Source organism: Staurois parvus, unplaced genomic scaffold (genome assembly GCF_062004578.1).
Source record: "Staurois parvus isolate SC_StPar_1 unplaced genomic scaffold, SC_StPar_1.0 ptg000270l, whole genome shotgun sequence".
NCBI classification, from domain to species: Eukaryota; Metazoa; Chordata; class Amphibia; order Anura; family Ranidae; genus Staurois; species Staurois parvus.
Window position 1 is genome coordinate 3,044,312 of NW_028318066.1, and position 144,179 is coordinate 3,188,490.

General features: G+C 42.1%; 1 protein-coding gene across 3 annotated transcripts; it reads left to right on the forward strand.

Moving 5' to 3' along the window:
- The first annotated feature begins 33,876 nt into the window (after positions 1-33,876).
- On the forward strand, positions 33,877-104,055 carry LOC149459186 (beta-galactoside alpha-2,6-sialyltransferase 1-like). Of its 3 annotated transcripts, none has more exons than XM_089681552.1 (6): positions 33,877-33,968; positions 79,388-80,025; positions 88,853-88,950; positions 91,749-91,850; positions 98,247-98,421; positions 101,665-104,055. In XM_089681552.1, the coding sequence occupies exons 2-6, from the start codon at positions 79,398-79,400 to the stop codon at positions 101,904-101,906; spliced, it is 1,245 nt and encodes a 414-aa protein (XP_089537678.1). In that variant the 5' UTR covers positions 33,877-33,968; positions 79,388-79,397; the 3' UTR covers positions 101,907-104,055. The 3 variants fall into 3 exon arrangements, with proteins under 3 accessions (XP_089537678.1, XP_089537680.1, XP_089537679.1); XM_089681553.1 differs by lacking the exon at positions 33,877-33,968 and adding an exon at positions 69,758-69,788; XM_089681554.1 differs by lacking the exon at positions 91,749-91,850.
- Positions 104,056-144,179: the final 40,124 nt, after the last annotated feature.

The following is a 144,179-nucleotide window of genomic DNA, read 5'->3' on the forward strand; positions in this document are numbered from 1 at the left end:
GCAGTCTCTGGTCATATCCTGTACTATGTCTTCAGTCTCTGGTCGGTCACCTCCTGTGCTATGTCCGCAGTCTCTGGTCATATCCTGTACTGTGTCCGCAGTCTTTGGTCATCTCATGTGCTATGTCCTCAGTCTCTGGTCATCTCCTGTGCTATGTCCGCAGTCTCTGGTCATCTCCTGTGCTATGTTCGCAGTCTCTGGTCATGCCCTGTACTGTGTCCGCAGTCCCTGGTCATGCCCTGTACTGTGTCCGCAGTCTATGGTCATCTCCTGTACTATGTCCACGGTCTCTGATCATCTCCTGTACTATATCCGCAGTCCCTGGTCATCTCCTGTACTATGTCCGCAGTCTCTGGTCATCTCCTGCACTATGTCCGCAGTCTCTGGTCATCTCCTGCACTATGTCTGCAGTCTCTGGTCATCTCCTGCACTATGTCCGCAGTCTCTGGTCATCTCCTGCACTATGTCCGCAGTCTCTGGTTATCTCCTGTACTATGCTCGCAGTCTCTGGTCATCTCCTGTACTATGTCCGCAGTCTCTGGTCATCTTCTGTACTATGTCCGCAGTCTCTTGTCATCTCTTGTACTATGTCTGCAGTCCATTGGTTCGGAATATTTTTTTTCCTGTTTTCCTCCTCTAAAATCTAGGTGCCTCTTATGGTCAGGTGTGTCTTATGGAGTGAAAAATATGGTACATCACTGACAGCAAAACATTTAAACAACCAAATCATGCTGCTTTGTGACCTTTTCTTTTGATAAGGCGCACTATAGATTTTTACATAAGAGTTTGTATACAATGTATATATATATAAAAATGTGCTACAGCAGACGGGAGCTTGTGTAACCCCTCCCCCCCATCTACTGCTGACGTATGACATAGGTCGTGGGTGAAAAATGGTTAAACATTCAAAGCATGCTGATTCTCATCTTTTGTTCTGCTAAGGCAGGGTACAGAGTTTACCTGAGGATGTTTAAATGACTACCCCTCCCACCGTCCCAATCTTACTGCATAGCGAAGAAGAGCACACAGATCCAGTTATGACAAGTATATACTTAAAAAAAGAAAGATTTGCTTGTTAGTTTGTGTTGATCAGGGCAGGGGGCAATTGAATATATAATATGAACACATTACAATTCAGTTTTTTTATATACAAAGCAAGCATACTTACAAGGGTGCAAAAGAAGTATGGTCATATAATGCCATTTTAACATCTCTACCCCAGTTAATTGACAACAATTCACACCTTTACTCATGGAAATCAAGGAATTAATATCCAATCAGGATTCCTGGCACCAACAATGGAGATATGTAAGGAGGACAGGATGGCACCACAACTTTCAAACCTCCCATGCTGCTTTTGGACAACCAATCTTAACACGCTGCATGTGATTGGATTTGGCGTTCTTTGGTGTGAATATAAATAATGAAGTATCTTCCTGACACTCATTGGAACTGAAAAAGTGGCTTAGTAAGTTTGGAAATGTCTTTAAAATTCCAGAACAAGTCTAGATGAATATGACTACTACTGCTACTGAATAGAAAGATAACAACCGTACTCCAATCGTAGCTCTTCTTGCTGTATGTATCTTTGTGAGCAAGCTGGGATCTGTGAAAAACATTAACTGCTCCCTCCCCCTTCCCCTCCCTATAGCAGAAATACTGCTACAGGGCAGCAGGGGTGTGCAAAATCACATATATATTCACATGATTTTGCATTTCCGGGTAGGGGTCGTGTGCCAGCTGCGCGTGCCCTACCTGTGCTGCCATTCGTGGCCTCGGCTGCCAACCACCGGGTCCTGGCTGGTTATTGCCTGCCGGGACCCGACGGGGGATAAACCTGTGTATAAACAACACAGATCTCTCCCCATTCAGCTCCTGCACACTGCTTTATATGGCTCTGCATAGCACAACCATACAAAGCAGTGTGCTTACAGTGTAAAGCACACACATACAACATAGTAAAACAGCACACAGCACACAGTTAACCCTTTGATCACCCCAGATGTTAACCCTTTCCTGCCAAGTGCCATTAGTACAGTGTCAGTGCTCTTAATTAGCACTGATTACTGTATTGGTTTCACTGGGGATGTCAATGACACCAAGTCAGTTCCCCCCAGTGTCAGAATGCCCCCCGCAGTTCCTCTGTCCCGCTATAAGTCGCTGATTGCCGCCATTACTAGTAACAAACTAAAATTGAAAAAATTCCAGTATATATACCACCATTTGTAAATGTTATAACCTTCACGTAAACCAATTAATTTACACGTATAGGGATTTTTTTCAGCAAAGACATGTAGAAGAATACATTTTGGCCTAAATATATGACGAAATTAGATTTTTTAAATTTTTTTATTGGACATGTTTAATAGCAAAAAGTCAAAAATATTGTTTTTTTTCTCAAACTTGTCAGTGTTTTCTTGTTTATAGCGCAAAAAATAAAAAACACAGAGGCAATCAATTACCACCGAAAGAAAGCTCTATTTGTGGGGGAAAAAGATGTAAATTTCATTTGTATGCAGAGTTGCATGACCGCGCAATTGTCAGTTAAAATAACCCAGCACTGTAATGCCAAAAATGGCCTGGTAAGGAAAGGAGGTAAATCCTCAGGAGGGCAACTGGTTTAACCTCTTTGCGCCGCCACCTCCCGACCCTTTAAGGGTTTCAGAAGCCGGGGGGGCCGGGTGGGGTTTTAAGGTCATGTGACCGCTGTGATTTGCCGTCACGGCGGTAACATGATCAGGAAAGGTCCTGATCGAAAGAGGAGATTGAGACCTTTCCGTGAGTATGGGACATGCGTGCTGGGAGCGCGCAGGGCTCACTCTCAGCACATATGTTTTTGGTAATTGCACGCAAATGTGCGGCCGCTCAGCGTCAAGGCCCAGACATCGGGAGGCCGCACATTTGCATGCGGCCGGTGTGAAGAGGTTAAGAAAGGTTGTTTTTCGGGTGGAGACATGATGTATGCAGTCACTTTGCTGAACTAAGATTGGAGAGCTAAGATTGGGGTGCAGCTGTTATCTTTCATCCTTTGATGTAGAGAGGAGAAGGACTATGGGAGCCTGCACCCAGATTGTCCATGCATGGTAAGGGGAGCAAGTCTTTAGCGGTGGTATGAATCTGGACTGCTTGCAAGTGCAGGTAACTTATGCCCTGTAGACCAATGTGAAAGTGAAAGAATTCTCTCATATACTCTTCCTTGAAGCTATTCTAAAGCTGACCTTTATCTTACACATACTGTATGTTGGAATGTGATGGAAACACCTTGTAGTGCTATGGTGCTGGATGTCAGAATTTCATGATCATATCTTAACCTCTTCAGCACCAACCATTGTAAGGCAAGTGGCTATCTTTACATGTCTTTTCTTTGTGCTCATTTGCCTCTTAGTCTTGTGAGCGCAGTCATTGGAGAGTGCAAATCACAGAAAAAAGCTACAGAATCATTGAAAATGTCTTTGTACCAAGTGGTTGCTATGATCAATCGCAGTGATCACAACTGTAAACAATGCCTGTGATCACACTTGTCAATGGCAAGTGTTCATCACAGGCAGAAAGCACAGAGCAAATGAGAATGGCTTTATACCTTGTGATCGTTGTGACCCATTGCAGTGATCCCAAGTGGCCCACTGGCTGTGATGAGCAGAGAGCTCTCCTTTCCCATACCTTCCAACTTTACATCTTGAGAATGAGGGACACTTTAGGAAGAGGTTGACCTGCGACATGACAAAAAGTGGGTGTGGTTAAATTACATGAAATATTGGGTGTGGCTTAAACTATATTTTTTACTTTTTGTTATTAAACATGTCCAATAAAAAAAAATTAAAAAATCAAATTTCGTCATAAATTTGGACCAAAATATATTCTCCTACATATCTTTGCTAAAAAAAAATCCCAATACATGTAAATTAATTTCTTTTATAGCGTTTACAAATGGCGGTGTATATATACTGGAATTTTTTTTCCCTATTAGTTATAGTGGGACTGCAGGGGGCATTCTGACACTGGGGGGGAACTGACTTGGTGTCACTGACATCCCCAGTGACACCAATACAGTGATCAGTGCTAATAAACAGCATTGACACTGTACTAATGGCACTGGGCAGCAAGGGGTTAACATCTGGGGCGATCAAAGGGTTAATTGTGTGCTGTGTGTGTTTTACTGTATGCTGTGTGCATGCTTTACACTGTAAGCACACGGCTTTGTATGGCTGTGCTATGCAGAGCCATACAAAGCCGTGTGCAGGAGCTGACAGGGAAGATATTTGTGTTGTTTATACACAGGTCTCTCCCCCATTGGTGATACTCGGCGATCAACGGGTGCCGGTGAGTAATCCCTGGCCGGCACCCGGTGATTGACAGACAAGGCCGTGAATGGCAGCGTGCGCCCCCTATTTGGAACTGCAAAATCATCAGTCTGCACACCCATGCCGCCCTGTAGCCGTATTTCTGCTATAGGGCAACGCAGAAGTGGTTAATAGTCTGATTAGAAACAAAAAAATAAACACAACTGGGGACTTATCTCAAATTTAATTCACACACTGTATACACTGTCCCCTCCCTGTACACACTACCCCCCACCCTGTACACACTACCCCCCATCTCTGTATAAATTGTCCCCTCCCTGTGCACACTGCCCCCCTCCCTGTACACATTGTCCCCCTCCCTTTACACACTGCCCCCCTCCCTGTACACACTGCTCCCCATCTCTTTATACATTGTCCCGTCCCAATCTTACTGCATAGCAAAGAAGAGCACACAGATCCAGTTATGACAAGTATATACTTAAAAAAAGAAAGATTTGCTTCAAATATGTTAGTTTGTGTTGATCAGGGCAGGGGGCAATTGAACATCTAATATGAACACAATACAATTCAGTTTTTTTTATATACAAAGCAAGCATACTTACAACAGTGCAAAAGAGGTATGGCCATATAATGCCATTTTAACATCTCTACCCAAGTTAATTGACAACAATTCACACCTGGAAATCAAGGAATTAATATCCAATCAGGATTCCTGGCAACAACAATGGGGTTATGTAACAAGGACAGAATGGTGTGACGATTGCGACGTCAGACCCCCGCCCTTCTCACCAAACTCATGACCAAAGGACTAGTCAATCTAAAACCGCGATGTCACGTGCGTAACAATGCCACGCCCAGCTGCACCCTGCACAACGATTTTCCAGCTCATTGGACCACAAATCGATGTACTGGCAGCCTGAGCGCGATTGTTACTGGGTCAGGTTAATTACGCAATTAACTCTTCACACTGCCACCACCTCCTTTTTGTACAGAGAAAGAGGAAACTCGGCAATATCAGCAATAACACTATGATGGTTAGATAATCGTCTGTATACCACTGTCACCGCAGACGGGTTATACAGAGGGTTAAACACACACAGTAGCGTTCTTCAGCGGCATGAATTCGTAAGTTGCATTAAGGAGCTTTAGAAACAGTTCAACACTTTCAGAAAGTAAGATTTATTACTAAAAGGTCAAAAGGGTGCAATAAAAATATTTACAGAAAAAAGATGTAGCCAATATATATATAAATATACAGAGAACAATAGCACAGCAAAGAGGTAACAGAAAGGAGGTTAAAGGATTAAAGTACTTGCCAATCAGCCTTGGGTTAAGCAGTTTCAGGTCTTATGAGCTCAAAAAGGATTTCTGGTCTTCCACTCAGTTTCGATGTTACAGGGAGACTCTGCTTTCTCTCTCACACAACTCTAAGCATAACAGCCCTTTTTCTACAATCTCAGCGGGGTGTCTCCTTACAACAAAAAAACAATTGCCTTATTTGGGGAGGGAGGTGTAGGTGGAGCCCGAAGTTATGACTAGAAGCTCTCCTAGCTGCTATTTTGGCTCATAACTTTTCCTAGGTACATTTGACATTCCACCCACGGGTAGATTAGTATGCAGAACCGTCTGCTGAAGATCTATATATTAAATATAACATACCTGCTGGGATGATTAAGGAGATTTTATTTTCTGCTCTCCTGTTGATCTCAGCTAGGGAAGGTAAGATACCAAACGATTTGTCTCAACGTGACCAATCTGAAGATATGCCTGTTTTTTGTGTAAGTCCCTCATATTCCAAAATATGAGACATAGGGGAAAAATAGATTTTTGAATGTGGTATCTAGTTTATTACTCCTCTGGAATGTCTTTGAACTCAGGGAAAGGCTTGGGTTATGCTTTTACGATGTGCCAGATTGCACAGTTTCTTAGACAGCGCGGCACCTAGCTCGAGAGGTTTTATAGCTTGGAGTGCCCAGCTGTGCTTTGGCTGCTTGTGACCTCGGCCAACAAACAGGCCACATGGCACTGTGGATGAACAGAGTGGGAGGGGGAATGATGGGACAACATGGAGAATTCTTACCAAAATGGAGGGACGCGTCCAGCTTTGTGTGCATGATTGCTACAGATGGCGCCACAACTTTCAAACCTCCCATCCTGCTCTTGATTTTGCATTTCGGGGTAGGGGTCGCATGCCAGCCACGCGCGCCCTACCCGCGCCGCCATTCTTGGTCTCGGCTGCCAATCACCGGGTCCCAGCTGGTGATTCCCTGCCTGCACCTGGCGATCGTCGAGTATCACCAACGGGGGAGAAACCATTGTATAAACAACACAGATCTCTCCCCATTCAGCTCTTGCACACTGTTTTATATGGCTGTGCATAGCACAACCATACAAAGCAGTGTGCTTACAGTGTAAAGCACACACATACAACACAGTAAAACAGCACACAGTTAACCCTCTGATCACCCCAGATGTTAACCCCTTCCTGCCAAGTGCTATTAGTACAGTGTCAGTGCTTTCTATTAGCACTGATTACTGTATTGGTGTCACTGGGGATGTCAGTGACACCAAGTCAGTTCCCCCGGTGTCAAAATGCCCTCCGCAGTTCCGCTGTCCCGCTATAAGTCGCTGATTGCCGCCATTACTAGTAACAAACTAAAATTTAAAAAATTCCAGTATATATACCAACATTTGTAAATGTTATAACCTTCACGTAAACCAATTAATTTACACGTATAGGGATTTTTTTCAGCAAAGACATGTAGAAGAATACATTTTGGCCTAAATATATGACGAAATTAGATTTTTTAAATTTTTTTATTGGACATGTTTAATAGCAAAAAGTCAAAAATATTGTTTTTTTTCTCAAACTTGTCAGTGTTTTCTTGTTTATAGCGCAAAAAATAAAAAACACAGAGGCAATCAATTACCACCAAAAGAAAGCTCTATTTGTGGGAAAAAAAGGATGTAAATTTCATTTGTATGCAGAGTTGCATGACCGCGCAATTGTCAGTTAAAATAACCCAGCGCTGTAATGCCAGAAATGGCCTGGTAAGGAAAGGAGGTAAATCCTCAGGAGGGCAACTGGTTTAACCTCTTTGCGCCGGCACCTCCCGACCCTTTAAGGGTTTCAGAAGCCGGGGGGGCCGGGTGGGGTTTTAAGGTCATGTGACCGCTGTAATTTGCCATCACGGCGGTCACATGATCAGGAAAGGTCCCGATCGAAAGAGGAGATTGAGACCTTTCCGTGAGTATGGGACATGCGTGCTGGGAGTGCGCAGGGCTCGCTCTCAGCACATATGTTTTTGGTAATTGCACGCAAATGTGCGGCCGCTCAGCGTCAAGGCCCAGACATCGGGAGGCCGCATATTTGCGTGCGGCCGGCGTGAAGAGGTTAAGAAAGGTTGTTTTTTGGGTGGAGACATGATGTATGCAGTCACTTTGCTGAACTAAGATTGGAGAGCTAAGATTGGGGTGCAGCTGTTATCTTTCATCCTTTGATGTAGAGAGGAGAAGGACTATGGGAGCCTGCACCCAGATTGTCCATGCATGGTAAGGGGAGCAAGTCTTTAGCGGTGGTATGAATCTGGACTGCTTGCAAGTGCAGGTAACTTATGCCCTGTAGACCAATGTCTTATATACTCTTCCTTGAAGCTATTCTAAAGCTGACCTTTGTGTTACACATACTGTATGTTGGAATGTGATGGAAACACCCTGTAGTGCTATGGTGCTGGATGTCAGAATTTCATGATCAGATCTTAACCTCTTCAGCACCAACCATTGTAAGGCAAGTGGCTATCTTTACATGCCTTTTCTTTGTGCTCATTTGCCTCTTAAGGCTTGTGAGCACAGTCATTGGAGAGTGCAAATCACAGAAAAAAGCTACAAAATCATTGAAAATGTCTTTGTCCCAAGTGGTTGCTATGATCAATCGCAGTGATCACAACTGTAAACAATGCCTGTGATCACACTTGTCAATGGCAAGTGTTCATCACAGGCAGAAAACACAGAGCAAATGAGAATGGCTTTATGTCTTGTGATGGTTGTGACCCATTGCAGTGATCCCAAGTGGCCCACTGGATGTGATGAGCAGACAGCTCTCCTTTCCCATACCTTCCAACTTTACATCTTGAGAATGAGGGACACTTTAGGAAGAGGTCGACCTGCGACATGACAAAAAGTGGGTGTGGTTAAATTACATGTGTGACGGGAGTGACTTTTGGGGGTGGGGGGACCTCTGTATCATCTCCCCAAATCATTATGTTTAACCCACCCTGTGCCTGTTTAAGGGGTACAGGGTGTGTATGTGAATGTCTGAGTCTTGTGTATAGTGTGTGTTCCTTTGTCTAGGCCACATGGCTGTCCATTGTCTGTTTGCCATGTGCTCCCCCCCCCCATGGTGCTGTGCCTTCCTGTCTAGCAAACTATTATGGGATGTACTGTTTGTGTATTGGTGTGGGGGTTGGTCAATGTCCTTTGCCGCATGGCTGCATCCCATTGTTCTATGTCTTGGTGGGATGGGGAGGGGTGATGAGGTGTTTCCTGCCTATACTGTAGCCCTTCCCACTGATAGGGTGGGCTGATGATGTGTTTCCTGTCCCTGGTTGTCTTTCCCCGCCCTCTGTATATATTCTGTGTTTTGTGTACAATAAAAAGAGTTGGCTTTCTGTTTTAAGAGCTGGGTGCTATCTTTTTCCTGAGGGATTTCAAGGGCGTGGTCCGTGGATGGTGTTCGGACAGGGGAAGTTGTGCTATAACGGAAAAACTCAGTGCGGTCTGGGTTCCGGTTCCGTTACATTGGTGGCAAGCGGTGGGATTGTGCTTCCAGCTGTAAACACATCCAAACCACCACCGGGATTCAAGAGCAGGAAAAGACGTCAGTCACCCCAGTGGAGATATGGACCTGGCATCAGAGTTCCCAGGGCTGCTACAGACTGTTCTTGCAACATACCCCAGGACTGTGTCTACGGATCAGTACCTGGAGCTCAGGCAGCGGATTTGGGAGGTCCTTTGGAGAGGAGCGGTCCAGGCTGCTGGTATGGACAAAGGCAAGTGGTATCCAACCCCAGAGGAGAGGGCCAGGGACCATCGGAATTTACGGATGCCATTCCTGGGAGAGCAACCCCAGGAGCAATGGGTGACTGAGTTGGACAGGCTGGTCCAGCAGGAAATACAACTGGACAATAGATATCGGGCTCTGCAGTGGTACGCACAGCAGGAGTATTTAGGGAAGGCAAAAGAATGCTTTCCTGAGGGACATGACTTTGGTGGGCCTGGATTGCTGTGGGAGAGCCTTACAAATCTTTTCGTGTTTGGCGATAGAGGAGAACCTACTCTGGAGGAGTTGTAGGAAGGCAGAGAGGCTATGTTCGGTCTCAGAGCTTGAGCCAGATCTGCAATACCTGCTGATGAAAGAACTGCATCTAGAAAGGGGATACAGGCAGCTGCTAGGACATGTTCGGCAGCATGCCCAAGAGTCATCAGTGGAAATTCCAGAGACTGGGGATCTGATAGACCTCTCAGCTGAGGAGGAACCAGCAGTAGACCTGGCAACAGGGCCAAACAGTACTGAACTCTGCCCAGCACTGGTAATGTCTTCTGAGTTCCACGGACAGGAGATGGTGGGCCCCGATCCCCAAATCCCAGTTCCAGAGGCTGGGGATTTGATTGATTTTTTTTCTGAGGAGGAACCAGCCGGGGAGCCAACAGCTGAAGCGCTGACAACCGGACAGAGGGTCCAGGACCTCTGCCCCATGCCTGTGGTAGTTTCAGAGGCCCAAGGTGAGAAGGGAGAGGAGGTTGTTGTCCTCCCCCCCCCCCCCACAGTCAGCCAGAGTGGAGGAAACTGTTTTCCCTCCCAAGCCAGGATCTGTGCACCAGGGGGACAGTGACAGAGGAATGCCATCCCAGCAGCAGATCCACAGTCTGGGAGTGGAGGAAGTCGGCCTCCCTTCCCTACAGTTAGCCGAAACAGATGTGGGGTCCCCAGCAGAAGAGCTGGCACCAGGGCAAGGCAATGTTGATCTCTGCCCACAACAACCAGCACCGCAGGAGCTACAGCAAGAGGATGCAAGTGGCACCTCAGAACAGCAGCTTGAGCTGATGTCCGTGGATGAGACTACAGTCACCACTTGGATACCCCAGGGATGCTGGGTAGTCGGCCCAGATCCCCTACAGAAGGATGGAGTCGGCCCAGCCACCCTGTCTTCTCTCCAGCGGCTGAGAGGATTTCCGGGAGAAGGACCAGTCCGTACTTCTCCCCAGCGGCGGGTATGTTCTACGGGAGAGGCAGAGGTTGGCTGGGTGAGTAACGCTTGGTGTGGGACAATTTGCATGGGGTACTGTGTGGGTGCTGGCATTGAGGGACTGGAAGTACATACTAACTTCAGAGTACATCCGTCTGGGATCTACTCCTGCGTTAGTCTCCTGCCGAAAGGGGAGATATGTGACGGGAGTGACTTTTGGGGGTGGGGGGACCTCTTTATCATCTCCCCAAATCATTATGTTTAACCCACCCTGTGCCTGTTTAAGGGGTACAGGGTGTGTAAGTGAATGTCTGAGTCTTATGTATAGTGTGTGTTCCTTTGTCTAGGCCACATGGCTGTCCATTGTCTGTTTGCCATGTGCTCCCCCCCATGGTGCTGTGCCTTACTGTCCAGCAAACTATTATGGGATGTACTGTTTGTGTATTGGTGTGGGGGTTGGTCAATGTCCTTTGCCGCATGGCTGCATCCCATTGTTCTATGTCTTGGTGGGATGGGGAGGGGTGATGAGGTGTTTCCTGCCTATACTGTAGCCCTTCCCACTGATAGGGTGAGCTGATGATGTGTTTCCTGTCCCTGGTTGTCTTTCCCCGCCCTCTGTATATATTCTGTGTTTTGAGTACAATAAAAAGAGTTGGCTTTCTGTTTTAAGAGCTGGGTGCTGTCTTTTTCCTGAGGGATTTCAAAGGCGTGGTCCATGGATGGTGTCCGGACAGGGGAAGTTGTGCTATAACGGAAAAACTCAGTGAGGTCTGGGTTCCGGTTCCGTTACAACATGAAATATTGGGTGTGGCTTAAACTATATTTTTTACTTTTTGTTATTAAACATGTCCAATAAAAAAAATTTAAAAAATACATGTAAATTAATTTCTTTTATAGCGTTTACAAATGGCGGTATATATACTGGAATTTTTTTTCCCTATTAGTTATAGTGGGACTGCAGGGGGCATTCTGACACTGGGGGGGAACTGACTTGGTGTCACTGACATCCCCAGTGACACCAATACAGTGATCAGTGCTAATAAACAGCATTGACACTGTACTAATGGCACTGGGCAGCAAGGGGTTAACATCTGGGGCGAGCAAAGGGTTAATTGTGTGCTGTGTGTGTTTTACTGTATGCTGTGTGCATGCTTTACACTGTAAGCACACGGCTTTGTATGGCTGTGCTATGCAGAGCCATACAAAGCCGTGTGCAGGAGCTGACAGGGAAGATATTTGTGTTGTTTATACACAGGTCTCTCCCCCATTGGTGATACTCGGCGATCAACGGGTGCCGGTGAGTAATCCCTGGCCGGCACCCGGTGATTGACAGACAAGGCCGTGAATGGCAGTGTGCGCCCTCTATTTGGAACTGCAAAATCATCAATCTGCACACCCATGCCGCCCTGTAGCCGTATTTCTGCTATAGGGCAACACAGAAGTGGTTAATAGTCTGATTAGAAACAAAAAAATAAACACAACTGGGGACTTATCTCAAATTTAATTCACACACTGTATACACTGTCCCCTCCCTGTACACACTACCCCCCACCCTGTACACACTACCCCCCATCTCTGTATAAATTGTCCCCTCCCTGTGCACACTGCCCCCCTCCCTGTACACATTGTCCCCCTCCCTTTACACACTGCCCCCCTCCCTGTACACACTGCTCCCCATCTCTTTATACATTGTCCCCGTCCCAATCTTACTGCATAGCAAAGAAGAGCACACAGATCCAGTTATGACAAGTATATACTTAAAAAAAGAAAGATTTGCTTCAAATATGTTAGTTTGTGTTGATCAGGGCAGGGGGCAATTGAACATCTAATATGAACACATTACAATTCAGTTTTTTTTATATACAAAGCAAGCATACTTACAACGGTGAAAAAGAGGTATGGCCATATAATGCCATTTTAACATCTCTACCCAAGTTAATTGACAACAATTCACACCTGGAAATCAAGGAATCCAATCAGGATTCCTGGCAACAACAATGGGGTTATGTAATGAGGACAGGATGGTGTGACGATTGCGACGTCAGACCCCCGCCCTTCTCACCAAACTCGTAACCGAAGGACTAGTCAATCTAAAACCGCGATGTCACGTGCGTAACAATGCCACGCCCAGCTGCACCCTGAACAACGATTTTCCAGCTCACTGGACCACAAATCGATGTACCGGCAGCCTGAGCGCGATTGTTACTGGGTCAGGTTAATTACGCAATTAACTCTTCACACTGCCACCACCTCCTTTTTGTACAGCGAAAGAGGAAACTCGGCAATATCAGCAATAACACTATGATGGTTAGATAATCGTCTGTATACCACTGTCACCACAGACAGGTTATACAGAGGGTTAAACACACACAGTAGCGTTCTTCAGCGGCATGAATTCGTAAGTTGCATTAAGGAGCTTTAGAAACAGTTCAACACTTTCAGAAAGTAAGATTTATTACTAAAAGGTCAAAAGGGTGCAATAAAAATATTTACAGAAAAAAGATGTAGCCAATATATATATAAATATACAGAGAACAATAGCACAGCAAAGAGGTAACAGAAAGGAGGTTAAAGGATTAAAGTACTTGCCAATCAGCCTTGGGTTAAGCAGTTTCAGGTCTTATGAGCTCAAAAAGGATTTCTGGTATTCCACTCAGTTTCGATGTTACAGGGAGACTCTGCTTTCTCTCTCACACAACTCTAAGCATAACAGCCCTTTTTCTACAATCTCAGCGGGGTGTCTCCTTACAACAAAAAAACAATTGCCTTATTTGGGGAGGGAGGTGCAGGTGGAGCCTGAAGTTATGACTAGAAGCTCTCCTAGCTGCTATTTTGGCTCATAACTTTTCCTAGGTACATTTGACATTCCACTCACGGGTAGATTAGTATGCAGAACCGTCTGCTGAAGATCTACATATTAAATATAACATGCCTGCTGGGATGATTAAGGAGATTTTATTTTCTGCTCTCCTGTTGATCTCAGCTAGGCAAGGTAAGATACCAAACGATTTGTCTCAACGTGACCAATCTGAAGATATGCCTGTTTTTTGTGTAAGTCCCTCATATTCCAAGATATGAGACATAGGGGAAAAATAGATTTTTGAATGTGGTATCTAGTTTATTACTCCTCTGGAATGTCTTTGAACTCAGGGAAAGGCTTGGGTTATGCTTTTACGATGTGCCAGATTGCACAGTTTCTTAGACAGCGCGGCACCTAGCTCGAGAGGTTTTATAGCTCGGAGCGCCCAGCTGTGCTTTGGCCGTTTGTGACCTCGGCCAACACACAGGCCACATGGCACTGTGGATGAACAGAGTGGGAGGGGGAATGATGGGACAACATGGAGAATTCTTACCAAAATGGAGGGACGCGTCCAGCTTTGTGTGCATGATTGCTACAGATGGCACCACAACTTTTAAACCTCCCATCCTGCTCTTGGGCAACCAATATTAACCCGGCTGGTCCCGGCTGGTGGTCCCGGCTGGTGATTCCCTGCCTGCACCTGGCGATCGTCGAGTATCACCAACGGGGGAGAAACCAGTGTATAAACAACACAGATCTCTCCCCATTCAGCTCTTGCACACTGTTTTATATGGCTCTGCATAGCACAGCCATACAAAGCAGTGTGCTTACAGTGTAAAGCACACACATACAACACAGTAAAACAGCACACAGCACACAGTTAACCCTTTGATCTTCCCAGATGTTAACCCCTTCCTGCCAAGTGCTATTAGTACTGTGTCAGTGCTTTTAATTAGCACTGATTACTGTGTTGGTGTCACTGGGGATGTCAGTGACACCAAGTCAGTTCCCCCAGTGTCAAAATGCCCCCTGCAGTTCTGAAGTCCCGCTAAAAGTCGCTGATCGCCGCCATTACTAGTAAAAAACTAAAATTACAAAAATTCCAGTATATATACTGCCATTTGTAAATGCTATAACCTTCATGTAAACCAATTAATTTACACGTATAGGGATTTTTTTCAGCAAAGATATGTAGCAGAATACATTTTGGCCTACATTTATGACAAAATTAGATTTTTAAAATTTTTTTATTGGACATGTTTAATAGCAAAAAGTCAAAAATTGTTTTTTTTCTCAAAATTGTCTGTGTTTTCTTATTTATAGCGCAAAAAATAAAAAGCGCAGAGGCAATCAAATACCACTGAAAGAAAGCTCTATTTGTGGGGGAAAAAGGATGTAAATTTCATTTGGGTGCAGAGTTGCATGACCGCGCAATTGTCAGTTAAAATAACTCACTAATAAAAGCACCGTAAAGCAAAAAATGGCCTGGTCAGGAAGGGGGGTAAATCTTCAGGAGAGCAAGTGGTTTAAACCCTTGGCGCCGGCGCCTGCCGGCCCTTTAAGGGTTTCTGAAGCTGGGAGGCGGGGTTTTAAGGTCATGCGACCACTGTGATTCGCCATCACGGCAGTCACATGATCAGGAAAGGTCCCGATCGAAAGAAGAGATCAGGACCTTTCCGTGAGTACCAGACATGCGTGCTGGGAGTGCTCAGGGCGCGCGCTCTCAGCACATATGTTTTTGTTAATTGCACGCAAATGTGCCGCCGCTCAGCGTCAAGGTCCAGATGGCGGGAGGCCACACATTTGCGTGCGGCCGGCGTGAAGAGGTTAAGAAAGGTTGTTTTTCGGGTGGAGACATAATGTATGCAGTCACTTTGCTAAACTAAGATTGGAGAGCTAATATTGGTGTGCAGCTGTTATCTTTTATCCTTTGATGTAGAGAGGAGAAGGGCTATGGGAGCCTGCACCCAGATTGTCCATGCATGGTAAGGGGAGCAAGTCTTGAACAGTGGTATGAATCTGGATGTGTTTTTACTGCTACTGGACACGTTGCATGTTAAATTCCAAGCTCTGTAGGGGAAATGACTAGTGTTGCTTGTGATCGTTGTGACCCATTGAAGTGATCCCAAATGGCCCACTGGCTGTGATGAGCAGACAGCATTCCTTTCCCATACCTTCCAACTTTACAACTTGAGAATGAGGGACACTTTAGGAAGAAGTTGACCTGCGGCATGACAAAAAGTGGGTGTGGTTAAATTACATGAAATATTGGGTGTGGCTTAAACTATATTTTTTACTTTTTGTTATTAAACATGTCCAATAAAAACATTTTAAAAATCACATTTCGTCATAAATTTGGACCAAAATGTATTCTGCTACATATCTTTGCTAAAACAAATCCCAATACCTGTAAATTAATTGCTTTTATAGCGTTTACAAATGGCAGTATATATACTGGAATATTTTTTTTCCTACTAGTTATAGCAGGACTGCGGGGGGCATTTTGACACTGGGGGGAACTGACTTGGTGTCACTGACATCCCCAATGACACCAATACAGTGACACTGTACTAATGGCACTGGGCAGGAAGGGGTTAACATCTGAGGTGATCAAAGGGTTAACTGAGTGCTGTGTGTGTTTTACTGCATGCTGTGTGCATGCTTTACACTGTAAGCACACTGCTTTGTATGGCTGTGCTATGCACAGCCATACAAAGCAGTGTACAGGAGCTGGCAGGGAAGAAATTTGTGTTGTTTATACACAGGTCTCTTCCCCATTGGTGATACTCGGTGATCAACGAGTGCCGGTGAGGAATCACTTGCCTGCACCCAGTGATTGACAGACAAGGCTGCAAATGGCAGCATGCGCCCCCTATTTGGAACTGCAAAATCACGTGATTTTGCACACCCATGCCGCCCTGTAGCAGTATTTCTGCTATAGGGCGACGCAGAAGCGGTTAATAGTCTGATTTATAGTTGTACAGAAGATACTTCTGCCTCACCCTATGGGCACCCAACCCATGATTTTATAAACATCGGGCTTATTCCCTTCTTTAATTAGCAGCTATGGCAAGAGATCTACAGCATGTGAGGATGTGGTGATTAAGTGCACTGGAAGCTGGCACATTTGAGGACTAATCTGCATTCTGCACCATAACAATATGTGGTGCTCCGCTGGATACAACAGGAAGCTTTGCTGCTGCTGCTCCCATAAAAGACCCTAGCAAAATGAAACACAAATATAATAGAGCTGTAAGACAAAAGATGTAAAAAGTAAACTAAAGTAAAAGAAAAAAAAACTGCAGCCCTAAAACACTACAAGCACTAAACTCTTTTTTAATGCAGAAAAAAAAAGAAATGTAAAATACAAATAAAGGGAATAAAAACAAGCACTCCCAAAAAAATAAAAAAGGGTGAACAGCAGCACCACAGCAATAGAATTTGTTGCTGACACGAAGAGGTGGGTTTCTACTCCATTCTTCAAAGTGCACAGCCAACTCCCTCTCACTGCAATACTGTCAGCTGTCCCTCACACTAAACTCCCACACACTGACAAAGGGCTGCTGGGTTTTGCAGCCTTGTATAGTTTGTAGGCTGCAATTTTAGACAAAACCATCATTAGCCAAAGTCTTCCACCTGACCAGGTCAATGGCAGGCCAATGACAGTTGTTTGCAATGAACTATGGTATGTTCAGCAGACCAGTTCCCACCAAATCTCCAAAGAGCCGAAGTTTGGTGTGAACTTGGGTTCAGATCAAATGCTCAACTCATCTCTACTCCCTAGGAATACTCTATCATATAAATTACAGAGATGGTGAGGGACTTTTTTACTTCTTGAAGGCCCTCTGGGATCTTCCAGTTGTATGGATAAATTAATACTTGCCTAATACTAAGTTTTTTTAACTAATGTTCTTTCTCAACTAGAGAAGTAACAGAATCAAAAACTTTTAGTGGCGGTCAGGGGATTTTTATTTTTTTAATGCACCCAAACCTGGACTGGACTCTTCCTCAACACCAGAATTTATTCAAAGATCCATGGCCCTCAATAAGGCAACAATTGAGATTGGTGGACTCAGATAACTGGGGGAGGCAGGTACATTTGCAAGCTCAGTCTTATACTTTCCATTCTTCAGTGCCTAATTCTTCCTCATGGATTGATTATTCCCTTCTAAGTTCCTTGTTGAGTACTAGCCTGTCAGATTTCCATATTGATCCCTGCATTTGGTCAGACCACAAAATTCTCCAAACTGATACTTCCTCTCCTGTTACTAAATGAAAGCTGTATCTCTAAAGACTAAACAATGCTTTGCTTTCCCCTTCAAATTTACAGCATTTAATACAGGATAAATTAATTGAGTTATTTCATCAATGATAAGCCACAGGTCTTCAGTGAGTCACTTTGCTATGCCCATAAAGCTTAGGCTGGCCCTACATTGTACCATTTTCTTGTACAGTTTTTTAGATTTTCCTTCAACTATGTAGTGCAATGGTCTGCCTGATTGGATACAAATTAAAGTTGTTGTTTAGCTTTGATCTCATATTATATGGTGTTTGGTAAATATAAAGGAAAGTTGTATATGAGGAGAGAGATTACCACCCTCTATAGCTACTTCAAACAAGAACACTAATTCCAACATCAGAAATGTGTCTGATTACACTGATGCTTCCATTCCTTCCCCATCAACCATTACTATATACAGCTGATGAGAAAAGGTGTTTAGCAGTTTATATTTACTAAAATAATCCCACTTCCATGTTCTGTGTACTGTGGCCAGATATAGTGAATGGAGGGTCCTGGGTTTAGTAACACTTTAACCACTTGCCCTCTGGAAGATTTACCCCTTGCCTGAGCAGGCCTTTTTTGTTATTCAGCGCTGTGCTGTTTCAACTGGTAATTGTGCTGTCATGCAATGCTGTATCCAAACACCATTTGTGTCCTTTCTTCCCACAAATAGAGCTTTCTTTGGTATTTGGTATGTGGTATTTGATCACCTTTGGGCTTTTTTGGAGCTATAAACAAAAAAAGACAACATTTTGAAAAAAAAATTATTTTCTAATTTTTGTTATAAAAAATATCCAATAAATTCAAATTTCATCATAAATTTAGGCCAGAATGTATTTTGCTACATGTCTTTGGTAAAAAATTTCAATAACTGCATATTAATTGACTTATGTGAAAGTTATAGCGTCTACAAATTATGGCATAGATACTGGAATTTACGCCATTTTTTGCTATACGGTGTTGTGCTCGGGGTGTATTTTCCGCGAGACAAACAAGGCGTTTGCCTAGGGCGGCACTTTTCAGGGGGGCGGCGGCACCGTCCCCCCTTTCCCACAGAAGGGACACTTCCGTGGGAAAGGGACAGGGGCTGTTGTGTTTTTGCCTGTGTATGTCCCTCCATGCCCACTTCGATCCGGTCCACGAGGCGCTGCTGGAGGAGGGGTGCAGAGAGTGTCTGTCCGGTGTCTTCATCTTCCTGGATCTTGATTGCGATGTGGGAGGGATGATATGCCACCCCTCTCATCTGGCCACACCCCCAGGATCACTGGGCAGCCTATGGAAGCCTGTCCCTCTGTAAGCTCTACCTCCTTGCCGGTGATTGACCGCCGGATCTGTAGCTCAGGAAAGGCACACAGATGGCCAATCACCTGTGAGGAGGTGGAGCTTGGAGAGGAGCCGAGCAGCAGCACAAAGATCAAAGAAGATCGAGTGAGAGACCATCCAGAGCCGGTGAAGAGGAGAGCACAGTGAGAAGGAAGACAGCTGATAGGTAAGGTAAGTGTGGCCAGGATCTGGGCAGAGCAGATGGTGCTTCTGCAGCTGGGTATTCTGGCTGTGGAAGGGAGAGGGAGGGATCCCAGGCTGGAGCAGGGGTCAGCAAAGTAAGTATCATTGGTGTCAGTGGAAGGAATAGTGCGGAATAGGGAGGAATATAATATAATAATATAATATAATTATTATTTAATATAATAAAAATAGTGAACCAACTAATAACCCTCAACTAAAGTTTTAGGAGCGCAACATATATTTGTAGTTTTTTTAAGCTAGTTTGCATGGAGCCTTGTATACTAGGAAATATTAACTCTGTTAACTTAGACCCATCTACAACACTAGAAGCAACAACATTAAAGCTACTGCAGAATGGTGGTACTAAAATGGATCTCCACTGGAACTCCCATGGTAGGAGAATTGCTAGCAGAAATCCATAAGTTACTAGCATTTGAAAAAAATTACATATGAACAGAAGGACGTAATATGTAAATACTCTGACACATTGGAAAAATGGCACGATGGTGCAGCATAAAAATTAGTATTTTTTTATTGGGCTTATTTTTAAAGAATGCATGAATGTAAAAAATCTTGAGCCTTTACAACCACTTTAAATACAATTACATATGACTGGGAACATCAGTGGTACTGGCGTTACAACTAACAGCACCCGGGACTGTTCTACTCCTTGAGGCCCTGTATCTGTGTACAATTATGTACCTACAGTGTCTTCCACCATTGCATCATGGCCACTTTTGTTCTCTGTGATGTGTGTATCACCTATTTATCTATTGTTTGTATACCTTTGTAGAAGTGGAAAGCTCTTTTTTGAAAATAAAATCTGATTTTAAAAAATCCAGTGGGATACATGCAGAAGTTTTCATTAGCAAAATGTCAGGAGGGCAGAAATCATTTGGAGAGCAATTTTGACCTAATAAGTAGTCTTGAGAAATTAGGGAGAGCAGTTACTATTATTTAATATAGCCAGCAAAATTATTCAACCAACCCACATACAACATTAACCACTTGACCTCCGGAAGATTTACCCCCCCCCCCCCCTTCCTGACCAAGCCATTTTTTTCTATTCGGCACTGCACTTTTTCAACTAGTAATTGTGTGGTCATGCAACCCTGTATCCTAACAAAATTGTTGTCTTTTTTTCACACAAATAGAGCTTCCTTTTGGTGGAATTTGATCACCACTGGGTTTTTTATTTTTTGTGATATGAACAAAAAAAATACAGAAAATTTGAAAAAAAAGATATTTTATACTTTCCATTACAAAAAAATAGGCATTAAACTCAAAGTTAGTCATAAATTTAGGCCAAAATTTATTTTGCTATATGTCTTTGGTAAAAAATAAATCCCAGTACATGTATATTAATTGGTTTGTGTGAAAGGTATAGCATGTACAAACTATGGTATATATATTGGAATTTACGCAGCTTTTACTTTCTGACTTTCTTGAGGTGCTAAAATGCCAGGGCAGTACAAAGACCCCTTAAATTACCCCTTTTTGTAAAGTAGACACCCTAAGGAATTTGTTGAGAGGCATGTTGAGTCCATGGATGTCTTTATTTTTTTGCCACAAATCTTTTAATTACAATTGTTTTTTTTTTAAACAAAAAGTTCTGACTTAAATTATATATTGCTCATGTATGCCATGACTATATATGGAATAACACCCCAAAACACAGTCTGCTACTTCTCCCAAGTATTGGGATACCACATGAGAGAAATTTTGTGGCAGCCTATCCACATACAGGCCCCCAAAATCCAATGACCACTTTCAGGCTTTCAAAGGGCATATTTCCTCATATCACTTCCTCACTGCCTATCACAGTTTTGGAGGCCCTAAAATTCCAGGATAGTACAAAACACTTTTTGTTTACATGAAAAAACTTTTTTTGTACAAACGTTATATATTTTTTTAATGCATTATGGAATACTATGGTGGGTGTTGCAATTTTTTTATGCCACACACTATTGCGCAGTTAATTTTTTTGAGAAAAAAATAAACTTATTTGTATCTTAGTGCACAAAAAGACAATATATTGTCCAATTGTTTTATAAATTATAAAAGATGTTACACTGACTAAATAAATACCAAACATAACATGCTTTAAAATTGCACATGCCCTTGCAACGGCAGCAAACTACGTAAATTCTTAATATAAGGTAGGCGACACTTTAAAAGCCTTTACAGGTCACCACTTTATATTTACACAAGAGTCCTAGAGCTAGGATTACTGCCCTTGATCTGACGTTCGCAATGATACCTTACATGCATTGTGCAATCTCTGTTTACATACTGACATGGGACCCAAGCTTGTGTTTGCCTTTGTGCATGAGCATGAAAAGGGGGGTGGGGTGGGGTTTATTTATCTATTTATTTATTTTTTTTTACACTGTCCCTTTCCTTTGCTTTTTTTATTGTTATCACGGGGAATGTAAATATCCCCTGTGATAGCAATAGGCAAAGACAGGTATTCTTTTCTGAGAAATCTGGGGTCTGCTAGACTCTAGATCTCTCCTCTGCCCTTAAAGCATTTGATCACACCAAGATCGGTGAGATCAGAAGCTTTCCCAATTTAAAATTGGCACTGTTAATATCCGAGAAAACAGAAATGATGAAATGCTGCTAGCTTTTGGTTTCTTAGACCATAGAGATGATTGGAGTCATTCTGGGATCTGATCAGCTCTATGGTCAGCCAGCAGAACTGCCAGCTGCATTCTTGGGAGAGCCCAAGAAAGCCGTGGAAGGCGGGGGGCGACGTATCCCTTCCCTTCTACTGCTTTTAAAAACAGTCCAGCAGCTAATTAGCCACTGGGATTGCTTTTGCATTAAATCTGACCACCAGCTGAAAAAAAAATGATACCAGGATGACGCCTGTAGCTGCAGGCATCATTCTGGTATAACTACTCAAAGCCCAGCAATGTACCAGTATGTTGCTGGTCCTTGTTGGGCATATACGTAACAGCAGAGAAAATGGACATATGATGAATCGGGTCTGTGGACCAATATGACCGCAATTCATTCTTTTTGTAATGCCCATGTTGAGGGTTAGGCCCAAAAAAGTTTTAAATTCAGAAACCGTGATATGTTTCCATGTGAATTGTCATGAAAGAGCTGAATTTTTGTGCGCAGGTCGTATGAATACTCAGGTGGGCTACCTGTCCAGAATAAACTTTGACAACGAGCTGGCTCTGCTACTGCAAGGCTTAGTGGCATGGCCTTTTGTCCCAGAGGTGAATCTGTTTGCCTCTCCAGTAAATACCAAACTGCCATGTTTTTTGCTAAGCCCAGTCATCCACAAGCAATGGGGGTGGATGCGTTGACAGTGGAATAGAACTTTAGGACAGAATACGCCTTCTCTCTAAATCCGGTAAGCCTCAACTTTCTGCACAGAGTGCAACAGTAGAGGGTGTCTATTCTGGCGGTGGTGCCGAATTGACCCAAGAGACCATGGTATCCACTGCTCCTCTTGTTGAGCGCCCTCTGCCAGTACCACCCGATCTATGGATGCAAGGGCCAATTTGTCACCTGGCACCGGAAAGACTGACAGCCTGTGTCTTGAGAGGCGAAGACTAGTCAATCTAAGATGCTCGACCAGGGTCACGAATACCCTGATGAAAGCCAGAAAAGAGAGCATCAACAGTGCCTATAACAGAGTAAGAAACAAGTTCGTGGAGTTTTAAAGCACACATGATTTTCACCCAGACTCAGAGTCTGCCACATACTTCAACCCTGCCACTTCAACTCAGGCAAGGTTGAAGTTAAGCACTCTGAAGGCCCATGTGTCTGCCATCTCTGCTTTCAATGGTATCCCATGGGAATTGGATAATTTAGTGGCCCAGTTCTTCAAGGCAGCTATCTGCCTAAGACCACCCAGGTCTCTGATTTTTCCAAAGTGGGACTTGCCTCTCTATTTTTTTTTTAAATTATTATCATTATTATTTATTTTATTAGATTTAGCATTACAAAAATACGTCATCACATTACTAGTCATTACAAAAAACATTTTCCTATACATATTTTCCCCATTACCCTCCCTACATATTTTCCCCATATACATCTCATTATAATTTTTTTTTAACATTTTAAAATAATACGTTCCTGGTAAATATATTGGTAACATATGAAATTTATATAGGATTTTTGGAACTATTAACATCTTTACCATATTTATTCATCCTATCCAAGAAAGTGATCCTGTAGAGATTCTCCTCAGCTCATCTTTTATCTCGTTTATTAATGGAATGTAGTTTACTTGGTATAAATTCTTAAGGGACAAGGTCAATTTTATTCCCAGATATTTTAGTTCTTTTTCCCTCTATGTGAAAGGAACTTCTCCCTGTAAGGCATTTTTTTCTATTTTCGGGATATTAATATTTAATATCTCAGATTGACAGGTTAATTTTTAAATTTGATAGATCTTTATAATATTTTAATATTCTCATTAGATTGGGCAGTGTCAGCCTAGGGTTTACAACAGAACACAAAGTTGCAGCATATGCTGATGATATGTTGTTTTATATCTCTCATATCTGTATTCCTTTTACATCAACACTGTTTCAAACTGTCGGAAGAAGGGTCTTTAGGGATAAAACAAACAACAGAGGCGAAAGCGGACACCCCTGTCTTGTTCCATTATACATTTTAACTTTGATAACGAGCCATTAACCTTTACCGCTGCTGAAGGCTGACCTTCTCCATCATGAATCTCCAGTCTACCCTGTCAAAAGTTTTCTCAGCATCTATCGACAGAACCAATATGGGAGATTTCTCTCTCCTAGTTTTTTGCAGTAGTGATGATCTCAACCCATTATCTCTTCCTTCTCTTCCAAGGATGAACCCAACTTGATCTAAGTGGATCCATTCCACAATTAAATCTTTCATCCTAGTTGCCAAAACCTTTTCATATAGTTTTGTGTCAATATTTAGCAGCGATATAGGCCTGTAACTAGCACATTGGACCCATCTTTAGGTATGATTGTAATGACTCCTCCCTTATTTCCATCTCATCTCCTAGTGTGTTCATATATACAGTCAGTTTAGGGACTAATTGTTCTTTAACCACTTGCCCTCCAGAGGATTTACTCCCCCTTCCTGACCAGGCCTCTTTTTGCTATTCAGCGCTGCACTATTTCAACTGATAATTGCGTGGTCATGCAATACTATACCCAAACAAAATTTATGTCCTTTTTTTCACACAAATATAGCTTTCTTTTGGTGGTATTTGATCACCTGTGCACTTTTTATTTTTTACACTATACACAAAAAAAGACCAAAAAGTTTGAAGAAAAACTATTTTTTACTTTCGGCAAAAAAAAAAAATATTTAGTAAACTCAAAGTTCGTCAAAAATGTAGGCCAAAATGTATTCTGCTACATGTTTTTGGTAAAAAAAAATCACAATAAGTGTATATTGATTGCTTTGTGTGAAAGTTATAGCGTCTACAAACTATGGTATAGATTGTGCAATTTACGCCATTTTTTTGCTATACAGCGCTGCACTAGTTTAACTGACAATTGTGTGGTCATGCAATATGGTACATAAATGAAATTTACGTCCTTTTTTTCACACAAACAGAGATTTCTTTTGGTGGTATTTGATCACCTCTGCGTGTTTTTTTTTTGGCGCTATAAACAAAAACTTTTTTGAAAATGAATGATATTTCTATCATAAAAAATATCAAAAAAACTCAAAAATGTCATTAGAAATTTAGGCCAAAATGTATTCTTCTACATGTTTATGGTTAAAAAATCCCAATAAGTGTATATTTATTGCTTTGTGTGAAAGTTATAGCTTCTACTAACTATGGTATAGATAATGGAATTTATACAGCTTTTACTTTCTGACTGCCCAACACATTTCTTGAGGTTCTAAAATACCAGGACAGTAGAAACACCCCCAAATGGCCCCTTTTCAGAAAGTAGACACCCTAAGCTTGCTGCTGAGAGGCATATTGAGTCCATGGAAGATTTTTTTTTTTTTTACACAAGTTTTTGGAAAATGACAAAAACATTTTTGTTTTTTTTACACAAAGTTGTCATTTAAATGATATATTTCTCACACAAGCCATGGGTATATGTGGAATTACACCCCAAAATACATTCTGCTACTTCCACCAAGTATGGGGATACTACATGTGTGAGACTTTTTGGGATCCTAGCCACATACAGGAGCCTGAAATCCAATGACTACTTTGACAGGCTGAAGGTGCGTAACTTCCTCATTTCACTTCCTCGCTACCCATCAGTTTTGGAGGCCCTGAAATGCCAGGATAGCACCCCCACCCCCCCCCCCCCAAATGACACCTTTTTGGAAAGTAGACCCCACAAGGTGTCAAAGGTGTCAAAAGAGGCATGGTAAGTATTTTGCAGGTCTCATTTTTTCTTACAAGGTTTAGAAATATAAAAAAGGAAAGAAAAAATATGTTTTTGTTTTCTTTCTTCATTTTCAAAAAACTTGTGGCAACAAACAAGATCTGCAAAACACCATGCTTCTTATTAAATTCTTTGGGGTGTCTACTTTCCAAAAAGGGGTCATTTGGGGGGTTTGGACCTATCCTAGTATTTCAGGGCCTCCTAAACTGTGATAGGTAGTCAGGAAGTGTAATGAGGAAATAAAGCCCTTTAAAAGCCTGAAGGAGCTTATTGGATTTTGGGGTCCTGTACTTGGGTAGACTGCCAAAAAGTCTCACATGTGGTACCCCCACACTCGAGAGAAGTAGCAGAATGTATTTTGGGGAGTAATTCCACATATACCCATGGCATGTGTGAGCAATAAATCATTTAAGAGACAATTTTGTGTAAAAAAAAAAAAAAAAAAAAAAAATCTATCTATCTATCTATCTATCTATTTATCTATCTATCTATCTATATATATATATATTTTTTTTTTGTCATTTAAAAAAAAATTCTTCAATTGACTCAACATGCCTCTCAGCAAATAGTTTGTGGTGTCTACTTTCCAAAAAGGGGTCGTCTATGCCCAGAATTAGAAGTTTATGCCACACATCATAAACTCTTCTAACCAGCTGAATACCAAGCCTTTTCTGACACTTTGTTCCCTTGAAAAAAATCTGTATTTTTTGCTAGGAAATTACTTTGAACTCCCAAACATTATATATTTTTTAAAGCAGACACTCTAATGAATGAAATGGTACATGCGGCAATTTTTTATGTCACATAGTACTCGCGCAGCGATTTTTCAAACGCAGATTTTTTGCAAAAAATACACTTTTTTACTTTTAATGCACAAAAACACAATATATTGGCCAATTATTTGGTATAATTTAAAAGATGATGGTATGCCAAGTAAATGGATATCAAACATGACATGCTTTAAAAATGCACATGCTCCGTGCAATAGCGAGAAACTGCAAACATTTTTAATGTCCATAGGCAACAATTTAAAAGCCTTTACAAGCTACCATTTTAGATTTACAGAGGAGGTCTAGTGATAGAATTACTGACTTTGATCTGACGTTCGTTGCGATACCTCACATGCATGGTGCAACCGCTGTTTATATACCGGCACAGGGTCAACACTCATTATTTTTACACTGTCCCTTTCATGTTTTTTTTTAATCACTTTTAATGCTATTGTATGGAATGCAGATATCCCTTATAAACTTCAATGGGCATTGTCATATATTCTTTTTTGAGAAATCTGGGGTCTATCAGACTCTAGATATCTTCTCTGCCCTTACATTATCTAATCTCGCCAAGATCAGTGTGATCAAATGCTTTCCCAATTTACAAATGGCGCTGTTTATATCCTGCGAAACTGAAGTGATGAAATGCTCGTAGCTTCCGATTTCTTAGGCTATAGAGATGATTGGCACCATTCAGCTCTATGGTCAGCTGGCAGAAACAATGGCTGCATTCTCAGGTTCCCCCAAAGGCACGGGACTGCCCGAGAAGGCCGTGGAAGGCAGCGGGGGAGGGGGGCATAGTCTCCCGCTGCTTGTAAAAGCAATCCTGCAGCTAATTTGGATGAGGTGGCTGCATTAGTTTTCTTTTTTTAGGCGCCTTTATTTTCACCTAGTAATCCAGCCAGTAAGTCTGTTATTTTTCAGCTTACTTTAACATATCAAGTTTTCCAGACAGAGTAACAGTCGGTGGGTTGAGACAAACCACCAGTGATAGGGGTATATATGTAGCACTACCCCCTTGGGAGCTGCCTAAGTTGGGTCCCCCTATAGTCCTTTACAGCCAGGTAACATATTTCTTTCAGACTTGCATCAGGAGACAGTAATCAGTCCTTGAGCTTTGTTTTAAAGTTTTATTAGAGGAATTATAACTTGGATGGGGTGAGGGGTGTATGGGATGCCCAAAGACAATGGCAACAGAGGACAAACTTCTTTTTGTTTATGGTTGAACTGGATGGACATTTGTCTTTTTTTCAGCCAGACTAACTGTGTCAGTAACAACTATGAACAAGTCTTTACAGCAAAAATTCTACTGAAGAGCTAGGCAGCATCTCCCACAGTACTGCCCCAGACCCCAGATGAATCCTCATCCAGCTGTACTGGGTGAATCCCTGAGCAGAGGATCCAGTGCCTGCCACTGCAGTGTGAACAATCCTGGGTAAAAAGCTAGTTTCCCACCAGAGTGCCTCTTTCCCCTTGCTGGCCCAGGGGGTGTAGGTCTACTTACCTGGTCCCTCTTCTGTGTCACCAGCGGGTTGGTGGCTGCTACCAGGCCTTCTAGCTGAGTAGCTCCTTCCCTGCCACACAGGTGGTTCTCTCTCAGGTGGCTGGTGAAGTCCCAAGCTTTCCTCCTTCCAAGGTCCCTCTGCCTGGAGGTGAGCCCCCCTCCCATCTGGGCCCCCTCACAGGCTCCTGCATCTCATCCTCTCTCACATCTTGCACCTGACTCCTTTCTCACTCTCCTGCAGCTGAGCATGCTCAGTTACTCTTAAAGATTGTTCTAGCCCCCTGCCAAGCCTCCTGTTGGGGATTGGCCTGGATCCTTTAAAGAGTACAGGCCAGCCACTTCTCAGATCCACCCACTGCTTATAGACCTTTCTTCAAAGTTCTAAAACGGGGCAATTCCAGAGGGCTGGTCTGAAGAGCCTCTCAGCTCTGACCAAAATTTGACCCCTGCTACCTATTACACCCAGGCTGCTACTCATCCCTAACAAATAGAATCTAGCTCACCCTAGCCAACTAGGAGGGTGCTACATATACAATGGTCAGTTTTAATTTATGAAAAATCTTTATCCCAAAAGGAAAACAACTAACAAATTGAAGCTGGCTTCCAGCTAACACTTTATAAGCTAACTCCATCTAAATCTGCTAGTCTAGCATTACCCTGTCCCCATACTGACAATGCTGCTGTCAAAAGGTGTCTGCTTTACTACTTCATCCACAATGCAGACACTTTAAGACAGGAGGTGTGTTACTGGCTGGATCACCAGGTGAAATAAAGGAAAATAAGCCTAAAAACAAAATCTTGTTATTTAAGTGAACATTGTGGTAAGAGTTTCAACAAAATTATTTATGAAATGTGAATTAATGGTTGTAATATCCGTTACTGTGAAATTATGTACATGTCTTTGTAGATGACCCCCACAAAGCCTTTGAAGAAGCAGATGGACTGCGAAACGCGTCATAGTTAACAGCGGGATATGGAATCGTCAAATCTTACTATGTGATTTGTTGGTTATGTTTTATAAATGCATTTACTAATTGGTGGAACAGATGGTCCACCATTTTAATGGACTTTATTAAATGTAATTTTAGATGCAATTCATGTTTTGTTTTTTTAGCACAGTGCCTTAACAGCCTCTTGTTTTTGAAGGTTCCCTCTTTTTGGATTTTACAGTAAACATGTTGTTTTGCATTGCATGGACATACCGCATATTCATGCTATGGACTCACACATTCATGCTTGTTGAACATTTACATAAGTTTTATCACACTGTTGTATCTAATAGGTCTGTTTCCACCCATGCATTGCTGAAAGGAAGTATCATGTGCATCATGTTGATTTCACTGATCTGGATTTTGCCAGTTAAATTCTTTTCAATCTAGACTTTAAAAACCTTGAAGGAACCACTTTAAACTTTATGTCACTAGGATAGCAAACCTGGAGCTTTATATACAGTACTTATATTTGAAGAGCTTCAGGTGCTGCTGCTATCCAAAATGTGTCAGACAGCCTATTCCCTGCTGGATTTTGTTGTTCCTACAGCTAATCCCTATGTCATTTCTGTGTACTGTAGTGGGCTTGGGCATGGTGGTATGAACCACAGGGATGATGTCAGATAGTATTGACACTGAATTTCTGGAAGAGAGTGAAGAATTAACATCCTGCCAATGAGATGAGCAAGTATAACCCTTCTTTCACAGGGTGCTGTCGCTTTTAAGTATTTTTGTGATGAAATGGTAGCTTTAACGTGCACAAATGCAGAATGTTCTGTTTTCAAAAGTACACTGATTTTCAGTCCATAAAAATGGTGAATTATAACCTTAACAGTAAATAGGATTTTTTTTACTTGACATGCATTTTCATATAGGTTTTAATGCAGAGATTTTCAATGCAGCAGATAAATAAACTGCACCAAAAGACAAAATGCTTGTGTGGGTGCACTTGCTGCATAGAAAATCTCTATCTAGAATGTTTCTTCTCTACCATTAGCCAGAAATATGAAAATCAGATCATAAAAAAAAAAAGTTCACTTTTTCTATTCTTGTACACAAATCCACGGAAAAATGCATGCACTAACTGCACAGATTTTTTTTTTTTGCTGTACTGTTTTATTGTAAATATTTTATAATTTACTGTGGGAAAATGTTTTTCTTATAAAAGGTCTAAAACCCTCCCAAAAACAAGGGTGAATTAAAAAGGTACTTTGTTGTACATTACAAATAGATAGCAATTAGAGATGAGCGAATCGAACATGACGAAGTGGAATTCGTTTCGAATATTAGGAAAAATTCGATTCGCGCCGAATCCGAAAATTAGCAAACTTCGGATGCACGAATCGAATTTTCCCCGATCGGCCGATTTTCATCCCTTCTACAGCCGGCAAAAAGTGTCCCTGCAGAGAGCTCCGCTATTTCTGACAGTTCTCTGACAGTTCCTTCACATTTACAGCGGTTGAAACATTGTATCTATTTGTTTCCATTTAGGATACAGATGTTTTTATTCGGAAACAAATAGATACAATGTTTCAACCGCTGTAAATGTGAAGGAACTGTCAGAGAACTGTCAGAAATAGCGGAGCTCTCTGCAGATACACTTTTTGCTGGACTGGAATTCTTCTTATTTTCATCCTACTTCTTCTTCTTCTTCTTCTTCTTCATCTTCTTCTTCTTCTTCTTCTTCTTCTTCATCTTCATCCTCTTCTTCTTCTTCATCCTCATCCTCTTCCTCTTCTTCTTCTTCTTCTTCTTCTTCATCCTCATCCTCTTCTTCATCCTCATCCTCTTCTTCTTCATCCTCATCCTTTTCTTCTTCATCCTCATCCTCTTCTTCTTCATCATCCTCATCCTCTTCTTCTTCTTCTTCATCCTCATCCTCATCCTCATCATCTTCTTCTTCTTCTTCATCCTCATCCTCATCATCTTCTTCTTCTTCCTCACCATCATCCTCTTCTTCTTCTTCTTCTTCTTCTTCTTCTTCATCCTCATCCTCTTCTTCATCCTCATCCTCTTCTTCTTTTTCATCCTCTTCTTCTTCTTCTTCTTCATCCTCATCCTCTTCTTCTTCATCCTCATCCTCTTCTTCTTCTTCATCCTCATCCTCTTCTTCTTCTTCTTCTTCACCCTCATCCTCTTCTTCTTCTTCATCCTCATCCTCTTCTTCTTCTTCCTCATCCTCATCCTCTTCTTCTTCTTCTTCTTCTTCTTCTTCATCCTCATCCTCTTCTTATTCCTCATCCTCATCCTCTTCTTCTTCTTCTTCCTCATCCTCATCTTCTTCTTCTTCTTCATCCTCATCTTCTTCTTCTTCTTCTTCCTCACCATCATCCTCTTCTTCTTCTTCATCCTCATCCTCTTCTTCTTCTTCATCCTCATCCTCATCCTCTTCTTCTTCTTCGTCTTCTTCATCCTCTTCCTCTTCTTCTTCTTCATCCTCATCCTCTTCTTCATCCTCATTCTCTTCTTCATCCTCATCCTCTTCTTCATCCTTATCCTCCTCTTCTTCTTCTTCGTCTTCTTCATCATCCTCATCCTCTTCTTCTTCTCCTTCTTCTTCCTCACCATCATCCTCTTCTTCTTCATCCTCATCCTCTTCTTCATCCTCTTCTTCTTCTTCATCACCCTCATCCTCTTCTTCTTCTTCTTCTTCTTCTTCCTCCTCATCCTCATCCTCTTCTTCTTCTTCCTCATCTTCTTCTTCTTCTTCTTCTTCCTCTTCCTCTTCCTCTTCCTCTTCTTCTTCTTCCTCTTCCTCTTCCTCTTCTTCTTCTTCCTCTTCTTCTTCCTCTTCCTCTTCTTCCTCTTCCTCTTCCTCTTCTTCTTCTTCCTCTTCCTCTTCTTCTGCTTCTTCCTCTTCTTCTTCTTCTTCTTCTTCTTCTTCCTCTTCTTCTTCTTCCTCTTCCTATTCCTCTTCTTCTTCTTCCTCTTCTTCTTCCTCTTCTTCTTCTTCTTCTTCATCCTCTTCTTCTTCTTCTTCTTCTTCATCCTCTTCTTCTTCATCTTCTTCTTCTTCTTCATCTTCTTCTTCTTCTTCCTCATACTCATCCTCTTCTTCCTCATCCTCCTCCTATTCTTCTTCCTCATCCTCATCTTCCTCATCCTCTTCTTCCTCATCCTCTTCTTCCTCATCCTCTTCCTTTTCATCCTCTTCTTCATCCTCTTCCTCTTCTTCTTTTTTTCTTCCTCTTGCAGGTCACTGCTCATGCGCAGATTTTTTATCGGCAAAAAATCGTCCGATTTGCCCACTATTGCCGCGAAAATCGGCCGATCGGCAAAATCGGACGATTTTTTTTCCAACTTTACAGAAAAAAAAACGGCCAAAATACCGAAAAACGGCCGACCAAATAGCCCACTAACGATCCGAAAATCGGCCGATTTTATTTTCGGCCGAAAAATCGGCCGATTTTCGACCCATCTATGGCCTGCATTAGGGCCACAGAGACTTTAGGGCCACAGAATCGTTACTCAGGGACACAGAATCGTTACTCAGGAACACAGAATCGTTACTCAGGGACACAGAATCGTTACTCAGGGACACAGAATCGTTACTTAGGGCCACAGCTATCAAAGAATCGAAAATTTAAAGTGACATACACCCTTTTTTTCTTTTGGTGGCTGTCGTGCACAGTTGGTGCTGCAGTTTGCCGATTGTGCAAAATAAACTGACTTTCTGCTTCACAACCACTATTGTACGTTCAAAGAGTTAAATCCATTTACACGCCGGCTGGCGGTAATATTTTTTGGGTGATTAGTGTATTCCAGTGACACAAACGTACAGTTTCCAGCCAACGGCAAGCTGCAATTGACCGATTGTGTACAATAAACTGACTTTCTGCTTCACAACCACTATTGGCCTTCAATTGAAGCTGCTTCTGCTCCGCCACTCTGCCATTGGACTCTTGATAGTCGTCTCCCCACGCTGCTGCTGGGGGGACTTTTTAACCTAGGCCTGTGTATGGCCTTCAATTGAAGCTGCTTCTGCTCCGCCACTCTGCCATTGGACTCTTGATAGTCGTCTCCCCACACTGCTGCTGGGGGCACATTTTAACATAGGCCTCTGTATGGCCTTCAATTTAAGCTGCTTACGCTTCGCCACTCTGCCATGGGCCCCTGTACCGCCTCCTCATGCTGCTGCCAGGCCCGTAATCTGCCATGGGCCCCCGTACCGACTCCTCATGCTGCTGCCAGGCCCGTAATCTGTCATGGGCCCCTGTACCGCCTCCTCATGCTGCTGCCAGGTCCAGAGTGTCTCATGGGTCCCTGTACGGCCTCCCATTGCTGCTGTCTCCATCGCCACACTCTGCCATGTGCCACTTTCAGGTCTCCTCACACTGCTGGTGGGTTCCATTTTGTCATAGGGTGCTGTATGGCCTCCCATTGCTGCTGCCTCCACCGCCACTGTGGCTCCACACTCTGGTTTTGGCCCCGTGACTGCCCAAATGAGTGAAGTGTGCGGTGATTCTAAGATCGACGGCACTCATCTGCATGTCATACTGACAGTATTATTTCTCTTCCCCAGCAGACTCCAAGGGCATTTAAATTAAAGGTACAGTGTTCTGCACTAATATAAAGGCTCTCTGAAGCCTAGAAACCCTTTTAATAAGTTAAATTCGCAGCGAATAAATTAGCATCGAATCAAATTTATTCCGCAAATTCGGCGAATCAGCCGAATCGAATTTTTGAATAATTCGCTCATCTCTAATAGCAATGTATTCTTCCTCTTTGTGAGTAGGGCTTTCAAGTACTAGCTCCCTCACAGGAAACATATGTAAATTGTTTTGTAAGAGGATATATTTCATACTATGCAACACTGCTGAAAGCACTATGCAAACCGGCATCATTCAACCGTAGGGACCGTAGGTTTATTTCATTCTTCAATACAGAGAACGGTAACAATCCCTCTTATTTCTTATAATAGTTGTGTATTGCTATATGGCAGGCAGTGCTCCCAGTGCCAGGTCTGAGCCCTACAAAGTGTGCCCACCTGTTATCTGCCTAGCATGTGCGTCTCGCCTCCCACTCTGCTCATGTTAAAAATACTTCTGTGTTCCTAGTATGACACAAAGTTAGCTTCTGGCCCTCCCAGTGGTTGTACTGGAAACGTCAGTCTTGAGGCTGGTACAGTTGAACTAAACGGAAAAGCATGCTCAGAATTCAATCACACAGACAAGTCAGAAATCTCTTTGTAGGTCTGGTAAGTTCATGTGTGCGTTAATTTTTATATAGCTAATTATTGCAGTAAGGCACGTCAGTGTATGTTTCCAGCCACACATTCTGCTGCACTTTGAGACTTATTTAATAAACTGCCACTATTAATTTTAAAGCGTGAATTTTTACTTTTGCAAAGTGTTTAGTAAAAAAGGAGAAGCAACAATCTACTTCTGTTTTTCTTACTTTTCCCATACATGGCTGAGTATTCAAACTGAACACAAGTTCAAATTGTTCATCAACTTTTATTTTGCAAATGAGCATTCAGCTTTAGAAAATCAACCCCACAAAGCAGGAGGAGTTTATTGTGTGAAAGGTGTATTAGGTGAAAGGTGTACTGCATATCAATGCAAGTGTTTATACTAGAGGCAAATATGCCACTTTTGTGATGTCCCAGTGGCAGTCCAATATTCCGTTTATTGGACCCATTTTGCCTTTGTTCTTGGACTGGTCGAATTATATTTTTAAACTTGTGTGAATAGAATAGGCTTTACCCCATCTCTCTCTTTTGGTTGGCATAATATAGTTTCAAATTACTAAAATGGATTTATTATTTTGAATGTCTTTACAATTGTATCTCACGGTCATTTTCTAGTAATGTCTACTTCTCCAACAAGAATATTTTTAGCCATGCCATCATTATGTTATTGTATGTAATATGTACTGAACTGAAGCTTTATTTTATTATGGATTGTTATTTTTTTTCATTCTCTTTATTATTATTTTCATTTGCTCCTGATCTATTTTAAATTGCTCCTGATACTAGCAGGAAAACTTTAAGCTGGCCATACCCTAGTAGATTTTCTTATGAATGTTAATGCAAAAAATCTTGTCATTCCATTTGACAATCCCATCAGAGACTTGACAAATGATGTTTGAACAGGATTGTTTGCTTTTAAAAATGTTATTTTTGAATGAATAGAATTTCCAAAATGAAAACCACATTCATGGTTATAATTTTGTTGCTTGAAAAAAAAAATGTCCACCCTGCCCTTCAATTTTTACACTAGAGTCAAAAATAATTATCAGTTTGACGCCATTACCTATTAAAAAATTGAATGAACATTCCAAAATCAAAATCGTCCATGACCAGCTTTACTAAGAAATATGGGGGTTGCTATTGCTGATCTTCATTGAAGAATATTAGTTGCCTGGCTGTTGAGCTTCAAAGCCTATGGGTCTATGTGGGGAGGTGAAATGTAACAGCTGTTCTAAATGTACACTATTTTTCTGAAACAAATGGACTAATTAGAAAAGTTGTGCTGCTGTATAATACTTGTAAAGATACAAGCAGAAACAAACAGGAGCCAATATTATAGTAAATTAGCAATAGATAGATTTATTAAATTGCTATACAGAGAAACCAGTCTCCTGCAGCAGTCTGTAAGCCCTGGCCAGGGAAGACAGTAGGGGATACTGAACTGCTTTAGTGTGTGGAGAAGGAAAGTCCCACTAGGAAGATGACAGCAGTCAAGCTCCATCCAACAAAGTCCCATCCTTTGGTGTGATGTCAGCTGCAGTGCTCATTCAGGAACGCGTATCAGAGAGGACCTCCGCATCATTAGTCTGTCTAAGGCACTACCTGTTGCTCCCTAATAGCAGCTATTTATATTTTATATATCTCCCTATAAGTATTTGCTATATTGCAGCATGTTATTTGGGGTGATAGTTTTGATTCCCATCTATTACAGCCAACATTGTTCCATCGGAAGGGTTGCGAGTTTGTCATTTTAAAGTGTTTTATTTAATACTTGAGCATTCCATATGAATTCATAAAAAGGCAAATTAAATTTTTTGGAGTAGGGAAAGTAGAAGATTGGTGATTATAGGATAATATTATTAATAATATTATTATTCAATATTTATATAAAAAGTTTGCTCAGCGCTGTACATTATACTGGGAGACAGTACATGAGACAATACAGTAACAATACAATACACGAGGGGTTCGAGGGCCCTGCTCCTTGGAGCTTACAATCTAGGAGGGAGGGGAAAGTGATACAGGAGGAAATCGCTGTGAGGGATGGAGTGGTAGGAGGAGTGGAGGAGCTCATCAGTTAGGTGAGGGCAGGGTAGGCTTCCCTGAAGAGATGGGTTTTCAGGGTGCGCCTAAAGGTGAGGAAGGTAGGTGACAGTTTGATGGATTGGGGTAGTGAGCACCAGAGGATGGGGGAAGACCTGGAGAAGTCCTGGAGTCGGGCATGGGAGGAGGAGACCAGGGAGCTAGAGAGTAGGAGGTCTTGTGAGGAGCGAAGAGTACGTTTTGGGTGGTATTTGGATATCAGGTCGGTGAGGTAGTTTGGGGCAGTATTATGAATAGCTTTGTACGTCAGTTTTAGAAGTTTGAATTTTATGCGTTGGGCAATCGGAAGCCAGTGGAGGGACTGACAGAGGGGGGTGGCGGATACGGAGAAGTTGGTAAGGTGGATGAGTCTGGCCGCAGAGTTCAGGATAGACTGTAGTGGGGATAGTCTGTGATGAGGTTAGCCGGTGAGGAGCGAGTTGCAGTAGTCGAGTCGTGAGATAATAAGGGAGTGAATGAGTTGTTTAGTAGTGTCTGGGGTTAGGAACTAATTTATTTTGGAGATGTTGCGGAGGTGGAGCCTGCATCAATTTCCCATTGATTGGACATGGGGCTGGAAGGACAGATTGGAGTCTAGAGTGACACCTAGAACTTTGGCTTGCGGGGAGGGACTGATGATGGCATTATTGGTCGTGATGGAGAGGTTAGGGGGGGGATGGGCTGGGGGGAAAACTAGGAGCTCGGTTTTGGAAAGGTTTAGTTTGAGGAAGTGGAGTGACATCCAATCTGATATATCGTTCAGCAGGTGGGCGATTCGGGCGGAGACTGAAGGGGTGAGGCAAGGGGTAGAGAGGTAGATTTGTGTGTCATCGGCATAGAGGTGGTAGTTGAAGCCGTGGGAGTGTATCAGTTGGCCAAGGGAGGAGGTGTAGATGGAGAAGAGAAGGGGCCTGAGGACAGAGCCTTGGGGGACCCCAACAGAGAAGGGAAGAGAGGGGGAGGTGGCAGCATTATAGGTAACACTGAAGGAGCGCTGGGATAGATAGGAGGAGAGCCAGGAGAGAGCGGATTCTCTGAGGCCAAGAGTGTATAGTTTTTTAAGGAGGAGAGGGTGGTCGACTGTGTCGAAGGCCGCGGAGAGGTCGAGGAGTAGGAGCACTGAGTAGTGGCCATTAGTTTTGGCGGTTAGCAGGTCGTTGGTGAGTTTGAGTAGGGCGGTTTCGGTGGAGTGTAGGGGACGGAAGCCAGACTGTAGAGGATCAAGGAGGTTGTTGTCGTTAAGGTGGGAGCTTAGGCGATTATAGGCTAAGCGCTCGAGGAGTTTGGATGTAAATGGCAGCAGGGAGATGGGTCTAAGCTTGTCCAGGTCGGTGGGGTCCAGGGAGGGTTTTTTGAGTATGGGAGTGATGTGCGTGTGCTTTAGGGGGGAGGGGAATGTACCAGTAGAGAGGGAGAGATTGAAGATATGAGTGAGGGAGCGTAGGATGGGGGAGGAGGGTGACCATAGGAGTTGTGTGGGGACAGGTGGTGAGGTGGGCTTCGGAGAAGACCTTAGTGACCTCTTCAGTGGTAGCAAGGTCGAACGAGTAGAGTGTTGGGGGTGTTTTAGTGTGCGGGATGTTAGGTGGGGTGGGGGTCTGGGCAGTTGCGAGGTCAGAGGAGGGGAGTGTTGAGGGGGTTACCATGGGAGGGAGGCTAGGCAGGGTGGAAGTCTGAGCATTGGCGATGTCCCTACGAATTGCATCGATGTTGTTTTGGAAGTGTTTTGCAATCTCTTGGGCGGTGAGGTACTGGGTGAAGGTGGGGGAGGGAGAGAGTAGGTAGTTAAAAGTAGAGAAGAGACGGCGAGGACTGGAGGAGAGGGTATTGATGAGGGTTATGAAGTAGGCTTGTTTGGCATCGTGGAGGAAGGAGGTGTAGGTAAGGAAGGCTGATTTGTATAAGGTGAACGCTTGTTGGTATCTGGTTTTGCGCCATAATCGCTCCAGTGCACGACTGCGTCGTTTAAGATTTTTGCTGTGGTCGTTCTGCCAGGGTTGAAGTGGTTGGGGTCTAATGCTACATGTGGTTAGGGGTGCTAAGGAGTCTAGGGCAGCTGACAGTGAGTTGTTATAAGCAGTAGTGGCCAGGTCAGGGCAGCACAGTGGAAGGATACTGTCGTAGAGTCGGTCAGCTGCAGAGTGGAGAGGGGCAGGGTTCAGGTTGCGGTGGTTACAGCTGGTGATGGTTTGATGTTTGGGGGGGAGGTGTTTGAGGATGGGGAGACAGAGAATGTAATGGGGTTGTGGTCAGAGAGAGGGAAAGGGGTGTTTGTGAGGTAGTGGGGGGTGCAGAGATGAGAGAAAACAAGGTCCAGGGTGTTCCCGTCAGAGTGGGTGGAGGACTGTGTACACTGTGTGAGTGCAAAAGAAGAGGTGAGGTGGAGGAGTTGGGATGTAGCTGGGTTATTGACGTTGATGGGGATATTAAAGTCTCCAAGGATGATGGTGGGTAGCTCTGAGGAGAGGAAGAAGGGTAACCAGGCAGATAAATCGTCTGGACCCATTCACCTAGACCGAGCGGTCGTAGAAGTGGTCGGGTCGGCATGCTCTTGTCACCACTGAGCACCTTCCAGGTCCTCCCAAATCCCCCCTCTCTCTCCTTCTCCTCCTTTGAGGCCCACTGCATCCAGCTATTCTCTCCTACCCCCCTGAGGATTGCAGTAATCTATCGGCCTCCTGGACCTATCACCAGGGATGAAACCCAGCGTCTGGTGATGTCTATGCATTCCAGACTTCAGGCTGTAATTGACTGCAAAGGATTTGCAACCAAGTATTAAAAAGTGAAAGTTTGATTTATGATTATTATTCTGTCCCATTACTTTTAGTCCCTTAACAAGTGGGAGTCACATATGCAAACTGTTGTAATTCCTACACTGTTCACCTGATTTGGATGTAAATACCCTCAAATTAAAGCTGACAGTATGCAGTTAAAGCACATCTTGTTTGTTTCATTTCAAATACATTGTGGTGGTGTATAGAGCCAAAAATGTTAGAATTGTGTCGATGTCCCAATATCTATGGACCTGACTGTATGCTGATTGCTTAGCTACATATAAGGCAAACTTTGGTAGACAGTGATGATTCCGTCACTGTCATCCAGTCTATTGCCAAGACAATAAAGATGGTCAGAAGCAGTCTTCCCTTCTGAAAGGACAATCCTAATTATGGATGTTACTTATTAGGAAATGTTCTAAATTACTTCATGCCACACACCTATGTGAAGACTGAAGCTTGAAATACTTCAATGAGAAATGTATACTGCATTTTGGCTATTAGATGGTACTGACACAGGAATTAATGGTGACATTTTGTTCAGCTTGCAGGAATGCTTCTGACATTTGTGCAATGAATGTTTTATAAATAGACCCCAAAGTGTATTGATGCAGAGATTGGTGCTTATGTCTTCATGTCACCACCACTCTCTGCATTATTCCGGACCACCCACCACCAGGAGAAGACCATCAAGGAAGAAGATCCAGCATGTCCAGTGACCAGCCAGAAGACAACAGAATAAAGGTAAGTATATAATTTAAAAAAGCATAACATACTGTTTAGAGGACCTTGTGGAAAGGGGCACAGAAACCAGAGGTTTGCTTTAAAGTGTAATAAGGTAGTGGCATATGCAGTATACAGTGATGTAAAGTGGGTAGCATAGATTCATTGTTGAAGGATTCTGGCTTATACAAGTGGAGTTCAAGTCAAACAGGGACTATTGAGTTTATATAATAAAAGCAAAAATTTCAAGGAGTGCAAACTGCATTTATTTTTCTACATACTCCCCTGCTACTTTTATGCACTTATCCCAGAATATAACTAATGACTGGAAAGTTTCAGCATAAAAAGATTTGGCAGCCTGCCTGAACCATCCTAGAACAGCCACCTTTACTTCGTCATCATTGCTGAAATGCTGCCCACAGAAAGATTTGTCTCTTGTGCAGTTATGCTTCAATTATCCAGTATCAAGCATTCCACGCACTGAATGTTCACAGGAATGACTGCTGTGAGCTGGGAAACACCACAGCCTGGATCGTCACTAATGGACCTAAGGCCATCTTTGAAACGTTTACACCATTCAAACGTCTTACTGCTGCTGAGCGTCTCATCACCATACTGTGTTTGAAGTCTTCTGTAGATATCTGTGGGTCTAATGCCTTCATTCACAAGAAACTTCATCACCACGCGCTGCTCCATGCACACACTAACACTGTTATCTGCCATCTTGATTAATGGTCTCTTGACTGGCCTGAGACATGTGCGCCACCTATCAGTAATATTAGAAATTCTGAAGGACCCTCTGCACACTGCTATATACCTGAGAGCTACCAGGCTTAGGTCTGGCTACTGACCCACATACAACAAACAAGAGATCCCTGTGCTCAAATCCCAATAGCTAGTACATGCATTTATCCATCAGGTGCTAAAGGGGTGTAACCACATATTAACACTAGAAATTCTGAGGACCCTCTGCACACTGGTATATACCCTTTCAAGCAGACTTTGCAATAAGTAGGGATATTTGGTTCACACATATTGCAATACATGTTTAAGCTGGCCAACTGCATCAAAGTAATAGGACACACTTGCCAATTACTACTGTGTGTAGTACCACCACCCTGGCATTCCTTTTTATACCTGTAAATTTAAAAGTCCCGGTTTGACTTGAATGCCCCTCGTAGTTTTCACAGTAAGACGATTTAGGCGTTTCCACATCTTACTTTCCCCTAAAGCCTGATCTGAAATTCTTTGCTATAAGCAAATTGTGTAAAAAAATTATATAAAATACTGATCACTTCCCCAAAGTAGTACAATGTTTCTATGGTAACATTATACTACTTTGGTCATAGTGTAATATAAAAAAATTTATTTTTAAAAAATTTAAAAAAAATTAAAAAAAAAAAAATTATATATTTTTTTTACTGTCACCAGTGTCCCTAATCAGCGCCACACCAGTTATATGCTGATGCTGGACTGCACTAGTGACAGTATGTAAAAAAAAAAGTGAAAATAATTTTTTTTATTTCTTCATTTTTCAAAAAATTACAAAAAAATTACAACTTCAAAAAACTCGGCATGCCGAAATACGTCGGACTGTCTACTTTGCTAAAAGGGGTAATTTGGGGGATATCTGTACTTCAGGATTGATACATTTTTAAATATATCCTAAAGTTTGTGAACTCTTTAACTTTCCTACAGACTAAATAATAAATACTGATTTGGGTTATTTTCACCAAATAAATGTAGCAGAATACATCTTGGCCTAAATTTATGAAGAACAATTATTTATTTGCAAACTTTTATAACAGAAGCAAAGAAACATGTTTTTTTTTCCAAAAGTTTCGGTCTTTTTTTGTTAATTTAGCAAAAAATGAAAACCCCAGTAATTAAGTACCACCAAAAGAAAGCTCTAGTAGTGTGAACAAAATGATAAAATTTTAGTTTGGGTACAGTGTTGCATGACCGCGCAATTGTCATTCAAAGTGTGAGCGCTGAAACCTGAAAATTGGCCTGGGCAGGAAGGGGGTAAAAGTGCCCGGTATTGAGGTGGTTAATAATATTAAGAAGATTAGTGAGATGTACACCAATTGTATAATAAGAGGATGACTGCCAGGATGGAGGAGTAGAGGTATTGTTTAGTGTTAATGCAGACACCGGCTTATTGACCAAGAGAAGTGGTACTGTGCATCCTTCATTCATACAAAATCAGAAAAGATATTGAGAATTATACCCACAACACAGCAATAAGGCATATAAAAAAAAAATAGATGTCAGTGCTAAAATCAGGGACAGATGACCAAACCTGGGACTGCCCTTGAAAAACAAGGAGTGAGGAAATTGCTGATGGTTTGTAAAATCCACCTTGTTATGTGTAGCATTGGTTGCTGTGACTGAGATAGGGCGGAGATGGCTGATATCTGGGGCTAACATAAACAAGTTTCAAGAGGGGCAGAGGTTAGATTGTGAAAAAAAATGGTATGAATTGAAGTGACAAAAGGTCGAGAAAACACTCAGGAAAGAACAACAGAGTAAAGCAAATAGTGTAATGCCCACAACCACATGTGACTGGGTTCTCCTTCTAGACTTTTTCCCCACTCATGAAAATATATTGGGCTTTGCGAATCATGAAGCATGTACTGTATATAAATGGGTTTTTAAAAGGATAAGTTCATCTTTTAACAAAAGCAATAAATGAATATTTTTTTTTGCAGGTAAAAAAAATATGCATAATTATTTGTTCTGGAGCCTGCAGAGCATTGCACCAGTGATCAGCAGATCGCTGGTGCCATGCAGGTCTCCCCCTGACCCATCAGTGTATCTGCTTGTTCGTACATCCTGTATGGGCAAGCAGATACTTACTGACGTTGTGATGGATTTGGTAAAATGCCTATTTCATTTCCTATTGAATATATATATATATATATACGCTATTTCTATAAGTTTTATAAATATTTACTTTTATACTTTAATACATATGTTGTGTGAATATTTTCTGCCTGCTGGGCTTTGTGGTACTATAAGAAATCCTTGCTTAAGAAATGTCTGCTCACACACACAGACCCCCTCCCACCGTGTGATTTGGGAAACAAAAGAATGTTTTTCTTCTCTATAAGATAAGACTGAAGAAGATCACACCTATACCATGAAGGAGATTGTTTTCGTGTGGAAATGACCAATCAAAGACTAATATAATGCTTATGCTGTTGTCACATGACTCTCGCATCATTCTGCATATATAAGTTCACTTTCTCATTATAATAAACTAGAAGTATTCATAGACTGAACTTGTGTGTCAGCGTGAGTCCCTTCCAGTGTGCGCACATTTCAAAGCTAGCGTCATAAATTAGGACAGGAACAGATAAGCAGTGGACGATTTTAGTCCGTGACTAAAACAATTGGTGCCGAAACCCGGGAACTGAGTAATGAACCTGCAGCCAGCCGACATGAAAAGGGCATTAGCTGTCAGTCAAACTGGACAGGCCAGAGATTGATCGCCTCTGGAGCATAGTAAGATATATTTTGCTATCTTACCATTGCTTATCCTGTCTTTGTTGTTGATTCATACCTGTGCCTAGTACGGCTGCTAAAGGTCACTAAAGGCAGGTAACCTGGCTTGCCCGGAGTTTATTTAAATATACCTGCATGTGCTTATCTGTTACCTGGGTCTCTGTTGTGTGTTTTTATGTATCAGTCTTGAGGTGGAAGAGGAGTGGACCTACTGAGGGTTTTGACACATAATTTCTCTGGGTGTGTGGTAACCTTGTGTGTTGACCACAAGAGAGGAGGTGTCGGGTTACGCGTCACTTTAGTGTGACAGCGTGGTGCCGCAACTGTTTGTGTGGGTTACGATGATTTACTCAGTGATCTGTACTCATAGCCCACCAAGATAGACTGCTATGTTATGTCCTAAATGTATGTCTGTAAGTTAATGTTTGCCATTCATAACAGAAGGTTGGGGTTTGTTAAGGGTTAAGGAAAGTTTGGACAGCAGCCTGTGAAGTGTCTTAGATTTCTGTTAGGAAGGACAGAGAAGGGGGGAGGAGATGGGTCAGACGCTGATAAGACCCCTAGAAAGGAATGTTAGCATGTGACCTGGTTGCAGAGAGAGAAGAGGAAAAGTATGTGGAATTAAAGATAAGGAGGGAAAAAAAAAGAGAAGAAAGATGTCTCAGTTGACAAACATGTGCTGAAGACAGCAAGAAGTTTGGTATAATGTAGCCAAAGTTATCCACAAAGAGCAGTGGACAGAACAGGTATTGCTACAGGGAAAAAAAAAACAAAAACTGTTTATGTGTTAAAATATTGAAAAGGATTACTGGCATGTCATATTGTGAAGAGGTGTGAAGGAAGTGAAGCAGTTAAAAAGTTCTCTAAAGTAGCGAAAGTTTGTAAGCTGAAAGGTCAGGACTGGCATAAATCATTGTAGGAACAGAGAGGAATGTTATGTGAAAAAAGGTTTGCTGAACGTGACAGAAGCTTGGTAAAAAAAAAAAAAAAACTGCAAAAGCGTTGCATAAAGAAGGATGGTTGGAATGTGGGGCGGAGGAGGGGAGGGACAGCCCTGCCCTTTTGTCTAACGCCTACTTTATGCCCACCACCCCAGCCCTGCCCAGTACACTTCCTGCTAGCATCCATCTTGCTACACCTGTATGATCACTTCCTGCCCAGCCCAGTACACTTCCTGATGGCAGCCATCTTGCTACACCTGCTTTGTCCCTTCCTGCCCAGCCCAGTACACTTCCTGAAGGCAGCCATCTTGCTGCTCCTGCTTTGTCCCTTCCTGCCCAGCCCAGTACACTTCCTGGAGGCGGCCATATTGGTACACCAAATTAGACAAATGGAAGGCCAACGCCTTGAGTGAGCCGCCTCTACCCAGTGTGTCCGGTCTTACAAGTCAATGGTACATTCTACGTAGCACCAGATGTGCTGATGTGCAGAATCCCAAGTTGTCTATGGTCCACAGGACCCGAAGATATTGGACGTTTAAAAGGTACCCCCAATTATGGTGGAACTGAAGCCTGGAGCTCCCCTACCCAGGAAACCACAGTACCCACTGAAACCAGCGCAATCTAAGGCCATTTCAAAGCAGGTCAAGTCCCTTGTGGCAAATGGTGCTGATAACGCCAAGGCCATGGCACAGGAGTATTGGCCCAGTCCCACGGAGACTGCCTACGACCTGTAGGCTACTACTCATGCCGTTTGGACCCAGTGGATAGAGGAGCACCCTCGTGTCTGCGTGCAGTTTTCGCTGCTCCAGCTCTGCTGGATAAGACCTCTGATATCGTACTGGGACATGAACTTGTTCTTCTGGCGCCACATGACATTGCTGCCATTTTAAACCAAGTCCAACCTAAACATTTGTCCACAGCGAGGCATCTTAGACTACAGTGTTCCCTCCAACTTCCTGATAACGTCACTCTCCTACGTTGCCAAACCCTGAATCCGGCCACTCTCCTCCCAATTGCTGAGGGGGGTAATGAAGGTAATGCAGAAAGTGGAGAGGATGATGGAGCCACTGAGCCTCATAATTGTCTTGAAGTGATGAAAATGGAAATCTTCCATCTCCCCCACAGTGAGTGAAACACCTCTGCAGGATCCAGACTTCACTTTCTTTGTTGATGGTTCCAGATATGCAGATGAAGGAGGCAAATATTATACAGGTTTTGCGGTCTGTTAGAAGCTTTCCTTAACCTAATATCTAATATCTTCTTATTAACAGTACTAACATAAGTATGAATGAGTTGGATCTTAATAGAATAATTGAGTTATTATATTTATATTTGTTCTAGATTGGGAAAAGTAAGTAATTAGACTTCATAGTCTGTGAATATACATATGAACATATATCTTGGATTTTCTTTACATTCTAGCCACACATGTGGTAGCAATTGGTCTAGCCATCCTCCCCCATCTATGTAAGAGATAAAGTTACACTCAGACTTTAAGAGAAGTAGACTGGAGGTTTTGTTATATATATATACACATCTGTTTCCAATTATCTTTGTGGGACTACAAGTATACCAGCCCATTTTGAGGAAAAGGTGGGGGCTGGATTGCTCTTTCTAGAGCAGGACAAAGGTTTAAATCACACATTCTTTGGGCAGCAAGGCGAAGGGAGCTGCTTGCTCATATCCACACACATTCATATTATACACACACAATTACATACAATTTTATTATTAAGAACTTAACTATACTTTTTGGACTTTATTTAAACATTCTGTATTCCAATATTTTATTTCTAATTTTATGCAACATTATAATTAAATCATCTTTTTGAGTTTATACAAGAAGTGGAAGGACTTTCTATTTGAACATTTCTCATCAATACAAGTTAATAAAATATCGAGACAATACGATATTTTACAGTGGCGAGCCTCCAGTTCGATTTGTTTCCGATGCTCGCTTATTTTTGACTTTTTTCTCTTTCACCTTGATGTGAGGGAAGTTGTTTGCAAACTCAGCAAAATATGAAATCAAGCTTTCAGGAGAAGTAAAAGTCTGCAACAGATGAATCGTCGGCATAATCGAGAACCTAATTGCAGAATTGGTGAGAATTTTGCGCAATTGCAAGAAACGCTGTTCCTTGGTGATGTCATTTCCCGCCAAGAGAGACAAGACGCGTAATGTAAAGAAAGACCTTCTTAATCGGTAAGTAATGGATTTTATTGATGAATTATTTTATTGATGAATTATCATCTGGATGCCAAGGCCAAAATATTCTCAGTACTTGAAATCGCCAATAGCCATTTGTCAGTACCCTTAGCTAAGAGTTGTCAATATAAACTTGCCTTTAGCTTCAACAAAGAAACGTATACATTCACAAGACTAGCCCCAGGCTTAGATTTAAGTGATGGAATTGTTCATGAGTATTTGGGAAAAATATTATCTAAATTCTCTAGGCCAGAATGTATTGTCCAGCATGTAGACAAGCTTCTCTTGTCTACACAAAATATAACTGAGCATATCACTCTTTTGTCTGAAATATTTACGTTGTTACAAACAGCAGGATTGAAATTGAATACAGAGAAAGTTCAGTTGATGAAAAGACAGGTGGAATTCCTTCATATGCAAATTAGTCATGGACAGAGACAGTTGTTGCAAGAAAAAGTTAGCACTATTTCTGCTTATCCAATTCCAACAAATCGCAAGGCTTTGCATCAGTTTTTGAGCGAAGTAAATCATTGTAAAGATTTTATACCCAATTTTGCAGAGAAGTCTAGATCATTATTTGATCGTTTGAGACAAAAAGATGGTGTATTGGAACAATGGGATCAAACTGAGAAAGAAGCTTTTGAACTATTGAAATGGGATTTGCAGAATGCTACTACATTAAATACTGTTGAGTTTTGTAGTAAAATTCCTTTTGTTTTAGAAACCAATGTTTCCAATAATGCAATCTCAGCAACTTTGTCACAATTAAAAGAAGGTAATCAGAAAATAATAGGTTTCTTCTCAAGAACTTTGACAAATATGGAGAAAAACTTTGATGCACATATGAAAAAATTGTTAAGTGTTTTCTTTGCAGTCAAAATAACTGAACACATTGTGAGGTCAAGTAAGATCATATTACAGACACCTGATTCATCACTGAAACTCCTAGAGGAAGATGGTTCAACAGAAAATTATCGTGAAAATTATCCTATATGGTACAAAACACTGTCTTCCAAACACATTCAGATAGATGTAACAAAAAGACATTTTCAGGAAAACATACCAACACATGTTTGTACAGCTGTAGGTGAGAAGTTTGTACCTCATGTTTTCAACATAGGAACTGAGAAAAGTTTGAAACCAGTAGGTATTACTGCAGATCAGTCTTACACTACAAGAAGTGAGCCAATACAGAAAACAGTTACGCATTTTTCCAATGTTATAGAGATAAGATCAAAGGCATGATCCTTTGTCATCTCTGGGTTGATACAAAACCTTTTTTGGTTTTGAAACCAAGGTTTTGAATCATAACCAATAATGGAGATGTAGCGCCCTGTTATATTTATTTTTGTTTATTTCAGGTACTTATATAGCGTTGTCAATTTATGTAGTGCTTTTTACATATATAGTACATTCACATAAGTCCCTAACCCTCAAGAGGTGTACAATCTAAGGTCCCTAACTCACAGTCATACATACACATACTAGGGCCAATTTAGATAGGAGCAATTCTCCTACCAACATGACTTTGGAGTGTAGGAGGAAACCGGAGTACCTGGAGGAAACCCACGCAAGCACAGGGAGAACATACAAACTCCAGGCAGGTGATGCCATGGTTGGGATTTGAATCAGCGACCCTAGTACTGTTAGGCGGAAGTGCCTGCATTCTAAAATAGAACACTACAAGTCAATAAGAAGTGTTATAATCAAAATATGTCTTCCATGTCATGACTAGAAATGTTTGTGATTATGATATGTAATATTAACAGATAAATGTAAGAGGATTAATCCATGTAAAATTATCAATGCCAAAATAATGATACTGCATTTCTGTTACAGGAAATGACCTAAGAGTAACTGTTAAAGGAAGAAAATTCAAATATTTCTAAACCTTTCAGATGATAATACATTTTCCAAGAAGGAAATTTATTCTGGAAGAAGCTTTGCGACAAGAATTTCATTCATCATAGTTTTTGTTGTTCTTTTTATGTTCAATAAAGTTATTTTAACTTTACAGAGCGCTAGAAGAAGACAAGACATCTCAAGGCATCTCATAGAGGAAGAACTTAAAAAACAATTGACTTTTGACTACTGATGAAATAATTCATTCATCAGATATATTGGGTTTTTTTTGTGTGTACATTTTATTTTGACATAATATGTTTACCATATCAAGATGAGATCAGTTTTCACATGAACATTTGCAATCACACACTATGTATTTTCAGAAGTGAAAGGGTTAAACTTTTGTTACAACAGAGTCACTCTACTTAGTTAGAACATCTGTTGTTAATTAAGCTAGAGATAAGTTTTTCTAAGGTACATATAGAAAAACTTAGGCAAGCTTTACATTGTTATATGTATGTTTTTTAAAAAAAAAAATCATTTGATATACATGTATGGATTGAAGTTAGAGAACATATGTTATGTTTAAATGTTGATAAGGTAATTTGAAAAATGTATGGATTATAGAACTGTGTGCTACACACATTTTGGAGGGAAAATATGAAACATCTATTTTTTAAGTGACATATTTTAAAGTATTGTACTATAATGTTACAGTTATACATTTATTAAGGAGATGAATTATTTGGTAAAAGGAAAATAATAAGGGTAAAAATATTTTTATGTGATACATAACAAAAGGTTTATCAAAGAATTTGTTTTCCCATTATAGAATCAAATTAAAGATATGTTCAGATCAATTATCTTAAGATCCAAAAACGCATGAATGGATACGAAAGTGACGAGAATGTGTATAAATGGATTAAGATAAGGAAAATGATTAAGATTCGATAAAATCGATCATTTTGAGAGGGAAATGTTAGAAGCTTTCCTTAACCTAATATCTAATATCTTCTTATTAACAGTACTAACATAAGTATGAATGAGGTGGATCTTAATAGAATAATTGAGTTATTATATTTATATTTGTTCTAGATTGGGAAAAGTAAGTAATTAGACTTCATAGTCTGTGAATATACATATGAACATATATCTTGGGTTTTCTTTACATTCTAGCCACACATGTGGTAGCAATTGGTCTATCCATCCTCCCCCATCTATGTAAGAGATAAAGTTACACTCAGACTTTAAGAGAAGTAGACTGGAGGTTTGTTATATATATACACATCTGTTTCCAATTATCTTTGTGGGACTACAAGTATACCAGCCCATTTTGAGGAAAAGGTGGGGGCTGGATTGCTCTTTCTAGAGCAGGACAAAGGTTTAAATCACACATTCTTTGGGCAGCAAGGCGAAGGGAGCTGCTTGCTCATATCCACACACATTTATATTATACACACACAATTACATACAATTTTATTATTAAGAACTTAACTATACTTTTTGGACTTTATTTAAACATTCTGTATTCCAATATTTTATTTCTAATTTTATGCAACATTATAATTAAATCATCTTTTTGAGTTTATACAAGAAGTGGAAGGACTTTCTATTTGAACATTTCTCATCAATACAAGTTAATAAAATATCGAGACAATACGATATTTTACACGGTCACTACTGTAGACACAGTCCTACAGGCAAGAGCCCTATCGTCAGCAATATCTGCACAGGGAGCTGAACTTCAAGCACTCACAACAGCATGCCAGATGATGGAAGGAAAAAGGGCCAATATCTACACAGACTCCAGATATGCCTTTGGGATGGCCCATGACTTTGGACCCATATGGAAGGCAAGAGGATTTATGACTGCGGCAGGTACGTCCATAAGACATGGAGCAGCCATTGGACGACTGCTGGAAGCACTCCTTCTACCCATTCAAGTGGCTATTCTGAAGGTAAAGCTCATGGGAAATTAAACTCCTCAGAAGCCAAAGGCAATAATCTGGCAGATTTGGCGGCAAAACGAGCGGCCATGGGACCACCAGAAATGGAAGGAGAGGTGACCGGAGAGTGGGAACCTATATTCACCTTACAGACCTTACCTGTGGACAGAAGCTACCTCAAGGAACTCCAAGAAGCAGCAAGTCCAGAAGAAAAAGAAAGCTGGAGACGGAGAGGAGCTATTCTCAAAGACGGTCTGTTTGAGTGCAACAAGAGGCTTTGTTTACTCAAGAATATGTTTCCAGCTGTAGTCCAGTGGGCACACGGAGCAGCCCATCTGTCAAAGAGCCTCATGAACTCTCTCATCAACAAGTACTATGTAGTGCCTGGAATCACCACATTGACGAACAATTTTTGCAGAACATGTGCCATCTGTGCAAAATGCAATCCGGGACGCACAGAGAAGACACCACAGAAACACTTGGCCAAACCCCTATAACCTTTTCAAAGGATACAAATTGATCATATCCAGATGCCAAAGAGTGGGCGGTTGAGTACACCCTAGTGGTGTTGGACATGTTTTCCAGTTGGCCAGAGGCCTTTGCTGTAACTAACATGACTGCTAAAACAACTGCGAAGAAACTCCTCACTGAGGTTGTATGCAGATATGGGCTTCCAGAGGTGATAGAGAGTGACAGCTTCAGTAACCAAAGAAATATGGGCGGCATTAGGAGTCACTCTGGCGTTCCATACCTCCTATCACCCCCAAAGTAGTGGGAAAATAGAAAGAATGCTAAAAATAGCCCAAGAGACTGGCATGAGTTGGCCAGACAGTCTGTTTATTGCCCTATTTAGTGTCAGATACACACCAAGGGGAGAACACTCCCTATCCCCTTATGAGATTTTGTTTAGCTCAGCCCCCAGACTTGGTTGTTATTTTCCACAACAGTTGCAATTACAATTTGATGTGTTAACTGATTATGTGACTGTATTATCACGTGAATTAACCCGTATCCATGTCCAAGTGTTTTCTCCATTCCAGATTCTGAGTCAGATACAGGAGCTCACAGCCTATTACCTGGAGATTGGGTTTTAGTAAAGACATTTATGAGGAAACATTCCCTTGAGCCAAGATATGATGGTCCATTCCAAGTTCTGCTGACCACAGCCCCTTCTGATAAGGTGGCCAGGAAGAACACTTGGATACACGCCTCCCAAACCAAGAAAGTCCCAACCCCTGAGGAAAAGGCGTCATCTACACCATGACAATTATGTTGTATATCCTTTTTCTTATAAGTCTGACAGAGGCTCAACAGGTGGATATCACCGAAATAGGCGACACCACTATATTTTGGTACAACTCATCCAACACTCATGTAGCTATTTTCACCTTTGATTTCTGTAGTATAGATCCCACGTGGTGCTATGACCATAATCTATATGATCTTGACACAACGAGCATGTTCCAATAGTAGTGACCAGGTATACATATGTGTCATGGATGATTACTGGGGACCAAAAGATTAGAATAAGATTGGAAGGGATTTGGACTGGTGAGTATGCCCTTGCAAAGGCCATTATGCCTCTCCACATCCTAGCAGAAAATATCCGACCCAACGCCTGGCCGTAGGAGGAAGCAAAAAGCTCCTTCTGGCAGTTTTGACCCACATGTGTATATAGATGCTATTGGAGTCCCAAGGGGGGTGCCTAATAAATTTAAAGCCAGAGTAAAGCAGGCTTCGAATCCCTGATTCCCATGATAACTGTTAATAAAAATGTAGATTAGATAAATTACATATACTACAACCAACAGAGGTTTGTGAATTACACCAGGGATGCCCTTCAAGGAATCGTTGACCAGTTAGCCCCTACATCCTACATGACATTCCAGAATAGAATGGCTCTGGACATGATTTTAGCAGAAAAAGGAGGTGTCTGTAAAATGATAGAAGGAACCGGAACATGTTGTACATATATTCCTGACAATACTGGCTCGAATGGTAAGGTTACTCTGTCTATAAAGAAATTGGAAGATCTGTCAGTTGAGTTGAAAAAGAATTCAGGGATCACAGACTTGTGGGATCAATATTTCAGTTGGATGAGTGGGTGGCAAAAGATACTTGTCCAAATAGGGGTAACTGTATTAATAATTCTGATTCTCCTGGTCCTGGTTATATGCTGTGTTATACCATGTGTGAGGAAATTGATGAGCAAAGCTGTAGACAACAGAACACCTACCTTCCTGAACCAGGAGCAAGAGGATCCCCACATGATAGATGAAGGAAAACCTTATACCCTATTACGGTCCCTCCCCGCCAATAGTAATCTCACAATTTTGTAGGGATAGCATCTGACTTCCTTATGTACAAAGCCTGTGGCAAGGGGGGTGATGAAATAGTCATCACCTGTCTAACGTACAGCATAAAAGAGTTCCAAGGCAAATAAGGACAGATGAGCTAGGCTTTATAGGGACAGAGTAAAATAGTCATTTTAAGGGGGGACTGTGATGGATTTGGTAAAATGCCTATTTCATTTCCTATTGAATATATATATACACGCTATTTCTATAAGTTTTATAAATATTTACTTTTATACTTTAATACATATGTTGTGTGAATATTTTCTGCCTGCTGGGCTTTGTGGTACTATAAGAAATCCTTGCTTAAGAAATGTCTGCTCACACACACAGACCCCCTCCCACCGTGTGATTTGGGAAACAAAGGAATGTTTTTCTTCTCTATAAGATAAGACTGAAGAAGATCAACCCTATACCATGACGGAGATTGTTTTCGTGTGGAAATGACCAATCAAAGACTAATATAATGCTTATGCTGTTATCACATGACTCTCGCATCATTCTGCATATATAAGTTCACTTTCTCATTATAATAAACTAGAAGTATTCATAGACTGAACTTGTGCGTCAGCGTGAGTCCCTTCCAGTGTGCGCACATTTCAAAGCTAGCGTCATAAATTAGGACAGGAACAGATAAGCAGTGGACGATTTCAGTCCGTGACTAAAACAACAGGAAGGCTCAATGAACTACCACAGAGCTGTGGAACTCCGTGGTAGTTTATTGAAAACTACAAGCTGACAGCCACAAAGGCTGCTGGGACTTGTGGTTTTCCGCTTCACAGAATACTGTGAATGAGTGACGCAGCCAGGTGGGCTGAGGCCCGCATAGCCTAATTTTTTTTTAAATTGTGACAGAAGATCCCCCCCTCTATCTGCCACAATGGCGATCAGGGGCCGGTCCTATTGTAACATGTTATACCCCGAATATGGGTTTTTGTGTAAATACAGCAGCTGTAAAAAACTGTCTAACACAGTGTTTATAAACATTGTTCACATATGCGATACAAGGTAACACTTAGTTTTGTACAACATATGTACTCGTTTCATTTATCTGCAGATCAAAGGAATGAGCTTCAACTTCCATGTAATGTCAGTTAAAGCAAGTAGTTTTTTGTTTTTTTTTTTAATTAAATTTGTTTCTATTTGAGCCATTTTTAAAGCTAATTGTTGGCCATTTGCACAGTAAAAATATGTTTGCTTTAATAATGTGTCCCATCTTTGGTTACTGCAGCTTTTGTTATATCTTTCTTTTACTTTTTCAGCAGAATCTTGTCGGTGCTAAACATCTGGCACTGAGATTGGTAGTTTTGGCTTCAGTATACTGATCTTGGTGGGGCACTCGCTCAGTACCTCCTCCATTCAGAGAAAACCTTGCATTCTTTTAAGTCTGTGATTGGATCAGGTGTGAATCAGGTGTGAATGCATGTCACATCAATGCCACATCAGTGCCCATCAGAGCTGCCTTTCAGTGCCAAAAAATGTTCTCATTATTGGCGGTGGGGGTGGGGATGGGGAATGGAGGTGGAAGAGTGGAACTTTCGTTTTCAGTGAAGTTCCACTTTAACCACCGTCTCCTGCCCACCATATAAGGAAATAACGGATGGCCGAGTTTCTCTTGTTCTGGGAGGATGTCATACAACATCCTCCCACTCCCTGCACATGCACACCCCTGGGGCGCGCGGCACGCTGTGTCTCTGGGACACATCGGATCACACTAAAGAGGCGATGATGTTGGCTCTATCATGTGATCAGCTGTTTCTAATCACAGCTGACCGTATGTAAACAAGGAAATGCCAGTTATTGGTAGCCCTCTCCTCACGCTGACAACATGTGAGGAGAGGAAAGCCAGTAATTGGTTTTACTCAGAGGGGACATCTACACTGATCATCAGGGTAAGGATGATCAGTGCCCTGATGATCAGTATAGCCCCATCACTGCCCATCAGTGCCACATACAAGGGCCCACCAGAGCTGCCGATCAGTGCCGCCTATCAGTACCCATCAGTGATGTCTGTCAATGCCCATCAGTGCCACCTATCAGTGGCTCCTTATCAGTGCCCATCACTGCAGCCTCATTAGCGCACTTCAGTGGAGAAAAGAGTATTTTTTAGTTTTCTTAGCAAAAAATAAAAACCCAATGGTGATTAAATATGACCAAAAGAAAACTCTATATGTCTAAAAAAAAAAAAATAATAAAAAAAAAATTGTTTGGGTGCAGTGTTGCATGACTGCGCAATTGTCATTAAAAGTGTGACAACACTGAAAGCTGAAAATTGGCCTGGGCAGGAAGGGGGTAAAAGTGCCCGGTAGGCAAGTGGTTTTAAGAATCAAAAAAGTTATTTCCATATAAGCAAGACCAATATCAGAAAAGTAATAATTGCTCTGGTCAATAGGGAGTGTACAGGTGTGACAGCCGAACTGGTTAATAATTATGAAAGATCAGCCACTCTCAGTACTCACAGCAAGCTGCATCTTCACATCTTCACATCTCCTAAGCTGTGCGAAGGTGAAGACACATATCTGCATGCCAAACCATTTACTTGTAACTTCAGACAGCAGCAGGTGCAGTGGAGCTAAACATCAGCTAGGAAGGAGAATGAGAGTGCTGCTGCCTCTGGACCTGTCCTTGCTCCAAGTCTGGGATATTGTGACCAGGTAATTTACTGCCACTGTCAGAAGACCAATAGACGGGGTTCAATATTGGGTGACTCAGCAAACTGGGATGAATTAACATTTCTGTCTCTCTTTTCACAGCTCAGTCTGTATAGAATGGGGACTATTGAAATCATACACTTGCTGTGCCCAGTGTAGTTTGAAATTTTTACCTGGCTGCAACTTCAAGACATGCGAATAGTATGTCCCATAGGTTGGTCTGTATAGCATAGTTAGTGCAGCTCTGCATGATGGCCAATCGGTTTCTAACTTCAGCTTGTTCAATTAAGCTTTGAGAAAACTGAAAGCTAATTGGTTTCTATGCAGAGCTGCACTAGATTTTGCACTCTCCAATTTTATTAAAAAAAAAATAAATTATATTTTTTTAAAAAATAAAACTGGAGTGTGCAAAATCTGGTGCAGCTCTGCATAGAAACCAATCAGCTTTCAGTTTTCTCAAAGCTTAATTGAACAAGCTGAAGTTAGAAACCGATTGGCCATCATGCAGAGCTGCACCAGATTTTGCACTCTCCAGTTTTATTACAAAAAAAAAAAAATATTTTATATATATATATATATATACACACATATATACATACACATACACACACTCTCCTGATTTCCATCATGCAATCAGGTGTATTTTCCTTGCATGCGATTATGTATTCTTTGCAAAGTGAAGCTTCACCTCATTTACTAAGCTCTGGAGCGGCTGTACTTGCAAAGTGCACAGTCTATTTGCATTCAGTAAATAAACCCCATTACAATGTACCATACATACCTGTAAATTACCTTATAGGCTATAATTCCCTGAAAAGATGAATTCTTACACACTTACCTTACTATATACATAAAATGCTACAGTGGGGATCGAACGTTTGGGCACCCCAGCTAAAAATGTGTATTAATGTGCATAAAGAAGCCAAGGAAAGATGGAAAAATCTCCAAAAGGCATCAAATTACAGATTAGACATTCTTATAATATGTCAACAAAAGTTAGATTTTATTTCCATCATTTACACTTTCAAAATAACAGAAAACAAAAAAATGGCGTCTGCAAAAGTTTGGGCACCCTGCAGAATTTATAGCATGCACTGCCCCCTTTGCCAAGCTGAGACCTGCCAGTGTCATGGATTGTTCTCAATCATCATCTGGGAAGACCAGGTGATGTCAATCTCAAAGATTTTAAATGCCCAGACTCATCTGACCTTGCCCCAACAATCAGCACCATGGGTTCTTCTAAGCAGTTGTCTAGAAAACTGAAACTGAAAATAGTTGACGCTCACAAAGCTGGAGAAGGCTATAAGAAGATAGCAAAGCGTTTTCTGATGTCAATATCCTCTGTTCGGAATGTAATTAAGAAATGGCAATCATCAGGAACAGTGGAAGTTAAAGCAAGATCTGGAAGACCAAGAAAAATATCAGACAGAACAGCTCGCAGGATTGTGAGAAAAACAATTCAAAACCCACGTTTGACTGCACGATCCCTCCAGAAAGATCTGGCAGACACTGGAGTTGTGGTACACTATTCCACCATAAAGAGATACTTGTACAAATATGGTCTTCATGGAAGAGTCATCAGAAGAAAACCTCTTCTACGTCCTCACCACAAAAATCATCGTTTGAACTTTGCAAATGAACATATAGACAAGCCTGATGCATTTTGGAAACAAGTTCTGTGGACCGATGAGGTTAAAATTGAACTTTTTGGCCGGAATGAGCAAAGGTACGTTTGGAGAAGAAGGGGCACAGAATTTAATGAAAAGAACCTCTGTCCAACTGTTAAGCATGGGGTTGGATCAATCATGCTTTGGGGTTGTGTTGCAGCCAGTGGCACAGGGAACATCTCACGAGTAGAAGGAAAAATGGATTCAATAAAATTTCAGCAAATTTTGGATGGTAACTTGATGCCATCTGTGTAAAAGCTGAAGTTAAAGAGAGGATGGCTTCTACAAATGGATAATGATCCTAAACACACCTCAAAATCCACGGGGGATTACATCAAGAGGCATAAACTGAAGGTTTTGCCATGGCCTTCACAATCTCCTGACCTCAACATAATTGAAAATCTATGGATAGACCTTAAAAGAGCAGTGCGTGACAGACAGCCCAGAAATCTCAAAGAACTGGAAGACTTTTGTAAGGAAGAATGGGCAAAGATACCTCAAACAAGAATTGAAAGACTCTTGGCTGGCTACAAAAAGCGTTTACAAGCTGTGATACTTGCCAAAGGGGGCAGTACAAGATATTAACTCTGCAGGGTGCCCAAACTTTTGCAGACGCCATTTTTTTGTTTTCTGTTATTCTGAAAGTGTAAATGATGGAAATAAAATCTAACTTTTGTTGACATATTATAAGAATGTCTAATCTGTAATTTGATGCCTTTTGGAGATTTTTCCATCTTTCCTTGGCTTCTTTATGCACATTAATACAAATTTTTAGCTAGGGTGCCCAAACTTTCGATCCCCACTGTAGGTATAGGTCAACAATTGCTTGCACCTGTGCAGTGAGAGTCTAGCATTTACAACAGTGTCCAAGGTCTGATCTTTTTTTGTAGGTCAGCTTCATTGGAATATTGCTTAAGGTCAATATGGTTTGTGCAGTGTATCTTTGCTAGCATTCCATACCGTTGAGAAATGATAAACAGCATAGATCTAGGACTAAAGTGTGTGTGGGGTATCTGAGCTCATAGGATTTAGCAGTGCAACGCTATTGCAGAGTATATACACAATTTCTCACACTTTCTGCCTTTTAGGTTCTAGTAGCAAATGTGGATTAATGTATGCTCTCACTAACTCCTATAGTTGTGCACTTGTAAGGGTCCTTACACACGGGCCAGTTTCGGTCCATTCAGCAAGGAATCCATAAACAAATTCCCTGCTGAATCTGAGCAGAACAGGACAGATGTCACTTTGTGACATCCTAGTCTGTTCAGTTTTTTTTTCCCTGCATTTTGACAGTGGACCATTCTGGACTCATATTTGAGTTATGGGCAGCCAGATAACTTGCATTCATTTACATCAGGCTCCCTTGGATCTATTACTTGTAGAGCTACTCCCATAGGAGCAGCAGGAATACTGTCCAGGTCCTCCCAAAAAGCTTTGTCCCACAGCCAGGCACATTCACACGTTCTTCAATGAGCAATCTAGGGGTGTTGCTTTTATTTTTGGAGAATTTGGACAGGGTTGAGGGAATTAGAAGGGATACTCCAAAAAACAAAAACCATGTACAACTTGAGTACTTAGGAATTCTTCAGGATAAGCTATGACAAAGTCCATGCTTGCAACAAACAGTAGACATCAGCTTTAGGATAGCAGTAGTAGTAGCAAAGTAGAGCAGAGTTCCTTCAAGTAAGAGAATAATTATACAGAGCTCTTTGGATGCCGAGGGGCCGCACATTTGCGTTCTATTAAAAAAGAACATATGTGCTGAGAGAGCACCCCTGCGTGCTCCCAGCACACATGTCCAGTACTCACGGAAAGGATCTCCTCTTTCGATCGGGACCTTTCCCTAAGACCCTAAACCCCACCTCCTGGCTTCTGAAACCCTAAAAGGGTCGGGAGGCGCCGGCGTAAAGGGTTTAAAGGGGGTATGGTTATATAGAGTCTGAGATGACTTGCATAGTGCAGAATGTGGTAATGTTAAATAGGGAAAGTACAGTGCAGAACAAGGGAGGATGGAGATAACTGTGTGTGTGTGCAGGATGGGAGTGACTGGATGGAGGTGTGTGTGTTTGTGTAGGAAGGAGATGACTGGATGGAGATAGGTGTGTGTTTGCAGTATGGAGGTGTGTGTGTGTGCAGGATGGAGATGACTGAATGGTGGTGACTGTATGTGCATGCGCAGGATGGAGATGACTGACAGCCATCCCTACCAGACAGAGACCCAAAAATGGCTGCTGCTTGTCCCCCCCCCAAAAAAAAAAACAAAAAACAGAGAGAAGCCCTTAGCCATCATCATCTCCCCCCCCCCCAGTCGGAGATGAAAAGAGAGCAAAAATTGTAGCACTAAACATACCTCCACTGGGTCCACTGCAGCCTCATATGTGTTGCCAGTGACCTGGAAATCTAAAATCAGGGTGGGGGCAGCAGGAGATAGCGGTTCCTAATTCTGCAAGAGCCTAGAGTAGTTAAAAGATTAAAAACTTTGCTGGCCTTATTTGCTCAGTGGGAAAGCAGACTGGGGTCTATGTCTCCATTTTCGGGTGCGTAATCTTTTAACTACTCTAGGCTTTTGCAAAATTAGGAACCCCTATATGCTGCTGTCCCGCCCTGATCTCAGATTTCTGGGACACTGGCCGCGACTGAGGCATTGTGGGACATCATTCAAAAATTTGTGACTGTCCCTGGCAATCTATGACAGTTGGCAACTATGGTTTAGGTCTGGAAGAACAGAAAACTTTTTTTTAGACTACTTATTTTCTAGACCTGGATGGACTTGGAGGTAAACAAATGTGAACAGATACATGCCTGTTTTTATCTGCCTGCCCATAGACTTACACTGAGCTTCCAATCAGGTCCATCTTTGAAACTGACAGGTGAACCTGAGCAGAAAACCCACTGAAAGGACTACACCAAATATTGGAGTACTGTACTTCCTATTTGGCATTTGCACTAACAATTGTCTGACACTAATAGGACAAGTTTTCAAGACCTGATCTCATCGTTAGGTGATTCTTTAACCTGATAAAGACAGTGTATTTCCCGAGATCTTGTCCCAAAAAGTGTACTGTAAGTGCAAATAATAAGGAATGATGTACAGGACTTAACCGTTAACTACCAAAACTGTAACAGTGTGTGTTGACCAACTCTTCAGACCAGCCTCTCTACCTTTTTACTCCAGGAGGGGCCATTCAAATAATTTTTAGGTCTTCGGATAAAACCAGTTCATCTGTGGTCAGTAGGAAGAATGCACCCCTTATAGTGGCTGTTTGAACTACACCCTTTCAGATTGCCAAAAAGGTAATTGTTCTCATGCCACTGGCTCTGCCAGGTAGTGTTGGTCCTGGTACTATGCAGGCTATGGGACAGCTCAAGCAACCTTTAGAGAAACCTTGGCTGAGAATGGCTGCTTTAAACAATCCAGACCCAAACAGAACTGTGTAAGAAGCTGATGTGAGCAGTGTTCATACAGTTATATGTTGGTCATATGCTATGAGATCTTTGCAAGTGATGCAAAATGCTGATCCTGCACCTTTCCAATTAGATATAAACACATTAGGCAATACATTATGACTAAAGCTTGTGAGGAACAAAACATGGGGGACTTCCATAATGCTTACTACAGCTAATGATCAAAATTGTACTCAAGGAATCAGCCTAGAGTGTAACGTGAAAGCACAGAGATTGTAGCATGTCTGGGGAATATTTAGACCTTTAATTGAGACTGTCACTGCAATAGGTTATTTTTTAAAATGACATGGCTCTGCTAGGGCTTTCCGCCTTTTACTTTGTACTAGAGTAAAACTGTACATATGTGTAGTAAAGTGCTCAAATATTATGAAAATTCATAAAGTTAGCTTTTTATCTATTGTACATATACCTTCAGACACTTCTATACTAAGATCACTTACTGCAGGCCATGAAAGCAAGCTTCTCACTGCAATAATGATACAAATCAACAGACTGCTGTTTGAAAACTTTCCAGCCAAGCTGATAACGTTATTAAATTGTTACTAAACCCAGGACCCTGCATTCATTATATCTGGTCTCCCACAGTACACAGAAATTTAGTAAATCTAACTGCTGATGGGAAAAGGTATTTAGCAGTTTATAAGTCACAAGACTGCTCTCATTGTTCAGCAGAGCACTGGTTAAAGCTTGTAGGAAGAGTTTTCTTTCTGCTTTAGGATGATGCAGAACCCCTGACCTCTGTCTTGACAGTGCTGAGTGGGCCTGTGCTGATCACATGCACTCTCCCAAGGGAAAATAAAAACCCTCTCTAGCAATACACACCAAACTGAGCATGTGCAGAGTGTCTTCACAGATATGTCTTATCAGGAGATAAGAAGGGAGCACTGGAAAAATGGGAGGAGCAGAGAAGTCAGGATCAAACAGCCTTTTTACACAATGCAGAGGGTTAACCACTTAGGTTCCACAGTGAGTATAGCACGCTTTACTGCATATACAGACTAATGTTACTATTGTGGGTTTAGTAACACTTTAAGGTAATCATTATTTGTACTTGGAATCTCACAAACAGCCTAACATTTGTCTACAGTTGTCAAATATGACAGGGATTCAATGTTGTATTCCTATGGAAACTTTGGATTTTTTGTTGAAACACTGCCTCTTTGCTGCTTCCCAACTGCTGCGGCCAATTTGACTAATGGGATGGGTCACGTATCAATTTCCCCAGACTCATGTTCTTTCTACTGGCTCATACATCCTGTAGCCTGCTGATAAAAAACCACAATGTACTCTGGGGGAGCAGGTATTCAACATACCTGGAAGTATGGAATACATGCAGCAACTGGGGAGCAGTGATTTAACACAGAGGCCACCAGAAAGGAAGGCAGGTTTGAATAGTAAAAATGGACACACAAAGGAGAAGAGGGCAAAGGAAGCAGAAATCAACTTATCCTCACCGTGTACAAAGCTGAAAATAGATTTGTCTGTACTTAGGCTTTTAATATTTTTTTACATTCTCATAAACCTCATAAGCATCATAGGTCTGTTTTGAGTTAATCAACAAATGAGGATTATTCTATTCTGGTCAGTAAATCAAAAAGTATTGAAACCATAGAAAGAGGCAAGTACGAAAAATTCTGAATCCAAATGAATCTTGTCAGTTGCACCATAGTTTGTATTATAAATGCCCCCAGACAGTAATGGACTTAGGCACCTTTCATACGGAGCAGACTCCGTTATGATCAGCATCTGCCCACTGATACCCTGCTGATAAGAGCAGAGAGGGCAGATGACAGGTTCATGTGGCTTCCACAAGTAAATGGACTCCACTTTCCATTTACACTGCCCTCTGATCCGATCCACATAGATGGATGGGGGCATAAGCCTTCTCTTTTCTTAGCAGACCGGATCAGATTGGAGCTAGGTGGGTGTAAACACACACAAGTTCTTTTACACCCTCCGGTCCATAGAGATGCATGGAGGGTCTGATCAGGTCCACCTGAAAAACTCCAAACAAAACGTTTATTTTGGAAGCAGAGAGCTCGCTGGCTTAGGTTCGACCGCTCCCCTTCAGTGGGTACCCAGCAGGTTACTAGGGAAAAACATGCATCAATAGAAGGAGCACCTGACATATACAAACTATGCAAATGGATTTATTGGTTTGCATTTTTAAAATATTCAATGCGTTTTGGGGGTAAGGACACACTCCCCCTTCATCAGGTTTTTATTTAACATAAGAAATGTGATTGGTCTCAAAATAGGGCTTTCCTATGCAAATCTATGCCAGGAAGTTACTTGCTGAACCAAGAAAGTAACTAGTCAGCAGCATCAGTAAACAGTACAGTAAAGATCCTTAAATGTAGTCCATGTCTCCATTGGAGAAACAACAGGAAGAAAAGAGAACATTTCCCAACATGGACTTGTACAGCGTTAATAGCCTGGCCTTCCTTATTCCAAAATAAAACAAAAACTTTAATTAGTGGTTTAATTTCACACTATAGATTCTAAATAAGCTTGTATTGCTTGCCTAGCTAATATTTACTAAATACCTGTTTTAATCAGTTCCCGCCCAGCACAATGGCAGGCAAGCTGGACTTTTGTTAATCTGGGTGGACGCCATATAATGTCCTTCTGGATTTCGCCTTGCGTGCGCCCGCAGGGCTGTGCGATCTGTCAGTGGCTGTATCCATTAGACACAACCGATGATGGATCAGTGTACCAGCCCGCTGCCGGTACCATGTGATCAACCACAGCAGGTCACATGACAATTGTAAGCAAAGGATGGCTTCCTTTCATGCCATGAAATGTGTACAATTGTGTTGCTAGCTGTGATAGGTCACAGTGATCACATGGTACAGACTGGACCAGTCAGAGCCCATCTGACCATGTGAGTTATCTGTGGCCAATCCAAAAAAAAAAAAAACTGATCACTTCCCTAGAGTAGTACAGTGTTACTTTGGTAACATTATATTGCTCTGGTCACAGTGTGCAAATAAATAAAATAAAATATAATAAAATAAATGAAAAAAAAAAACATAGAAAAAAAAATATTTTTGTTCATACTGTCACTAGTTGGTGTCTCTGATCACCAGCACACCAGTTATGATGTGCAGTATGTAAAAAAAAAAAATAAATAAAAAATTTTCATTTTCCAAAACACTTTCTCAAAAAAACTCACACTTACACTTTCTAAATACCTCAGACTGTCTACTTTCCAAAAAGGGAAAATTTGGGGGATGTCTGTGCTGTCTTGGCATTTTTGGGCCTCAGGAAATGGGGTCATCAGTACATCAGAATTGACCTATTTTCATATATATATATAATATGGGGTAGCTCTGGAATGAGCCAGTTTGGTGAAAGCAAAACAGTTCATTTATTTGGATCACGGATAAACAAAAAAGACAGCATACTTCAGCCAAAATCTATAAACAGGCCAAAACCTGGTATCAGAAGCTAAACCACAAGTTACTGTTGATCTTCGGTCCCATACATGGCTTAGGCTCCTCCATAGTAAGGGTGCCAGGCAGGCCACATTGGGGGATCAGCAGCCTGTGCCGCAGCTTGTCTGAGAGCTTCCACTTGCCACACAGTTTGTGAGTCTCTCTCCCATTCACTTCCCTGACACACTTGCTGATTTCCTTCTGCTGCCATTTAAGCCTCCCTCACCTGGGACTTAACCCCTTTGGGACCAAAGTCCTGGTAGTCTCTGCAATTGTCTCCCTTAATGAGACCATACCATAAATATTGGGGAAATGTATGTGCCATCCAGGACAAATTCCCAGAGTCCTGTACATATACCATAGTTTGTGGACTCTATAACTTCCCTACAGACTAAATAATATACACTGATTTGGGTTATTTTTACCAAAGAAATATAGCAGAATACATTTTGGCCTAAATTTATGAAGAACAAATATTTATTTGCAAAATTATATAACAGAAATCTTTTTTCCTAAAACTTTGGTCTTTTTTTTTGTTTATTTAGCAAAAAATAAAATCCCCAATGGCGATTAAATACCACCAAAAGAAAGCTCTAGTTGTGTGAACATAATGATAAAAATTTAGTTTGGGTACAGTGTTGCATGACCGCGCAATTGTCATTCAAAGTGTGAGAGCGCTGAAAGCTGAAGATTGGCCTGGGCAGGAAGGGGGGAAAGTGCCCGGTAATGAAGTGGTTAATAAAAATAAAATGACACTAACCAGTTTAGGATATGAATAAACACAAGGAGTTATTTTGGTTCATTTGGCAATCCATAGCCAAAACTAGCTAAAGTAAACACAGCTAAAAAAAAAAAAAAAAAAGTCATTATAAGCATGATTAAACTTAAGTAGGTTTTCATTAATATTATAATAACCAACATTTTTCCTGTTGTCTGGAAGCTTAGGTAGCTAATAAAAGTGCAAATTTTATTCAGCAATTTGTTGTTATAGCTTGATATCATTTGATAAGATTTTATAATGGGCTACAGTGTCAAAAAATGCTGTAGTGGCTTGATACATGGAGTATGTTATAGTATCATTATATAGTGCACTATAGCAGCATTGTATAATGTGTTGACCTATCAAAATCAAACCATGACCCTAAAAATGGCAATATTTCCACTCCCCGCTCACAGTAATCCACACCCTCTATTTGTAGTGGAATGCTGCACATGCTGTTTTAAGGTGGGCCCCCACTCACATTTCCTCTGGTGGGCCCAGGGTATCTTAGTCTGACCCTTATGTCTGGGGACTGAGCACTGGGGGGATTATGCACATAGGCTTAAGCCTGGGTTCACATATGTGCGGTGCAGTATATCGCATGTGATTCGCACAGGAGCCGCACCGCATTCCTGTACAAATCACATGCGATTTATGTGTGGTGCGATTTTAGACATACATTTTGTTAAAAAAAATGTGCAGGACCCTTTTTTGGGTCCGCACTAGATCGGATCGCATACTTATTCACACCTATGCGATCTGATTCTGCACATCACACCGCGTTTAGCGGACCGCTTTCGGGGTGTTGTTAACTTAACGTACACACCCGCAGCGGTTTGCATGAATGGGGTGCGATTCTGATGCTTTGCGGAATTTGCACTGAAAATGCTGTGAATTCTGTACCGCATCAGAGTGAACCAGGGCTAAGACTGGGTGTTGCACAGTGGAATGGGTGCTGGGGGGTTTACACACCTAAGTGGGGCATGTATGTGCTGGGAAGGTGTCATGACATCATGTAACATAAAGCATAAAGAGGGGAGAGTTAACCGCTTAAGGACCGCTCATACACAATAAACCTCTATTGCTAGTATAGTGTCTGAATGGATCAATATCTTTGATCAGATCAGCACTATACCAGTGTTCACATTAGTATAGTGCCCCCAAAAACATAGCGTTATTAGGATCACCCCCAGCACCTGCCAGCACCTACGTTTAGCCCCTACACTTACCCCCCCCTTCTCCCCCAGCAAGTGCAGTGTCAGTAGGTCACTGTCACTTGATACATTGCACACAAAACTGCAGTGTTCACAGAATCAGGCCTGATCTCTGTTAGCACTTGCCGGTAAATTTTGATGACTCTCATATGCAGCAGAGTGCCAGTACTAGTGCCACTCTATCTTTTGGTAGACTGGCGAGCACCAGTGGCTTAGTACATCCTGATCTTTCACATACCAGCACTGCAGTATCACTTGGTGACGTGGCGAGTCCCATAAGTGCAGTACAAGGTGGTGCGGTGGTGAGCACAAGTATTGTCCCGCAAACACCAAGAATTTGCACACAGACCCGAAGAGCCCGTAGTGTCCTTCCGGATGTGCTTGCAAATCTCGATTGGCAGTCCACAAATTCTGCAGCACCCGTACTTCCCCCATTCACTGCTCAACCCAGAATTCAAGTGGAAACAGCAAATTGAACTACTCCCCTTGATTTTTTGGAGCTGTTTTTCACGGAAGATCTGTATGCATTGATTGTGGATCAAAGCAATTTATATGCACAACAATTTATCCCAACCCATTTAGCCAACCCAAATTCAAACCTTGCCAGACCATTCGCATGGAAACCCATTACGGTTTCCAAATTTTAATTTTTTTTGGGCCTGACCCTCAATATGGGCATTATATGTATAGCCTGTTGCCCTCTCACAGGTCTTCTACATCTTGACCTCATTAAAAAATTTTTTTGGGCCTGACCCTCAATATGGGCATTACTAACAAAAATGGATTGCGGTTGTATTGGTCCACAGACCAGATTCATCATATGCCATGTTCTCTGCTGCCATGGCCAGGCATAGATATGAGAGTATAATGTGTTTTATGCATTTCAAGGACAATACACTCTATCGTGCTTGGGGTGACTCTGAATTTGACCGGCTCCACAAAGTTCAGCCCCTCATAAATCACCTTAACCTAAAATCTGCAGATGTCTATACTCTCCAGCAAAAAAATATGCGTTGATGAGTCCCTCATTAATTTTTCTGGCCGCCTTGCATTCAAACAATTTCTCCCCAGCAAGCATGCCAGATATGGGGTCAAGATGTAGAAGACCTGTGAGAGGGCAACAAGCTATACATATAAGTTTTGGATTTACGAGGGAAAAGATAGTCACATGGAGCCGTCCGGATGCCCAGACTACATGGGGAGTAGTGGCAAGATAGTTTGGGACTTGGTGTCATCCTTTTTCCATATGGGGTACCACTTATACTTGGACAATTTTTATTCAAGCGTGCCACTATTTAGACATTTGTACAATCTTGGAATTGGTGCATGTGGCACCTTGCAACCTAATGTGTGCCCAACATTAGAAGTGGGTGATTGCAGGGCAGTATATTCTAATGGTGGGCATACCACACTCTTTTTCTGGCAGAGATTTCAGTTTGCATACAAAAAAACCCCAAAAACATAGCATATATACGCAACAAGGACCAGTGACGTACTGGTACATCACTGGACTTTGAATGGTTATACCAGGATGATGCCTACAGCTGCAGGCATCATCCTGGTACTCTTATTTTTTAGATTGGCTTTCATGTAAAAGCAATCCTAGTGGCTAATTAGCTGCAGGAATGCTTTTACAAGCATTGAGAGATGAGGATTCCCCTCTCCTACTGCCTTCTCAGGCAGTCCCGTGCCATCGGGGGAACCTGAGAATGCAGCCGGTGTTTCTGCCAGCTGACCATAGAGCTGACTGGAGACAGGAATGATGCCAATCATCTCTATAGTCTAAGAAATTGGAAGCTACAAGCATTTCATCACTTCAGATTCGCAGGATATAAACAGTGCCATTTGTAAATTTGGAAAGCATCTGATCACACTGATTTTGGTGAGATTAGATAATGTAAGGGCAGAGGAGATATTTAGACCCCAGATTTCTCAAAAAGGAATATCTGACAATGCCCATTGAAGTTATAGGGGATATTTGCAATCCCTTTGATAGAATTAAAAGTGTTGCAAAAAAAAAATGAAAGGGACAGTGTAAAAATAATGAAAAAAAATCACAAAGGGTCAATGCTCACGCAAGTAATTCTAGCACTAGACCTCCTCTGTACATCTAAAATGGTAGCTTGGAAAGGCTTTTAAAGCGTTGTCTATGGACAATAAAAATGTATGCAGTTTGTTGCCATTGCACAGGGCATGCATAGTTTTAAAGCATGTCATGTTGGGTATCTCTTTACTCAGTATACCATCATCTTTTATATTGTACCAATAATTGGCCAATATATTGTGTTTTTGTGCATTAAAAGTAAAAAAAAAGTGTATTTTTTAAAAAAAATTGCTTTTGAAAAATCACTGCGCGAGTACTATGTGACATACAAAATTGCAGTACCCACCATTTTATTCACTAGGGTGTCTGCTTTAAAAAATATATAATATTTGGGGGTTCAAAGTAATTTCCTAGCAAAAAATACTGATTTGTTTTCATCTGAACAAAAAGTGTCAGATAAGGCTTGGTTTTCAGGTGGATGATGTGTGGCATAAACTTCTAATGCTGGGCATAAAATGCCCCCACCCCCCAAAACTATAGTCAATAGAAGAATTTATTTTTTTACCGCAAGTTTTTGGAAAATGGCCAAAAAAAATAATGTTTTTTTTTTACACGAAATTGTCACTTAAATGATTTATTGCTCACACATGCAATGGATATATATGGAATTACTCCCCAAAATACATTCTGCTACTTTTCCTGAGTATGTGGGTACCACATGTGAGAGACCTTTTGACAGTCTAGCCAAGTACCGGACCCCAAAATCCAATAAGCACCTTCAGGCTTTTAAAGGTCTTTATTTCCTCATTACACTTCCTGACTACCTATCACAGTTTCGGAGGCCCTGAAATGCCAGGTAGCACCAAACCCCCCCAAATTACACCTTTTTGAAAAGTAGACACCCCAAAGAATTTGATAAGAAGCATGGTGAGTATTTTTGCTTGCACGTGATTGGATGAAAGTCAGCACAGCTTTACCTCATTCACTAAGTTAAATGCATTTTCACTTCACAAAGTGAATGCTGACTTCATTAAGGGGGCTTATTCACACCATGTTACAGAAACCTGCACCTTTCTGTTCCTTTAAAATGCAGGTCTCTGCAAGTTCAGGATCCTGCTTCTTATCTGAATGGCAACCTCTAAGGAGGAATCGCTGCAAAGGCACAAGGAGATTTTGTCTGTGATGGACATGATACTGGACATATTGTGTTGTCAATTAGCCTTAAGGGGGCAGAGGAGGCAGAAAGGATCTGATGTCACTGGAGGGTTTTGACTCCTTTGCACAATCTGTTGCATGGTAGCATTGAAAATCGCAGAACCTATGACATTTTATTGAAGTGTCACCAAAAAGTGTCCATTGAAAAACTACATATGAAAATGTAGTGCTTGATATATCAAGAATTCATCCATTGGAAAAAAGACTGCTGCAGGTGAAAACATAATTTTATTTCACTTCTAGAATCATTCAGTTGTATAATGAATGTTGCGGATGCCTGTACAGGGGTTCACAAATGGTCATGAAACCTAATTAAAACCCTTTCCTAAATTAGAAGCAGCCTGGTTTGCACTGGAAATGTGCCAAAACTTGTCAGTTGAGTGCTTTATAAACAAAACTAAAGTGGCTCTAAAGGTAAAAGGTTTTACGAACTGCTAAACGCAATCCATTCAAGTAAACTTTCCTACAATCATGGGCAATGGTGTGTGCTTTTAAGGGCTAAAGCAGGCTGCAAGGAGGTGTCATAATGTCAAACACAATGTAAAAAACCGAAAAGCAATCCATGACAGATCTTTGTTAATTAGCATTAGAAATAAAAACAATATAATTCTGATTAAAATTGCGTGAGAATAGTGGCATGTATGGCTAGCAAACTAACTGTACATTGTGTGTCATTAGTGCTCAGATGAGTACATACAATGGTGTGGGTGGGTATTAAGAAGGATCTCAGAGACTTGCCTGCATAAAATCAGCATGACTTGCTTAGCTACACAAAAGGTTGCTTACTTGTATATGAGAAAACAATTCCCCTTTTATGCCATAAAAAAAAACAAAATTTCAGTTATATTGATGATATAATATTCCTTTCAAATGTTTAAAAAACAACTAGCAGAAAAGTTTGAAAAATACTCCCCCGTTGTATTTTGTCTAATGCAAATACAAACATCTCTTATTCATTTCAAAGGTATTGTCAGGGCTCCGGGGTGTGACCAGAGGTATGTGACTGACGCATGGAAACGCAGGCTTCAGATAAGTTATAAACAGTATCATTTATTAAAGACTAACAATACAAACATAAACGCAGTGCAATACTAAAACATAACAGTGCAAACGAACCAAACCAAACCACCCACAGATAACAATACATACAAGCAAGCGTCGTCAGGCAGGGTGGGTCAATAACAATCGGGCAGGTAGGTACAGGGGGAGCAGGCAGAAAGTAGTCAGGTCACGAGCCAGGTACAGCAACTAACGGGCAGGTAGGTACAGGGGGTCAGGCAGAGAATAGTCGGGGTCGAAGTCGAAGATACAGCGGCACATCGGGTAGCGGGACTCCGGGCAGCGGCACATCGGGCAGGACTCCGGGCAGCTGCACATCGAGCTGGACTCCGGGCAGCGGCACATCGAGCTGGACTCCGGGCAGCGGCACATCGAGCTGGACTCCGGGCAGCGGCACATCGAGCTGGACTCCGGGCAGAGGCACATCGAGCTGGACACCAGATCACCAGGCGGAGCAGCGGGCACCGGGCCACCAGGCGGAGCAGCGGGCACCGGGCAACCAGGCGGAGTGGCAGGCACCGGGCCCCCATGTGGAGCAGCGGGCACCGGGCCCCCAGGCGGAGCGGCGGGCACCGGGCCCCCAGGAGGGGCAACAGGAATCGGGGCCCCAGGCGGAGTGACAGGCATCGGGCCCCCAGGAGGGGCGACAGGCACCGGGCCCCCAGGCGGGGTGACAGGCATCGGGCCCCGAGGTGGGGCGACAGGCATCGGGCCCCCAGGCGGTGCAACAGGCATCGGGCCCCCAGACGGAGCGGCGGGCACCGGGCCCCCAGGCGGGGCGACAGGCATCGGGCCCCCAGGCGGAGCGGCGGGCACTGGGCCCCCAGGCGGAGCAGCGGGCACCGGGCCCCCAGGAGGGGCGACGGGCATCGGGCCCCCAGGCGGAGCGACAGGCATCGGGCCCCCAGGAGGGGCGGCAGGCATCGGGCCCCCAGGAGGGGCGACAGGCACCAGGCCCCCAGGAGGGGCGACTGGCATCGGGTCCCCAGGAGGGGCGACAGGCATCAGGCCCCCAGGCGGGGCGACAGGCATCGGGCCCCCAGGCGGAGCGGCGGGCGCCGGGCCCCCAGGCGGAGCGGCGGGCGCCGGGCCCTCAGGCGGAGCGGTGGGCGCCGGGTCCCCAGGAGGGGCGGCAGACACCGGGCCCCCATACGGAGCGGCGGGCACCGGGTCATCAGGCACGACAACGAGCATCGGGTCACCAGGCATCAGGTCATTTCGCCTTTTCCTGGTTTTAGTTACCGGAGCACTGTAAGTAAGCGCAGGTTTGTAAACGGATGGAGCAGCTGGAGACAGAGAAGAGCTGGAGGATGGAACAGAGGAGGGAGCAGTTGCTACAGAGGGCTTCTTTACAGGGTTAAAGGCAGGATAGGTGCAGCGAGTGGGAACAGGGTACTGACATGCGGTAGATAGCAGGGTATACTGGGCTGTAACTGGAGGTGCTGTTGGGAATGCAGGAATAGAGCTTTGAAGAAATAGATTAGAAGCAGGACTGGGTTTTTGCAAGCTAACTGAGGCTGGGTGCAACAAGTCTGACCATGTCTGCAGTATGGGTTGAACAAAGCTCAGCTTACACAAAGCCTGTCTGACCAAAGACTGCACTGCGTTTATACAATCCCTTAATACCTGTGGTGAACATGCAGCATAATGCTCCAAGAAGTAATCCACATCATCCTCTAATAACCCTACCAGGGACTCTACTTGGTCTGCACTAAATGGTGGCAAAAAGTCATTCCTGCTTTCAGGGGTACCAGATGAAGCCAACTCTACACAAACCTGAATCAAAGGTTGCACCTCAGAGAACTCTGTGCCCTGATCTACTAGAACATGAGCGATCCGTATACATTCTAGCAGTTGTTCCCGGGTATACTCCCTCAGAGCCTGATAAGCATATTCTCTGTCATCCAAAACCAGCAGACTAACAATACAAACATAAACGCAGTGCAATACTAAAACATAACACAGTGCAAACGAACCAAACCAAACCACCCACAGATAACAGTACATACAAGCAAGCTTCGTCAGGCAGGCCGGGTCAATAACAATCGGGCAGGTAGGAACAGGAGGAGCAGGCAGAGAGTAGTCAGGTCACGAGCCGGGTACAGCAACTAACGGGCAGGTAGGTACAGGGGGTCAGGCAGAGAATAGTCAGGGTCACAAGCCAGGGATGAAACAGGAGAAGTCAGCAGAGGTCCGGATCAGGCAGGGTCAGCAACGAATCAGACAGAGACAGGACCAGGGACAGGAACAGGGACAGGAACAGGAACAGGAATGCAGGAACAAGATACAGGGCCCAGGAAAAACACACACCAAGGCAGAGACTGCAGGTCTGGCCATCCCTTAAATACACCTGTATAATCAACTTCAGGTGTTTGGCTGGCTGCAGGGTTGAGTCTCTGATTGCTGGGTGCACCCGCTGGCCAGCCCTGGTACTGCAGCCCACAAGGCAGGTGAGTCCCACCATTATTGGCAAGTCCATTCCTGACAGGTATTAACCTAACCTAGCTTACTTTTACCTGTTCAGGACTAGGTACTTTACTATCAGCGTGTCTGTTTACTGAGGGCAGTATGTTCACCCCTTGATCTCTTGGACTCCACCAAGAGTACACGGATTTCACATAAACGTCTGCTCTTGAAATGGAGCTTAAATACATATGCTGCTGTTTAGAAAATGTGTAAATCATTTCTACTTATGGTGTGACACTTCATTTCTTTAGAGTGTTGCTAAAGCCAGGTACAATAAAGTTTATATAGGCAAAAGAAAAGCAAAACCTGGGTGCTTGCTGTTTGTATAAACTATGGTACATATTTATAGAGAATGGGAAAGAGCTGACTTTTTGTTTTACAACACAATGCACATTTTTCTCCAAAAGATAACATTCAGAATGGAAAGTGGCAGCCTTGAAGTTAAAAAAAAAATTCTAAAACAAATGGTTGGTTAACCTGTGCTTCAATAACTGGCTTTATGGTGTATATGTGCGTGGTAAGAACATTAGATTGTGAGCACCTACAAAGGCATACACTAACATGAATATATATGTGGACTTTGCTTAATGCTGATTAACTATGAGCTCAGACATCCTCCAAACTCACATCTATCCAAACTTCAAAGTACAGCTCTTTTTATTCAAATCATCTGCAGACAGGGTCACTCACTGACCACAACACGCTTGATGTCAGTGCCCCTATGTGGACACATGCCCATATTTAGTGAATGATTGAATAAAGTGGAAAATATGTCAATAGTTGAATAAAGTGGATAATGGATAATAGCACTGAACACATAAGGCTATCTTATTGGTATTTCTATCTTAAAAGAAAAATTTGGGATTTTTTTAAAATTATACTTACATAGGTGTATGCAGCATCAATGTGATGCTGCATCTGTCCCTCATTGGCTCTAAGGGTGAAAACAGAGCGATCAGACACTGTTGATTGCTCAGTTCTCCCTGCTACTCTTAACAGAGCCATGACCATATGGTCACAAGTTTTGGCTGTATTTTTCCTTTAAACTATTGGTAAATAAACTGTGCTATGCTACATACATAAATTCACACCTTGATATAAAAAAACAAAAAAAACAATATAAGGGTGACTGTCCAAAAAGTCCACACTAGTGTAGTGATACATGAAATGTCATTCGAGATGACACTCCAAGCACCAAATGAAGACAGTAGTGTTATAAATCCCTCACTAGATGGGTCTCCACCATCAGACAGACACAGAAGGCTTACCAGAAAATATGACTCTCAAATTATAGAGAAGTCAAATAGCACTCTATATGATTATGGCCAATGTTCCACCAAATTTCATACTCCCATCCACCAAGTTGGCAACGAAGGAGGAAATGTCACCTTAAGACTCCATTTCTACTAGTCACTCAAATGTGTATATTCATGTCAATAATAAAAAGGAGACCAAGTGCCCCAGATAGTGTAAAACCAAATAAATGTATTATTAAAAATAAGTATGCACTCTCAAGCAAAAATAATAAAACCGCACTGCCAGTAGTGCAATCCAAACCAGTCAAAACAAACTTGGGAAGTGTAGTGATTGTTCAATTTGCACCTAGGTTAGTCTATGAGGTGAAGCTGGTTCAATCATATAACCTAGTGCAAGAAAATATTTGAACGTTTTCCTTAGACATAATTTGGCTTTCATGTATGTTTACTTCAGCCACTAAGCTGAGCAAAAACTTATTTTGCAAAATGAATATGCTTTACTCCTTGCAATGTGGTTCATTCACTTTACAGTAGGACTGTGTTAGGTGGCTATTCAGTCCCACGGCATGCCAAGGTAAAATGCCTTGTCTTCTACGTGGTGTGCGGGAATGGTGCGCTGAAAAAAATACTGCAAGCAGTACTTTTTTTTAGTGCAGCGAAGTGTGAGGCAATCCATTGTCTCATGCCACATGGCTGTCAATTGAACCTCGCCTCACACACAGGGGCGTAGTTGCCACAAGGCAAACAAGGCACTTGGCTAGGGAGGCATTTTTTAGGGTGGGCAGCACTTCCCCCCCAGAAGAAGGGATGAAAGAATGGACACACATGCTATAGGAACCAGGTGGGATCCGAGAGAGGCTGCAGGCCGCTTGATGGTATATGTAGAGCCTGACTCTTATTCCTGGGGATGTCCGGAGCTGTGAAGGTGAGTGTCTATCACTGGGGGAGGGGGGGTAGTGGAAGGCTCTCCCAGGTGGGGGACAGTGGTATTGTTGGTTAATGTCAGGCTCTCTCCGCGGGAGGGGGAAGGGGGGTGTTGGTTGGTGTCCATGGTGGCAGATTTTTGTGTTGCCTAGGGCAGCACAAAAGCTAAATACACCACTGCTCACACCAGCAGCTGCTGTGCAATGTAGCAGTTGGTCTGAATGAGCCCTAAGGCTTCAGAAACATGGCAGTATAACTCTATAGTTGTGCCAGAGTCACATACATTGACCTGTGATGACATCCTCCATATTTATGAAAACCAAATGTCATCATGTTATTAAACACTTTTCTTATGACCCATACAAGCAAAGTGTTGTCAAAGGGTTCCATTAACCACTTACCCTCCAGAGAATTTACCCCCTTTCCTGACCAGGCCATTTTTTGTGATACGGTGCTACGCTACTCTAACTGACAATTGCACGATCATGCAACATGCAGCACCCAAATGAAATTTTTACGTCCTTTTTTCCCTCAAATAGAGCTTCCTCTCTGTGGTATTTGATCACCTGTGCATTTTTTATTTTTTGCGCTATAAAAAAAAAAAGACACACAATTTTGAAAAAAAACCCAATATTTTTAACTTTTGCTATAAAACACATCCAGTAAACAAATTTAAAAAATCAAATTTCTTTATAAATTTAGGCCAAAATGTATTCTGCTACATGTCTTGGCTAAAAAGCGACTTATAGCGGGACTGCGGCACTTCTCATTGACATCCCAATGACACTAATACAGTGATCAGTGCTCATAAAAAGTACTGACACTGTATTAATGGCACTGGGCAGGAAGGGGTTAACATCTGGGGCAATCAAAGGGTTAACTGTGTGCTGTGCTGTGTTTTACAACATGTGCTGTGTGTGTTTTACTAGGGAAACATGCTGCTGTGTATTTCCCTGCTGCATGTTATTTCTGGCAGGAGAGAGACCTGTGTTGTTTACATACAGGTCTCTCCCCTGTCAGTGTTATTTGGCAATCGCGGTGATTGACATCCGTAGCCGCCAATGGCAGCACGGGTAGGGTGGCGCGTGCACCCCCTACCCAGAAATGCAAATCACGTATATATACATGAGTTTGCGCAGCCCTGCTGCACTGTAGCAGTATTTCTGCTATAGGGCGATGGGCAACTGGTTAATTTTAAATAGTCTGGCTCTAAACCATTATTTGTCCTTGTACATATACAGTACCCGCCATCTTTTTGAAGACCGCTTGTCTTTGTCTCCTATATTTTGCCAACAACATTGTGCGCAAACTACCATATCTAGCTAGACCCCAGTCATCACTTTGTACCTTGCAAATGGTATCATATTTGTGATTTAGTATGTTCAGTTGGCTGTATCTGCTTTTTTTGCATGTTGTATGTGTACTCTGGATGCTGTATCTATCCTTTTTGTGTGATCTGTCTGATTGCTTTGACAGTGTGCTATGTCTGAGTGTGACCTGTCCAAATATGCTTTTTTGACATATTACCAGACTGTGTGCTCAAGCATGTGCTTCCTGACCTCATGTGTCCTTTCAGTGTGTGTTTGTGTGTACCTGATTAATTATGTGTGTCTGCCCTGAATGCTTATTTTTGTGCTCAGGTTGCCTTTTTTCTGCTATGATTGCATTTATGATTGCTTTGACTGCACATGTCTGCTATGCCTGCATGTGTGTGCAGTCTTGCTATGTTTGGGTTTCTGCTCTCACTGTGTGTATGTCTGCTCTTACTACTCATGTGTTTGTTCTTATTGCCTGTGTGTCTGCTCTCTCTGTGTGTGTCTATTCCTACTGATTGTGTCTGCTCACACTGCATGCTTGTCTACTTTCAGTGCATGTGCACCTGCTTTCACTGCATATTTGTCTGCTGTTACTGTGTATGTTTCTCCTGACTGCATGTGTGTAGTCTGCTCTAGTTGTGTATGCTTCTAGTCTGGCTGCGTATGTCTACTCTGTGCTTTAGTTGTCACTGCATGTTTATGTAGCACTACCCCCTTAGGAGTTGCTAAGATTTTGGTTCCCCCTACAGTCCTGAACAGCCAGGCAACATGCATCTTCTTCCTCCACGCTTGGATACTGAGACAGTAACCAGTCCTTTGGCTTGTTTTTGTGATTTTATTAAAGTGTGTCGAACTTGGATGGGGTTGAGGGATACATGGGATGCCCAAGGAACTGTGAATTGAGAGGAAAAACTCCTTATCAACTATGTAACCAAGTCTGTGGACAAGAAGCAAAAAAAACCCCTGTCTCTTCTTTGAGAGCACTCTAGCTCTCCAGTGTACCTCCTCAGACCCCAGATGAATCCTCCTCTTCACCCAGCAGTACAACAGGTCAAGGGAATCCAGGAGCTGCCAAAGATTAAACAGTCCCGGCTGAGGAGGTAGTTGGGTTCTCCACCTGACTGCCCTCTCACCTTATCTGGCCTAGGGCGTTAAGGTTACTTACACTGTCCTTGCTGATAGCTTTTGGTGGCTGCCTTCAGGCCTTCTGCTAGACTAAGTCCTTCCCTGCTGCTTTGGCTGTCCCTTCTAATAGATGGTGGCACATTGGAGGTCACTTCTTCCAGAACCAGGCCCTAGGTAGGCCCCTTCCCTGAGCTCCCTCCCCCAGACTCCACACTCCAGCCTCCTACTCCATCATCCACCCAGCACACACTGACTACTTCCTGCTGATCAGGTTCAATCATATCTGAGGGCTGTCCTGACCCCATGCCAAGCCTTCTGCTTGGGGATTGGTCAAGATCCCTCAGACATGCAGATCAGTCCCTCTTCACCCCTGTCCACTACCTTCTATAAACTTCTCAAGCTTCCAGAGCATGGGGAGGTATCAGGGAACTGACCTGCAGAGCCCTCCGCCCTGACCTAGAGTAACCTGTCTGACTCATCCCAGACTGCTATTCAGCCTCTGCCTAAAAAAATTATCTAGCTCCCTCTGGATAACTAGAGGGGTGCTACATCTATGTGCTGTGACCTCATCAATGTGCTATGACATGTGTGCTGTCATTGCATGTGTCTGTTCTCACAGTTTCTGTCTATCCTGAATGTGTGTGTCTATATAGTTCCTGGCTAAATTTGGAGGTTCTGTGAGTTTTCAAAAAGTGTAAGTAAAATAGTGATTCTCAGGAAACAGAAAGCTTTCAGTAATTAAATACAAATTTCATGAATGTGTGTGCGTGTTTATGTGTAACTTGAGACTGAATTTGGAGTTTTATTGAGATAACTATTGAGAACATAAGGACATAACATTGAGCGAGAAGGTGTAGATAAAATAGTAATAGTTGTAATATTAATTGTTACATTGTTAAATTTATTCTATTAACTTTTAATCTAATTAAAATAAACTGTTGTGTGAAATACATTATTTTTATTAATATGATATGAAGTGAAATTTATAGCTTTCTGTACAGAAGTCATGAGAAACTAAGGTGACATCACTATGGACAATTCTGTATGGCTTCTATATTTTCAAATTCACCTGTTAAAAAAGTGAAAGCACAAAGTAAAGTGTTTTGTATGTGCAGCCAGTGTCATATTCATCAGAATATAACTAGAATAAACATTACAATATTCCCCATATTATAAACATGCTGAATGTTGCCAGTGAATGTTCACTGAGGGTATTGTGAATATCAGTAAATCTATCGAAATAAATGTGCATGGACTAAGTGGAGTTTTGTCACTATAGTACATTCCAAAGTTCTAGCTAAACCAATAGGCAAATATCTTAAAGTGGAGCCACTGGCTCCCACTGCTGTCAATCACAGCCAGTGAGCCAATGAGAAGAAAGATGGGGCAGGGCCGAGTCATGGCTCCATGTGTGAATGGACACACAGAGCAGTGGGTGCCCCCATAGCAAGCTGCTTGCTGTGGGGGCACCCAACAGGAGGGAGGGGCCAGGAGAGCCTGCGGGGGACTCTAGAAGAGAAGGATCTGGGCTGCTCTGTGCTAAACCATTGCACACAGCAGGTAAGTAAAGACATGATTGTTATTTTTTGAAAAAAAAAAAAGGTAAGCCTTTGGTATTGCTTTAAGTGTAAAAATGGGTAATGTTCATAAAGGGTACACATTAAGGTTAAAGTGAGTAAAGAAAATGTATAATATTTTTTGAACAATTTAAATCATTTATATGTTACGTAAGTTTAGAATTAAAAGTTGGATATCATAATACTCACAGTTAAATGAACTCTCCCTCTACTGCTAGAGGTGTCAGAGACTAGTGCATAGCTTGTGCTGGGCTTTATCAGAAAGCCCAACATAGTTTGCAAACTCGAAAGTGAACCATACACTTACTTGTACAATGTATTACAATGATGGGATTATGATATATTATATCAATTTTTAAATATTACAATTTTCAGACAAAAAGAATAAAAAAACTGATCAAAACCTGTTTTCCTTTATGTAAACCGACCATATCATTTCAAAAGGTTATTAAGAATATTATCAGAGCTGAGTGTTAATCTGAACGTGGAATAGTAGGGAGTGATATAATGTAGTACACAGGCTTTCTGTCCTGGGACAGTCATACACAGTATGTTCCCAAAGACCCACCCAGATGGGGATTGTTAGCAAAGCTCTGAATAGGGCCTTCAGAACATGGGTAATAGGTGTTCATTTGCATTCAACTACCATGTGACTTAAGCCTTATACTAATTCGTCCCCTTTACAATATCTTACTTAAAATGCATGCAAATTTCATATAATACAATATTTATTTCAGTATATATTTAATTTTGTAAATTGTTAATTGCCCTGTCAGTTAAACTAAACTTTTTTGTTCCAAAGCTCATTATCATAATGAGAATAATATGTTGTAGATAACTTTTATATTGTTTTGTGTGTTTTTGTTTCTAGATCTATAATCATGGCCCGGTTCATCTATAAAATAAGTTTTGTTTCCTTATTGCTCCTTTGTGTTTTCTGGTTCCTTTTTCTTGATCTGTATTGGCATCCCACTAATGCTGACACCAAATCACAGAGTGGTTATCAGATTGTTGAACCCCGGCAATTAAGGGTCCACACAGCAAGGATTACAAATGAGAGTACTATAGATTTGCTCCATACAAATATTACAGAGAACTTGACAAACGTGAAAAATACTCTTTGGGCACCAACTAACTCTGTTAAAAATAGAAATGAGATGTTCATGGGAAGAAGATATTGGTCCAAGTTGTGGCCTAAGGAAATGACATCCAAGGACCTTATAAGGAGATTACAGGGTGTGAGGAAGAATTACCAAAATATGAACAAATACAAAGTTAAATTCAAAAGACAGATTAAACAGAATAACAGTGCAGCGGAAATCCTATGTCATCTTAAGAACAGGGTAAACATGTCACCCCTTATGGCCACTGATCTCCCTCCTACTGCCATTTCCTGGAGCCAATACATGCCCAAGAAGAGTCTTCAAGAAAAGATTGGAAAGCTTGGACGTTGTGCTGTCGTAACATCAGCAGGATCTATGAAATTCTCAAAACTCGGGTTGGAGATTGGTGAGCTATACCAAAAAGCAGTATTTTTCAGCTTTCTAAAATAAGAATAAATATAATAAGTATTCTGGCATTTCAAAAACAAAAAATGCCATACATACTTTTTGATCTGAAAACATTTGTGAGCCTATATAGACAACCACAAGACTCTAAACAAATGATACCAACAAACTCTAGACTTGTGAGATTCGTTTTATAACAAAATTTTTGTTAGTTGAAGATTCGGATGTATCTCTGAATCACAATAGTAAGGAATTTTAACGAATCCAAAATAAATATAATGAAACAACGAATGAATGAATCTGTAATTAATTCCGTTCCATTCATTCTTTTGGATCTATTTCATTTTTATTTTGTATTAACATTTTTCAATATTAAAAAAAATGCACTACATATGAAATGAAAATATATTGAAAAAAAACCAGTAAGGTATAAAAGTGAAATAATATGATGTTTCCTATTTATTGTGTTTGCGTTGGATGGATGTGGGTCCATCAGAATCTCCAAAGCATAACATAACGAATGAATCCAAATTGTATTTTGTTCCATTCTTTCTTTTGGATATCTTCTAATCAGTTCATTCCATTTCTCTTTGTAACGAATGAACATAACAAATGAATCCAAAATTAATTTTGTTTCATTCGTTTTTCAAATGTCGTCCAATCAACTCATTCCATTTCTCTTTGTGGGTTGGACTAGCCGAATCTCAGTATATGAAACTAATCTAAATATATTAAACAAATCAGAATATATGAAACTAACCCAAAATTAAAACAATAATGCAAAGTTGCTGTGTACAACATTGCTACTTTTTTCAATTTTGAAAAATAACTAACACAAACATTTAGGTCTGAATCACTTTTTACCTGTGTTTCTGTATTGTTGTGCCATTAATTTTCAATGGCACCCTAAAACACTAATGCCACACAGCTTTGACCCACATGTGTTGTGGTTTGCAGTGTGGGAAAAATGCTGCCTGTCTATTATTTAGTCAATTCTCATGCGTTGCTAGCCCATTCAGAAATAAAAGGCTGCCTTAACTCTACATACATTGATGCATAACACTGCAAAAGGCAGTGTGAATAGGCCCGTTACGGGAAAGATTATGAAAAAAAAAATTAAGAGCATTTGATAGCTAAATAGTACATTTAGTGATACAGCTCTGTATAACAAACTACAGATGATAATACGTAAAAGAAACATAAATGAGTCTGGGCCAAAAAATTAAGGACAGAGGTTACTTAGCGTTACAATAAATATAGTAATCTCTGCTGAGATGTTTAACTAGTTAAAAAATAAATCCACTTTCTTTAAAAAAAAAAAAAAACGTGATTTTGCAGTTCTGGGTAGGGGGTGCGCGCGCCTCCCTACCCGCACTGCCATTGATGCAGCACTGATTCTCGGCCAGCACTCGGTGATCACTGCTAAAGCTGAGAGGGGAGAGATCTGTGTGTAAACAACTCAGATCTCTCTCCTGTCAGCATGGTGTCTCTAGTAAAACAGCACACAGCAAACAGTGTAAGCACAACACAACACACAGTTAACCCTTTGATCACCCAAGATGTTAACCCCTTCCTGCCCAATGTCATTAGTACAATGTCAGTGCTGCTTATTAGCACTGATCACTGTATTAGTGTCACTGGAGATGTTATTGGTTGTTAGTCAGTTCCCACCCAGTGTCAGAATGCCTGCCGCAGTCCCGCTATAAGTCGGTGATCACTGCCATTACTAGTATAAAGATATAAAAATTCCAGTATACTGTATATACCACCATTCGCAGACACTATAACTTTCACGTAATCCAATTATTTACACATATTGGGATTTTTTTTAAGCAAAGACATGTAGTGGATTACATTTTGGCCTATATTTATGAAGAAATTACATTTTTTACTTTTTTTTTTGGATATGGTTTATTGCAAAATGTCAAAAAGATTTTTTTTTTTTTCAGAATTGACAGTCTATTTTTGATGTATGCAGCAAAAAATAAAAAAACTCAGAGGTGATCAAATACCACCAAAAGAAAGTTCTATTTGTGGGGAAAACATAACATATATTTAATTTATGACTTTTCATTGGGGTGCAACCTATATGCTAGAGATGGTCTGCACCTAAATGAAAGGGGGTCTGCTGTCCTGGGGGAGAGGTTTATGGGAAGGCTGGAGCAGTATTTAAACTAGGATCGAGGGTGGAGGGAGTATTAGATTATAACGGGGTAGACAGATCAGAGAGGGGTCAATACTTATTGGTGGGTGAAATGGGGAAAGACGGGAGGAAGGCTATGGCAGATTATAAGAAGGTTCCCAAGTTACAAACAACCAGTGGAATTGGTACCATTTGTATGAAACTAAAAAATAAGCAAAATACTTGTGAACAAGGTGTCAATCAATTAAAGTGTTTGTTCACCAATGCCAGAAGTCTGCCAAGCAAAATAGGTGAGGTGGAAGCTTTGTTGCATGAAGGGAGCTATGATTTAATTGGTATTGCTGCATCTTGGCTTCATTCTTCGCATGGCTGGGCCATTATTATTCCTGGCTATGTTCTCTTTCGGAGAGACAGAGTAAATAGGAAAGGTGGTGGTGTCTGTCTCTATGTGAGAAGTGATCTCAGAGTGAAAGTGAAAGAGGACCTAGTTGATGGAGAGTGTAATGAGGCTGAAGCATTATGGGTGGAACTGCACATGGGGGTGCGTACTACAAAGGTAATCATTGGAGTTTGTTATAAGCCTCCCATTGTTAATGAGGAGGTGGAAACTCAGCTCCTTGAACAGATCGAAAGGGCTGCAAGGGCTGGGACAGTGATAATAATGGGGGATTTTAACTACCCGGAAATTGACTGGAGTAATTGTACTGCAGAAACAGTTAAAGGGCAAAAATGTTTAAACCTACTACAGGACAATTTTATGGTACAGTTAATAGAGGCCCCTACTAGGAATGATGCTCTGCTGGACCTGGTAATCTCAAACCATGCAGAGCTTATTACGAATGTCCATATAAAAGAACATCTGGGTAGCAGTGACTGTAACATGATTTCATATATTGTTAGCTGTAAACAGCAACCACATACGGGAAAAATAAAAACGCTCAATTTCAAGAGAGGTAATTTTTCCAAGGCTGAGAGCTGCTCTCCAAGACTTAGACTGGGAGGGAATATTGGCATTGATGAACACAACACAGAAATGGGAGTTCTTCAAAAATACTGTATGTGAACACACTGCAAAATATATTCCCATGGGCAACAAGTTTAAAAGGCTAAAAATCAAACCTATGTGGCTTACGGCCAAAGTTAAAAAGGCTATAGATAATAAGAAAATAACTTTTATTCAATATAAAAATGAAGGAACGCTATCATCGTTTAAACATTACAAAGAATATAACAGAATATGCAAAAAGGAAATAAAGGCCCCAAAAATTGAAAACGAACAACAGATTGCAAAAGATAGCAGGACCAACCCCCCAAAAGTCTTCAAATATATTATAGTAAAAATGTCTGGTCCGAGCATGTAGGCCCTTTACAAAATAATCTAGAGTGGGTGACTGGGGATAAAGAGAAGGCAAATTTATTTAATACCTTCTTGAGCTTTGTGTATACAAAGGAGTATGGGGGAGCTCTTGTCCATAATGGGCATAGTATTGACACAGCTACAGATGATCCACATTGGCTCACAATTGATATGATACAAAAATATTTAGACAGTATAAAGGTGAATAAAGCACCTGGACTGGATGGCATACACCCACGGGTCTTGAGCTCTGTCATTTCAAAGCCATTGTTTCTCATTTTTAGGGACTCTTTAATGACTGGCAGAGTACCACTGGATTGGCGTAAGGCAAATGTGGTGCCAGTATTTAAAAAGGGGTCAAAATCTTTACCAAGTAATTATAGACCTGTTAGTTTAACTTCTGTAGTTGGGAAGATACTGGAGAGTTTAATAAAAGACCACATAGATGTGTTCTTGCTGTAAAAAAATATTTTAAGCAACAGACAGCATGGATTTATGAAAGACAGAAGTTATCAAACAAATCTGATTTCTTTTTATGAGGAGGTGAGCAAAACCTTGGACAGAGGGGTGGCGGTGGACGTGGTATATTTGGATTTTGCAAAAGCGTTTGACACAGTTCCTCACACACGGCTAATGTGTAAGGTGAAGTCTATGGACTTGGAAAAATCTGTATGTAAATGGATAGAAAACTGGCTAAAAGATTGTATTCAGAGTAGTGGTTAATGATTCATACTCTGAATGGTCTGGGGTCATCAGTGGTGTACTCCAGGGTTCAGTGTTGGAACTCTTACTTTTTAATATATTTATAAATGATATAGGGTCTGAGATTAAAAATCCCATTTCAGTCTTTGCAGATGACACCAAGCTGTGCAGTGGAATATAGTTTAGTTTAATTGGGCAAAAATAGTTTAATTGGGCAACTATGTGGCAAATGAGGTTTAATGTTGATAAATGTAAGGTTATGCACTTGGGGGGTTAAGAATATGCATGCATCATACATACTAGGGGGGTACAACTGGAGGAATCAATGGTGGAGAAGGATCTGGGGGTTCTGGTATATCACAAGCTTAATAACGGCATGCAATGCCAAGCTGCAGTTTCTAAAGCGAGCAAAATCCTCTCTAGTATTAAAAGAGGTATAGACTACAGAGAGAGATATCATATTACCCCTGTACAAATCATTAGTAACACCTCATCTGGAATATGCAGTTCAGTTTTGGGCACCAATTTACAAAAAGAACATTGGGGAACTGGAGAAAGTACAGAGAAGGGCAACTAAACTGATAAGAGGCATGGAGGAGATCAGCTATGAGGAAAGATTAGAGGAACTGAATTTATTCTCTCTTGAGAAGAGGCGATTAAGGGGGATATGATCAACATGTATAAATACATCAGTGGTTCATATAGTGAACTCAGTGTAGAGCTATTCACCCTGAGGTCATCACAGAGGAAAAGGGGGCACTGTTTATGTCTGGAGGAAAAGAAATTTAATCTCCAAACACGGAAAGGTTTCTTCACAGTGAGAGCTGTGAAAATGTGGAATAGACTTCCTCAAGAGTTGGATCTGGCCAGCTCAGTGGATTGCTTCAAAAAAGGCCTGAATTCTTTCCTAGATACACAGAATATAACTGGATACTAACATTATAGGTAAAGTTGATCCAGGGAATATCTGATTGCCTCTCAAGGGATCAGGAAGGAATATTTTTTCCCAGCAGGTGCAAATTGGATCGTGCTTTGCTGGGTTCTTTTTGCCTTCCTCTGGATCAACTGTGGGTATAGAATTATTAATTTTTATTTCTATGGTTGGACTGGATGGACTTTTGTCTTTTTTCAGCCTGGAATAACTATGTAACTATGTAACTATGTACAGCAATGCATAACCGCGCAGTTGTCAGTTAAAGTAACTGTCAGGGCTCCCAGGTGTGACCAGAGGTGTGTGGCTGACGCAGGGAAACGCAGACCTCAGATATGTTATAAACAATATAATTTATTAACACTAACAATACAAACATAAACGCAGTGCAATACTAAAACATAATACAGTGCAACCAAACCAAACCAAACCAACCACCCACAGATAACAGTACATACAAGCAAGCGTCGTCAGGCAGGCCGGGTCAATATCAATAGGGCAGGTAGGTACAGGGGGAGCAAGCGGAGATTGGTCGGGGTCACAGGCCAGGTTCAGCAGGTAGCAAGCAGCGTAGTACAGAGGGTCAGGCAGAGGGATGGTCAGGGTCACAAGCCAGGGATCAGAACAGGTAGCAAGCAGCGTGGTACAGAGGGTCAGGCAGAGGGATGGTCAGGAGTGAGCCGGGATCAGAGCAGGAGAAGTCAGCAGCGGTTCAGAAACAGGATGCAGGACAGAAACAGGATACAGGGCCCAGGACAAACACAACACCAAGGCAGAGTCTGTGGGTCTGGCCATCCCTTAAATACCCCAGCATAATCAGTTCCAGGTGTTAGCTGGCTGCAAAGTTGAGTCTCTGATTGCTGGGAGCATCCGCTGGCCAGCCCTGGTACTGCAGATCAAAAGGCAGGTGAGTCCCACCATTGCTGGCCAGTCCATTCCTGACAGTAACGTAGCTCCATATCGTACAAAAAGGCCTGGTCAGGAAGGGGGGTAAATCCCCTGGAGGGCAAGTGGTTAATGAAAAGTCACTACCATTCAGATTAACTGTGCACACAAAAACAGCTTTTTCTTCAGTGCAGAAACGCATAGGGCGTTATTTACCAAAGCTGGAGAGTGCAAAATCTGGTGCAACTCTGCATAGATACCAATCAGCTTCCAGGTTTTATTGACAAAGCTTTATTGAACAAGATGAAGTTAGAAGCTGATTTTCTACCAGATTCTGGGTGCACCAGTTTTAGTAAATCTCCCCCATAGGAAACACATACCCAAAGTATGTTAAAATCCATGCAATGTACATTGTTCACCCAGAGGAAAAAAGGAGGTGTTTTTTTCTTAACAAAAGTTACTCTTTAAGGAGTTTGGTTATATGGCATATGCCCTTAAACGATTATATATGTTTCTAGGGCATTGTGACCACCCTGCTGAGGCGGATCCTATAATATTAATGTCTACCAACAGTGTTTGCGGGCATCAATAATAATCCTATTTTAACAATATTATTGTTACAAAATATTTACCATTGTTCTTTGATCACATTCTATCATAATCAAAGGGGTGTCAATTGATCTGTACATGACATCAGTGAAAGCAAACATAATCCAGGTTGCATGCTCAGATAAGGGTCTTGTATGGAATTTGAGGAGAAATCATGCTTTTTTTTTTTCTTGAGTTAGATTATTCTTAAAATCCATTTCAAACCTGAAGGGCCTGCTCTGAATCTTGGGGGAGACCCCAAGCTGTTTTTTATACACTATTCACCCTGCTTTTTTACACTCACCTGTCAGCTGGGAATTCCCAGTTGACAGCTAAATTTGCCAGGAGGGAATTAATCAATAGCTATTAGGACACCGGCCTGTGCCAGTCCCCTACCACCAAGGATCCCTGAGCTTTGCTGTCACATTTAGAGGTGGTAGTAATACACTGTTGAATGTTTCACTTTACACTGCAGCTGGAGGTTCTTTTGGCCAAACACCCATTTGTTCAGCAGTTCACACAGAAATCTGCATGGGCTGTTCATGGTGCAGAGGTTTTCCTCACATTATTTCCCCTTCTGGTCAAATGTTCTTTGCGTTGTTCTTTGTGTTTATATGTATTACTACTGTGTCATATCAAATGACACAGACTCATATCAACAGGCCCATAGCTGAAATATAAACCTTTTTCTGTTCCATAAGGAGTACAGGTGAGAAAGCTGAGGTAGGTAAAATCCATTTTGGTTCAGGTAAGCTAAAGTTCCCTCACTTGGTCTTTACTGGTGTCTGGGACTTTCCTACCACAATAATATTCTAATACCACCAATGAAAGTACTTGTGTCATCAGACAGAGAGAGCTTTATATGTCCCCATGGGGAATCCAGTATGATATAGTATTGCACCCCTCAGTGATTTATTCCTAAAAATACATTCTTAAGAAGATGCATTATGGAGAACTTTGAGATAGCAGATCCAGAACAGCACTGAGGATGAGTATGGTACCTTACCTCTCTCCATCTAGAACAGACAATTCAGTTCTCCTGGTTGCTACTGGTCTAATATAGAAATAGAATAAATGGTGAAGCGCTACTAACAGCAGATAGTAAAAATAAATGATGTTTTTGGGTAATAGTAACATTTAGGAAGAACACATGAAAAACTGTTAATCAGTACAATATGAGGTGATGAAAAACAGTACAGTATTTCACTCAGTGTTCTGATCCAATTGGATCTAATAAAGTGCAAACACAGTGAAGTTGACAGGTAATATACTGCAACAAAGAAAGTGGACCCCTTTTCCCTGACGGGAAAAAACACAACCTCCCCCTGTCCACTAAGGGGACTTGAAGTGTTAAATGGGTGACCCCTTAGGTGGGGTATAAGATGCAGATCACAGCAAACAGTGTCAATAGTGGATAAATGGAAGTCCAACAGACATATATGCATATATATAGATCAAGAAAAAAGTCCACAAATATATAAGACTATTGACTTCTAATCCCACACACTGGTGCTCGTGATAAGGTGGTCTTCACTCAGGTGACAAGAATCCTACAAATGGCAGAAGTGCCACCTCACCTCCAAGCATTGACCACAAGGGCCAACTCGCCTTAAGAATCACACCACGATCCCTGGAAATGGAATTCGTTCTGATAGAGATGCTGCTTAAGCTCCTCTTAAATATCACTTACAATTCTGATTCCCATCAGGGCCATGTGGTTAAAGTATAGCCTGATGAAGTCATGTGTCACCGTGACGCAACGCGTCAGTACGCACTTCCGGAGACACACTTTCGGTTGGATGCCATATTGGAATTCCTTACAGTCCCATGCAGTACACATTTATTATGTGGTGTGAAAGCGTTTTTTACTTAAATCAAATGTGAGTGGGCTTATTTTACTTTATTGCTTGACTTTACCTATTAAACGTAATTAGACTATGGAGGATCTCTGTGCTTATATTTTAACCACATGGCCTAACACTTTTTCATGTGTTCTTCCTAAATGTTACTATTACCCAAAACATCATTTATATTTACTATCTGCTGTTAGTAGCGCTTCACCATTTAATCTATTACTGCCATTTACCTATTGAAGTCAGGTTAGGTGATAGCAGCTTTGTGTAGGTAACCCATTTAAAGCTCAGAAGGTTTTACGTATTATTGGTCTAATATAGAGCTGTTGTATGGATCTACTAATCTTGATTTTTGTGTTGTGTGTGCAGACTCCCATGATGCTGTTCTAAGGTTCAACAAGGCACCCACAAATGGATTTGAGATTGATGTTGGATCAAAAACTACAATTCGACTGATAAATTCACAGGTATGTAGAAGAGCAAACCTTTATTAATTTTTGAACAACTCTCAAGGCAGGTACCTTCCTATGAATCAGATGGATTTTTTTTATACAATATACAGTATATATATATATATATATATATATTTTATATTACATGTATGTTTGTACATGGATACTGACACATTGATAGTGTCCCTATCCTGTTAGTATTCATGAGGAAAGCATTTGGATCTTTTGTGTTTTCATTTTTTTTAAAGCCCAGCTTTGCTGTATGTGGTAAACATAAAGCACAACATAAAAGAGTTTTCTAAATCTGTTTAATATTCATAGTCTGACCCTTTTACAACTAAACAACCCCAATTAATTGCCCAATATGTCCCCTTGCCCCTTTTGCAAGACTGTAAAAATTAACATCACCAACTCTATTAGGTACCAGTTTTTACTTCCAAAGATGTGAATAACTTGGTTTTACTTTACATATGGATAGCTAGGAACTGAATAGGTAAAATATGAATTTTATCATTTTTGTATAAAAACTGAAAATCCAAAATACACAAGTTAACTACAACGAATACGATTTTTGGAATGGAATCAACTAGCTGGAAATTACAAAGACGCCCGTATGAAGTGATTTGATTGCTGGTTGGTTAATAGCCTTGCCACCTCAAACTGTATTGATAACATTGACAGCCAATAATCCAATATACAACAATTTAACAAGCAATCCATCCCCATAGCCCCATTATTTGGATCCCATACCCCCAAGTTTGAGATACCCCCAGTTAAGAAAGCCTGAGCTAGAGTATAGACCATGAATGACTTCTTCTTTTTAAATCTGATTTGCGGTTAAACCAAGTCTTTTTTCAACATGAATACCATTTGTAGATTAAACCAAAAAGAAACAGTAACACTCAAATGCCCCAGGTAAAAGGACCCTGTTCACTGATGTAGTCTTTATTTTCTTGTAACCATTTTTAGATTGTTACTTTTTCTGCAATATTTCTCTGTGGATAACGGAAACACAGCAAAGAACATACAACATACATAGTTTTACACACATTGTATATGTATTTTAAGAATTTTCATTTTTTTTAATGAGTTTGTACTTTGCCTAGTAACAGGAAAGCTTTATAGGAAGGATCATAGGTAGCCAATTCCTACCTTCCTTGTACCCCCTCCCTTCCAGACCACTAAAGAAACATCCTTGGTATAAGGGAACACAGATCAAAAATGCAGAACTTGGTGCCCAATTGCTAAATCACTAGGCACAAATGCTAAGTTGGGTGAGCTGACCAAATGATGTGCAAGTTGATACTTACACAGGAATTTTGGACCAGGCAAGTTGGTGATAGGGATGTGCAGGAAAGCCACAGCCAACATATGGCCCATCTTGCAAAGTGTAAACCTGTTAACATGCAATATAAACCTTCACTTTAATTTTGTTGACTCACATTGATTAAAGCTAAACTCTAGCCAGCAGCTAAATCCCTGATTGCAATGTATAGACGTGATTCTGCTGTAATATTTCTAAAATTGTTCAGCCAGCCTTGTGATCCAAGTACTCTTGCCAAGCAGCATAGCTAAGCGGGTGACTCTCTTTTTCTGACTTTAAAGTGTTAGTAAACTCACTGGGTTGATTTTTACCTATAGGTAAGCCTATAGAAGCGCCATGACCTGTGACAGTGCTCTGCTGGAGGGCTTTGTGTTCAGGTGCTGTAAGTCTATCATAAACGTTATGACTTAAACCACCCAGGGGCTAATTTTTTTTTTTTTTTTGGTGCAGTTTACTACCACTTTAAGGCTGGACGTTTATGGGGATTTTTTTCGATCAGCCGGTAGGCTGATTAGAAAAAATTAACTGATTCCCCCACACAAGTGATTTGAATTGAGAAATCCTCACCACTGTACTCTAGTATTATATTCTGATAGCGAGAACGGCTCCACATTTTAAAAACATTCCTGTTTGTAGCGAGTGGGAAGGGCCGTAGATGGGTTGATATTCCCTGCTGAGCCAGGCGAATTTCGATCCATCTGTGGCTAGCTTTAGGAATCAAATGATGTAATTTCCTGCCCTAGCTTGCTGACTGAGCAGCAAAAGAGCACAAGCACACTGATGAGGACATTTCTGTTCTCTCCTTCAGTACACATGCTCCCTGTGTTAGACTGAGAGCCTGGTGCAGTGTAATGGTTGGCTGCCACTGCTGGCCCTGCTTCTCTGTCTAGGTTTTGATGCACAGGATTGGAAGAAGCTGATATAGAGACAAACGTGGTAATATACTAGTTGAATTTTAAAATAACTTTGTGTTTTATTGAAAACATTATTGCATCAAGCAGTTTTTAAGTGCTAATAATAATTTCACTGATTTGAAATTATAATGGGACCAAGTGGTAATTTTGTTACTATTAGCGCATAGTGGAGGTCTTCTATAATTAATGTAAGTAGTAAACTATAATGCTTACTGTAAGATAAAAATGTAATCTTTCACTGTGGGTAAGATGGCTTCTAACAAATGTGGAATCCAAGCCTTGCTTTTTAACCCCCTGCTTGGTCACGCATTTAGCTGCATTCAACTTTGACCACTTTTCCCATCAGCTGCTTCATCATCTTCCCAGGCCTCTTGGTCTAAACTGTGGTTACAAAATATAAATGAGAAGTGAAGGTTTCAATATACGTATATGCTAAAATTATTAAACTCACAATTGCTATTCTGAGCAAAAAAATTACCTTGCTGGATAGAACAACTATGAGTACAATTGTTTTTCTAATGGCATGAATGTGCTGTAATTATTTCCACTTTGCTAACTCTTCAAACTATTTGCAGTTTTTTACTCATCCCAGTTATAAATTCCTGAATGATCCCCTTTATAAAAAAGGAATATTGGTTATTTGGGATCCCGCTCCATATGACGCAGATGTACATCAGGTGAGAAACTGTTGGTGTGAGGTCATGCAGGTTAAAGAGTAAAGAGCTGGTGTTTGTACACAGATATACATCTGCATATTTGTAGAAACTGTGCTGTCTTCCTCTATTTAGGGATTTCTTCTTCAAGGGGGGAATCAAAAGTGTGTGTCCCCAATAGCAAGCATCCAGCAAATAGATTTTAATATGGAGTTCCATCCCAAACACTTACCTTTCTTGTACGTGCAGTTGAATTTAGTAAAGGGTCCCATAGTGATGAAATAAAGCATAACTAAAGGCAGAACTTTTTTTTAGTCTTTGATAGATTGCAGAGAGATTAGAACACCTGCCAGACTTTTATTACTGTCTGTGTCCCTATTAGGGAGATGCACCCTATATTTGTCTTGTTAACCATTATCATCAAAAGTTGAAGTGAAAGAAAATCCCAAATTTGAGTTGTCACCAAAACAGGAATAGAGGGGAAATCTTATCTTGCTCTATCCCCTATAGTTCTGCACAGCTAGGCAGCACGCATCTTTCCACAGACTTGCACTCAGAGTCAGCAAACTCAGGAGCCTACTGGGATGGAATCCTGTGTCAGCCATTCAGTAGTATCTCCAGGGGCTAGGCAATCTCACCATGGTGCCGTTAGGCTTCTGGATAACTACAATAAGGCTGGCCAGACTTGACTACCACTACCTGGTCCTTGTAAATAGCCTGATCCCTGCTCCACTCCTGTTTGATGTCCTGGAGATGGGCACGAGATTCTTCAACATGGGGCCCTCTCAAAGGCTTGGGGACAATCATATAACCCCAGACCAGGTCATCCTCCCACTGAAAACTGGATTCCTCAATAATGTCCATGATATCCTGGGGGACATAAGAGTAGTCCAGCCCCCATTCTAGAGCTACTCTCTTCTGCAGTTCCCTCTTGAATCAGGAAAACCAGGGCAGCAGCTCCTTATCCCCCAATCCTGGCTGTATGCAGGAGTGTGGGGATCAAAAGATCCAGTTCTTTAAAGTTGGGTTCTTGGCCCTGGTTCTAGGTCAAGGTGAGGAGGATCTCAGCTGGTCCCAAGAGGGTATCCTAACAGGCTCTGCAAGAACTTCCAGCAGAGTCCAGAATAAGGGAACTTCCTGACGGCCCATCGGTGAGTCTATATACTCAAAAGTGTCCCACTAGTCCTATTCCTCCTCTGAATCTACTGGGGACTATTCTTCCTGCTCAACCTCTAGGAGTGCAAACTCAGTTAACAGTCTGGATGACTCCCAATCTATCCCCCCACTACTGACACTCTCCGCTGGCTCACCTGAGGAATGGCGGTCCTCACACACTGGCTCCTTCCAAGCAGACTGGTCAGGGCAGATGGGCAAGACTGACTGGTCCAGGGCATCCACTGGATCCATGAGGGTGACACTTGTGGGCAGCTTCTTCAGACGGATGGTAGGTGATGGTGGGCAGCCATCCTCTGCTGCTAGGATCCACCACTGAGGCAGGGGAGTCATGATCCTGGGACTCAACTGCACTCTGTGTTGCAAGCTCCAACTATCTTCCAGCTCTCTGACTTCTACTCTCTGGCTTCTCTGTACATAGTCCTGTGCATTTACCCACTGTAGATGTAAAGCGCCAGGTTGCTGGGTATCAGCTTGTTAAGCAGCTCTCTGGAGTGTCCGCATCTGATCCAGGCTTCAATCAGGGCTGTTGGCCTCCTGCATTCAGGACAAATCAAGCACAGTTTCTCCGCACCTTCGTTCAGCCCCAGGCCAAAGCATCTGCAATGCTCTAGGTGGACTCCAATGTCCACCAAGGTGATCTCTGGCAAGAAAACTTTTGAGCAAACTTTCAGCACATCCTCCATCTTGTTCCTCTTTTTCTCAGCATGCGGGGTACACTAGATGATCTTGAGAGCACGGCTACACCCCTCACCTGGATACTGTGGTGCCAGTGAGACTTCTGTGCAGGAAGTCCCGCGCTAGTGTTAACCCCTGCTGCTCCAAGCGAGAGCAAGCTGACTGAATTTCAGGTATTGACAATACTGAATTCAGACAGGGACACAAAGGCAGTTCATTGGCAAGGGCAAGACATTTGTCTCCAGCCATAGTTGAACAACTGGCTGTCTGAAAAAGTAGTAGTAGCGATAGTCTGCAGCCGTTGCCACAGGCAACCGCGAGGTATGGGTCACACCTCCTTCTGAACACTGTTGAGGAACAGGAGTCACTGAGCCCAGCTACAGTAAGGCAGCTGAGTATTTGTAATCCACTGGGTATCAGGCCATTCCAGTTGCTCCGAGCAACGATGAGCAAGAACATGTGGCAAACACCGAGCTTCTGTAATAGTAGAACAAAGGCCTCAGCTTCTGGTGGGCAACCGGGCATTTGTAATCCTAAAGGGTGCTGTACTTCTTTATGGTTGCTAAGGGGGACGTTGAGCACTGTAAGAACAAAGAATGCAGGCACATCATGAACTGAGTCTTTTGTAGGAGCCACCTGTAGAGCTGTAAAAAGACTTGCCGATACTGATGAGCTGCTCCGGACAATGACAGACAAGGCAGCAATGTACATCTTTCTGGTATTTTCAGATGAATAAAGGACATGGTCTATTTCACCTTCCTCCTGTAGAGCAGCAAGAAGACTTTGGAATAGGTCCAGCATGGTTGCTATGGGCGACATCAGTAATGACAGCATTTGAAATCACATTCACAGTCACGATTCAGTACAGCCAACTCCACTTTTCCCTCCAGACTCTGTGACACTTTCTTGGTTTGTTGGTTGCTAGGGGCAACAGCCATGCGGGTTTCTATAGGAAACATGTAGTACTACCCACCAGGGAGTTGCTAAAGATTTGGGTCTCCCTATAGTCCTGCACAGCCAGGCAATACGTATCTTTCCACAGAATTGCACTCAGAGTAATCAAACAGTCCTTGAGCTTGGTTTTATGTTTTATTAAGGAGTGTTGAACTTGGATGGGGTAAAGGGTGTATGGGATGCGCAATTGAAGTGCAAACCAAGGACAAACTCTTTAACAACTATGTACAAGTCTTTACCTAGCAGAAACTCTTCTTGTAGTGCCCTCCAGCCTCTTCTGGTGTACCAACCCAGACTACAGATAATCCTCCTCCTATTCAGCTGCCTGAAGGAATCCCTGGGCAAGAGTCCCAGGTAAGGAGCTAATCAGATTTCCCACCAGAGTGCTATTTTGTTATTAACTGGCCAAGAGGGTGTAAGACTACTAACTCAATCCTGTGAGCAGATTTAGGTAGGTGGCTGCCTTCAGGCCTTCTGCTGGGCTGGCATTGTTTCCTGGCTCTACAGATGGTCATCACCCTGGGGGCCAATGAGGCTAAGCCATCCTCCTTTCCAGCACCCTGCCTGTATGTAGGCTCCTTCCCAGTGGCCCCCTCCCAGGCTTCTGCATCTCAGCTTCCTCACATCTTTCACCCGAGCTCTCCACTGAGCGGGCTCAATCACTTTTAAGGGCTGTCCTGACCCCATGCTAAGCCTCATGCTTGGGGATTAGTCAGAATCCCTTAAGAGTGCAGACTAGCCCCTCCTCACCCCCACCCATTGCTTCTAGAATCCTCTCCAAGATTCTAGAGCAGAGGGAGGTATCAAGGAACTGATCTTCAAAGCCTTTTAACCCTGATCCAAAATTGACCCAGCTGACTATTGCCCAGGATGATACTCAGCCTTTCTAACTGAAAAATAATCAGCTAACTCCCCCTAGCTAACTAGGAGGGTGCTACACTTACAATGGAGTTTATAGTCCAAGTGACCATGATGTCAACCAGGAATTCCCTCATTTTAGAGGAATTTCCTCTCACTTTCTGTTTTGGCTGTGGGACAGGAAGTTAAGAGAAATCTTAGACAAAGATGACAAACAACCTCACAGTGGTTATAACCCTCCCTTACTCTTTCAAAAATTAAAGATATTCCATTAGTTCTACTTTAAACCAAATAAAAGCAGGCTGAGATGTGGAAGACATACATGAAGAAATATCCAAAAGTGTGAGAAAATGGAATGAGGACATGCTGTGCATTTCTGCTGCGTTTATTAAACATACCACCCATAAACAATGATAGTTGATCTAATCAGATCTCATAATACACAAAATTGACTGTTCACCTTCTCTGTTTATTGTAAACAAAATTAAAAGTTTATGTTATCCTGATTACATCAGACAAAAAAACAAATATATCCATGTAGCACTACCCCCTTAGAAGTTGCAAAGATTTTGGCCCCCCTATAGCCCTGCACAGCCAGGCAACACACATTGTAATGCTGACTTGCATCTAGGAGACAGAGATCAGTCTTTGAGCTTTGTTTTTGTAATTTTATTAGGGGGATTTGAACTGGGATAGGGTTAGGAGTATACAGGATGCCCAAAGAAACTGACTGAGGACAACTTCCTTGAACTATTTACAAGCCTCCACTGCAACATAGTCTCTGTTGAAGAGCTAACCAGCATCTGCTAGTGTACCATCCTGGACCCTAGATAGACTCCTCTTCCTCTACCCAGCTATCTGGAAGTATCCCTGAGCATGGGATCCAGTGCCTGTCCCTTTAAAGGATTAGACAGCCCAATAGGTGGCAAATCTGGTTTCCCACCAGAGTGCTCCTTCCCATATCTGGCCCAGGGGGTGCAGGTCTACTCACTCAATCTTTCCCCTGTGAAGCTGGTGGGATGGTGGCTGCTACCAGGCCTTCTAGCTTGCCTGCTCCTTCCCTGTCTCACAGGTGGTCCTCTCTCAGGGGGCTGGTGAACTCCCAAGTTTTCCACCTTCCCAGCTCCACTGCCTATAGGTGAGTCCTTCTATCTATCTGAGTCCCCTCCCAGGCGCCTGCCTTCAGCCTCACATATTCGTCTCTGTCTTCCACCCAAGCTCTCTCTTCCACCTGAGAAGACTCAATGACTCTTAAAGGTTGTCCCAGCCCTTCTTCAAGCCTCTGGTTGAGGATTGACGAGGATCCTTTAAGAGTTCAGGCCAGCCACTCCTCAGATCCACCCACTGCTTCTAGACCTTTCTTCAAGGAAGTGGGGAATTTCCAGAGGGCTGGTCTGCAGATCCTTTCATTTCTAACCCAATTTTGATCTTCTGACTATTGCACCTGGGCTGCTGCTCAGCCCCTGTCTAACAATTGAAACTAGAGCTCCCCCTAGCTAACTAGGAGGGCGCTACATCCATAAGCTCTTCTTTGCACCTTGTAATGAACCTTCCCAAGTGGAAACTTCCTAAATTGCTTATCATTATTGTGGAGGGTAGTCCAGGCTGGAGCTGTAAAATTCCCATCAAAGGTCACAATATTTTTTAAATGAAAATGTGGTCTATATGAGCAAATGTCCATGTGGTCTCTTGTATGTGGGACAAGCTTATGAAGGGTGTACACAGACCAAAAACTGACAGTTCAGCAGGATCTGAATTTCACTTTGTCTGTATTATGATGTAACACCCTCATAGTGTAGAATGCTAGAGAAATCTAGTTTTTGTCTCCTTCTGTAATCACGGAGGTAGTGATCAATCGCTCTGGTCTGTTCAGGGTTTCACAGGTTGGGAGTTTGATTGCTTCCCCCTACCTCTAGAAGAAGCTTCCAGAGCTTAGGGTGGGAAATTCAAACAACTAGTCTAAATGTTTATCATGCCCTGGCCAGCCCCTGCAGCGGTGGGCCCAGGAGATGGTAAATAGTCTGGAACCCTGAGGAGACTGATCTTTTTCCCATCAGGGAAAGTTCCAAGAGCTTTAGGGGGCCTCTGTGGAGCCTCTTGTGCACTGAGTTGCTGTTCTACAGGGTCTGAACTGTGGCAGGGCTGGAGACCTCTAGGAATAATCTGAGGTTGAATGTGGGATTTCTCTGCAAGGGGATAGGATCGGGTCTGGAGAAGGAGAGTCTCACTTACTGGACCATTTCCGGAGGAAGGTGAAAGAAAGTAGCTGTCCTGGGGCTTAGAGAGTAACAACCCCAACTGACTCCCTTTGACTGTGTAGGACCCTAAAAATTGAGTTTGTTACCAGTAGTTAGGTGCTAAAGAGACTTGCCTCATGGTCCCCAGTTCGGAGTCCTTAGACTGCCCCATATCCATAAAAAGAAGAGAGTGTCCTCTAATACTGTTTATAAACATATAAAGTATCTCATGCCCCAACACCTCTCTTATTTGAAGTTATACAAGCAATAATGTCTAAAAAGACAACACCTAGACTGCTTTACTGGAGTGAGTGGATCATTGCTTAGGTGACTGGCAGCCTCTACACTATTGGGGAACAACCAGTTAATACCAGTGGCCCCTGCGGGGTAGTGCTACAACTACCTGCTGGTTTATAAAGCTATTGTATGATCTAACTAGGTGTAAATGTAACAGTATATTCTGGTTTCTGTTGATGAAACACTCTGTCTCATGTTCTGTTTCTATAATTTCTTTACTTAGTGGTATGAGAAACCAGAATATCAATTCTTTGACCACTACAGACACTATTGCAAGCGGAACCCTAATCAGACATTTTACATCCTGAATCCAAAAACTAGCTGGAAGTTGTGGGATATAGTACAGGAGAACGCACCAGAGAACATTCAACCAAATCCACCATCTTCAGGGTCACTGGGTAGGTATATTGCATGAGCATGAGGCTATTTACTGATTTAAACAATATAGAACAGTATCTAAATACTACCAATCTCTTTTAGATAGCTACCAATTCACTGTGCCATTACACCCCAGATGAGTTGTACAGTGGAGCAGGGTCCAATACCTCATTACACTTGATTACTGTCCAAGACCCAGGCAGGGAAAGTTTTCCTAGATACCAATAGTGACGAGAATTCCAAATGCTAAATCCCCAAAGCTATTGAAAGCCAAACAATCCTCAGCTGCCGATGTCACACTGGAAATAGTGATGAAAGAGGTCCAAAGAAACAGTGCTCAAGGGCATAGGCTTGTTATAGAATCACCAAGCAATTGGTTCCAATTAAAGATAATAAATTTATTCCAGTATAATAAAAAGAGCAGTATTGTCATCCAATATCAAACCAGCAGTGTCAATTTCCCAATCAATCAGTCCCTCAATAGGACTTGACAAAGCGCATGTGTGTGAAATTTGTTGTCATGGCAACTGGAACGCTTGCAGTTCAGCCTGATTCCCAGTGGCCGTGACGTCAGTTCTGGTGCGCCATGGTCCCCGTTCCTGTCAGCCTGCTTCTACCTGTCAAGGGATTAGCTCTGCACACATCTCCATTCCTGGTTCGAGGTTCTTGTGCAGCCAAAGGTGAGCGGATATTCTACCATGACCTCAAATTTGGAAATTGACACTGCTGGCTTGATATTGGATGACAATACTGTTCTTTTTATTATACTGGAATAAATCTATTATCTTTTATTGCAACCAATTGCTTGGTCATTCTATAACAAGCCTATGTCATTCAGCGCTGTTTCTTTGGACCTCTTGATACCAATACAGATTTGCTCATCTTGGCTTCCTAACAGACTTCTTCATGTGCTCTTAGGCAGAATCCACTGGATGGTGCATGATACAGAAATGCTTGTATATTCATAGAATGAAATAAAAAATAATGACCAGAAAAGTACATAACCTGTGAAAAATTATAGGGTCCCCTTACACTAGTGGCCAGTGCAGAACTGCCCATTAAATTTGTGGTAACTGGAAAAGTTAGACATGTGCAGGATTTCCCACTTTCAGCAAAAAAAAAGTTCTGGTTAAATTCTTTAAAAAAAAAAACAGTGTGGGGTTCTCCCCTTAATCCATACCAGGCCCTTTGGATTTTGAGGGGAACCCCAAGCCAAAATAATAAAATACAACGGCCTGGGGTCTCCCCAAAATCCATACCAGACCCTTATCCAAGTATGCAGCTGATTTGACAATTCCTTTATTCAAAATAAATAAATAAACAAATAAATGTCCCCTAAAGTAGATCCAACAATGCCAACCAACATGAAAAAAGCACAAAAAAACATGGCCGGTCCTGTCGCTCACCGAATGACAGGTAAACATGGGGGCAGGGTCTCCCAGTGATGTCACCGGGTGACCTCACTCCCATGTTTACCTGTCAATCAGCAAGTGTCCTGTGACTCGCTGAATGCACAGTGCGTTCCTGTGCGATTCATGTGCAGGCACAGTGTGAACCGGCCCTTAGAATCCAGACCAGATCCATTGCACTCTCTGTAAGAAAATAGTTTCATTTAATTTACTGAACTGTGAGAGCTCCAGAAAACACACAACTTTTATGTTAGCATTGTTAGCAGATACAAGTTAAACACAATAAGGATATTAGTCTGTTCATTTTGCAAGGGAATTTTCCTTTAACTTAGTGAATGAAGTAAAGCTGACTTTTATCATCCAATCATGTGCAGACAAAATTAAAGATTTTTTTTTACCTGCACCTGATTGGGTATTCTTTGCAAAGTGATTTTTTTCATCACATTCGCTAAGCTGAGGCAGAGTTCACTGGAAAAGGTTTGAACCGCATCCAATCCGCATGACATGTCAATAAACATTGCTTCCTATGGTGCCTGTTCACATATGTCCGGTGCACTGGCAGTGCGGATTCAGTGCAGTTTGCAAAAGAGTCTGTAAGGGATTTCCGGCAAGATGTATCGCGATCAGAAATGCGCATGCGCATAGGAATTCCCCAAAAAGAATTACTGGTTGTGCGCATGTGCACAGAAATGCGCGATCGCGCACACGCACGCGTACGTGCACACGCACAGCAAAGATTGGCGCCATACGGTCTATTTAAAGAGTGTCTCTGTCCATGTTAAGTGCTGACTGGTCTTCAGCTCCCCCGTGTCCTGCTTGTTCCTGTGTCATTCCTTTGTTGCTGACCCGGCTTGTTCCTCACCTGACTCTGATTGCTCTCCTGATTGATACTGGTTTCTGACTTCGGCTCTGCTCCTGACCTTGGCTTTCCTTCTGATTCTGTACTGTGCTGCCCGACTGTTGATGACCCTAGCTATTCCCATGACACTGCTCCTCTCTCTTACCCTCACTACCTGCTTTGCTCTGGTGCACGCCTGGCAATCTACAAGACCCGCTCTGCTTGTTACTACTGTGCCTGAATCAGAAGATCATCAGTCTTCCAGAGTCATCATCTGCAAGAGCTGCAAACAACAACTACTGGCGCTCTTGTTCCCTTGGGTCCTAGACTCCCTCTGTTCCAACTCCAGTGGGGTCAGGGCTAGTGACACAAGTGAGGCCGACCTCGTCATTTCAGTCTCCCATCAGGTACGTGACAGAGTCATGTACGATTTCTGAGCAGTGCCATCAGGTTCAGGTGTGGATTACAGGCTATTAACTTCTTTGGGAATCGTTTCTAAACTGCTTATGTGTGAACAGGATTAGATCCTAACTTAATCCTGTCCTGAACCCGATGTAAACCTGACATGAACCGCTGATCAACTACTGCATCAATTAGCTGTGAAACCTGAGCTTCAATCCGCACTGCACATGTGTGAATTAGCGCTGATACTTCCGGGTATTGTGAAGCATATGACTCACTCCTCTTCCTGTCTTGTGACAGCACTTGTGCTTAGATGATTGGCCCAGCTCTGGCACATTGGAGCAGGGAGATAGCCCTTGGCCCTATGTAAGATTTGACTAGAACTACACAGAGCTTACACAGGGCTTCCATTCCTTGATTCAGGAGCTGCAAGGGAGTGCTTTCATTTATAGAGTCAACCATAGATTTCTTACCAATGCAAACAAGTAGGAAGATTCCAGCCCATTTTATGTTGCTTTGCTGAAAAATGCTCTAGGGAGACAAGGAATGGTAAAGCACATTTGAGTTATTTGGTGAGCAATTAGGACTGTTACTAACTAGGTATCTTTTCTCAGGAATATTGCTAATGATGAACCTCTGCGATGAAGTCAATGTTTACGAGTTTCTACCATCCATTCGACAAAGTGACCTGTGCTACTATTATGATAGGTTCTATGACCGTGCTTGCACAGTTGGGGCATACCATCCTCTAATGTACGAGAAGAATTTAGTGATGAAACTTAACCAGGGAAATATGGACACCATTCACAAGTATGGGAAGGTGACATTGCCAGGTATCAAGAACCTGAAGTGCTGACCACTATGTAATGTTTTCACATGTGAAAATAAAGACACTGATACAAATAATGTATGTGAAGTTCTCCTCCAAAAATATGGACACGGGAGATATAAGAAAGTGAACTGAGGCTGTTTAAGAGGACACAGAAACTGAAACCCTTTTAGCCTCAAAATAAACTAATGTACGGTACCTGTTACATTGCTAACAACTGAAAAACAATCCGGGCATCTGCAGTTAAAGTGGTGAAGGATTAGGTGGTTATTTTACTTTTCGAGGTTGAATTTAAAATTTCAGATCACCCTTTTTAATATTGTATATGAATTTAGCCCTTTAATAATGCCATAAAATATTTATCTTTTTAAATAGTATTTATTTCATTTACTGCTCTGCATCAATTAATTTTGGTCCTTTTTAAATTTAGTATTTTGCCAATGTTTTATTTCTTTTTTAAATATCTATAATTAACATTAATTTCAAAAGTAAATGAATACAAAATGTATCCATGACTTGTGGAGCAGAAGCTGTTTGCTCTAAGACTATTCCCAATATAACTGAATCTCTATTAAAAAAGCAAGGGAGTAGGAGAAGAAGGGTGCAACAAGTCACTCCTCTGAGTCATTAAGCCATGTGTATTCATTTCAGCTGGAACTCTTAGGCTGTACAAACAAGATTTTTAGGACGCTGGTAAAATAAACTTGATAATAAAAGGAGCCTAGATTTCCATTTGCTGGCTGGAAACAAAGCTCAGAAGTATTTATATGCAATAAGTTCCTATAAAAAATGAAAAGTATATAGTATATATATTGTGTCGAGTTTTTTTCTGTGAGTTCTGCACATCATGAATAGAAGTAAAAAAACACATCCTATACATTCATTAAATAAGCACACCCATTCTTCCCCATTTTAATTGTGAATGCTTCAGATTATTTTAAGGAAATGATTCACAGTCACTCACAGGAAAAAGGTTTGACAACTCAGAAAGGCTGACAAAGAGGTTCCTATTCTGAAGTATACTCTGGTGTAGGAAATGCTATTGAGCTAATATTACAACCCAACTCCAGCTTCATAACAAAATGTAAAAAATATTTCCCAACACTTGATAAAAAAAAGCTCTTGCAGCAATATTCACCTGTCCTCTGGTAGGGCCCCCAATGCATGACCTGCTCTGCAATACTGAATAGTGTCACTGAACCTACTTCATGTGAGCTTAGGGAATCAAGGACCCACTCTCTGGGGGTACATCATCAGGTGCCCCTCTCTCACAGGAGAATGCTGCAGAAATCATTATGTGGTGGTTCTACACTCTGCAGCATTCAGTAACTGCCTCTTGCTGAAGCAAGAGGACCAATGACCTTATGCAACTGGAATAAAGACACTTGAAAAGAAAATATGTATAAAGATTGTTTGGGGGTTGGTTGTGTAGGAGGTGTTTCAAAGGTAAGTTAGAGGCAGAAATCAAGGAAGGGGAGAAATGGAGTTCAGCGTTAAGGTAAATAAAATGGATATTCTGACTTTAACATATTCATGATTCTTGGAATGCATTACCAGTTCCATTACTTGTGGCTCAGAATCGCTTGATTTGTTTTGATTTGGTTTAATTTAGGACTGAATCAATAACATAGCCAATATAAAAACAAACAAAACACTTTCTGGATGTTTATTTAAAAATATAATGTTGTAAATAGTGACAGAGAGGAATTGCTCTAATTTCTTTGTGATTCGTGTTGACATAATGTAAATAGTGTACAGTGGGGAATGTGTACATGCTACAAGATGCCTATTTTGTAAAATTACTTTGTAGATTCATGTAAAATGTTCCATATGTATATACTATGCTTAATATTAAACAGTGATATCTTCCTTGATCTTACAGTATGAAAACATACCTATGCTGGTTTTCTTTCAACATACTAACTGGAAATGAGTCAATTTATTTGCATGTGTCAAATCTTGCAGCAAACCTTGTTAGTTTACTATGTTGGAGTTTGGCCAATATACTGTTGTAAGTATGGGAAGGTAACATTTCCAGGTATCAAGAACCTGAAGAGCTGACCACTATGTAAGGTTTTCACAGGTGATTTATTTGTAAAATTGACTTTATAGATTCATGTAAAATGTCCCATATGTATATAATATGCTTAATATTAAACAGTGATATCTTCCTTGATCTTACAGTATGAAAACATACCTATGCTGGTTTTCTTTAAAAATATTAACTGGAAATTAGTCAATTTATTTGCATATGTCAGATCTTGCAGCAAACCTTGTTAGTTTACTATGTTGGAGTTTGGCAGGAACTGCCAATTTGTTTGCCAACTTGATTGCTAAATGTATTGATAAAATTGATATGATACCACAGCAAGAAAATAATTAACTTCTTTATTAGGCCAGTGTTGTCAGTGTGGTGGGGATTATTGAGAGTACCATAACCTCCCTACATTAATAATGGAATTTGGATTGGAATCCACTAGCAGGTCAAGGACCAGAGATCCTAGGCTTACTTGAAAAACAGGCTTCTTTTAGGGGACATTCTGCATTAAACAGCTGCTCCTATGCTGCATTTATTAGTTTGCTACTACATAATGTGAAATGAAGAGTGGTGACAAAGCTTAGAAGATCTGTAATGTTAAAGCGGAGCTCCAGTTACCTTGGCATTTTTCTACAAAAGGCACCCCTGTGATTCTCTTTAGTTGCACAATGTAAAAAGGATACTGTTATAAGTGTATTTCTTCTTCTTACTTGGAAATATGACATTCATCGCAGGATCCCAGCAGCCAGGCAGCGGCCATTACTAGTGTGGGCATCTGAAGCCCACTCCTACTTGCTTCTGGGATTCCGTGCAGCTGGCTACTCAGCATGCACCTCCCAATTTTGCACCTGTGCAGTAAGGACACAGCGCGGCGCACTGTGTTGCTTACAGGTTGCTACAACAATGGCGGCAGCGGCAGAAGTTCCCACCCCATTGTTATGGCAACCTGTCAATCAACACTGAACAGGCAAGTGCGGTTTGAAGGTTCCTGAGATAGATGACGGTGATATCCCAGGAGCCCTAGGGAATCGCCTAATGACGTAATCGCCTAGGCGGCCGGGACCGGAAGTGCAGACTACAATAGAAAAATAAGATATTTAGAGGGAAAAAAAATTAAACAATTGCCATTATAGACTGTTCTGCGGATGAGCATTATGTTGCAAGGAACATGAAAAAATGGGTGGAACTCCACTTCAAATGCGCATTATGAAAACAGTTGTAGTTTAAGAAATAGTTTTAGGTGGTGCGTTCTCCCAGGGTGTATGTTTCAGGTTTGGTGGCAGTGTCTAAAGGTGAAACAAACTACTCCTACTCCTTACAGTAACTGGATGGCTCCAAAATATGCTTGGACTGCTTTAATGCATATATATTTTCCAGAGTTCCTAAAGTCCTCCCAGACGTATATTCTTCTTTTTTCATAGCCATTTAACCATCGGTCACTAAGGCAGGAAAAACTTATAGCGAGAGCTTAGAGTTTTTGAAATCTGATTTATCTTGGAGAATGATCAATTGCACATTGACTGTCATTGTTCTGTATCAGCCATTCTCAACCAGAGTGCCCAGGCACCCTGGGGTGCCTTGAGCAGGGCTGCTGTTAGAAACCACGGGGCCCCATACAGCCAAAATCATAGGGCCCCCACTCCCTCCAAAAAAAACACAGCTCACTATGCTTTTGTCAGGAATGGACTTGCCAATAGTGGTGGGACTCACGATGCCTTGTGGGCTGCAGTACCAGGGCTGGCCAGCGGGTGCTCTCAACAACCAGAGGTTCACTTTGGCAATTAGCCATCACCTGGGGCTGATTGCAGGTGGTGTATTTAAGGGATGGCCAGACGTGCAGTCGGCGCCCACAATTCAGCCTGATGTCTCTACCCAGCCTGATGTCTCTACCCAGCCTGATGAACTGATCCAGCCTGATGATCCTATTATGCCAGACGCCTCGGTGCCCGCAGTCTTGCCAGACGACTCGATGCCCGCTGTTCCGCCAGTTGACTCGGTGCCCGCAGTCTTGCCAGACGACTCGGTGCCCGCTGTTCCGCCAGTTGACTCGGTGCCCGCAGTCTTGCCAGAAGACTCAGTGCCCGCAGTGTTGCCAGACGACTCGGTGCCCGCAGTCTTGCCAGACGACTCGATGCCCGCTGTTCTGCCAGTTGACTCGGTGCCCGCAGTCTTGCCAGATGACTCGGTGCCCGCAGTCTTGCCAGACGACTCGATGCCCGCTGTTCCGCCAGTTGAATCAGTGCCCGCAGTCTTGCCAGACGACTCGGTGCCCGCAGTCTTGCCAGACGACTCGGTGCCCGCTGTTCCGCCAGTTGACTCGGTGCCCGCAGTCTTGCCAGATGACTTGGTGCCCGCAGTCTTGCCAGACGACTCGGTGCCCGCAGTCTTGCCAGACGACTCGGTGCCCGCAGTCTTGCCAGACGACTCGATGCCCGCTGTTCCGCCAGTTGACTCGGAGCCTGCGGTCTTGCCAGACGACTCGGTGCCCGCAGTCTTGCCAGACGACTCGGTGCCCGCAGTCTTGCCAGATGACCCGGTGCCCGCCGCCCTGCCTGGGGGCCCGGTGCCCGCCGCCCCGCCTGGTGCCCGCCACCCTGCCTGGTTGCCCGGTGCCCGCCGCTCCGCCTGGGGGCACGGTGCCCGCTGCTCCGCCTGGGGGCCTGGTGCCCACCATTCCGCCTGGTGGCCCGGTGCCCGCCGCTCTGCCTGGTGATCCGGCATCCAGCCTGATGTGCCTCCGTCCGGTGCCCAGCCCGACGTGCCTCCGTCCGGTGTTCAGCCCGACATGCCTCCGTCCGGTGTCCAGCCCAAAGTGCCTCCATCCGGTGTCCAGCCCGAAGTGCCTCCGTCCGGTGCCCAGCTCGAAGTGTCTCCGTCCAGTGCCCAGCCCGATGTGCCAGTCTTTGATATCCCGCCAGTCACCGGATCCGGGCGGTGGAACATTTTGCCCAGCTAGGACTGTTTGGAGCTTCCTGAGGCCGCTCCTTGAGGGGGGGGTACTGCCAGGAATGGACTTGCCAATAGTGGTGGGACTCACGATGTCTTGTGGGCTGCAGTACCAGGGCTGGCCAGTGGGTGCTCTCAACAACCAGAGGTTCACTTTGGCAATTAGCCATCACCTGAGGCTGATTGCAGGTGGTGTATTTAAGGGATGGCCAGACCTGCAGTCGGTGCCTTGGTGTGTGTTTTTCCATGGGCCCCTGTACCTTGTAACCTGCATTCCTGTTCCTGTTCCTGCCTCTGCCTGACTTGTTGCCGACCCTGCCTGATCCTGACCTCTGCTGACTTCTCCTGTTTGATCCCTGGCTTGTGACCCTGACCCTTCTCTCCGCCTGCTCCTCCTGTACCTACCTGCCTGATAGTTATCGACCCGGCCTGCCTGACTACGTTGTGCTCTATATGTGTATGTACCTGTGTATCTATACCAGTTTAGGTTTGGGTTTGTTTCACCATGTTGTATGTATTTGTGTTAGCTTGGGGTTTGGTGCACTGCGTTTATATTTGTATTGTTAGTCTTAATAAATTGTCTTATTTATACCATATCTGAAGCCTGCATTTCCCTGTGTCAGTATACACATCTCTGGTCACACCCGCATCCCTGACAGCTTTAATTATGAATGAACACAGTGAGTGGTCGGTCCTGATTACTCATTGTGTTCATTCAGGAAAGGAAGGTAAATGTGACATATTTATCGGACCCTTCCCACACTCACCATCCTGAAAGATCCTGCTGTGTGCTTGCAGCTTCCGGTGGGAAGGAGAGGGAAGCCAGCATCACTGTCGGGATGGGGGCACACTGGGATGCCTGAGCAGCAGGAGGAAACATATGGTGCACAGGGAGGGTGATGGGCACAGTGCGGGTTAATTATTGGAATTGATCCCCTGTATGGTTCTGTCTGCAGCAGCTGAAAGCCAATGGGAGGGAGAAGAGAAGAAACCAGCTTTCAGCTGCTGCAGATAGTGCCGTACAGGAGATCGGTTCCAGTAATTGCCCCCCCCCACCATGCTAATCAACCTCCCTGCCCACATCCGATTCACCCAGCTTCCTGGGCCCCCCTGCTGGCCTGGGCCCCGTATAGGAGGATTGGTGGTACCCCCTTATCCACGGCCCTGGCCTTGAGGTTTCTTCAGGGGTGCCTTGGCAAAATGTCTATAAATTGCCCAAAACCTGTATACAAGCCACAGGTTTTCATTGTGCACCATTACAACCTTCTAGCTGCCGGCGTCCTGACAACCAATGACATCATCAGCTGATAAGGAGGATGTCAGGTGCCTGCACATCATCCTAGTTTGACCCTCCCCAGCCCCTCTCCATCAGTGCTGGGGTCACATTAGCTCAGTGATGGATAAAAACTGAGGGAGAACAGAAACCTAGGAATACTAGTCAGTTACAGTGTGCAAAAGTGTATTTGCTTTGGAAGAATAAATCACCTCTAATATTGGGTGTCCTATATGTGTGGATGTTGCTGCGTTATATAAAACTATTAGAATAGTTCTTCACATTTTAGAATGGTATGCCCTTTTAAAATTATGGACAGTCAGACATGGATGGGTGGAGCCTGAACATGGCGGCACAGGAGAGCGGGGAATAGGAACTCCCTGATAGCCTCCCCCACCTACCCTCCCTAAAGTGTCCTGAGGTCTAACTAGCTGTGTTGGAGAGCTGCTGGAGACCAACCTGGAGAGGGGGGAGATCCCGGCGGTGGTGCGGTGGTCTGTCTGGGAGCGGAGAGTCGAGCCTGCCATCCTCCTGGGGTCTGCCCGCGGTAAACCCGGCGAGAGTGTGGGGTTGCCGGGCGACGAGGAGGAGTGGCGTTACCATGTGGGCTGCCGCGGTGGACAGCTGGGAGAGGAAGAAACCGGCCGGCGTTCTAGGAGGCAGGGGAAGCGCCGACACTCAGTGTAAAGCGGCCCCCAGGGAAATCTCGGAGCACAGACAGAAGAGGAGCAAGAGACCCAAGGGAACCCCCTGGAAGAGGAGGATACGGTTGCAGGAGACAGGGGAATCCAGGACTGCAATTTGGAAGCTGCTCAATAGAGGAGGGTGAGTGAGAGCTGTTGGTCTCCCCATATGAAAGCTTGTCAGACTGTGTTATAAGCCACTTGAAATCCAGCATAAGAAATAAGAAGGGGGTTCCCAGAGAGGGTCTGAAGGACGGAAAGAAAGAAGTGACAGTTTAAGTATATACCCCAGAGTCTCAAAAATCTATTAAAATCTTATATGTGACATGAAAGGAAAAAATAGTAAAGGAAATATGCCCAAGAACCCCCAAACTGGAACGATAAAAAAATACACATCGCAGGGGAAATTGACTCCAGTAAAATCCCAGGAAATAAGTGATAGGAGTGAACTGGAAATAACCTTAGATAATAGCCTAAGATCTTCCCTGGGATCAGTTAACAATAGCCAACAAACACTGGAAGGTATGGAGATGGGAGAAACTGAAAAAGAAATGCAATTACCAAATAAAAAGGAAATGGCGGAGATGTTTAAAAACTTGGAAAAATCCATAAAGCAAGAGATGGGGATAATTCGGAAGGAAATGGGACAGTTGTTAACTAGAGTGGAAGAAACGGAGGAAACAGTTAAATACCACACCCAAATTATCCCAAAATTAGAGAAATTGATAATAGATACTCGGAAGGAACAAAAAAGATTGCTTTATATGATGGAGGATCAAGAAAATAGGGATAGGAGAAATAATATTAGAATAAGAGGAGTCCCAGAGCTGCTACAGGGGGAAGATTTAAAGGAGACCACAGGAAAAATTTTGAACTCCATAATGGAAAGATCTGATGCGGAGATGTTTAAATTGGATGGGGTCTACAGGATAGGAAAGATCCAACAAGAAACAGACCCAGAAAAATCAAGAGATATAATTGTTCAATTCCATAATTCTAGAGACAAAGATGAGATATGGAAGAAGATCAAAGGAAGAACAAATATTAAATATGGAGGGAAAAATATTCAAATCTTTGAAGACATAGCAGCCGAGATATTGAGAAGAAAGAGGTCATTGAAACCATTATTGGAATTGTTGAAGAAACAGAATGTGCAATATAGATGGGGTCGTTCAGCATGTTTAATCGGTTGGGGGGATGGAGTCACAGCATTTTTGAGATCACCTGAAGATATGAAAGACTTCTGTAATAAATTTGAACTGCAAAGAATAGAGATCCCTGGTTGGGAAGAGGAGGAGGGAGAGTCATATATGCTGGGAAAAGAGGAATGGCAGCTAGTTAGAAGAGAAAATAGAGATTACATAGATAGAGGGACACTGGAGAGGAGGGGGGGAAGGTGAGCGGTACATGGACGGAGCTGAACCCCCAGGTTGGAATCAAAAGTGGGATTTTCTCCACAAATGATTCATAGGCAAATAAAAAGCCTAACAGGGGAGAGGGGGTGGGGTCCTTGGGGGATGGGTGGGTGGGTGGGGGGTATGGATGGGAGGGGGGAAGGAGGGGGAGGGGGTGGAGGGGGGGAGGAGGGGTGGATGGGAGGGAGAGAACTAGGATGGGAGTGGGGAGAGAGAGCTTTAAAAACTGACATCTTGTATGAGAGGAAAGGTACAGGGAAGGGGAAGAGGAAAGGAAATGGTAAAATAGGAAGAAGACAAATAAAATATGGAGGAAATACGGTTTGTAACCCATAATGTAAATGGATTAAATTGCCCAGGTAAAAGATTTAGACTATATAGAGAACTACAACATAGAGAGGCCTCAGTTGTTTTTTTGCAGGAAACACATCTGGAGTTAAAAAAAAATATTAAGCTGAACTCTAGACAACACCCGACATGGTATTATGCGGATTCCCCAGTTAAGAGAGCGAAGGGTGTGGCTATAGGATTTGTAAAAAACGTTAGGTTTGAATTGGAAGATAGAAAGACGGACCCGGAGGGGAGGTTTTTGTTCTTGAAAGGTAAACTACAGGACATACAATGTACGCTCGCAAACATACATTGCCCTAACAGGAAGCCGGAGATGTTTTTGAAAGGGGTCATGAGAAGATTGATGGACTTTGGAAAGGGATATTTAATAGTGGCGGGGGACTTTAACATATGTATGGATCCACAAATTGATACAACATCTACAGTGCAGAAAGGGGGAAATAGGTCCTTGGGATTATTGAAAAGGGTGATAAAAGAGTGCCAACTGGTGGATAGCTGGAGAATTGTCAACACAAGAGATAGAGATTACACGTTTTTCTCTAGTGTACATAGGACATACTCTAGATTGGACTATATATTGGTGGACCATCGACTCGTTGAGGATTTGGTTAGGGTAAAAATAGAAGCAATAACTTTTTCAGATCATGCACCTGTAGTAATGAAATTAAGATGGGGAGGGAAGTTGCTAGGAGGCATGTCATGGAGGTTGAATGAGGCACTCCTCATGGACCAAGATACCGACCGGAAGATCAGGGAGGAGATAGAGAGGTTCTTTGAGGAAAATGAAACGGGGGATGTATCACTAGCTACAGTGTGGGAGGCACATAAAGCATATATAAGAGGAATCCTTATTGCGATTGGAGCAAAGAAAAAAAGGGAAAGGCGAGAGAAGATTAGTGGGCTTTTGAAGGAAATAGCTGAAATGGAACTCCTACATAAAAATAACAGAAGGAAAGAAATAGAGCAAAAAGTGATAAAAAAGAGGGAAGAACTTGAGAAAGTAATGGAGGAAGAAAAAATGAGAACTTTTAATAAGATCATTGGGGAAAGATATAGATGGGGAGATAGATCGGGAAAATACCTGATGAGAGCCTTGAGGAGAAAGAAGAATAGGAACTATATAGATAAAATAAAAAACTCCAAGGGAGAGTTAGTCCATTCAACCAAAGACATTGCAAAGGTATTTAAAGATTATTACAGTAAATTATATAATATTGATCCCAAGGATGCTATAAATAAAGATAAAATGGTAAATATTGAAAAAAGAAGGGATTATTTAAGAAATGCAGGATTGCCAAAATTAAGTGAAGAACTATTAAATTCCTTAGAAACTGAAATTACACAGGAAGAACTAAAAATAGCATTAAAAAGCTTTATGACGGGAAAAAGCCCTGGCCCAGACGGGTATACCGTGAGGTATTATAAAAAATATAGGGACCTACTTCTACCTAAGTTAAAGATATATATGGAGGCGTTGGGAGGAGAGATGGAGATAAGACAGGAATCCCTTCAGGCACAGGTGGTTCTAATACAAAAGGAAGGTAAAGATGTCACCCAATGCTCAAGTTACAGACCGATATCGCTATTAAACATAGACACAAAGTTGTATGCAAAAGTATTGGCGAACAGGTTAAAAGATTTGATGCCGGATTGGATACATGGAGATCAGGTGGGCTTTGTTAGAGGAAGAGAGGGCCGAGATAATGGGTTGAGATCCCTGTTGCTTATACAGAAAAGTAAAATGGAAAAAAATCCAGTAGTGTTGCTCTCGATAGATGCGGAGAAGGTGTTTGACAGGGTCAACTGGAGTTTCATGATGGACACACTGGAGGTCCTGGGATTGGGTATTAGGATGAGAAAGTGGATTGGAAAGTTATATAAAAGGACCGACCGCGACGGTAATGGTAAATGGAGAGAGATCAGAGACTTTTTTGATGTCAAATGGAACTAGACAGGGCTGCCCACTTTCCCCACTGTTGTTTGTTCTATCATTGGAACCCTTGTTATCAACAATTAGGAAAAACATAGATATAAGGGGAATTAATGTTGGAAAGACAGAACACAAGATAGCCGCCTTCGCGGACGATTTATTATTCTATGTAGGAAACCCTAGAATAACACTTCCTAACCTAATGAAATCACTGAAGGAATATGGGGAGATGTCAAATCTAAAAATTAACCCGAGAAAAACAGAGATATTAAATATAAATCTTCCAAAGAGTGAAAAAGAGAGATACAGAGATAATTTCCCTTTATATGGAAAGATAGAGAAATAAAGTACCTAGGAGTAAAACTTACTCCCTCACAGAAAAATCTTTATAAAGCGAATTATATCCCATTGCTAAACGAGATTAGGGAGGAACTGAAGAAAATGGGTGGAGGAAATCCTTCTTGGCTAGGTCGTATTAACCTGATAAAAATGGTAATTGTCCCTAAGATGCTGTATAAATTTCAGATGATTCCCATTAATCTTCCAGAGGTGTATTTTAGGACAATTAAGCGAATGGTAACAAAATATATATGGAAAAATAAAAAACCTAGGATATCATATGAAGTGCTAAGCAGAAATAAAGAAAAAGGGGGGCTGGGAGTACCGGATTTTAAAAGATACCATAGGGCAGTCATCTTAGCAAGAATTTTTGACTGGATACATAACTCAAAAAGTAAACATTGGGTCACAATTGAAAATACACTTAGTAGAAAGGATTTGAGCAGGAGTGTATGGGTGCCACCACAGTTTAGAGAATTAGAGGAGAGCACGAGTATATACACAAGGATTGTAATAAGGGAGTGGGATAAAATGCACAAACAGAGGAAATGGGATTTTAATTCACTGTTGATGCCATTGAGAAATTCAGAGTTTTTTCCCCCAGGTAAAGAGGAAATTACAGGTAGATGGATAATGAAGGAAGACGCTCAGTTGAGAGAAGTAATGGAGGGGGTAAACTTAAAAACACTGGAGGATTTGAAAAGGGAAGAGGGAAAGATTTTCACTAGGATAGATATATGGAGGTACAATCAACTGAAACAATTTGTGGAGAAATTGACAAAGCCCCTTAGAACTAGGAAAGAGTGGAATGAATTTGAGCAATATTTAGAAGTTCGAGGTGATGGGAAACACAGCACTGCTAAAGCATATAAAACACTCACGGATTTAGATAGTAAGTTTAAATTAAAGTATATAGAAAAATGGGAAAGGGACTTAGGAGTGGAATGGGAAGAGCACACACAGAGGAAAATATATAGAATGGTACACGAAAATATTAGCATGCGTGAGGTGGAAATGAATTTTAAATGTTTGACAAGGTGGTATGTTACACCGACGATAGAGCACAAGATGAGTGAGGAGAAGCAACCTTGGTGTTGGCGAGGGTGTGGAGGGTTGGGCAAGATGTACCACATATGGTGGGAATGCACAAAAATACAAGAATATTGGAGAAAAGTTATAAATCAAATTAGGATTATTACTGGAATGGAGATCGGACTGGACCCTAAAACATGCCTTTTTCATAATTCAATAATATCTGGAAAGAAATATAAAGAGCTAGGTATAAGGTGCTACCTAAATGCAGCTAAAAGTTTGATTCCTAGGTTCTGGCGCAAAGTTGAGGCACCGAGAGAAGAGGACTGGATGATTAGAGTGGACCAGATTGCTAGATTGGAAAAACTTTATTATACACAGGAAGACAGAATGGTGGCATATTATATGAAATGGGAGAAATGGGAGGAGTTTAAGCTAAAGGTAAAAGAAGGTACTGAGTAAATAAATGTAAAGAAAAGAGAAGGAGAGAATGTGAGGAGAGGAGGGGAAGAGGGGAAAGGAAGAAGAGGAAAGAGAGAAAATATAGTAATTGGTCACTTTCGTTTCCTTTCCTTCAATCCTGTGTATCCAGAGGATGTGAGATGTTAGTCGAGTAGATAGATGTCAGGGGTCTAAAGAAATGGGGGGGGGGGGGTGGAGGGTGGGTTGAAAGGACGGGGAGAAAAAGATGAGATTTTGTAATGTTGTATTTTTATTGTGGAATTTTTTATTGGTTTATTTGAAACTGAATAAATATTTAAATAATAAAAAAAAATTATGGACAGTCTTGAGGCACCCCATTTTAGAAAGGGGTGCCTCAAGGCTGTCCATATTTTAAAGGGTGCCTTGGGACTGTCCATAATTTTAAAGGGTGCCTTGACTGAAAAGGTTGAGAAACAATCTTTATGTTGTATATCATCATCGTGTTGAGTAGGGAGTTATCTATTGGACATTCACTGCATTTGCAGTCTATTTTCTGAAACAGGAAGTTTCATTCACACATCAGCTCAGTTCCAGCTTAGCTTCCAGAAGAACACACAAGTGAAGGCTTCCTTCCTCTCTTGATACACAAACATCTGTAAGTACTTTCATTGTGTTTGTCAAAATCACATACATAGCTAGATCGCATTTAAATGTATTCAGTGTGATTTGTAGGTAGCTGTTTGCAAGAAATGTATTAATTACAGGCATTCCTGAGATACATATGTACAAACATATTGTAATTTCAGTTTGTCTGATTGTATTGCAGTTTTACAGAACTATTCACAGAAGTATGTCATAAAATAGTGCCGCACATATATCTCTATAACCTCATATTGAATTAAAGCATCCAAACCATGTGATTATGCAACAACGGTGAATACAATGAATACAACTTAAAAGTCCATAATGTGTGCTTGATCCGTGCGTTTATAATTTGTTCACAAAACAGGTGCTCTTTATTGCTTATATCCACATATATTCCTATAGGCGATCCTCCACCAGAGACATACATACTCTCACCTCCTTTTATGACCCAAATTGCATAGGCCAAATACCACCTTTCCCTTTTAACCCGGGTAGGTATACTGCATAGATGACTCCACTTTCCTTCTCACTCTGCTGCAAATGGTACTGTCTCCTCCTTATCCCACAAATCCTTTGCATATGTAAACAGAAATGCTTGCCATAGCGTAGTATATAAATATAGTGTGATTTATTAAAAAAATAAAGTGCACTCACATTTAAAAGTGTTCTGCTGAGACACCACAGTAAAAAACCTTGTGATAATGTATTTTCAATGTGTTCAGGAATTTCCAAGATGGCGGCTCGTAAAACTTCCTGTTTAGCAGCTTGACGTCATTGGTCCACTCTACGCGTTACATCACATCACGTGACTTCCTCAGAAGTTCTCACAGAACAGAAGTAAATTCAGTTTTGGAATGAAACACAATGGTGCTTCTGTCAGTTTTGTTAGCTAGCTGTCTGCTAACCATTAGTAGGAAAGCATAAGCATAGCTGACAAACGAGATCTCTTTTGAAAAGATGCGGGAACATTGGATAAAATATAAAGGGGCAGGATGCTGATGTGGGGTGGAAAATTTTCCCCTGTTGGATTTTTTTAACGGCTCGGGGGTAGCTTGGGTCCCCTGGAAGTAGGGGTGGGGGGTGCTGGTGTGGACTGGTGGCACTTATCTCTAATTGCCCTTCTTCTCATTGGTTGTGCTGGTGGGAGGCAATGCTGTTGGGATGTTGGAGCTTCCACCCCAATTCATCCTCACAGGACATCCTGTGTCTCTCTTACATCCGTTTCTCTCTTATACTTTTTTCTACTTTCTCTTTCTTCTTTTCACAATATTAGATTTTTTTACTCTTGAACATTAACCTAAAGCCCAGTACATATGGGCAAACAATCAGCTGGTTCAGCAGGAACCCGGATGACTTTTGGTTCTTGTTTACCTCTGACCATTCAACAAAAGGCAATCTAGCAACACCCAGCTTCTGTCAAATGATCGTGCTGGAAAACCAGAATTCGATTAGTGGTTGCCACCAATGGCTAAAAGCACAGATCAGTGTATTCTAGTGTGTGTGGGAAGGGATGTCCCCTTGTCAGAATACAATAGCACAGTGGGAGAGATCTATACATGAACATAATTTGTGTTGATGGGGGATCTATCAGGTTTTTTGTTTTGTTTTTTCACAGAAACTTCTAGCACTTATTAAACTGAATTCTAGGCATAGCTAATTTTTGCATAGTTACAGGTCCAACTTTCATAGATATCGGCCGGGTATGGCAGATGCATAGTTATATTTGTCCAAGCTGGACTGATGGAACTATGCCAAAATAGCCATACCCGATATTCAGCTTTAAGTTATGGACAGCACACAGGTTATGTCCAAATCCTTCTACAGTATAGCGTACGTTGGATTGGATGGACAGGGATATAGCAATACTGTATGTAATATGACTGTTAATGACCTCAGGCTGTTTCACAGGTTCAGTATGTCAGAATGAGGTTTGCTGGTCTAGCAATGCGATGTTCATTTTCTCTGCAATGCATATTTTGTTTTGTAACTCTTGAAATAAAAAAAAAAAAAAAACTATTGAAAGTAGAATTATTATGGGACTACTATGAACTACCTATATATCTGCTAGCTAAACATCTCTTGTGCTGTATGTTGGAAAATGCGCACATAAGTGATCAATATTTTTCTGTCGGATTGCACTATAGAGATACTGTATTAATTTATATAAAGAAAAAGTGGAAAAAAAGATTTGTTTACTTGTTTTTAGATCTAAAGAGATCTGCTCTTTACACCTCAAAATATACAAATTTAGGCAGACAAAATGAGTGCTACTGTATAGTGTTTTGTGGGACTTCTCCGTATTTACTGTGCGTGTGTTTGCGTGTGCCTAGGTGTGTGTTAACTATATACAATAACCCCCTAAAGAAAGAAGATTGACTGAGAAGGGACCTTCTATGTCCCAGACAATGCTTTTATTGTACATTTACCTGCTTGAAACTAATACTGTATGTTACCATCAGAGTAAGTTATGTACATAATACTATACATAATGATGAAAATTTTATTAATAAAATATAGCTTCCAACTGTCATTTTTTGGAGGGGCTTGTCCTCTTTTTGGACTTCAATCCATTTGTCCCTCTTTCCTCCTCATTTGTCCCACTTTTATGTCTGATGCATAGACATAGAAATGCATATTTAGCTACTTAAAATGTTATGCTTCACTAAATCTTTTGTCCAACCTGATTTGGTAACTGGTCACGGGCCACAATGAAATGAATGGGTTCAGAATTTCAAATGTTTTATCTTGAATAGCATAATGAACATTTTTCCCTGCTGAATGCCAGTGGGAGGGAGAGGAGGAGAAGCTGGCTTTCAGCGGTTGCAGGAGGAAAATGGAGAGGATCAGTTCCTGTATATGCCGCCCCTCCTGTTCAAGTGTAAAACAGAATGTGACAAGGAGGCCACACAGGCCCCCTGGAGCATGGAGCAAGGTCATCATTGGGACCCCCTGACTGTACACCAGTGGTTAGGGGAAGGGGGGTGTATGGTAAAAGCATGTCTCAACCATGGGGTTTTACCACCCCCCAAACCACAAATGTAAACAAGCCCATTTAGTCCTGAGCCCCCTATAAGTCTACTTTCACACTGATGTGCTGCGGTTTACCCACGCCGTGGGTGAAGCACAGTGCACCTGCTCCTTTCCTGCGGGTTAACTGCACTTTGCCATAGACTTCTATTATATCTAGGGATGCACTTTCTGAAAGCATACCCTGCATTCAGGATATAATAGAAGTGTCCTTCCCAGGTTTGCAGTCAAGGGCCACATCAGAGGGATCTGAGGGCCACACATTCACCACCCCTGTATTAGACCCTTCCTTACATTATCCAAAAATAAAATAAGCTGTGTGGGTCATTACATTTTGTACATTTATCTGTAACTTATTTAATTTGAGAAAAGTGTATTTCTGATGTGTGTGCTTTGATTCCAGTCCACTAGTTTAGTGTCTTCCTGCTACTGTAGCTATTCATGGTCATATGTTCTGAATTGTTTTTAGTTTTAGAGAACTGAAAGACATTCTATGTGCTCACTTCCCTAAAGGGTTTTCAGATTCGGACTTTTCTGTACAGAGTACAGTGAGACTACAGCCAGACCTGGATTAAACTTTATAGTGGTCGTAAAGTCACTGATTTTTACCTATAGGTAAGCCTATAACAAGACATACCTATAGGTACAGTTAATATCTCCTAAAGTGCTCTGTCGCAGGATAAATCTTGGTAAAAGTTTTATTTCTGTTTTATTTCCCTTTTATTTTATAGTCAATAGCCAACAGTGTGTCTTCTTGTATTTTCTGTAACTTTTTATACTTTGTACATATTTTATGCCCTGCCCACTTTTGGGATATTAAATCGTAGCAGATGTGCCAGACGGAGATCTATGTGTGTGTGGTGTCCCAACAAACCGTTCTGCGGATAAACTGTTGGGTGGTGGAAGGCTACCCTTTGTGGTGTGTCTGGTGTGGCGGTGTGTGGATAGTGGAAGAGTGATTAACACCGGGGTTCTAGCTTGGAGGATAGCTGGAGGAATCGTAGAAGGGTGTGTGATTGCTGGGCTGCTCTTCAACCCTAATTAGTGCACCAGATTGTATATAAGATCGTATCTGCCAGTGTGTGGTCGGCCGGCTGGATAGGAGTGGAGTCTCCCTCCAGTGGTGGCCAAGAGGTAGTGCGGGCTGTGAAAAGGTATCACAGCCAGTCTTATATACTTGTATATATTCAAAGTTAAGTCCCCCTTATTCCCTCTTACCCCAAGTCACGGCCGCATGTGCGTGCCTCAGCTAGCTAGTCACTGTGGATGTGGCGTGTGGGTGAACCATGACATACAGTTCTTAGGTGGAGGTGGGATAGGCTTATGCACATCATGCACTTAAGGCCTGGTTCATATGGGTGTAGTCATGTGCCCATGTGAGGGACATTTTTGCCTGCAGGGTGATGCACACATGTTCTGTGCATCCCTGTGCAGGCAGTCCCATTCATGTCACTCTCTGAGTTTGGGGACCTGCACCCACCTCTGCATCCCTGTGTAGGCAAACTACAATTACCAGGTTTACCGCTTTGCCTTGAGTTGCCTTGAGGTAACTGATCCCACCCTCACAGTTGTATACGTTTCGAGATCTGACTGCTACGGCTTTTAATATATTTGTGGAGCCCCCAGAGATATGTGATGAGGGTTTCCCAGAGGGTGCGGAATATGGATTTACCATTCTGTCATAGGCTAGAATAATGGCTGAGGTTGGCCGTCAGAAAAACAAACAGAAATGTCCCCCCCTAGTCCAACAAATAAAGTTCTAATAATATTACATGGTTGGAGGCATAAGCATGGACCTAAACTTCATTTGCAGAGTGAAGTTACACTTTAATGGCTCATCATCAATTAAGCACTGTAAAGGGCTGAGGGGTGCACCATTGTTGGGCCATGCTTACGGCATCAGTTGCCTACAATCTGGCCATGGATACAGCTAGTCAGTCTAGTCACTAAGAGATATAAAAGGCTAGCATATGACTGAATTTATAATTTGTGTGAACTACTGCATTTTGTTTCTCTTTTTTACCTGTTAAAGGTGAGGAAAGTCCCTTCCAGTATGTCTGTTCTGAATCTAGACCACTAATTCAGTTTTTTTCTGTTGTAGCTATTCCTAGTATGATCAGTCAGCCTATGTTGAGCACTGTTATTGGTTTCTGAGAACTGATACTTTGTTAATATAAAATAACACAATAGCAGAGTTGCAGGAAAGAAAATTGCTAGATTCCCCCATCAACACAGTCAGTGGTGATGGGGGAATCCCTCCTGTGGAGCCACTGTTTTCTTCTGGCGGGGTGGGGGGCAAGCCATAATTGTGTACTATGTGCAGGGGCATAACCACATGACTACATAGAATCATTTTGATGGGGTCTGCCATAATAAATGTCGCTGATCTCAACATAAAGCATGCCTTATGAAGATTGGTAGTGGGATAGCCATTAATTGTCAGTGCACAGCAGTGCAGAGGATTAACCCTTATCTGTATTGTGGGGCCAATGGAGAGGACCAGGGTTCACCATGTACAGCTCTGATCCATGATCACTGATGCATAGGGATGAGTGAATGCCTCTGGGTTTGGTTTGCAGGGCGCTTGTTGAATCCATTGTAAAGTCTGAACATTTCAAACTTATATTTGAATCCTATTGAAATCTCTGAAGGGTCAAATCTTAAAAATCGATTCTGGCCAATTCCTGGGCCATAGGCAAGGCAATATCAAACAAAGGGCGCGAGGAACCGGGCACTGGTATGATGGACATGTACTAATGTGAAAACAAAAATTAAATGGGACTTTGAAGGTGACATTGATAAAACGTGTCTGTGGATGATAGTATTTCATACCTCTCCCAACCATCCCTGATTTCACAAGACCACACCCAAATTTCAACAAAGTCTCGGCATCCTACAGATCCAAAGCCCATTCAAGCACTCAGCTCCACTAATGTTTTCTGCAGAGCATCCATGGAAAAGATTGTTCCCTCTAGACCACGGTCCTGCTCAGCATGTGGGCTTCCACTGTAATAGGAGATGCATGGGAAGTTCTTGCAGAGTACCTCTGCCCATTACAGGGCTCACAGTAAATCTCGTAGATGTTAGCATTGAAGCGTGGCAGTAAAGGCCGGCTGACATGAGCGCTTGCTTGCGCTAAAAGTGATAAGAAAATATACAGTGTATTGTCATGAGCTGACGTATGAATCAGTGAATAAATATATAAATAAAAGAGTGACTTTGGTGTTTGATGAAATATTATTTGACATATAATCAGCAATGTAAATTGAAGTCCAAAAATCCGTGGAATCTGTGCTAGTGAAATCCGTGACAGGAACTGGAAATATGATTGCACTCACCAAAAGCACAATAATAAAGCGTATGTGTATGTATTATCCTTTGTGGTCATCTGGGTACAGGTAAGGATAGTGGAATCATCTGGCACACAAGGCAACTCCAGACCTCTCTCACAGGACCCTCTCAGCATCCAGGAACAACTCCATGGTACTCCCACACCACCGGATAAAACAGCTCAGGAAAAAACAAATTTTGAGGGTGAGAGGTTTTAACTTAATTCTAGCAGCTATTTACAACCAATCGCTCACTATTATTTTTTTATTAAGTAAAGGCCGGCTAGCAGCATTAGGATGGGACAATAAAGGCCACCATTTTTCTTGTACATTTACTGCTGCAGACAGCCTTTGGACAAGGTCAAGGAAGTGTTGTGTCTCTTCTGGATGCTGTGTGTGGCATGTTTCTATTATCTGTGTGCACAGTAGAAGGTGACAGCTGGAAGAAGAGAGCAGCGATCCTGGTGTGACGTTATGGAAATCTGACACACAACCTCTCTCTATACTTTCTATACTCTGTGTTTTTCATACCCTATTCTACTCTGGCTCATTCTGTACTCTGCACTGTACATTCTCTATTCTACTCCGGCTCATTCTGTACTCTCCTCTGTACATTCTCTATTCTACTCTGGCTCATTCTGTACTCTCCACTGTACATTCTCTATTCTACATTGCCTCATTCTGTACTCTCCACTGTACATTCTCTATTCTACACTGCCCCATTCTGTACTCTCCACTGTACATTCTCTATTCTACACTGTCTCATTCTGTACTCTCCGCTGTACATTCTCTATTCTATACTGTCTCATTTTGTACTCTCCACTGTACATTCTCTATTCTACATTGCCTCATTCTGTACTCTCCACTGTACATTCTCTATTCTACACTGCCTCATTCTGTACTCTCCTCTGTACATTCTCTATTCTACACTGCCTCATTCTGTACTCTCCACTGTACATTCTCTATTCTACATTGCCTCATTCTGTACTCTCCACTGTACATTCTCTATTCTACACTGCCTCATTCTGTACTCTCCACTGTACATTCTCTATTCTACACTGCCTCATTCTGTACTCTCCTCTGTACATTCTCTATTCTACACTGCCTCATTCTGTACTCTCCTCTGTACATTCTCTATTCTACTCCAGCTCATTCTGTACTCTCCACTGTACATTCTCTATTCTACACTGCCTCATTCTGTACTCTCCGCTGTACATTCTCTATTCTACACTGTCTCATTCTGTACTCTCCGCTGTACATTCTCTATTCTACACTGCCTGATTCTGTACTCTCCGCTGTACATTCTCTATTCTACAATGCCTCATTCTGTACTCTCCGCTGTACATTCTCTATTCTACACTGTCTCATTCTGTACTCTCCGCTGTACATTCTCTATTCTACACTGCCTCATTCTGTACTCTCCGCTGTACATTCTCTATTCTACAATGCCTCATTCTGTACTCTGCACTGTACATTCTCTATTCTACACTGCCTCATTCTGTACTCTCCACTGTACATTCTCTATTCTATAATGCCTCATTCTGTACTCTCCACTGTACATTCTCTATACTACACTGTCTCATTCTGTACTCTCCACTGTACATTCTCTATTCTACAATGCCTCATTCTGTACTCTCTACTGTACATTCTCTATTCTACACTGCCTCATTCTGTACTCTCCGCTGTACATTCTCTATTCTATAATGCCTCATTCTGTACTGTCCTCTGTACATTTTCTATTCCACAATTCCTTATTCTGTACTCTGTGTTGTACATTTTCTATTCCGCACCACCTCATTATGCACTCTCCGCTGTCCCTATTTCACACTGACTTTTTCTGTACTCTTAACTGTGCATTCCCTATTCCATACCACCTAATACTGCACTTTGAGCTGTACATTCCTCATGTCACATATTGTACTTTGCACTGTTCATTTCCTATTCCACAATGCCTCATTTTATACTCTGTGAGTTCCCAATTTCACACCATCTCATTTTGTACTCTGTGTTTCCTATTCCACAATGAGCTCTGCATTCTTTAACGCAGTAAGAAACTGAAAAACAAACATTTATTATATTTCAGCTTACCAATTCTTAGATGTGATGACTGCATTAGTTTACATCACAATGGGGATTTAAGTGACTTTGAACGTGGCATGGTTGTTGGTGCCAGGCGAGCTGGTCTGAGTTTTTCAAAAACTGCTGATCTACTGGGATTTTCACACACAACGATCTCTAGGGTTTACAGAGAATGGTCTGATAAAGAGAAAATATCCAGGACATTCGCATCATGGTTGTGCAGCCAACACATCTGCAGCAGCTGTGTGATGCTTACATGTCAATATGGACCAAAATCTCTGAGGAATATTTCCAACAGCTTGTTGAATCTATGCCACGAAGAATTAAGGCAGTTCTGAAGGCGAAAGGGGGCCCAACCCGGTACTACAAGGTGTGCCTAATAAAGTGGCCGGGGAGTGTATATTACATTCAGTTGTACTAAGTTTATATACCCTGGCAGAAATCAAAAAACTGTTTTTTATTTAAAACCACTTGCCTACCACTTCCTGGCACTTTCACCCCCTTCCTGCCCAATGCCAATTTTCAGCTTTCAGCGCTGTTGCACTTTGAATGCAAATTGCGTGGTCATGCAACACTGTACCCATGTGAAAATTGTATAATTTTTTTTAGACAGACAGAGCTTTCTTTTGGTGGTATTTAATCACCAATGGGTTTTTTATTTTTTGATAAACAAACCAAAAACTACTGAAAATTAAAAAAAAAAAGTTTTTTTCTTAGTTTCTGTTATAAAATTTTGTAAATTAGTAATTTTTCTCCTTCACTGATTTGCACTAATGAGGCTGCAGTGATGGGCACTTTTAGGCTGCACTGATGGGCACTGATGGGCACTGCTGAGGAGGCACTCTTAAGTGGCACTGATTGGCATTAACAGGCATCACTGGTGGGCATTCACAGACATCACTAATGGGCACTGAAAGGCAGTACTCATATATGGCACTGATATAAGGCACTGGCTGGCAGCACTGATAGGCGGTACTGACTGGCACTGTTAGTTGGCACTGACTGGAACTGTTAGGCGGCACTGCTAGTCACTGATAGGCGGCACTGATGGGCACTGATAGGCGGCACTGACTGGCACTGATTGGCTGCACTGATAGGTGGCACTGACTGGCACTGATGGGTGGCACTGACTGGCACTGATAGTTGGCACTGAACGGCAGCTCAGATGGGCACTGATATGTGGCATTGATGTGCACTGGTAGACACTGATATGTGGCATTGATGTGCCCTGACAGGTAGTACTGATGGGCAATGACAGGTGGCATTGATGGGGCTACACTGATCATCAGGGCACTGATGATCAGTGTAGATTTCCCCTCTGACAGCTTGTGAGGAGAAATGCCGATAGCAGGCATTTCCTTATTTACATTCGATCAGCTGTGATTGGACACAGCTGATCACATGACAGAGCCGAAGTTATCAGCTCTTTCTGCTGATCGGTGATACGCTGTGTCCCAGGGACACGGCGCACCAACGATCGGCTCGCTGCATTCTCCTGGGACGTCCTTCCAGAACAAGAGAACCGCCTTGCGCCCGTCATTTCCTTAATTTTCTAGAGGGCGGGAGATGGTTAAAGATAGTGATCACATGAAGCCATTTATTATCACATAGTTGTTTGGCTCCTTTTTAAATCATAAATCGTAACAGAAATTACCTGATCAAAAGTTTACATGCCCTTGAATGTTTTGCCTTGGTACAGACACACTCAGGTTAAAGTGTCAATTAAAGGTTTATTTCCCATATTTGTGGCTTTATAAATTGCAATTAGTGTCCGTGTATAAATAGTGAATGAGTTTGTTAACTCTCACGTGGATACACTGAGCAGGCTAGATACTGAGCCATGGGGAAGTCAAAAGACCTGTGTAACAAAGTAATGGAACTTTATAAAGATGGAGAAAGACATCCAAGGCCTTGAATATGCCAGTCAATACTGTTCAATCACTTATTAGGAAGTGAAAAACTCAGGGATCTCTTGATACCAAGCTAAGGTCAGGTAGACCAAAAACCATTGCAGCCACAACTGCCAATAGAATTGTTTGAGATACAAAGAAAACCCACAGGTAACCTCAGGAGAAATACAGGCTGCTCTGGAAAAAGATGTAGTGGTTGTTTCAGGGAGCACTATAAGACGATACTTGAACAAAAATTAGCTGCATGGTTGAATTGCCAGAGAGAAGCCTTTACTGCGCCAATACCACAAAAAAAGCCTGGTTACAATATGCCCGACAACACCTTGACATGCCTAACCAGGAAACCTGGTGCAGGAAACCTTGCAAAACTGCAATGTCAGTTCAATCAATTATTCAAATCAGATCCTGTCCAAGTGAAAATGAAAATTTCATTTCTTAACCACAATCGTAGAAAAACAAACCCCAGAAACAACAAATTTCTATACTATGAGTAAAGTTAAAGAAACCCACAGAAACAGTTAGAGTACACTCCACGGCTGAACTTAGGATCCCAGTGCTAAAAGGCACCAAGTACATAAGTATCCAGCAACCACAAAAATTACCATCTGGGTGAATGTTGTAGGTCTACTGAGGTCATTCACTTTGCATCACCATTCTAGTCTATAAAAAGGAAAATGTGACCTTTTTAAGCCTACACATGGTGTAACGTGACAGTTTCAGTGGTTATGGAAGCTGTCACAAAAAATAGTTTGAAATATAATTTTTTTTTTGTGCAACTGAGAGCAGAAATTGAAACCTGCAGGTGCTATCAGTGCACACAACCGCAAGACACATCTGTTGCACTGACTCCCACGCTTTCCTGTGTTTGCTTGCAGCACACTATCTTTTACACACACGCTGGCCTGTGTAACAACTGTAGTAGGAGCAAACTACAATAACTCATAGCAACTGGAATTCACTTTACTGAACTTCATCCAGTACAATATTACTTCTGGCCAATGGGTGCTTTTTTCTTGCACTTCACACTAAAAGAGCCCAACGTTTGTTTTTCAGTACAATTTCAGTATAGTTGATGTATTTTTCTTGAACTTACCATAGTTTTGTAAGGGCATTGAGCACTTTAACCACTTTAATCACTTGCCTACAGGGCACTTATACCCCCTTCCTGCCAAGGCCAATTTTCAGCTTTCAGTGCTGTCGCACTTTGAATGACAATTGCGTGGTCATGCAACATTGTACTCATATGAAATTTGTATAATTTTTTTTGAGACAGATAGTGCTTTCTTTTGGTGGTATTTAATCACCTCAGGGTTTTTATTTTTTGCTAAACAAACCAAAAACAACTGAAAATTTTGAAAAAAAAAGGTTTTTCTTAGTTTCTGTTATAAAATTTTGGAAATTAGTAATTCTTCTCCTTCACTGATGTGAGCTAATGAGACTGCAGTGATGGGCACTGATAGGCTGCCCTAATGGACACTGATATGCAGGACTGATGGGCACTGATGAGGAGGCACTGCTAGGTGGCACTGATGGGCATTGACAGGCAGCACTGACGGCCACTGAAAGGCAGCACTCATATATGGCACTGATAGGTAACATTGATAGGCAGCACTGACTGGCACTGGTAGGCGGCACTTACTGGCACTGTTAGGAAGCACTGACTGGCACTGTTAGGCAGCACTGACGGGCACTGATAGGTGACACTGATTGCCAGCACTGATAGGCGACACTGACTGGCACTGATAGGTGGCACTGAAAGGCAGCTCAGATGGGCACTAATATGTGGAATTGATGTGCACTGGTAGGCACTGATATATGGCATTGATGTGGCACTGGCAGGTGACATTGATGGGCAATGACAGGTGGCATTGACGGACACTGACAGGTGGCACTGATGGGGCTACACTGATCATCAGGGCACTGATCATCAGTGCCCTGATGATCAGTGTACATGTCCCCTCTGAGTAATGCCAATTACTGGCTTTCCTCTCCTCATGAGCTATCAGGGTGACAGCTCGTGAGGAGAGGAATGCCGATAACCGGCATTTCCTTATTTAAATGCGATCAGCTGTGATTGGACACAGCTGACCACATGACAGAGCCGACATCTTCGGCTCTTTCCATTGATAGGTGATCCGCTGTGTCCGAGGGACACAACGCACCACCGATCACTGCGCTGCGAGAGAGAACCGCCTTGCGCCTGTCATTTCCTTATATAGTGGGTGGGAGGTGGTTAAAATGTTTTTGTTGTTTTAACTGAATATTAGTGTAGTTATATTCCCTGTGTCACTTGTTATCCTTACCTTGTAATGATGGTCTCACATGTTGTGGCTGAAGTTTGTAGCGTTATGGCTGGTCAATCTGCCTATGTCTGTGTATTCATTCACCTAGTTTGTCTGTATTTGCTAAAGGTAATGCAATGGAAAAATATATCCGCGCTAAGATAAAAAAAAAACACAATATAAAGCAGCTGTTAATCACTATGACACCAAGTGAAAAAAATATAAAAAAATCAAATAACAGCGCTGTTATTTGATTTTTTATATTTGCTAAACGGACAGGCGACTTCTTGTTCGGGGTCGCACACGGGCTTATTTACTAAAGCTGGAGAGTGCAAAATCAGGCTCATGTCTGCATAGAAGCCAATCAGCTTCTAGGTTTTATTGCCAAAGCTTAAAGTGGAACTTCACTCTCTCAATCAACATGAACTCTTATGATGTTAGCATTAGTAAATAGATAGGAAAGTATATCATATTTACCTGTTTTACACAGTTTTTTTTACATTTCATTAGTTACTTACTGGTTTCCATGCCTAGGCATATGATGTCATACATCCCAGGAGTCTTCAGGAGGGGACGAGGGGTTTTCTCAGCTAAGCACACCCTCTTGGCTCTATGCCTGAGCTATGGGCAGATGGATTTCAGGAAATAATTGCTACAGTGCCTTGAAAAAGTATTCATACCCCTTGAAATTTTTGCACATACCACCAAAAACGTCAGTGTATTTTATTGGGATTTTATGTGATAGACCAACACAAAGTGGCACATAATTGTGAAGTGGAAGGAAAATGATAAATGGTTTTCAAAATGTTTTACAAATAAATATATGAAAAGTGTGGCATGCATTTGTATTCAGTCCCCTTTACTCTGATAAACCTAACTAAAATCTAGTGGAACCAATTGCCTTCAGAAGTCATCTAATTAGTAAATAGAGTCCACCTGTGTGTAATTTATTTGCAGTATAAATACAACTGTTCTGTGAATCCCTCTGAGGTGTGTTAGAGAACATTAGTGAACAAACACCATCATGAAGGCCAAGGAACACACCAGACAGGTCATGGATAAAGTTGTGGAGAAGTTTAAAGCAGTGTTAGGTTATGAAAAAAATATCCCAAGCTTTGAACATCTTATGGAGCACTGTTCAATCCATAACCAAAAATGGAAAGAGTATGGCACAACTGCAAACCTGCTAAGACATGGCCGTCCACTTAAACTGACAGGCCGAGCAAGGAGAGCATTAATCAGAGAAGCAGCCAAGAGGCCCATGGTAACTCTGGAGGAGCTGCAGAGATCCACAGCTCAGGTGGAAGAATCTTTCCACAGGACAACTATTAGTCGTGCACTCCACAAATCTGGCCTTTATGGAAGAGTGGCAAGAAGAAAGCCATTGTTGAAAGAAAGCCATAAGAAGTCCCATTTGCAGTTTGTGAGAAGCCATGTGGGGGACAAAGCAAACATGTGGAAGAAGATGCTCTGGTCAGATGAGACCAAAATGTAACCTTTTGGCCTGAAAGCAAAACACTATGTATGGCGGAAAACAATACACATCACCCTGAACACACCATCCCCACCGTGAAACATGGTGGTAGCAGTATCATGTTGTGGGGATGTTTTTCTTCAGCAGGGACAGGGAAGCTGGTCAGAGTTGATCGGAAGATGGATGGAGCGAAATACAGGACAATCTTAGAAGAAAACAGTTAGAGTCTGGGGCAGAGGTTCACCTTCCAGTAGGACAACAACCATAAACATACAGCCAGAGCTACAATAGAATGGTTTAGATCAAAGCATATTCATGTGTTAGAATGGCCCAATCAAAGTCCAGACCTAAATCCAATTGAAAATCTGTGACAAGACTTGAAAATTGCTGTTCACAGACACTCTCCATCCAAGCTGACAGATCTTGAGCTATTTTACAAAGAAGAATGGGCAACATTTTAACTCTCTAGATGTGCAAAGCTGGTAGAGACATTCCCAAAAAGACTTGCAGCTGTGATTGCAGCAATAGGTGATTCTACAAAGTATCGACTCAGGGGGGCTGAATACAAATGCACGCCACACTTTTCACATATTTATTTGTAAAACATTTTGAAAACCATTTATCATTTTCCTTCCACTTCACAATTATGTGCCACTTTGTGTTGGTCTATCACATAGAATCCCAATAAAATACATTTACGTTTTTGGTTCTAACATGACAAATTATTGAACATTTCAAGGGGTATGAATACTTTTTCAAGGCACTGTACATCAATCATATGCTCTTACTCAAGATGACCTTGTCCAGAAATGCTTGGGGGTGTTTTTCTAAGTGGTTTCCTCAGCACAATTAAGCATGGGGACATGGATGGATGGGGGAGTTTGCTTTGGATATGAAAAACAAATTATTCTGACATGGTATCTTTTTGCCAGTCACGATTCCCGTTTCAATGGGAAAAGGAAGCTCTCACTTATCTGGGCATCTAGCTCACTCGTAACTTAAATGACCTATATGCCAAAACTTTGTCCCAGCCCTCAGATCCATTCAGGAAGACCTTACTAAGTGGCACCGTCCTTGCTTTTTGTGGTTCGGGAGGGCTGCTTTACTCATGCACTGTTTGCATCCAGCCAACAGGGGGAGAAGTATAGCCAAGAGATCCTAAAAACTTCTGTGCTGTTACACTTGCTATTTGAAAATAAAGTTCAATGCATAGTCATGCTTAATGCTCATATTACTATAAATTGAGAATTTACATATTTGATTTCCTTAAGCCATTGTTTATTAGCCTCAGTATAGTTGGATAATATGCTGCTATCTTGTGGTCATTTTGGTTACAGCACCATCTTTTTCTGTGTTCCCTCCAATTTTTATGATGTCTTTCTCTTGCAATGCTTTATGCAATGCTTTATGCTTTATGGATAAAGATGCCTGCTAGTCTCACAGCCACATGTTAATCTGATCTCATGGGGGAACGCATTACCATGTTTTGGCCTGCAAAAAACATCTTTTCAGTCATCTGCCACATCTGTTGTCTGCTGTAACTGCTGCATGCAATAAAGATTTAGTTGATGAGAAAACAGGTGTTTGGTGAGTTCAGCTAGCTGATAAAGACTGTCCGCAGTGATTGTATCTGCTTACACAGACCAGACATAGAGTTCACAGCAAGTGATAAGTCACTAATACAACAGTTGGAGTCAGAATATCTATGCAGGATACTGAGGATCAAGGGAATTGAAGTCCAGGCATCAGTCATAGAATAGGACTCATGGACCCTTTAAACTACAGTTCCCAGAGCACCCTGTGGCAGAGGTGGAATGGTAAAACCGTTTTTACTGGATTGCTCTAAGTATTTTTTTCGCTTGGCGCAGAGGGAGTCTATGTGAGCACACCTGCCTGAGTGCCCACATATCAGCAGGAGTCCAATCCAGCAGGGACCGGAGCTAGAGGCCTGGTAGTGGAGACACCCAGCGCAGCGCTGCACAGACCACAGCATTGCATCTGCACTAGGGAGACTGAAGTGTCCTCTCACCCTCTTCTTCCCACCTCTGATCTCCAAAATATTCTGTAGAGAGACAGAGGGGACCTTTCTCACAGCAAGAGCTCACAGCCTTACCACAGGGACTGGAGAGAGAGTTCTTTGACAATTGTTCACACTGCTTGCAGGTACTGAGCCACTAGGGGCAGGACATTGATTATACCACATCTATACCTCACCTATAACTCATCTATACTGCAGTTATCCAGCATCTATACTGCACCTTTACCACATATGTACTGCACCTGTATTGCATGCTATTTCATCAAGACTGTTGTTAAGTGCACAATGCTTCTTAAAGGGCCCCAATTATAGCCAACAGAAGAACATAAAGAAAGACTTCCCCTACCAGGCCGTTCCACTAGCCCATATTAATTTAACAGGTACCTCCACTCAGAAAGCATATTTATTTCAGGTACTTATATAGTGCTGTAAATTTACACAGCACTTTACATATATATTGTACATTCACATCAGTCCCTAACCCTCAAGGGGTGTACAATCTAAGGTCCCTAACTTACATTCACACATACACATACTAGGGCCAATTTAGACAGGAGCCAATTAACCTACCAGCATGTCTTTGGAGTGTGGGAGGAAACTGGAGTACCTGGAGGAAACCCACACAAGCACAGGGAGAACATGCAAACTCCAGGCAGGTGGTGCTGTGGTTGGGATTTGAACCAACGACCTTAGCATTGCCAGGCAGAAATACTAACCATTTAGCCAGGGTGCTGCCCTAGCATAGTCACCAGCAAGGCACCTTGGCAGTATAGTCTCCCAAATGCAGTTAATTAGGCTACATTACTGCCTATTGCTGCATTTTGGTGGTCTTGTTAATGTTTACACTGATCTGGTGCAGTGTTGCCAAATTGTGCTTTTATTATTGCCAATTAATCTTTATGCTTTCTTTTGTTACTATTCACCCTGTGTGACAATAAAATAAGGCTTGCCTTTACTAACTTGATTATGGCCTGTTTCTAGATATATTACCACGACTGGGTATCAGGTATTACAGTCAGTGATTTTCGCTACATATAAGTAGCTTTTAAAGTAAGGTGCATGTGGAACGGCATTTCACAGTACTAACAAAAGATTGTCCAGCACATTTACCGGCTAGCCTGCAAAAAACAAAACAGATATTTTTGTTCCACACATTTGCAATCATATGTAGAAGCCGCACTGCCTAGCCAAGGCTCCTCTTTAAACCACGGACCTAAATTCGAAAGTCTCTTAGTTGTAGCATATATAGCAGTGGGTAAATTAAGGACAAATATGCCTGGAGGGAGCACATTGTTCCCTAAAGGTACAGGGACACATTAAAAGCTGAGCAAGAGCACAATAGCAGCTAAAGGTGCTAATCCAGCTAATCCAGACAGATAGAGGGGTCAGGAGAGATACTGTTTTTGCCAAGATTCTGATCACACAAATAAAGAAAAAAAATTGATATCACTAGCACATATCTCCCTCTCCCCATACTTTTGGCAACTTGGGGCAGTGCCACACCATATGAGTAAAATCTTCAGTTTCAAGATGACTTTTAGGACATTCTGAATGAGGGCATAATCTAGCTTCAAATGCTTTCTCAGGGGGTCATATAAGTTCTGTGGTCTAAGAACAGTTGGGTAAGTCCCTGGGGATAATTCAGAGACACACTATTTCTTCCAATACAGAGGACTATTTTTCCTCTAAAACCTAGATCTAGATCTATAGGCCGCAAATGAGTTATTTATTTATATAAGTGGTTTCCACATAAAGCTAACCCAGGAAAGTTGCAGATGCACTGAGCTGCACCTGCAGTGCAGGTAAACCACAGCACATCAGGGGTAATGAATAAGCGCTTTCTTTAGCGTGAAACGTGTTTACCTGCTAGTCCCCCACTGTCCACTGTCTGCATTGGTTTTACCTTGGTTCAATAAAGTGGATTGTTTGGAGTGGAGTTGATCGGAAGTCCTTTGTTCTCATCTATGCAGTACACAAGCTGGGCTAGCACCTACAGGAGGTGTTTTGCTTGGAGATTGGGAGTCTCTCCACCTTGAGCAGTGGTAAACATATATGTTTGAAAGTAGCCTTGTAGAGGGCTCAGAACAGTAAGGGTTCATTTACATTTGCAGTTTTGGGGAGGTGGTAAACCCCATAGTTAAGGCGTATTTTTACCACCTCTGCCCCAACGGCACCCCCTTTAGCTGCAGTGGTCAGGGGTGTATACATGTGTCAAAACAGTGCAGCACATGAACGTTATGTCAAAATTATACACATAAATATGTGACAAACACAGTCAATAGATAAATAATTAAAATATTATGAATTAATACATATAAAGTGTTTACTAAAGTACCAAATATAATAATATAACACAATCCTTCTAATAGGAACACATCACTGTTATCACATAAATCGTGCTCTTTAAAGTGCCGAGTTCAATAATATAACAAAAGTCCTTCCAGGTGACAGTCTTATAAAATCTCTCCAGTGAAAACAATTCCCAACAGTGTTAAATCCTATAAAAGTGCTCTTCTCCTTTGCAAGGTCCTCCACCACCATGCACTGTAATTCAACCAGTAAGGAACCTCTTTTTCTCACTCCTCAAAGCCACTATTGAATAATAAAAAAAAAAAGAAGGAAAGAGGATGGGGCCAGGGAGGAGGTGGGTGGGGGTATGATTTCCTCTGCCAGATAATCTGCCAGATAATCCCGAACACTTCCAGGTAGTTCAATAGGGTATTAGGGGGGTATCTTTACAGATGAGACAAAGACACATCTAAAAGGTGCCAGGGGAGCCACATTTTCTTTAATGTGGGATTGGTATTGTGAAGCCATATTATAAACATCATGAATACATTTATAGAGATCTGATTTGGAGGGGTGGCAGCTGTTGCTTCCACTTCAAATTATCAGTCACCTAGCTGCAGTTAAGATATGTTTTATCAGGTCAACGGCTGTGTTCTGTTAGTCGATCCTGCTCAGATGCTCACACACTGTAGTTAGTAGCAGACATTTTATTAGGTGCTCATAGCTGCCATTAAACATGTGTCCGCTTTTAGAACTACAACCAAAGAGAGGCAATAACACAGTTGTACCAGTATCTAAGTAGTGAGACCCCTAGAGGCCATACACAGCATATAACATATTGCTACATCCTTTCTCTTTTAAATAAAAGAACAATGAAATATAACAAACACAAAATGGTGAAGTAGAACATAGCTATAAGTTAGATATAATCCTTGAGGTGAGCCAGCTTTCTGATTGTTCTGCTAGCTTGCGTAACATATGAGGTTTCTTCACAGAAATCTTGGTGTTCTTCTGATTCTGGCAGTCTATTTTCTGGGACTGTCTCTCTCTGCCTAGAGACCTCCCTATGCTCCTCAGCAGTCCCTGTTTCTTTGTTGCTGGTATTCATAGTCTCCTCGCTTTGAGTGTCCATATACTGTTCCCAGGGCCCTGTATCATCTCCTTCTTGTGTTTTTCTCAGATGTCTCCGATTTCTCCTCCATCTTCTTCCTTCCTCTGTTATAACTTCATAGGACCGTGGTCCCAATTTCTGTACCACCTTCGCTTTTTTCCAGCGTTTGTCATATTTGCCTATTGGCTGAATCCGTACATTTTCATTGCTCTGGAGGACAGGCAGATCTTTTGCAGATTTATTATAATAGAAAGCTTGCCTATCTTGATTCTTCGTTAGTTTGGCTTTAACATTGCCCACAAGCTTTGGCTTTAGTAGTTGACCTGCAGTTGGTAGGAGAGTCCTTGTACGTCTACTCATAAGCCGCTGTGCTGGACTGGTGTCTAGGCCTTGTGTGGGTGTGTTTCTGTGGTCCAGTATAGACAGGTATATCTCTGTACCTGCCTGTTTTTCCTTTTGCATGAGTCTTTTGGCTGTTTTCACTGCTGACTCCGCTTTACCATTACTCTGTGGATATCCAGGAGATGATGTCTGGTGCTCAAATTCCCACCTCTCCCTGAATTTTTTGAATTCTTCCGATGTAAATTGAGCAGCGTTGTCAGAGAACACAATATCTGGAATGCCATATCTGGCAAAATGGGCCTTGAGTTTTTTAATTACTGTTTTGGCCCTTGTGTCCTGTAAGTAGTCTATCTCCCAGAAGTTGGAAAAATAGTCCACAGTTACCAGATATTCCTTGTCATTCCATGTGAACAGATCTGTTCCTACTTTTGACCATGGTCTGTTTGGAATTGTATGTGGTTGCAATGTCTCTTTCGGTTGCTTATCATTGCACGATGCACATATTTCACACTGTGCTATAAAGTTTTTTATGTGGTCATTCATTCCAGGCCAATAAACATATTCTCGTGCACGACGTAGACATCCTTCTACACCTAAGTGAGTTGAGTGCAATCTTTCTATAATGTCTCTTCTAAGGGATTTTGGTATGACAGCTCTTTCTCCTTTAAAGATGATTCCATGCTGCACAGAGAGTTCATCTCTTATGTGAAAAAATGGAGACACCTCCATTGGAGTATGCTGCTTGTGTTTTGGCCATCCCTTCAAGATGACAGTCTTTAGGATCTGTAGAGTTTTATCTTCTGCTGTGCAGGTCTGTATTTGTTTCAGTCTGTCTTTTGAGACAGACAGATATTCACACATATTGATGCTTTCAATGTCTTTTTCTTCTTCATTTGTGATGGGTAAGTAAGCTCTGCTTAGGGCATCTGCAATCAGTAAATCCTTCCCTGGACAGTAACAAATGTTAAAATTATATTTCTGAAGCCTTAACAGCATATGCTGCAGTCTTTTTGGGGCATTCAGTAGTGGCTTCTTTGTAATACTTTCTAAAGGCTTGTGATCTGAATGCACCACCACTTGTCGACCGTAGGTGTACTGGTGAAATTTCTCTAACCCAAATACTACCGCTAGTAGTTCCTTCTCGATTTGAGCATATCCTTGCTCTGTTAGAGTTAACGCTCTGCTTGCATAAGTGATTGGCTGTTTATCCTGCATTAGTGTGGCTCCAAGGCCGGTTTCTGAGGCATCACATTGTACTACCATTGCTTGATCTGGATCAAAATATTTTAGCGTTGCTGCGTCTGCAATAGCATTTTTTACTGACTGAAAAGCAGTTTCATGGCTTTCTGTCCATTCCCAGAGTACGTCTTTGTGAGTTAGCTGTCTCAGTGGCTCACACATGTCTGATAAATGCTTGCAAAATTTGGAAAGATAATTCACCATGCCCAGGAATCGTTGTACTCCACGTATATCTGTAGGTGTCGGCATGTCCTGTATTGCCCTCACCGTCTCTGGATCGACTTTAACACCATTTGAGGTAAGAAGATGTCCAATATATGCTACTTCTGTCATTTTTAGTTTGAATTTTGCCAGGTTCAGTTTGATTTGTGTTTTTCTACATCTGTCTAAGAATTGTATCATCTTTTTATCGTGATCCTTTGTTGCGGATTCTAGATCATCACCTTCCCCAACTATTAGTATATCGTCTGCTATTATTTTTACTCCAGACAGTCCTTCCAAAGCTTGCATCAATTTTTGTTGGAACACTTCTGGAGCCGGGCTTAATCCCATTGGCATTCTCAGCCACTTATAGCGTCCAAATGGGAAGAAAATGCTGTTAATAAACTTGATTCTTTATCCAGTTCCACGTCCCAGAACCCAGTTTTCACATCACATACCGAAAATATTTTAGCCTTTGATAGATCTGGTAGAATATCTTCTATTGTTGGCATTGGATAGTAATTTCTTTTAAGGGCCTTGTTCAGTGGCTTAGGATCAATGCATATTCTTAACTTGCCTGATGGTTTTTTCACTACCACCAAACTGCTTATCCAGCCTGTGCTTTCCTGTACTGGTGCTATCATACCTCTGCTGTGCAAATCCTGCAGTTCCTCTTTAAGCGGTTGCATTAAGGCTACAGGTACTCTTCTTGTAGGCAGTCTGGTAGGCTGTATTGTATGATCAATTTCTAGTTTGTATTTACCTTCTAGGCACCCATCACCTTCAAATAAATCAGCATACTCTGTTTTTATGTGGTGAAAATCCAAAATGTATTCTGCCTTTTGTTTAGTATTTTGAGTATTCTCAGAAACTTCCAGAGCCATGATGTTATGGGACTGCACCTTTATTAAGTCCATAGCCTGAACTGCTTTAACTCCCAGCAAAGGAATGTGATCGTCCTCCTGCAACACAGTAAACTCCACTCTGTAGCTCTTTCTGTTACGTGGATTTCTTAATTTTAGCTTGCATGTTCCCATGGGTTTCAGAACACTTTTGTTGTACATGACCAGTACCTTATCAGTGGGCTCAATGGGAACCTGTTTGTTAAGCAGAGTAAATGGAATGACATTGCAGCTTGCTCCACAATCCAGCTGAAATCTTATGGGCTGTTCATCCACCATAAATATGGCAAAGAGCTGCTTTGCATCATTGGCTACTGGCTGTTTGACTACATTGACGTTCTCTGTTGCAGACTGCAGCTGCAGCCATGTGATGCCCTCTGTGCTGTCCTCGTCTGTATCCTGGGTCACTGTGTAGACTTGTCTGTACTGTTTGCTGGTTTTGAATCTGCACACAGCTGAAAAGTGGTTCATCTTGCCACAAGTCCTGCAGGACTCCCCATACGCTGGACATTTCTCTTTGTCTCTTTTGTGTCTTTTGCCACAGTATTTACACTGGACTGAGCTCACAGGGAGCCTGAACCTTGCTCTGCCTTTCACAGATACTGCATGTACTGAGGCATCACTGGTGCCCTCCATCATCTTCAGCCTGTCTTTAGTCAGCTCAGCAGCCCTGCAGATTTGTATACATTTCTCCAGCGCCAGCTCTTCCTCCCTCAGTAATCTTTCTCTGAGGTGAGAGTCTCTGATGCCACACACTATCCTGTCTTGGATAAGGGAGTCCCTGATGTCCCCAAATCCACAGGTTGCAGCCAGTCTCCTCAGCTCTGTCACATATCTGTCCACACTGTCCCCAATCTCCTGGATCCTTGAGAAGAACTTGTATCTCTCCACTGTCTCATTCTTTTTGGGGTCACAGTGCTTATCAAATGCTTGTAGTATGTCTGTCAGTGCCATGCTGTCTGTGAGCAGGGTCTCGGCTAGTTCTCTGCCTTTTTCCCCAATCAAGTAATAAAACAGCTTTACTTCCCTCTGCTCATCTCTGGGTGCCACTGTCAGTTCCACATACAGAGTAAACTCTTCCTTCCAGTGTCTCCATGTCTGTGAGAGATTGGAAGAAGTGACATCCAGTCTCTGAGGGGGTTTCAGGCCACTCTCCATAGTGCAGTCTGATAGGGACTCTGTACTTACAGTTGCTGATTCTCTGTACAGTTCTGTCACACAATCTGTATTTGTAGACAGAAGACTTGCTATTCAGAGGTCCAGTGCCCAGCTGCCACCATGTTCTGTTAGTCGATCCTGCTCAGATGCTCACACACTGTAGTTAGTAGCAGACATTTATTAGGTGCTCATAGCTGCCATTATACATGTGTCTGCTTCCAGAACTACAACCAAAGAGAGGCAATAACACAGTTGTACCAGTATCTAAGTAGTGAGACCCCTAGAGGCCATACACAGCATATAACATATTGCTACAGTGCTGCTCCAAGCTATGGATGGAAGGAAAAGGAATACCTCACCAGCAAGTGAGAAGAGGGGAGCATGAGTCTGAGTGATTCCAGTGTCAGCCAAGGGATGGATGATGCTCAACTGACCCCAGGAGTCATATGTTGAAGAATGGCCTCAGCTGCCGTACTGGCCACGTCCACTGATGCATTTCACCCCGGCCACTGGGGCTTGGTCACAGAGGTAGTGAGGATGTGAGAAGCCAGGAAATACAGTTGTGTCCAAAATTATTCAACCCCCAATGCTGTAAAGGGGTTTAGGGACTATAGTGTACATTTGGAATTGTATTCAGAATCAAATCCTACAAGGACGTTGTAACTACCCAAATGCAACTAAAATGACATCAATTGTTTATGTAATACAGTAGTAAATGGTTCTTATGTGGTTTCTTCATTGCCACAATTATTCAACCCCTTAAAGACTACCACTCTGAAGAACAGAGGTTCATACAGGTGCTTTCCATCAGGTATTGAAAACACCTGTGGATGTCACCGAGCAGCAATCAAGCATAATAAGCACCAATTAGGCAGCTTTAAAATGACTGTGATACTCAGCTCCTTCTAGACATTTACTGGTGTGGTTACAAACATGGTGAAGGCAAGAGAATGGTCCAGGAAGACAAGAGAAGAGGTGATTTCTCTTCACAGGAAGGGCAATGGCTATAAGAAGATTGCAAAGATGTTAAACATACCAAGAGACACCTTAGGAAGCATCATTCGCAAATTCAAGGCAAAGGGCACTGTTGAAACGCTACCTGGTCGTGGCAGAAAGAAGATGCTGACTTCGACTGCTGTGCGCTACCTGAAGCGTAGAGTGGAGAGAAGTCCCCGTGTGACTGCTGAGGAACTGAGAAAAGATTTGTCAGATGTGGGTACAGAAGTTTCAGCCCAGACAATAAGACGCACACTGCGTAATGAAGGCCTCCGTGCCAGAACTCCCAGGCGTACCCCCTTGCTGTCTCCAAAGAATAAGAAGAGTCGACTGCAGTATGCCAAAAGCCATGTGGACAAACCACAAAAGTTGTGGGATAGTGTTCTGTGGACTGATGAAACAAAATTAGAACTGTTTGGGCCCATGGATCAACGCTATGTTTGGAGGAGGAAGAACAAGGCCTATGATGAAAAGAACACCTTGCCTACTGTGAAGCATGGTGGAGGGTCAATCATGCTTTGGGGCTGTTTTGCTTCTGCAGGTACAGGGAAGCTTCAGCGTGTGCAAGGTACCATGAATTCTCTTCAGTACCAGGAGATATTGGATGGAAACGTGATGCAGTCCGTCACACACCTGAGGCTTGGGAGACGTTGGACCTTTCAACAGGACAATGATCCCAAGCATACCTCCAAGTCCACTAGAGCATGGTTGCAGAGGAAAGGCTGGAACATTTTGGAGTGGCCATCGCAGTCACCAGACTTAAATCCGATTGAGAACCTCTGGTGGGACTTAAAGAAAGCAGTTGCAGTGCGCAAGCCTAAGAATGTGACTGAACTGGAGGCCTTTGCCCATGAAGAATGGGCGAAGATACCCGTAGATCGCTGCAAGACACTTGTGTCAAGCTATGCTTCACGTTTAAAAGCTGTTATAACTGTAAAAGGATGCTGTACTAAGTACTAAGATTGAATGTCACTTGGGGGTTGAATAAAACTGATAATGCTGTGAGCACAGAAAAGACATTTGTGGTTATTTCATTATAACTGTTATGTTATATTTGTCTGACCTACAAGTGCCTCTTTAATGTAAATGTAAGCAAGATGACTGAATGATCAAAAGCAATGTCAAACTGGCCAAAACACTCAATTTCAGTGGGGGTTGAATAATTTTGGACACAACTGTATATATGCATCATTGGCCATGGAAAAAGAATCAGGTGTGTATATGTGATGATAGAGTGATTGGAAAACAGGAAGAAGAGAAACTGAATAGTAATAATGAAATACATGAGAAGAGAAAGAAAGGGAAAGAGAAATAGAGAATACATTTAAAAATTACAATTAAAAAATAAAAAAAATGAGAAAATTAAAAAAAATAAAAAAAAGATAGATATAGTATGAAAGGGAAAGAAAGGGAAAAATGAAAAAAAAAATATCAGTCTCTAAAATTAAGCTTTATTCTGAAAAAGGTAAAAATAGGGAAGAATAGAAAAACAACTATGTGTGATGTGGGGATCATCTAAGCAATCAAATGCGAGATCATTTATCGAATATCAGAACCAGTAAGGAAACAAACATTTCTAGACGCTTCAGGTTATATCATAATTCTGACACCAAATCTTTGGGGGTGGGGAATCATAGAATGCAACAATTCTCAGATGAGAAGAGATTGGTTTTCCCTCCTTTTCAAAAAAGAAGTATTTTGGATCTTTAAACTTGACACCTGAATACCCAATGGATTAAACTTTGAGTGGGCTGTTACCCACTTTTATAAATAACATCATGGTACCATACCCAGATGATAAATAAAATTTTTCTTTCCCCTGGATGTCGTCATTCTCCTTAGTTGTTGCTATTCTCTGAACATTCGCTAATTTCTGTAGTTCGGACCAAACCCCCCTCTGTTGTTCTGAATGATGTCCCTGATGAGTTTTAAAGAGTTCTGAAAATTTTGTTTTTATAACAGTTTTTATTTTTTCACACATACACATCACACATAGTTGTTTTTCTATTCTTACCTATTTTTATCTTTTTCAGAATAAAGTTTAATTTTAGAGACTGATATATTTTTTTTCCTTCTTTCCCATTCATAATGTAGCTATCTGTTTTTTTCTCGTATTTTTTCATTTTTATTTTTTTGTCCCTCTTTCTCTCTCTTCCTTTCTCTTCTCTTGTATAAAGCAGACAGTCCAAGGTATTTAGTAAGAGGAATGGAGATTTTTTTGAAGTTGTCATTTTTTTGTCACAATTTTTTGGAAAATGAAGAAATTGAAAAAAAATGTTTTTTTCAAAATTTTCTTTTTACATACTGTCACTAGTGCAGTACAGCATCATCATATGACTGGTATGGTGGTGATCAGGGACACTGACTGGTGACATGTGTTAAAAAAAGTTTAATTTTTTCTCATTGTTTAATTGGAAACACAATACGCCGACAAGGATTGAAATCCTGCAGTGCTCGCAAAGTCCCTCTGCTCAAAAAAGCACATGTCCAGGCCCATCTGAAGTTTGCCACTGAACATCTGAATGATGCAGAGGAGGACTGGTTGAAAGTTTTGTGATCAGATGAGTCCAAACTCGAGCTCTTTGGCATCAACTCAACTCGCCGTGTTTGGAGGAGGAGGAATGCTGCCTATGACCCCAAGAACACCATCCCAACTGTCAAACATGGTGGTGGAAACATTCTGCTTTGCGGGTGTATTTCTGCTAAGGGGACAACACAGCTGCACTGTATCAAAGGGACAATGGACGGGGCAATGTACCCTCAAATCTTGGGTGAAAACCTTCTTCCCTCAGCCAGGGCATTGTAAATGGGTCCTGGAGGGGTGTTCCAGCATGACAATGACCCAAAACACATGGCCAAGGCAACAAAGGAGTGGCTCAAGAAGAAGCATATTAAGGTCCTGTAGCCAGTCTAGCCAGTCTCCAGACCTTAATCCGATTCAAAATCTGTGAAGGGAGCTGAAAGTTCGAGTTGCCAAACGTCAGCCACCATACCTTAATGACTTGGAGAGGATCTGCCAAGAGGAGTGGGCCAAAATACCTCCTGAGATGTGTGCAAACCTGGTGGCCAACTGCAGGAAACGTCTGACCTCTATGATTGCCAACAAGGGATTTGCCACCAAGTACTAAGTCATGTTTTGTGAAGGCGATCAAATACTTACAGTATTTCCCTCATGAACATGCAAATCAGTGCATAATTTGTTAGACATGCATTTCTTTTGAATTTTTTGTTGCTATTCTGTCTCTCAGTGTTACAATACACCTACCATTCGATTTTTAGACTGATCATTTCTTTGTGAATGGGCAAACATTCAAAACCAGCAGGGGATCACATACTTATTTCCGTCACTGTATGTGTGTGTTCGCATATATGTATTTTATAAATAATAAACTCTATCATTTTCATATACTTCTTTCTTCTGATGTACCTGGTTGATGCTGACAGTCACCTTTCTTCCTTGTTCTAAACCAATGGTCTACAAACTGTGGCCCGTGGTTCAGATGCTGCCCTTTGCTTCCCTTTATCCGGCCCTTGGGACACCATTCCCTCTATTGATGCAAGGTACTATTCCTCCCGATAGTGAAGCACCATTGCTTTCACTGACACCAACAATTGGGCGCTATTCCTCCCACTGAGACAATGAGGCACTATTGCTTCAACTAACACCAATGATGAGGCACAATTCCTCCCACTGATACCAACATTTAGCACCTTTCCTCTCACTATCACTAATATTGAGGCACTATTCCTCCTCTTCCTGGCCACATGTAATTTTATCACTCCTACTGACAACCAAGCCAACCAAGCATTATGTAATCCCATTGACATGAGAGACTCCCACAAGTAGGAGTTTGCCCCCCCTAAAGTCTAATTGACAGTGATCTGGTCCTTTGTTTAGAATGTTTGAAGACCCCTGTTCTAAACTGACCACACCAAGCACAGAAGCTGCACACACATCCCAATCACCGCCTTCCTCTGGCACACATCATCTCCCAATCACAGCCTTCCTCTGGCACACACCCCCTCTCAATCACAGCCTTCCTCTGGTACACACTCCCTCCCAATCACAGCCTGCTTCTGGCACACACTCCCTCTCAATCACAGCCTGACTCTGGCACACATCCCCTCCCAATCACAGCCTGCCTCTGGCACACACCCACTCCCAATCACAGCCTGCCTTTGGCACAAACCCCTGTCAATCACAGCCTGCCTCCGGCACACACCCCCTCTCAATCACAGCCTGCCTCCGGCACACACCCCCTCCCAATCACAGCTTGCCTCTGGCACACACCCCCTCCCAATCACAGCCTGCCTCTGGCACACCCCCCCTCTCAATCACAGCCTGCCTTTGGCACACACCCCCCCCCAATCACAGCCTGCCTCTGGCACACACCCCCTCCCAATCACAGCCTGCCTCTGGCACACACCCACTCTCAATCACAGCCTGCCTCTGGCACACACACCCTCTCAATCACAGCCTGCCTCTGGCACCCCCCCCCCTTTCACTCACAGCGTGCCTCTGGCACACACACCCTCTCAATCAGAGCCTGCCTCTGGCACCCCCCCCCCCAATCACAGCCTGCCTCTGGCACCCCCCCCTCAATCACAGCCAGCATCTGGCACACACCTTCTCAATCACACCCCCCTCATTCACAGTTTGCCTCTGGCTCACACACTCAATCACAGCCTGCCTCTGGCACACACTCTCCCAATCACAGTCTACTTATAGAACACTCCTCCTGCTCAAGCACAGCCTGCATCTTGCCTTAGGTCGAACAGACTGTGGAATACAGGCACATTGTGTGTTTGCACAGTGTCCTGTAACCCTGCCCTTGTCAGGTAGAGAGG

Bases quoted from the DNA above. Each gene is read 5' to 3' on its own strand.
- LOC149459186 (XM_089681552.1), top strand. From the start codon at position 79,398: ATGGCCCGGTTCATCTATAAAATAAGTTTTGTTTCCTTATTGCTCCTT. The intron at 91,851-98,246 runs GTGAGAAACTGT...TTCTTTACTTAG, and splicing joins ATGACGCAGATGTACATCAG to TGGTATGAGAAACCAGAATA. The intron at 98,422-101,664 runs GTAGGTATATTG...ATCTTTTCTCAG, and splicing joins ACCATCTTCAGGGTCACTGG to GAATATTGCTAATGATGAAC.